Here is a 112348-nt window from a genome sequence, read left to right on the forward strand (position 1 = left end):
CAGATGAGAATATATTCTAGTATGTTTTCAAGGAGAGTTCAGCACACAGAGGGTCAGTAGGATCAAGACTAGTAAACTTATTATAGGCCTGGATTGTGAACCTTGTAGTCAGGCAGGTAAGCAGTTACTCACAAGTAGTCGTCCCACTGGCACCAATGGAACTGTTTTTGTGCTCACCAGTGTCAGTAAGGGGTACAGAGTGAAGACACATAAGGGAGCAGAATTAAGATGCTGTCAAGACTGACCTTTGTGATTAAAATCTCTTGCATCAACTCAAATATATCTGGAGCTATTCAGTCACCAGTAACCACAGATCCTGCTCTTAATATGAAATAGGAGTTTTGCTATTCACCTCATTGGGAGCAGGATTGGACCCTTTATTGTCCGGTGTATCTTGTTAGATGGACTGCAAAGAAAAGGCCGTTTTAATGCTGACAGAGTCCATATATTTTACAGTTACAAGTACATCAATGAAAATCATAATGCACACATTTCCTGTAGTCAATTTTATTTACTTAAAGTGGTTTGAGCTTAGGAAATAAGAAACCCCCACTTAAAAGCATAACAAATAGATATTTCTTGGTGGTTTGCTTAGTTTTGTTGTACAGCTGAGATCTAGACACTGGTCAAATGATTCTTCATGGGTATTGGTCATAGACCTTTCCATCTTACTTTAATTTCCTGTTACATTTTCAAATTCAAACTAAAAATGTGTCTGTCCTGAGAATTTCCTTTGGGCTTTGGGCTTGTTGCACTTTAATCAGAAATTCATGTGCACATTTTCTGGAAGATAATTATGTGGATTCTGAGGTTTTTTCCAAGTCATTTGGATTGCAGTTTTCGTACCAATCATTCTAGAAAAACATATCACTTTGGAGAGAGATTACCTTTCCACTGATCCCAGCTCTAGTAGGATCCACCTGAGGTTGCTCTAGGTGGGAAAACGTTTAGTAATGCATATGACTTTGATGAGAAAAAAATAAGAACCTGATTCTCCTCTCACTTGCATTGGTTTTACGATGATGCAATTCCATTGATTTCATGGAATTACTCCTACTTTACAGCAGTTAAAGTTAAAGGTAAGTCTTAGTGGATGACACCATCTGTTTTTTGTTTGCTTCCATGTGTATTACATGTAGGCAGCAGCTCTTCAACTAAGTAACAGTTTTTAGTCAGGGAGTCTCACTCAAAGGAAAAAAAACACTACTAGGAATAAGCGAAAGGACTGCATCACCACTAAAACATTTCTCCAGATCTAAACTACCTACTGGTCCAGTTCAACAAAACTGGTACAACTATCTGCAACAGCATCAATTGGGGACTCACAAATCTGATCATGTTACAAGACTTTTGCTAAAATAATCCTGAGGCATACAGCAGTGCTGGAAGTTCTCAGATGGGGCTAGTGCAAATGGTCTTGCTAGTTCCGTTTAACTGAATTCTTAACCAGTTACTTGAAGAAATGTCTGTGGTCATCTGTAAGGTGATCAGATGTCCCAATTTTATAGGGACAGTCCCGATTTTTGGGCCTTTTTCTTATATAGGCTCCTATTACCCCCCACCCCGTCCTGATTTTTCACACTTGCTGTCTGGTCATCTGTGATGCATTTCTACTAGATGCTCTGTAAATCACCAGTAAAGTCTGCTGAGCCTTAATCCTCCTGACTGATTTGCTTCTTATGTAATATGCCTTGTGATCAAGGCAAGGCAGGATACACGTGCACTAAACACATGAGGAATTCTTTATGGTGGCTGGCTGCTGGGGTAGAGCCTTCTTTCTGTGGCTTACAGACTCCGAACACTGTTTGTTGCATTGTTACCACAAAGGGTATGTCCAAATCCTAGCCCAAATTAAGCAATCAGGGAAAGGATTGTTGGCTACAGATAATCATGCAAAACAAAACACACACAAAAAAACAGTACTTGGTGCCAGAGCATTACAAGAAGTTGCAGAAGGGCTGTCTCATTGGAGCTCATTGCAAGAGCAGGTCCTAAATTACTGCACCATTAAGATAAGAGATTTGAATAAACTGGAAAGTAGAGTTAAGATCCCCACCCCCCGCCCCATTCTGTTGTATACACCATAATAGCATCTCAGTAACCAATCACACATGCAGCCATACAAAAGTATATGTTCACCTATAGTAAAGCACAGTAGTTAATTTGTATGATATGTGCATGGCATTTTGCATATGCAATTGATACAGATTGTCAGCATGTGATAACACTATAAATACAGGTGTAAAACGTTGCAGTGGGTATCTTAACTGATATTTCTGTGCAGTGAATGACCTTGTTTTAACATTGAAATCTTCATAGTCTACAAAATGTCAGTAATAAGTGTGCAAAACTAGTTGAAACAGAGAAAGGATTAGAGTAGAGACAGGTGTTGCACGCTGAAAACCTCAGTTTACTACTCATAGCACCATTACTGGACTCAGATTACAGGACAGAATTTTAAAATTATTTCATTTATCCCCCAGGGTGTCCAGTTCTCATCCATTAGTCCATCCCTTTAACTGCTCATCTCTTTGTAAGACAATTTGTTAATGGGCGAAGGTTACATTTTTAAAAGGTTGTCACTAGTGCAGTCTGTAAAATGAACAGGAAGGGCCCAAGCCTGTTCCTCTGACCTCAAAGGCAGTTCTGCCATTTACTTCAGTCAGAGCAGAATTGAGCCCCCAAATAACGTGATGCAGACAAGACAAAAAAAAAATACAAGAGGGTATATGTGAAGGGGTCCCACTTACCACAGGTGTGCCTCCTTGTGGCTGGGTCTAAGAATTGGATCTCACCCCATCCCATCAGTTGCTCAGGCTGAGGCCCCACCTACCCCCGATGACTCAGGATGCTCCCCCTTAGTGACTTTGCCCTTCAGCCAGGTCACTATATAGTCTTCCCCTTTCAGGGGAACAAAAAAGCCAAAATCACATGGGACAAGCTGATCATATGCCATCTCAGGCAGTCTTTTGTTCCAAATCTAGGTCCAGCACCACTTTCCCTATGGCTGGTAGGGGAACCTGGGTTGGCCACTCCAGGGACCCTAGAACTAGCAATGTAGTCTACTCAGTCTCAGACCCTAATGCTGTTTCCCTGGGCATTTCCTACTCCACCTCTCTATCTCCCTGCCTACGTCTTGGCTTGCCCACAGAGCTTCCTCCACTCTCCATGGGTACTTCACCCCTCTTATCAAATTCCCTCCTCTTCTTCTAGGCTTCCTTCTTGTCCCTAGGCAACTCCCTTTCCCTCTAGGGCAGGGGTGAGCAAACTTTTTGGCCCTAGGGGCCACATCAGGGTATGGAAATTGTCTGGTGGGCCATGAATGCTCACGAAATTGGGGGTTGGGGTGCAGGAGGGGATGAGAACTTCAGGTGGGGGTGCGGATTCTGGGGTGGGTCTGGGGATGAGAGATTGGGGGTACAGGAGGGTGCCCTGGGCTGGCATCAAGGGTGGGAAAGAGATCAGGGCTGGGGCAAGGAATTGGGTCATAGGAGGGGGTCAGGGGTGTAGGCTCCAGGCAGCACTTACCTCAAGCAGCTCCCAGAAATAGCGTCATGTTCTCCCTCTGGCTCCTATGCGGAGGCACAGCCAAGTGACTCTGTGCACTGCCCCGTCCACAGGCACTGCCCCTGCAGCTGCCATTGGCCACGGTTGCCTGCCAATGGGAACTGTAGGGGCAATGTGCGGAGCCCCCTGGCTGCCCCAATGCATAGGAGGCAAAGGGACCGCATGCTGCTGCTTCCCGGAGCCGCACGGAGCCCCAGCATGAGTGGAGCAGGGCAAGCCCTGGACCCTGCTCTCTGGCCGGAGCTTGAGGGACAGATTAAAATGTCTGGAGGGCCGGATACAGCCCGTGGGCCAGTTTGCCCACCCGTGCTCTAGACAGTGACTGCAGACCTCCTCCCTATGGCCCCCTGCTACTCTTACTTCTAGCACTGTAGTCCTATCTTAGCTTCTCCCCTCCACCCCCTCACGGTTTTATCTCCCATTAGGCCCTATCAATCCCTGGTTCTCTCCAGGTGCAGCATATAAGCTTAATTGGCATATTAACTCACTCTGGGCTTGTGTGGGATAGACACCCCATCACAGCATCCAAGTGCTGAATCCTATATTTCTTACTCAGCCAGAACCTATTTGGACGTCAGTGGAAGTGTAATATCCACTAGGATTTGGATGTTGGCCACTTGAGCTACAGAACGATGGAACCTCGTACCAGCCCCTCACTCCTGCCACCTCTGAGTGTCGCTGTGGAGCATAGCAGCCACATTTGGATACCTAATTAAGTGGCATGGATTTTTTTTATTATTATTATAAACCATAATTTTCCAGCAGCTCCTACAGAAGTCAGTGTGCTCAACCCTCGAAAAATCAGGCCATTTGAGCCTAGTTTTAGGCACCTATTTTTAAAAATCTTGGCATTGGGATACCAACATAAAACCCCAATTGTTAAGCTCCGTAAAACTGAAGTATAGAATGCCCACATAAAACCCCTAGATAGTACCGATGTATTTAATACACCTCCAAACATATTTCTGTAACTGACTTTCCCTCTGGATTAACTAAAACCGGCTCATCTTTGTTCTTGCCCTGGATCCTGAAAGTATTATCAAATAACATTCACTCAAAGCATGGCAGTTTGAGAGACACAATTCACTATGGGTCTGATCCTCTGAGGTGCTGAGCACCCTCAAGTCTCACCAGGATTAGAGACCTGAGCACCTTGGCAGGACAGGGCTATGAAAATAATTCATTACACAGCATGGATCAAATCTGTGTGCGACAGCACCATGTAGCATTTCCCCATTACAAGTCGATGGGTTCTGCTGCTAAAGTATGGGAACTATTTTGTGTGCCAAGTGCCTATTTAGTGCTATTTGTGATAAATTTTACAGGAGTACCAGAAAAACAAAATGAAGACATTAAAATTGAGAAGGAAAAGGAGGAGGGGTTACTCAGTGTCAAACTTTTGCCTGATTAGCTTATTCTTTCCACAGATACTTCCTGGAAAAAGCTTATTTAATAAGGGCCGTAGACGGGAACCTAGGCTCTAAAAAAAAAAAAAAAAAAAACCAAGGAATCTGAGATTCACACCATAATATACAGCAAAGGTGTTACAGATAATACTTCTCTGATGAAAAACGAACAGGAAGGATCAGGTATGTTTTTAATTTCTTATCTATTCGATTCAGTTTCTGCTCTACTGAATTATTAGCTATTTAATAGAAATGCTTTGTAAAATCTAGCAGATCATGTTCAGACTAAAGTTGTTCCATATGCATAAAACACTTCAGGATAGACTTGATCTCATTTAGGACAAAGCAAGTCCAAGTAACTGCTGACTAAATAAAATTTGCAGTGAAGTCAAAATCAGGCCCTTGGATTTGAGCTTTGAGTGCAGATGGGAAGGTAGGAGTAGCTGGAAAAGCAAACAGGAGGGTGGAAGATAAATTGCTGTAAGGGGAGTTTGCTTTATCTGTAAAAGCTTCTGTTAGCTGTTTTTCTGTCTTCAACTCCCTTAGAGCATACTATAAGTTACACTTGTTAGCACATCATGTATGCCAAATTGTTGCAAGTTGCAATACTCTGCCATGTAAACCAGCTCACTGGTCTACTTGTACTTTGTGTGTAATTTACATGGCTGCTGAATTTGGCCTGGAGACTTACATGGAAGGAGCACCTGTTAATACCGGCTCTGAACTTGGCACATACATTTTTAGATTAGAGGTTGGCTATGAATGTTGGATCAGCAGCAAGACCATAGTTAAGGATGAGTCAGGGTTTTCAGTTTCACAGAGTAAAAATTATGTTCTAATTCTTTTAGAAACAAGAACCTGAACTATAGAGGTTATAGGTTTGAAGAAGCTCTACATTGTTATACATTTGTTTTATACCATTGACTTCTATTTTTAAGCCTAAATATTAGGGCTATCAAGTGATTAAAAAAGTAATCACGGTTTAACAATAGAATACCATTTATTTAAATATTTTGGATGTTTTCTACATTTTCAAATATATTTTATTGTGTGTTGTAATTGAAATCAAAGTGTACAGTGATCACTTTATTTTTTACTACAGATATTTGCACTGTAAAACAAAACACGTATTTTTCAATTCACCTCATATAAGTACTGTAGTGCAATCATGAAAGTTGAATTTACAAATGTAGAATTATGTACAAAAAACCCTGCATTCAAAAATAAAACCGTGTAAAACTTTAGAGCCTACAAGTCCACTCAGTCCTACTTCTTGGTCAGCCAATCACTCAAACAAACAAGGTTGGTTACAATTTGTAGGAGATAATGCTGCCTGCCTCTTGTTTACAATCTCACTTTCAGATGACAACAGACATTCATATGGTACTGTTGAAGCTGGCATTGCAAGATATTTACGTGCCAGAGGCACTAAAGATTCATGTCCTTTCATGCATCAACCACCATTCCAGAGGACATGCTTCCATCCTGATGACTGGTTCTGCTTGATAACGATCCAAGGCAGTGCAGACTGACGCATGTTCATTTTCATCATCAGAGTCAGATGCCACCAGCAGAAGGTTGATTTTCTTTTTTGCTGGTTCAGGTTCTGTAGTTTCTGCATTGGAGTGTTGCTCTTTTAAGACTTCTAAAAGCATGCTCCACACCTTGTCCCTCAGAATTTGGAAGGCACTGCAGATTCTTAAACCTTGGATCGAGTGCTGTAGCTATTTTTAGAAATCTCATCAGTACCTTCTTTGCGTTTTGTCAAATCTGCAGTGAAAGTGTTCTTAAAATGAACACGTGCTGGGTCATCATCAGAGACTGCTGTAATATGAAATATATGGCAGAATGCGGGTAAAATAGAGCAGGAGACATACAGCTCTCCCCCCAAAGTAGTACAGTCACAAATTTAATTAACAAATTTTTTTTTTTAAACAAGCATCATCAGCATGGAAGCATGTCCTCTGGAATGGCAGCCGAAGCACGAATGGCCACACGAACGTTTAGCAAATCTAGCACGTAAATACCTTGCAATGCTGGCTACAAAAGTGCCATGCAAATGCCTGTTCTCACTTTCAAGTGACATTGTAAATAAGAAGCAGGCAGCAGTATCTCCTGTCAATGTAAACAATCTTGTTTGTCTTAGCAATTAGCAGACTAAGTAGGACTGAGTGGACTTGTAGGCAGTAAAGTTTTACACTGTTTTGTTTTTGAGTGCAGTTATGTAACCAAAAAAAATCTGCATATGTAAATTACACTTTCACAATAAAGAAATTGCACTTCAGTACTTGTATGAGGTGAATTGAAAAATACTATTTCTTTTGTTTACAAATATATGCACTGAAAAATGATAATCAAAAACATAAAGTGAGCACTGTGCACTTTGTATTCTGTGTTGTAATTGAAATCAATATTGAAAATGTAGAAAAACATCCAAAAATATTTAATAAATTTCAGTTGGTATTCTATTGTTATACGTGCGATTAAGATTTGAGTTAATGATGTGCATTAACTGCGATTAATTGACAGCCCTAATAAATATGTCACAAAACAGGTCAGAATATAGATTTGGCTCCATGGTATCCCTTTTTCGGAATCTGTGACAATTTGGGGAATTTATGTACAATTTATGAATTCTGGTTGATCTTAGGAAATTGTTCTATCATTGTATGTGAAATTCACCATTTGCTGTCATGGTAAACTCTTCCAGACTTGGTGCAAGGGTGGGTCATTAGACCTTTAATGGTCACCTATTCAGATAGAAGCACCTTGGGATAATCATAGAATATCAGGGTTGGAAGGAACCTCAGGAGGTCATCTAGTGCAACCTCCTGCTCAAAGCAGGAGCTATCCCCAACTAAATGGGATCGTTAAGCTTAGGAAAACCAGTTCAACCAAGTTTGTCTGAAGAGGCTGGAGTTTAGAGAGCGGGCGGAAAATCCTGATACAGGAGAATGAAAACATCACATGTTAAGCCTGGGTCTTAAAAGCCACAGAGCCTGAGAGAACTCTGAACAGACTCACAGAAAGCTTAAGTAGGAGTGCACAACTTGCTTTCATAGTGTAGGAGACCAGTTTAACTGTGGGACCAGCCAAGGAAGAAGGAAACTGGTTGCCCAGGGGAGATAGAGACTAGACAATTCAGAGGGGAAGCTATGTGTGGGGGGTAGGGGGAATCATGGATTTGCACCTATACTGATGAGTGCTCAAGAGCGGGGAGGAAACTGAGGCAGGGAAAGGTTAGTTATGCTTATTATTGTCCAGATCAGTATATTTCTTGTGCTAGCTAAAGTAAAGAGAGATTGGGTTTTGAGAACCCTTACAAAGCCTGCAAGTCTATTTGCTTTTCAACTCTCATGTCCATGAAGAGGTAACAGTAAACCTAGAGTGCTGATGAGATTGCAGCACTGGAAAAGGGTGTGGTTAAGCCACTGGGAAATCTAGCAGCTCAACATTGGTCCTGGAGGCCCACGGTTGCTGTGCCATATGGTCCGTATTTCCATGAAGGAGTAACGCACAGAGCCCATGTCTAAGTCAAGGAAATGAGCCAGAAAGTCCCCACAGAGAGTTAGGGCTGCACCCTACCCAGATCGAGAAGCTTGAGAGCACAAGTCCATCGGCTCGGAACCCAAACAGCAGCCTGGTGAGCGTCCCGCAGAGGGAGCTTCACCAGGGCTGAGTGACAGTTTATTTGCAAACATGCAATAGGGAGTTGGGCTGACCTTCAGAGGTACTAATTCTCATTGAAATCAATGGCAGTTATTAGGCACCCCCACCAGGACTGCCAAAATTGCATTTCAAAAATATATGACAGGGGAGTATCTCTCAGGGGGGAAGTGACAGAGGGGGAAGTGCTTTGGGGTGCTCTTAGTCCATCTGACACCAGGACCCAGAAACCTGCTCAGCTGGCCTCTGCTCCTTCCCACTGGGCAGGAGCTCCAGCCCTTTGCCCCAGCTCCCTGTGCAGCCCAGGCTCCATCAGCTGTAGGAAGGGCCCTCCTGCATCCCCGAAAGCCCTGCCTCCTAGGGGGGACAGGGGAACCACTAAGAACTTCAAGGAATGAAGCAACAAATGAACTCCGGCTGCTTTATCCTTCAAGATGTGTAGAGCTACCTGCAAAAGGGGAAGCAGTATGTAAAGGAGGGGATATCAGATAAAACACAGCCATGTGGATTTACAGTAGTAAGGGACAGGCAATTTTTTTTAAAAATAAGGGACATTCTTATCATACAGAACTAATGCCCAAATACCCTTGAGGAGCTGAGCCCCGTAACCAAATTTCATCCCCTAATGAGTTCTGTATGTGTTAAAAATGAGCTCCAGTGTGTATTTGGTGTTGTTATGCATATGGGGCTGGGGGGAGGGGGGTGCAAGAGATATGAAAGATGCCTGACATGTTCTGTAACTGCTGCGATGCCATGAAATTGTAAGGGAGAAAATAGATGTTATTTGAATAGGTGGTGATCTAAGGACTTCTGTTCAATTATTCATGGTTTAGGAGAGAGATCAAAACACTATAAGCTGTTTGGGGATTTAAGGAAGATATTGTTCTTTTTATTATGAAATTTAACAGGGCAGAAGAAATTCCAAAGATAGATATCAACTTCACACTGTCCCTCTGCCAACATTGGTTAAAATTCGCTTGTAAGAGATGCCGTTGTTAGAATTGAAATAACTTGTAAAACAACAAGACCACTGATTTTATTCAGAACATATTTTGTTTCTGAATAACTTGATTATTGGAGGTTTTGTGTTTCCCTTTTAATAACGTACTGAAAAGTAGTAATTGGTGACACCATGTTTTTCCTGATCACACCATAATTTCTTGTGTATATTTTTATAATAAACAGTATATTTTAAATTATAACCATGTATCCAGCTAAAGGGAATAACCTTGGCCTGCCACACATTTGACAGACAAATCACCATTATTTGTCACTCTAGCCACCAGTCAAGCACCTGCAACTCTAACTGAACAAGAACGTAGCTTCCCCTTTGTGCAGCCAGTAGGACCACCACCAGGACCGCTTCTCAGACACCACGCATACCTAGAGGCTAAGATTTAGTCACAGGTATTTTGTTAAGAGTCATGGACAGGTCATGCTCAATAAATAAAAATTCATGGCCCGCAATCTGCCCATGGCTCTTACTCCATCCCAACTAAATCTCTACTTCTGGAGCCAACTGCTCTGCCGGCCCTGGAGTAAGCGGCACCAACCCCTGCAGAAGTCATGGAGGTCACAGAAAGTCAAATAAATCCACGAGCTCCATAAGAGAAATCACAGCCTTAAGCATACCTAAGGCGAGGCATTGGCTAGCAGGGGCAGCTGCAGCTGGAGCTATCAGGACACTGCATTCCTTACACAATTTACACTCACAGATAGGCTTATTGTAGGTGTGGTGGTCCCATGATATTAGAGATACAAGGTGGGTGTGGTCATATCTTCGATTGGACCAACTTCTGTTGGTGAGAGAGACAAGTTTTCGAGCTATACAGAGACCTGAAGAAAAACTTTGTGTAGCTCAAAAGCTTGTGTCTCAAAGATATTACCTCACAATGTATCCTATTAGTTAAGACATTACATTTAGACCTTTTATCTTACTGACACCATTTTGAACCTCTTTAGTGTTACTTCCTTATAAAGGGAGGACCATTTATTTCTCCCCAAAGAGATGTTCCAGGTTGTCCTATATATTTTGTAATTAAGGGTTTGTTTGAAAAGATTAATGATGAAATTACTACTTTTCCCATTTCATACTTTGCCAGTACTTCTCTCAGTCACTATTCTTTACATAATCAGCTTATTAAAATGATCATTTGTAGCCTATATTCTTCATGTCTCACACCTCTTAAAACTTCAAAAGTTGTCATGATCTCTTGGAATATTTCAAAGCAGTTGATAAGGACTATTGTCTTATTGACCAAAATTTTCCTTCATCTCCTTTTGAAATGTGAACATTTCAGAGAGAGAAAATTGCATTTATAATGGACCCCTATGAGTTACACTTGTATTTTCTCCCTCAAAAGTTCTGCTCAGAGAACTGTTCCTCACCTAAACCGTGTTTTCCTGCGCTGTATTCTATGGCTTCTATATCTTTCTGCACACATGCTGTACTGTTCTGTTTTTGCTGCATGTGGAGAGTTTCTACAGTCGCTTTATGTTCCTCTTTTTGGGTTTGTGATATCATTATGATATTCTAACTTTTCTTCCCCTGCAAGTGAATTCTCATGGGAAAAAAAATAGATAAAATGTTTCTAATTAAATTTGTACATAATGCCAACATGTTGTGTACTTTTAGAAATAATTAACCGTTCACATGTTTATCCATTATGAACATTTTATTGATTTAAAAATAATTGGTGCTGAACATTGTTTGATAAATGAGCATTTTGTTTAAGGGGGACTAGCAAACAACTTGTTTCTGATGTAGTCGAGAAAAGTGGTCATCTTTTAGACCCTTCCATGGTGCAGTTTCTGCCCTTTTAATCTGATCCAGAGGAGAAGATAATTAGACAGCTCCTTTTCACTGCATACAAGGAAATGGTTTTTGAGTTGACCAGTCACAAAGTGTGTTAGCCCCCTTGTGGGCATGGCACCAGTCCAGCACGTAAATGGGACTTCACTACTTTATAGTGCCTTCAACTTATAAGTTATTTACTCCGTCCTAGGGTTGCAAAAAAGAGCAAAGGATCAATTGTACTGACAGCATACTCTGCTCGAATAAGGTCCAGCTGTGCTGCTTTGGGTTTGTACTGTGGCAAGTTACACCATTTCTTTTTAAAGCATCATTACTTGTTCCTCTATTCAAAAAAAAAAAAAAAAAAAAAAGCAGCACATGGAGAAAAAAAGGAAATCACAAAAGTACAGCTCCTTTTCACGTGTATTGTGCATACACTTCTTACAAATTGGAGAGGACTTTCTGAATATTTACCTTTTATTTTTAAAAAGTGGAAATTGTAGATGAGTCCCTATTCTGTTTCCTGTAGCAAAAAGATGCCATTTACAAATTTTAGCCAAATTTATCTATTTTTGAGAGTTTTTTTTTTAAATAATCTGAAACATAGGTTTTCATTACTATTTTTGATTCTCATGACACAAACTTTTCCTCCAAAATAGAAGGGTATATATATTAGGGCTGTTTTTTTTATTAAATCGCAGTTAACTCACGCAATTAACTCAAAAAAATTAATGATTAATCACACTGCTAAACAATAGAATACCAATTGAAATTAAATATTTTGGATGTTTTTCTACATTTTCAAATATATCTATTTCAGTTACAAACAGAATACAAAGAGTACAGTGCTCACTTTATATTTATTTCTGATTACAAATATTTGCACTGTAAAAAACAAAATAAATAGTACTTGTATGAGGTGAATTAAAAAATACTCAAATGCAATCTCTTAATCATGAAAGTGCAACTTACAAATGTAGGGGGTTTTGTTGTTGTATTCAACATAACTGCACTCAAAAAGAATGTAAAACTTTGGAGCCTTCAAACCCACTCAGTCCTACTTCTTGTTCAGTCAATTGCTAAGACAAAAGTTTATTTACATTTATGGGAGATAATGCTGCCCACTTCTTAATTACAGTGTCACTTGAAAGTGAGAACAGGCAGCCTCATGGTACTGTTGTAGCTGGCGTTGCAAGATATCTGCATGCCAGATGCGCTAAAGAGATTCGTATGCCTCTTCATGCTTCGGCCATCGTTCCAGAGGACATGCTTCCATGCTGATGATGCTCGTTAAAAAATAATGAGCTAATTAAATTTGTGACTGAACTCCTTGGGGTAGAATTGTAGGTCTTCTGCTCCGTTTTACCTGCATTCTGCCATATATTTTATGTTATAGCATCATAGTCGGATGATGACCCAGCACATGTTCGTTTTAAGAATACTTTCACTACAAATTTGACAAATGCAAAGAAGATACCAATGTGAAATTCCTAAAGATAGCTACAGCACTCAACCCAAAAATCTGCCTTCAAAAATCTGAGAGGGATGAGGCGTGGAGCATGCTTTCAGAAGTCTTAAAAGACCAACACTCAGATGTGGAAACTACAGACCCCAAACCACCAAAAATGAAAATCAACCTTCAGCTGGAGGCATTGACTCAGATGATTAAAATGAACATGCGTCGGTCCACACTGCTTTGGATTGTTATCAAGCAGAACCAGTCATCAGCATGGACACATGTCCTCTGGAATGGTGGTTGAAGCATCAAGGGACATATGAATCTTTAGCACATCTGACATGTAAATATCTTGCCATGCTGGCTATAACAGTGCTATGCAAACACCTGTTCTCACTTTCAGGTGACACTGTTCTTAAGAAGCGAGCAGCATTATCTTCTGCAAATGTAAACAAACTTGATTGGCTAAACAAGACATAGGACTGAGTGGACTTGTAGGCTCCGAAGTTTTACATTGCACTCAAAAACAAAACAGGGGTTTTTTTGTACATAGTTCTACATTTCTAAGTTCAACTTTCATGATAAAAAGATTGCACTACAGAACTTGTATTAGGTGAATTGAAAAATACTATTTCTTTTGGTTTTTACAGTGCAAATATTTGTAATCAAAAATATAAAGAGCACTGTACACTTGGTATTCTGTATTGGAATTGAAATCAATATTTGAAAATGTAGAAAACCATCCAAAAATATTTAAATAAATGGTATATTATTGTTTAACACTGCAATTAGTTGCACCATTAATCTTTTTAATCGCATGATTAATTGCTATTAATTTTTAATCGCTTGACAGCCCTAGTATATTAATGTTGATTTGAACAATATTGCTGCAGTTTATTTAGTGTTGCATAATAAAACCTCAATATTGTTTATTATATTTTGTGACATGTATATCCAATATAGAGCCATAAAACACATTTCTGTCTTCCACAGTCTGAAGAACTGCTTTTCATATACCATACCTAGAAACATGCCTCCAAGAGTACCTCTGACTTCAAAAAGGAAAAAATTTCACACCAAAAATATCTCAAAATATAGAGCGGGGTGGGGAGAAAGAGTGAGACACATGAACAACCTAAAGGGAATTAGGTGCAGTTATAGAAAGTTAAAGCGGTAGCTAAGTATTTCTTCATACTTGGGATACCTGGCAGAGACTACTTGAAGCTTTTGTAGAGAAGTTTGGATATAGTTTTTTTTATGCAAACTCCCAATTTAAATGATCTGGAATGTTTTCAGTTTCTACTTTGATTGGAATTAAGGAGGGGGAGATGTGATTCCGTAAAGATAAAAATATGAGCCACAGGGCTATAGTGTCATTCTCACTCTCTCTCTGGCCCAGTGAATATTTAAGTATTTGTACACAATGGAACAGCTCCAACATGAGAGATTGGGTGAGCACTACTCCCGAATACCCCCCATCCCAGTGGTTAGGACAATCATCTTGGAGGTGAAGAGACCCAACTTCTGGTCCCTGCTCTGTAGCAGGCACAGTGAGGATTTGACCCCAGGTCTCCCACATCCTGGGTGAGTGCTCTGACTTCTGGGTTAAAGGTTGTAAGGGATGGACACACTTAAGCACCCAACTCCAGGAGAGGGTTCACAGCTCTGACTGCTGAGTGGGGAAGAGGTGTTTTCCTCCAGCCAGGAGGAAACTCCCTTTGAGGGACAAGGCTTAGGCCATGCCCCTCTCCAACATTTCCTATTGGCTAGTTTAGATAGCTCCCAGCATCAATGTACTGGCTTCTATAAATCCTTTTGTAGGCATTTAACTCTCCCCACATCCATTGTATAGGGAACCTGGGCACCTAACTCAAGATTGTTAATTCCAGTAGGCGGCAGGTCACTTAAGTCCCCTTTGTGAATCCTACCCTATGTCATTTGCCCAGGGTCACATAGGACATGAGCGGTGGAGCAAGAAATTAAACCCACATCTCCCAAGCCCCAGGCAAACATCCTAACCACTACAGCATCCTTCCACTCATTGGTGAGAAGTTCTTTCGAAAATCTGGCCATCATACCAGAAGAGCTGCTGTATACAGAGCACTTTTGAAGATCTATAAAGAAGTCACAGAAGCCTATGTCCTAGGAGACCATTTCAATAAAGCGTACATTCCAGCTAATTCATTGTGGGAAATCCCTAATATTTTTAAAGCATTTCCTTTCTGAATAATTTGAGGGTCTACCCCTTCAGAATTATTGATTCTGACATTTGTTTATGGAGAGAGAAACTTGCCTGACTGATTTGCATTAAATTTTAGTTCCGCAGAACATAATACAGTATATTAAACAGAAACAATGCCCATTTAGAATGCAAGTATGTATAATTTGTATGTTCTTTTCAGCCAAAAAATGCAAACTTTGCCACCAGCACATGTTCCTTATTATTTTAGTTGATCAGCACAGAACTCCAACAAGCTAAGAAAAATAGGGTGACCAGATATCCCGATTTTGTAGGGACAGTCCTGTGCGTGTTTGTATATATGTATATCTTCTTACTATATGTTCCATTCAATGCATCCAATTAAGTGGGCTGTAGACTACAAAAGCTTATGCTCTAATAAATTTGTTAGTTTCTAAGGTGCCACAAGTACTCCTGTTCTTTTACTGCATTATAGACAACTATAATTTACCCCCTGTACAAACTGATGTCATTAGCACCATATTAGGCCACATCTGATATCAACTGGCCATTTTGATAATCAAGGTGAAATGTAGGGAGGGATTGGCAACACAAAATCCACTTTCCTAGATAGGAGCAGGCCACACTGAAGTCATAGAAGGTAAAACAGCAAACCTGTGACCTTCTATTAGATTGTTGTTACTAAATCAATGACAATGTGTGCGTGCCTGGTTTGTCATTGATATTTAGCTTCTGGCCAAGAGGTAGTCTGTCTCTCTCTCTCAGATCTTAAGCAGCCTCTGTATCAGTTGCCTGTGGGATGGATTTATAGCTTCATGAAGGATAAAGAAGATTCCTGGCTTCCAGGTGATGAAATCATTTGAGCCAGAGCTAATCATGTGACATAAGAATCACTGGATATGAAATTTCCAGTACCAGAAGAAAGTAGCAAGTCTCCATGTGAAAGATTCTCCTAAAGCTTTGGTCTAGTGAAATAAAGACTGTGAAAGTCTCCATAAGACAGATTTTATGTTTCTGTAGTTTTCTGACATAAGTTCAGTGTTAACAGTTATTCTAACAAACTGCATAATAGTATATTTCACTACAGCTGGAATTTCTCTTCTTGCATACACCTGAAAAGTGTTCCTCTCACACGTATGCACTGAAACCCATCAAGTTCACTCAAAACCCTATGAACTGAAACTCATGAATTTCACAACACACTAATAAGCAGAAGGTTTCAGATGGGTATATTTAACCCAGAGACAATATTGTTTTGCATTTACTGCAGAGGACTGGGAATCAGATTTCCTCAGTTCTGTTTCCACCAACCTCTGCTAGAGGCTCACATTCACCTTGAACAAGTCCCCAGAAGCCAAAAAAACCCCACACCCCAAAAAGCCACCACTACCACCTACACGTATGCATCATTAGATGATGCCTCATTTTTGAAGTGCCCAACCTGAGATGTATTGGACCGAATTTCAGAGGTGCCAAGTACCTGCAGCTCCCACTGACTTCAGTTGGAGCTGTGGGTGCTTAGTGTCTCTGAAAGTTAGGCCCCAAATGTCTCAGGATAGGTACCCAAACCCCAATTATATATACACCTCTGCTGTCTGTGCAGTCCCTCCTCTAGTGCAACAATTATTTTGTCCCATCCTTTCCTACAACAAGCAGAGTTAGCTGAGTATCATTGACAAGTGTCTTCTTCCAACATGGAAACTTCTCAGCACCTGTTCTCCAGCTCTAGCTTAACAGTCCCCACCCCGTAATGGAATGCTAAACCATACTATACTGTTCAGCCACTAGGTGGCAATGTGTGTAAAAATCTTATTTAAGCAAATAAATAGCAGGTAGCAGATCAAAGCCTGCTCCTGTGAATGCTTCCTGCAAAGTGCTGAGTCATACTTGCCTTCAACAGGATCAAATAAATCTGCTGCTGGGCTCACACTCCAAGGCTACCCCACAACACCTGCAGTTTTATTTAATTCCACCCACTCACACTCAAGGGACCCTGCCTTGACTGTTGACCCTGGATAAACGTAATTTCAAACCATCCAACCTTCCAGAAAATGGTACAAAGACATTGCTTCTGTAATATTTATCTGTCTTTGACTTGTGAAGTTGGCAGTACATTTGGAAAGAGGCTACATGCTGCGCGGTAATTATTTAGGTCTTTCTTACAAATCCATTTATTCAACCTCAGAATCTAAGTCACCTTCATGTGACTTGTGACATTACAGAGCGTTGTTACCTACCAGAACACAAACGGTGCCTTTGTGGGGGAGGCTGGAACATAAGCTCCTCTTCCAACATACACAGGAGAGTGTAAAATTATGCCATTAGTTTGCTGAGTGATCTAATCATAAAGCTTTTGCTCCCCCTGTTGTTCAGTTGTATTTCTGCAAGGCAATATGTGGTTGCAAAGTTCGAGAACCAAATATGCTAAACCACAGTATCAATTCCGGTAACAGTGGTCTCAGTATTTTTAAGGACTATGTGCTAGACCTTCCACCTAGCATACCCACTCCTACCCCAGCACGGATGCTGCAACCTGCCAAGAGCACACAATGGAGCAGAGAGAACCACAAATTAGAATAGCAGTGGCCTCTGAACCTTAACTACAGCGCTGCTTAAGGGGCACCATAAAAGCTGTTGGAGCATGACAAACATCTGTCAGGCAAGCATGCTTTGTTTAACTGCTTCCATTTTACAGTTTATATTTCATGCATATAAATACAAGCCTGTTCAATAAGGTTGTCCAGCAGCCGCAGAGGATGGAGGTTGTTTTAAATCAGGGGTTGTCAAACTTCATTGCACCGTGACCCTCTTCTGACAACAAAAATTGCTACACGACCCCAGGAGGGGACGGAAGCCTGAAACTTGCTGCCCTGGGGGGCGGGAAATAAAGCCACAACCCAAACCCAAGCCCTGTCCCCTGGGCGAAGGGACCAAAGCCAAAGGGCTTCAGCCCCATGCAGGGGGCCTGTAACCTGAGCCCCACCAGCTAGAGCTGAAGCCCTCAGACTAATCTAACACCAACCCCATTAAAAAGTGCTCGCGACCCACTTTGGGGTCGCAACCCACAGTTTGAGAACCACCATTTTAAATGAATAGCCTTTATTTTATTAAAACAAAAGCATATCCATTTTAGCACTAATAGGAATCTCAGCATTGTCTAGACTGTAAACTCTTCCAGGCAGGGTCTGGGTGCTACCCTGTATTGCATAGCACCTGGCACAATGGAGCCCCATGCTTGGCTGGCCCTTAGGCACTACCGTAACAAACATGATTAAGTCATTTCTCTGCTGTTCTGCTTGCTCCTGTGACTGGCGGGGATTTCTAAGGTAGCAATAAAGTACTGCCTGGCAGTGTGATTGTTGCCCCACAAAACAATTTAAACCTAGAGGTTTGCACTCACTAGGGCTCATGCTTCTTCCCTAGGAGTGGAATCTCACCTGGTGTGTATCGGATCCTCTGGGCAGCAGTTTGTTTTCTCCCAGTGCCAGAGAGGTGGGGAAACAAATGACCCAAGCTCAGCTGATGGCAGGACGGCTCTGGGGAAAGCAAGCGAGCATAGTGAGTGCCAGGCTCTGAGACCCTCACTCAGTTTCAAAGCCTGGACTCCAGCCTGAGGTGAGACTGTCTATGCTGCTATTTTTAGCCCCACAAGCCAATTGGCCGAGGCTTTGAGACTCAAGATTACAACTGCAGTCTAGACATACCCTCGGTAACCTGCAGGCTGGGTTAGTGCAGTGCACTCTCCTTTGTCATACTAGAACATAGTGGCCACCCCCTTGGGCCAGAGGTCACTCTGTACCATGCTGCCTCTGTTTCCCTCTCCTCAGCCCTTTAAAAGCCTCACGGTTCAAAGATGGTTCAGACAGCCAACATATAGGGTCCCACTTATTTAGTCCTCCGATGCATACTGGACCTCTAGGACACAAGCAGTTCAGGGTTTCTCTCCTGATATAACCCAAAAAACCCCACAAATTTACAGTCTTCATCCAGCTGGCTTTTAGTCTCTCCCTGGCTTTCCTGCCAGGAGAGCTCTCTCATGCTTCTTCAACTCCCCCCAAACTCAGGGCCCTACAGACACCTTCTTACCCCTTGTAGCAGCAGCTACAGTTTCCTACGCTCCCCCCACCACGCTGTCCTGCTCTTTTTATCCTGGGAGCACCTGATTCAACCCAGGTGTGGCTCATCCTGTAATCAGGGCAGGTTTAGCCCCAGGCTTTCCAGTTTATGGGATTAGCCATCCTATTACAGATACCCCACAGCCAGAGGGTCCTATATGCCATTACTCTGTAGCCTCTCTACAGTTCTCTAGCAGCATAAGTTAGCCAGGGAATATTCCTAGACAGTGTACAGGTGGCATAATGGCTGTTTCACAAAGCAAAAGACAGCCTGTCATAAATATAAAGGGAAGGGTAAACCCCTTTGAAATCCCTCCTGGCCAGGGGAAAGCTCCTCTCACCTGTAAAGGGTTAAGAAGCTAAAGGTAACCTCGCTGGCACCTGACCAAAATGACCAATGAGGAGACAAGATACTTTCAAAAGCTGGGAGGAGGGAGAGAAACAAAGGTTTTGTGTGTCTGTCTGTAGTCGTCTTGGCCAGGGACAGAACAGGAATGGAGCCTTAGAACTTTTAGTAAGTAATCTAGCTAGGTATGTGTTAGATTATGATTTCTTTAAATGGCTGAGAAAAGAATTGTGCTGAATAGAATAACTATTTCTGTCTGTGTATCTTTTTTGTAACTTAAGGTTTTGCCTAGAGGGGTTCTCTATGTTTTTGAATCTAATTACCCTGTAAGATATCTACCATCCTGATTTTACAGGGGGGATTTCTTTATTTCTATTTACTTCTATTTTTTATTAAAAGTCTTCTTGTAAAACACTGAATGCTTTTTCATTGTTCTCAGATCCAAGGGTTTGGGTCTGTGGTCACCTATGCAAATTGGTGAGGCTTTTTATCCAACATTTCCCAGGAAAGGGGGAGTGCAAGTGTTGGGAGGATTGTTCATTGTTCTTAAGATCCAAGGGTCTGGGTCTGTAGTCACCTAGGCGAATTGGTGAGGCTTTTTACCAAACCTTGTCCAGGAAGTAGGGTGCAAGGTTTTGGGAAGTATTTTGGGGGGAAGGACGCGTCCAAACAGCTCTTCCCCAGTAACCAGTATTAGTTTGGTGGTGGTAGCGGCCATTCCAAGGATAACGGGGGTAATATTTTGTACCTTGGGGAAGTTTTGACCTAAGCTGGTAAAGATAAGCTTAGGAGGTTTTTCATGCAGGTCCCCACATCTGTACCCTAGAGTTCAGAGTGGGGGAGGAACCTTGACATGGTGGCACAGTGGTGGGATTAACCTGAAATCATTTTGAGATCCAGTTGAGATTTTTTGAACTAGAAATACAGATTTTAAAAAGGAATTTTTAGGAAGTCCAGAAGGCAGCTTTGAAACTGAAAGCAGCTTGGTTTCTCTCTGCTTTGTGGCCAAGCAGAGACAAAAGGGGATTATCTTGTGAATTGCAGGTTTCATTTGCCTGGAGGCAGGGTACTTAACTCCTGCAGGGAAATTCACAGTCTTCCAACCCAGAGGTTTGTTTTTTTTTTCTTTTCTTCCTAAAAGTAAATAGGGGGTGTGTGCTCTACCCATTTGCCTGGAGACAAAAGTGGCAGGGTTTTTTTTAGGATTTTGATTTTTTTTTTGTTTTACAAGGAGCACAGGTTTGAAAAGAAATTTTTTTTTTCTTTGGGCTGGGTAAGCAGGTTTCCAAGTAGTTGGAGGTTTTTTGCTTTAATTTGGGCCCAGAGCAGAGACAAGGGAATTGTCTTTTTCTGTAGGCTGACAATCACTATCAGAGAATAGGTATTCTATTCCAGCACAGCAAAATTTTACAGCCAAGTTTTGTTTGTTTATTTCTAAACCTCGGGTGTAAAGTTAGTTAAAAACAGAGAGGTTAGAATGACCAAATCCTCAGCTCGACTACAGCTGGAATTAGCCAAATTTCAGGCTGAGGAAAAACAAAGGGAACATGAAAGACAGATAGAACTCATGCGGCTGGAGAAGGAGGTACAGGAGGCTGCCCACAAGAGGGAAATGGAGGCGAGGAAGCATGTGGAGGAGATGGAGAGAATAAAGGCCCAGCAGAACATACCAACAAACCCTAACAATCCTTCTCCAGGTACCACTTCCCATCCCAGAAAGTTCCCCACCTACAAGGCAGGTGATGATACCGAGGCCTTCTTAGAAAACTTCGAAAGGGCCTGCCTTGGGTACAACATCTCTACTGACCAATACATGGTAGAGCTGAGGCCGCAGCTCAGTGGACCCTTAGCTGAGGTGGCAGCTGAAATGCCTAGAGAACACATGAACAAGTATGAACTGTTTAAATCCAAGGCGAGAGTCAGAATGGGGATAACACCCGAGCAGTCTCGTCGGAGGTTCCGAGCCCTAAGGTGGAAACCAGACATGTCATTTACCCGACATGCCTACCACATTGTGAAACATTGGGATGCCTGGATATCAGGAGCAAGTGTTGAATCTCCAGTAAATTTGCCCTTCCTAATGCAAATGGAACAATTCTTAGAGGGTGTTCCTGAGGAAATAGAAAGATACATCCTAGATGGGAAACCCAAAACTGTAATCGAGGCAGGAGAGATTGGAGCCAGATGGGTGGAGGTGGCAGAGAAGAAGAAAACTGGTCGCAGTTGGAGCGGAGACCAGAAGGGACCACCCCAGACCACACCCTATTACCGGGGGCCGCCCAAAGCCCCACCTACCTCCCAAAGAACCCTCCAGACCCCTTATCGTCCCACCACCCCGTTCTCCAGCAACCCTCCTCGTCCCAGTGACCCGTCAGCTGGACGATGTTTTAAGTGTAACGAGCTGGGGCATGTAAAGGCCAACTGCCCCAAGAACCCCAACAGATTACAGTTCATTGCACCGGAATCACACCAGAGGTCCACAGGCCCAGATACCTCCCAGATACCCTTGGAGCGGAGGGAAACTGTGAGTGTGGGCGGGAAGAAGGTCACCGCGTGGAGGGACACCGGAGCACAAGTGTCAGCTATCCATGCTTCCTTAGTGGACCCCAATTTAATCAACCCAGAGATCCAAGTGACGATTCAACCCTTCAAGTCCAACTCTTTCAATTTGCCTACAGCCAAGTTGCCTGTCCAGTACAAGGGCTGGTCAGGAATGTGGACTTTTGCAGTCTATGATGATTATCCCATCCCCATGCTGTTGGGGGAAGACTTGGCCAATCATGTGAAGCAGGCCAAGAGGGTGGGAATGGTCACCCGCAACCAGGCTAAACAAGCCGTGAGGCCTAGCTCTGTTCCGGAAACTTCTATCAGGACCCAGTCAGAGGTGATGGACCTGGACCCCAGGCCAATGTCTGCAACAGCAGTAGTGGATCCAGTCCCAGAGACCCAGACGGAACCAGTCCCAGAACCGGAACCAGCCGAACAACCAACACCAGACCCCGTGTCAGCACTGAATCCAGTACTTGCAACCTCAACACCAGAGGGCCCCACCGAACCTGAACTGGCAGCAGCCGATAACCCTACACAAGAGGCTCAGCCGGAGCCTGAATCCCAACATAGTGCACCAGCGGAGAGCGGTTCACAGTCAACAGAAACAGCTCCATCCCCTATATCGCTTCCAGAGGGACCAAGCCTAGGTCCACAATCCCATGAGGAACTGATGTCTCCAGGATCAAGGGAACAGTTCCAGACCGAACAGGAAGCAGATGAAAGCCTCCAGAGAGCTTGGACGGCGGCACGGAGCAACCCACCGCCTCTCAGATCTTCTAATCGATCCAGGTTTGTTGTAGAAAGAGGACTTTTATACAAGGAAACTCTTTCTGGGGGACACCAGGAAGACTGGCATCCTCAGAGACAGTTGGTAGTTCCAACTAAATACCGGGCCAAGCTCTTGAGCTTAGCCCATGATCACCCTAGTGGCCATGCTGGGGTGAACAGGACCAAAGACCGTTTGGGGGGGGTCATTCCACTGGGAGGGAATGGGCAAGGATGTTTCTACCTATGTCCAGTCTTGTGAGGTGTGCCAAAGAGTGGGAAAACCCCAAGACCAGGTCAAAGCTCCTCTCCAGCCACTCCCCATCATTGAAGTTCCATTTCAGCGAGTAGCTGTGGATATTCTGGGTCCTTTTCCGAAAAAGACACCCAGAGGAAAGCAGTACATACTGACTTTCATGGATTTTGCCACCCGATGGCCGGAAGCAGTAGCTCTAAGCAACACCAGGGCTAAAAGTGTGTGCCAGGCACTAGCAGACATTTTTGCCAGGGTAGGTTGGCCCTCCGACATCCTCACAGATGCAGGGACTAATTTCCTGGCAGGAACTATGAAAAACCTTTGGGAAGCTCATGGGGTAAATCACTTGGTTGCCACTCCTTACCATCATCAAACAAATGGCATGGTGGAGAAGTTTAATGGAACTTTGGGGGCCATGATACGTAAATTCGTAAATGAGCACTCCAATGATTGGGACCTAGTATTGCAGCAGTTGCTCTTTGCCTACAGAGCTGTACCACATCCCAGTTTAGGGTTTTCCCCATTTGAACTTGTATATGGCCGTGAGGTTAAGGGGCCATTGCAGTTGGTGAAGCAGCAATGGGAGGGATTTACACCTTCTCCAGGAACTAACATTCTGGACTTTGTAACCAACCTACAAAACACCCTCCGAACCTCTTTAGCCCTTGCTAGAGAAAACTTACAGGATGCTCAAAAAGAGCAAAAAGCCTGGTATGATAAACATGCCAGAGAGCGTTCCTTCAAAGTAGGAGACCAGGTCATGGTCTTAAAGGCGCTCCAGGCCCATAAAATGGAAGCATCGTGGGAAGGGCCATTCGTGGTCCAGGAGCGCCTGGGAGCTGTTAATTATCTCATAGCATTCCCCACCTCCAACCGAAAGCCTAAGGTGTACCATATTAATTCTCTAAAGCCCTTTTATTCCAGAGAATTAAAGGTTTGTCAGTTTACAGCCCAGGGAGGAGACGACGCTGAGTGGCCTGAAGGTGTTTACTACGAAGGGAAATGTGCTGGTGGTGTGGAAGAGGTGAACCTCTCCATGACCCTTGGGCGTATGCAGCGACAGCAGATCCAGGAGCTGTGCACTAGCTACGCGCCAACGTTCTCAGCCACCCCAGGACTGACTGAACGGGCATACCACTCCATTGACACAGGTAATGCTCACCCAATTAGGGTCCACCCTTACCGGGTGTCTCCTCAAGCTAAAACTGCTATAGAACGGGAGATCCAGGATATGTTACAGATGGGTGTAATCCGCCCCTCTGAAAGTGCATGGGCATCTCCAGTGGTTCTAGTTCCCAAACCAGATGGGGAAATACGTTTTTGCGTGGACTACCGTAAGCTAAATGCTGTAACTCGCCCAGACAACTATCCCATGCCACGCACAGATGAACTATTAGAGAAGCTGGGAAGGGCCCAGTTCATCTCTACCTTGGACTTAACCAAGGGGTACTGGCAGGTACCACTAGATGAATCTGCCAAGGAAAGGTCAGCCTTCATCACACATCTCGGGCTGTATGAATTTAATGTACTCCCTTTCGGGCTGCGAAATGCACCCGCCACTTTCCAAAGACTTGTAGATGGTCTCCTAGCGGGATTAGGAGAATATGCAGTCGCCTACCTTGACGATGTGGCCATATTTTCGGATTCCTGGGCAGACCACCTGGAACATCTACAAAAAGTCCTTGAGCGCATAAGGGAGGCAGGACTAACTGTTAAGGCTAAGAAGTGTCAAATAGGCCTAAACAGAGTGACTTACCTTGGACACCAGGTGGGTCAAGGAACTATCAGCCCCCTACAGGCCAAAGTGGATGTTATCCAAAAGTGGCCTGTCCCAAAGTCAAAGAAACAGGTTCAATCCTTCTTAGGCTTGGCCGGTTATTACAGACGATTTGTACCGCACTACAGCCAAATCGCTGCCCCACTGACAGACCTAACCAAAAAGAAACAGCCAAATGCTGTTCAGTGGACCGGAAGGTGTCAGAAGGCCTTTAACAAGCTTAAAGCGACACTCATGTCTGACCCTGTACTAAGGGCCCCAGACTTTGACAAACCGTTCCTAGTAACCACAGATGCATCCGAGCGTGGTGTGGGAGCAGTTTTAATGCAGAAAGGACCTGATCAAGAATTCCACCCTGTAGTGTTTCTCAGCAAAAAACTGTCTGAGAGGGAAAGCAACTGGTCAGTCACTGAAAAAGAATGTTATGCCATTGTCTACGCTCTGGAAAAGCTACGCCCATATGTTTGGGGACGGCGTTTCCACCTGCAAACCGACCATGCTGCACTAAAGTGGCTTCACACCGTCAAAGAAGCTAACAGAAAACTTCTTCGGTGGAGTTTAGCTCTCCAAGATTTTGATTTCGACATCCAACACATCTCAGGAGCTTCTAACAAAGTGGCTGATGCACTCTCCCGTGAAAGTTTCCCAGAATCAACTGGTTAAAATCGTCCTTGAGATGTGGAAAATATTGTTAGTCTTTATGTACTTGGTAGTATATTTAGAGATGCATGTGTCTTATTAACTCTGTTTTCCTAGAGCTCCAGGAAGAAATCCCAGCCAGTGTTTCACCCTAGCTGAGATTTGGGGGGCGTGTCATAAATATAAAGGGAAGGGTAAACCCCTTTGAAATCCCTCCTGGCCAGGGGAAAGCTCCTCTCACCTGTAAAGGGTTAAGAAGCTAAAGGTAACCTCGCTGGCACCTGACCAAAATGACCAATGAGGAGACAAGATACTTTCAAAAGCTGGGAGGAGGGAGAGAAACAAAGGTTTTGTGTGTCTGTCTGTAGTCGTCTTGGCCAGGGACAGAACAGGAATGGAGCCTTAGAACTTTTAGTAAGTAATCTAGCTAGGTATGTGTTAGATTATGATTTCTTTAAATGGCTGAGAAAAGAATTGTGCTGAATAGAATAACTATTTCTGTCTGTGTATCTTTTTTGTAACTTAAGGTTTTGCCTAGAGGGGTTCTCTATGTTTTTGAATCTAATTACCCTGTAAGATATCTACCATCCTGATTTTACAGGGGGGATTTCTTTATTTCTATTTACTTCTATTTTTTATTAAAAGTCTTCTTGTAAAACACTGAATGCTTTTTCATTGTTCTCAGATCCAAGGGTTTGGGTCTGTGGTCACCTATGCAAATTGGTGAGGCTTTTTATCCAACATTTCCCAGGAAAGGGGGAGTGCAAGTGTTGGGAGGATTGTTCATTGTTCTTAAGATCCAAGGGTCTGGGTCTGTAGTCACCTAGGCGAATTGGTGAGGCTTTTTACCAAACCTTGTCCAGGAAGTAGGGTGCAAGGTTTTGGGAAGTATTTTGGGGGGAAGGACGCGTCCAAACAGCTCTTCCCCAGTAACCAGTATTAGTTTGGTGGTGGTAGCGGCCATTCCAAGGATAACGGGGGTAATATTTTGTACCTTGGGGAAGTTTTGACCTAAGCTGGTAAAGATAAGCTTAGGAGGTTTTTCATGCAGGTCCCCACATCTGTACCCTAGAGTTCAGAGTGGGGGAGGAACCTTGACATGGTGGCACAGTGGTGGGATTAACCTGAAATCATTTTGAGATCCAGTTGAGATTTTTTGAACTAGAAATACAGATTTTAAAAAGGAATTTTTAGGAAGTCCAGAAGGCAGCTTTGAAACTGAAAGCAGCTTGGTTTCTCTCTGCTTTGTGGCCAAGCAGAGACAAAAGGGGATTATCTTGTGAATTGCAGGTTTCATTTGCCTGGAGGCAGGGTACTTAACTCCTGCAGGGAAATTCACAGTCTTCCAACCCAGAGGTTTGTTTTTTTTTTCTTTTCTTCCTAAAAGTAAATAGGGGGTGTGTGCTCTACCCATTTGCCTGGAGACAAAAGTGGCAGGGTTTTTTTTAGGATTTTGATTTTTTTTTTGTTTTACAAGGAGCACAGGTTTGAAAAGAAATTTTTTTTTTCTTTGGGCTGGGTAAGCAGGTTTCCAAGTAGTTGGAGGTTTTTTGCTTTAATTTGGGCCCAGAGCAGAGACAAGGGAATTGTCTTTTTCTGTAGGCTGACAATCACTATCAGAGAATAGGTATTCTATTCCAGCACAGCAAAATTTTACAGCCAAGTTTTGTTTGTTTATTTCTAAACCTCGGGTGTAAAGTTAGTTAAAAACAGAGAGGTTAGAATGACCAAATCCTCAGCTCGACTACAGCTGGAATTAGCCAAATTTCAGGCTGAGGAAAAACAAAGGGAACATGAAAGACAGATAGAACTCATGCGGCTGGAGAAGGAGGTACAGGAGGCTGCCCACAAGAGGGAAATGGAGGCGAGGAAGCATGTGGAGGAGATGGAGAGAATAAAGGCCCAGCAGAACATACCAACAAACCCTAACAATCCTTCTCCAGGTACCACTTCCCATCCCAGAAAGTTCCCCACCTACAAGGCAGGTGATGATACCGAGGCCTTCTTAGAAAACTTCGAAAGGGCCTGCCTTGGGTACAACATCTCTACTGACCAATACATGGTAGAGCTGAGGCCGCAGCTCAGTGGACCCTTAGCTGAGGTGGCAGCTGAAATGCCTAGAGAACACATGAACAAGTATGAACTGTTTAAATCCAAGGCGAGAGTCAGAATGGGGATAACACCCGAGCAGTCTCGTCGGAGGTTCCGAGCCCTAAGGTGGAAACCAGACATGTCATTTACCCGACATGCCTACCACATTGTGAAACATTGGGATGCCTGGATATCAGGAGCAAGTGTTGAATCTCCAGTAAATTTGCCCTTCCTAATGCAAATGGAACAATTCTTAGAGGGTGTTCCTGAGGAAATAGAAAGATACATCCTAGATGGGAAACCCAAAACTGTAATCGAGGCAGGAGAGATTGGAGCCAGATGGGTGGAGGTGGCAGAGAAGAAGAAAACTGGTCGCAGTTGGAGCGGAGACCAGAAGGGACCACCCCAGACCACACCCTATTACCGGGGGCCGCCCAAAGCCCCACCTACCTCCCAAAGAACCCTCCAGACCCCTTATCGTCCCACCACCCCGTTCTCCAGCAACCCTCCTCGTCCCAGTGACCCGTCAGCTGGACGATGTTTTAAGTGTAACGAGCTGGGGCATGTAAAGGCCAACTGCCCCAAGAACCCCAACAGATTACAGTTCATTGCACCGGAATCACACCAGAGGTCCACAGGCCCAGATACCTCCCAGATACCCTTGGAGCGGAGGGAAACTGTGAGTGTGGGCGGGAAGAAGGTCACCGCGTGGAGGGACACCGGAGCACAAGTGTCAGCTATCCATGCTTCCTTAGTGGACCCCAATTTAATCAACCCAGAGATCCAAGTGACGATTCAACCCTTCAAGTCCAACTCTTTCAATTTGCCTACAGCCAAGTTGCCTGTCCAGTACAAGGGCTGGTCAGGAATGTGGACTTTTGCAGTCTATGATGATTATCCCATCCCCATGCTGTTGGGGGAAGACTTGGCCAATCATGTGAAGCAGGCCAAGAGGGTGGGAATGGTCACCCGCAACCAGGCTAAACAAGCCGTGAGGCCTAGCTCTGTTCCGGAAACTTCTATCAGGACCCAGTCAGAGGTGATGGACCTGGACCCCAGGCCAATGTCTGCAACAGCAGTAGTGGATCCAGTCCCAGAGACCCAGACGGAACCAGTCCCAGAACCGGAACCAGCCGAACAACCAACACCAGACCCCGTGTCAGCACTGAATCCAGTACTTGCAACCTCAACACCAGAGGGCCCCACCGAACCTGAACTGGCAGCAGCCGATAACCCTACACAAGAGGCTCAGCCGGAGCCTGAATCCCAACATAGTGCACCAGCGGAGAGCGGTTCACAGTCAACAGAAACAGCTCCATCCCCTATATCGCTTCCAGAGGGACCAAGCCTAGGTCCACAATCCCATGAGGAACTGATGTCTCCAGGATCAAGGGAACAGTTCCAGACCGAACAGGAAGCAGATGAAAGCCTCCAGAGAGCTTGGACGGCGGCACGGAGCAACCCACCGCCTCTCAGATCTTCTAATCGATCCAGGTTTGTTGTAGAAAGAGGACTTTTATACAAGGAAACTCTTTCTGGGGGACACCAGGAAGACTGGCATCCTCAGAGACAGTTGGTAGTTCCAACTAAATACCGGGCCAAGCTCTTGAGCTTAGCCCATGATCACCCTAGTGGCCATGCTGGGGTGAACAGGACCAAAGACCGTTTGGGGGGGGTCATTCCACTGGGAGGGAATGGGCAAGGATGTTTCTACCTATGTCCAGTCTTGTGAGGTGTGCCAAAGAGTGGGAAAACCCCAAGACCAGGTCAAAGCTCCTCTCCAGCCACTCCCCATCATTGAAGTTCCATTTCAGCGAGTAGCTGTGGATATTCTGGGTCCTTTTCCGAAAAAGACACCCAGAGGAAAGCAGTACATACTGACTTTCATGGATTTTGCCACCCGATGGCCGGAAGCAGTAGCTCTAAGCAACACCAGGGCTAAAAGTGTGTGCCAGGCACTAGCAGACATTTTTGCCAGGGTAGGTTGGCCCTCCGACATCCTCACAGATGCAGGGACTAATTTCCTGGCAGGAACTATGAAAAACCTTTGGGAAGCTCATGGGGTAAATCACTTGGTTGCCACTCCTTACCATCATCAAACAAATGGCATGGTGGAGAAGTTTAATGGAACTTTGGGGGCCATGATACGTAAATTCGTAAATGAGCACTCCAATGATTGGGACCTAGTATTGCAGCAGTTGCTCTTTGCCTACAGAGCTGTACCACATCCCAGTTTAGGGTTTTCCCCATTTGAACTTGTATATGGCCGTGAGGTTAAGGGGCCATTGCAGTTGGTGAAGCAGCAATGGGAGGGATTTACACCTTCTCCAGGAACTAACATTCTGGACTTTGTAACCAACCTACAAAACACCCTCCGAACCTCTTTAGCCCTTGCTAGAGAAAACTTACAGGATGCTCAAAAAGAGCAAAAAGCCTGGTATGATAAACATGCCAGAGAGCGTTCCTTCAAAGTAGGAGACCAGGTCATGGTCTTAAAGGCGCTCCAGGCCCATAAAATGGAAGCATCGTGGGAAGGGCCATTCGTGGTCCAGGAGCGCCTGGGAGCTGTTAATTATCTCATAGCATTCCCCACCTCCAACCGAAAGCCTAAGGTGTACCATATTAATTCTCTAAAGCCCTTTTATTCCAGAGAATTAAAGGTTTGTCAGTTTACAGCCCAGGGAGGAGACGACGCTGAGTGGCCTGAAGGTGTTTACTACGAAGGGAAATGTGCTGGTGGTGTGGAAGAGGTGAACCTCTCCATGACCCTTGGGCGTATGCAGCGACAGCAGATCCAGGAGCTGTGCACTAGCTACGCGCCAACGTTCTCAGCCACCCCAGGACTGACTGAACGGGCATACCACTCCATTGACACAGGTAATGCTCACCCAATTAGGGTCCACCCTTACCGGGTGTCTCCTCAAGCTAAAACTGCTATAGAACGGGAGATCCAGGATATGTTACAGATGGGTGTAATCCGCCCCTCTGAAAGTGCATGGGCATCTCCAGTGGTTCTAGTTCCCAAACCAGATGGGGAAATACGTTTTTGCGTGGACTACCGTAAGCTAAATGCTGTAACTCGCCCAGACAACTATCCCATGCCACGCACAGATGAACTATTAGAGAAGCTGGGAAGGGCCCAGTTCATCTCTACCTTGGACTTAACCAAGGGGTACTGGCAGGTACCACTAGATGAATCTGCCAAGGAAAGGTCAGCCTTCATCACACATCTCGGGCTGTATGAATTTAATGTACTCCCTTTCGGGCTGCGAAATGCACCCGCCACTTTCCAAAGACTTGTAGATGGTCTCCTAGCGGGATTAGGAGAATATGCAGTCGCCTACCTTGACGATGTGGCCATATTTTCGGATTCCTGGGCAGACCACCTGGAACATCTACAAAAAGTCCTTGAGCGCATAAGGGAGGCAGGACTAACTGTTAAGGCTAAGAAGTGTCAAATAGGCCTAAACAGAGTGACTTACCTTGGACACCAGGTGGGTCAAGGAACTATCAGCCCCCTACAGGCCAAAGTGGATGTTATCCAAAAGTGGCCTGTCCCAAAGTCAAAGAAACAGGTTCAATCCTTCTTAGGCTTGGCCGGTTATTACAGACGATTTGTACCGCACTACAGCCAAATCGCTGCCCCACTGACAGACCTAACCAAAAAGAAACAGCCAAATGCTGTTCAGTGGACCGGAAGGTGTCAGAAGGCCTTTAACAAGCTTAAAGCGACACTCATGTCTGACCCTGTACTAAGGGCCCCAGACTTTGACAAACCGTTCCTAGTAACCACAGATGCATCCGAGCGTGGTGTGGGAGCAGTTTTAATGCAGAAAGGACCTGATCAAGAATTCCACCCTGTAGTGTTTCTCAGCAAAAAACTGTCTGAGAGGGAAAGCAACTGGTCAGTCACTGAAAAAGAATGTTATGCCATTGTCTACGCTCTGGAAAAGCTACGCCCATATGTTTGGGGACGGCGTTTCCACCTGCAAACCGACCATGCTGCACTAAAGTGGCTTCACACCGTCAAAGAAGCTAACAGAAAACTTCTTCGGTGGAGTTTAGCTCTCCAAGATTTTGATTTCGACATCCAACACATCTCAGGAGCTTCTAACAAAGTGGCTGATGCACTCTCCCGTGAAAGTTTCCCAGAATCAACTGGTTAAAATCGTCCTTGAGATGTGGAAAATATTGTTAGTCTTTATGTACTTGGTAGTATATTTAGAGATGCATGTGTCTTATTAACTCTGTTTTCCTAGAGCTCCAGGAAGAAATCCCAGCCAGTGTTTCACCCTAGCTGAGATTTGGGGGGCGTGTCATAAATATAAAGGGAAGGGTAAACCCCTTTGAAATCCCTCCTGGCCAGGGGAAAGCTCCTCTCACCTGTAAAGGGTTAAGAAGCTAAAGGTAACCTCGCTGGCACCTGACCAAAATGACCAATGAGGAGACAAGATACTTTCAAAAGCTGGGAGGAGGGAGAGAAACAAAGGTTTTGTGTGTCTGTCTGTAGTCGTCTTGGCCAGGGACAGAACAGGAATGGAGCCTTAGAACTTTTAGTAAGTAATCTAGCTAGGTATGTGTTAGATTATGATTTCTTTAAATGGCTGAGAAAAGAATTGTGCTGAATAGAATAACTATTTCTGTCTGTGTATCTTTTTTGTAACTTAAGGTTTTGCCTAGAGGGGTTCTCTATGTTTTTGAATCTAATTACCCTGTAAGATATCTACCATCCTGATTTTACAGGGGGGATTTCTTTATTTCTATTTACTTCTATTTTTTATTAAAAGTCTTCTTGTAAAACACTGAATGCTTTTTCATTGTTCTCAGATCCAAGGGTTTGGGTCTGTGGTCACCTATGCAAATTGGTGAGGCTTTTTATCCAACATTTCCCAGGAAAGGGGGAGTGCAAGTGTTGGGAGGATTGTTCATTGTTCTTAAGATCCAAGGGTCTGGGTCTGTAGTCACCTAGGCGAATTGGTGAGGCTTTTTACCAAACCTTGTCCAGGAAGTAGGGTGCAAGGTTTTGGGAAGTATTTTGGGGGGAAGGACGCGTCCAAACAGCTCTTCCCCAGTAACCAGTATTAGTTTGGTGGTGGTAGCGGCCATTCCAAGGATAACGGGGGTAATATTTTGTACCTTGGGGAAGTTTTGACCTAAGCTGGTAAAGATAAGCTTAGGAGGTTTTTCATGCAGGTCCCCACATCTGTACCCTAGAGTTCAGAGTGGGGGAGGAACCTTGACACAGCCCCAGCATGGGGGCATGGCCAGGGCACTGCTGAGGTCTGCTATTCTTTGCTGCTGGAATAGCCCCTAGAGCAGAGGTGGGCAAACTACAGCCCACGGGCCACACCCAGCCCCTGAGCTCCTGGCCATGGAGGCTCGCCCACAGTCCCTCCCCCACTGTCCCCCCTCCCCCGCAGCCGCGCAGGCAGCACAGCTTGCGCCCTCCCACCTTCCAAGCTTTCCAATAAGCCTGTCCTGCCGCTCTGAGCAGCATGGTAAGGGGGAGGGGAGTTGGATAAGGGGCAGGAAGTCCCAGGGGGTAGTTCCGAGGACAGGGGGCTGTTGGATGGGGCGGACATTCAGGGGGGGCGGTCAGAAGACAGGGGGGGTTGGATAGGGGATGGGGCCTGGGGGGGGCAGTTAGGGGTGGGGGTCCTGGGAGGGGGCGGTCAGGAGACAAGAAGCAGGGGGGTTGGATGGGTTGGGGGTTCTGAGGGGTGCAGTCAGGGGGCGGGAAGTGGGAGGGGGCAGATAGGGGGCAGGGGCCAGGCTGTTTGCGGAGGCACAGCCTTCCCTGCCCAGCCCTCCATACCGTTTCGCAACCCTGATGTGGCCCTCTGGCCAAAAAGTTTGCCCACCCCTGCCCTAGGGGCTTTAGGTGCCAATAGGTAAGTTAGAACATCTTAGAGGAATAGGGAAGCGTACAGGGATGCGTGGACCCTCCATCTTTCCCATCAGCCTCCAGCTACATGTTGGACAAAATTGGAAGCCCCTCTACCCAGCCCAGGGCCTCCTGGCAACTATGAACTGGGGAGCAGCCTGCATTCTCAGCATTCTGCCCGCTTCAAGGGGGCAGTTTCCACTATCCTAGCCTTTCCGGAGCCTCCATTTTGAATCCACCTCCCCAGTTTCTCTCTCTGCTGTTACTCAGAACTTCCACAAGCAGCAGCTAAACTGTCCGGATACTTAGAGAGGCAAGGTGAAGTGAGCAGTTAACACCTCTCCAGCCAAACAGCCCCCCAACCTCATCATCAGCAGACAGCTCCCCACAGACCAGGACACACCAATCCAAAGTGGCACTAGACCCTGCCAGAACAACAGATGTGAAACCTGCAGACTAACATCACACACAACACACCTTTCAAGTTCCATGGGTCCTACACATGTGGAGTACCTCATCCAGGGCACTTAATGACCCAATAATAACTGAGTGTGTGTCAAGGTTCCTTCCCCACTCTGAACTCTAGGGTACAGATGTGTGGACCTGCATGAAAAACCCCCTAAGCTTATTTTTACCAGCTTAGGTTAAAACTTCCCCAAGGTACAAACTATTTTTCCTTTTGCCCCTGGATTTTATTGCTGCCGCCACCAAACGTCTAACAAATATATAACAGGGAAAAAGCCCGCTTGGAAACGTCTTTCCCCCCAAAATCCTCCCAAACCCTACACCCCCTTTCCTGGGGAAGGCTTGATAAAAATCCTCACCAATTTGCATAGGTGAACACAGACCCAAACCCTTGGATCTTAAGAACAATGAAAAAGCAATCAGGTTCTTAAAAGAAGAATTTTAATTGAAGAAAAAGTAAAAGAATCACCTCTGTAAAGTCAGGATGGTAAATACCTTACAGGGTAATTGGCTTCAAAACATAGAGAATCCCTCTAGGCAAAATCTTAAGTTACAAAAAGACACAAAAACAGGAATATACAGTCCATTCAGCACAACTTATTTTATCAGCCATTTAAACAAAACAGAATCTAACGCATATCTAACTAGATTGCTTATTAGCCCTTTACAGGAGTTCTGACCTGCATTCCTGCTCTGGTCCCATCAAAAGCAACACACAGACTGAGAGAGCCTTTGTTTCTCCCCCCTCCAGCTTTGAAAGTATCTTGTCTCCTCATTGGTCATTTTGGTCAGGTGCCAGTGAGGTTATCCTAGCTTCTTAACCCTTTACAGGTGAAAGGGTTTTTCCTCTGGCCAGGAGGGATTTAAAGGTGTTTACTCTTCCATTTATATTTATGACAGTGTGTGAAACCATGCTACCAATGAACTATCACAGAAAAATGATATGACAAAAACACTATATCACCTGTGGGTGAACACTTCACAAAGCAAACACTCTATATATGACCTGTCAGTCCTCACCCTCAAAGGAAACCTGCACACTTTCAAACAACAAACCTGGGAGCTGAAATTCATAACTTTGCTTGACACTAAACATCATGGACTGAAGAGAGGCACTGGATTTATGGCTTACTACAACAATCTATAACCCACTAAGTCCCCTCCCCAGATTTCTCTCTCTCTCTCTCCTATGACTGGAGTGGTGTTTACTGGCCACTTCACCTTGAATGGTATCTTGAAATGTGTTAACTACTGATGCTAAACAATCTGTCCCACCTCGTATTTAGCTGTGACACCCTGAGTATGTTTCCCAGACCCAGAAAGCTCTGTGTAAGCAGGAAAGCTTATCTCTCTCACCAACAAAAATTGGTCCAATAAAAGATATTACCTCACCTACCTTGTCTCTAATATCCTGGGCCCAACAGGGCTAAAACAACACCGTTTGTCAGCAACATTGCTGCCAGAGGAAACTGGCTGTGGATGGATATGGGGAAGAAACCAGCCCTGAAGACGGTCAAGACTCTGGTCAGTTTTCATTTTGCTGCATCTTAGGGTAGCTTTGAGCAGCAGCAGCACTGCAGCATTCTGACTGCCAATTTAGGAAGGCAGCACTAACTGGATTGTACTCAGTTTGCATTTGGAAGTTACCTTCACAGCCACAAGGGCTAGCTTTCATTTAAACAAAACAAACCCCAACACTCCTAGTCACCCTTCTGAATGGATTTTTTCAAGCCCATGTTAAAGGTTGGCTGCAGTCAGTTGCCCTCGCTCTGTAACCTTTTAGATCTAAAACTGAGCAGGGTTCAGGCCAAGCCAGTGCTCAGATGTTCTTTCATTCTAAGTAATACAGGAAATGATGTTGTTGATACCCCAGGAGGTGCTCTTCCCTCTAAGTCAGGATTAGTACCATGCTGTGCATTGGCTAAGGATCACTGCTGGTGGTGCCAGCTTTCAGCAGAGTTCTATAGAGTTCTTGAGCACCTGTACTCCTTAAGTCCCAGGGCACCTTTCACTTGGATAGTGGCAAGGCCAACCCTAGCTGGACCAAAAAAAAGAGTCATGAATCAGAATGACAATCAGGGTCCAGCTACCCCAAGAGGAAAACAGACAATGAGCAGTTAACCCAGCTGATTGCATACTGGATTATAGACTCAGACTTTAAGGTCAGAATGGACCATCATGATCATCTAGTCTGACCTCCTGCACGCTGCAAGCCACAGAACCCCCCCGCACTCCTGTAATAGACCCCTAACCTGTCTGAGTTACTGAAGTCCTCAAATCATGGTTTAAAGACTTAAAGTCACAGAGAATCCACCATTTACAGACAAATTCCTACTGTACTATAAACCTATATCAAGTTATTTTATGAAAGCTTGTAATCTTCTCAACTTAAGTCATTATGAGGTATGTATATGGACTGTGGTTATGAATTTATGTCTAGTCTATATAATACTTAGTCCTGCCATGAGTGCAGGGGACTGGACTGGATGACCTTTTGAGGTCCCTTCCAGTCCTATGAGTCTATGTATACAGAAAACTGTGCTCAATCTGTACAATTTTCACAACACATCCCAGTAGAGAGGAACACCTCCCAACACAGTTCACACAAAATGAACAAGTACCTATTCATTGTGCAGCCCAGGAAAAGACTATGAAGGACCGTTAATTGGAAGAAAAGGGATTTTTATCTAATATGGAAGTGTAAGGCCTGAGATTGCACTTTTGTTTATTTGCTGTGTAACTTGTATATGTATGCGCTCTCCCTTACTATTTCGTCTGTGATTTTTGTATTACCTGCTTGGGATGAAAATAAATGTATCTTTTGTACAAACTGTGTTGAGTGTGTGTGCCAAAGTGAACTGCTAAGTGGGGGTTGGGGGCAGGTTTCACACCTCTGGGGCTGACGAACAAGAGGGAGACAGTCTGAGCATCTAGTACGTCAGAACTCAAGGAGCATGGATTTGGCAAGGCTAGGTGTGAAAGGGTGGTTGTGTTACTGTGGAGTAACCAGGCTGGTGGAAGCCAGAGTGAGACATTGTGCTTGTGGGCAGGCTACTGGTGTCAGGGAACAGAACCAAAGCAGCACAGCATAAAGACCCTCAAGGTTACAGGGTAGGCAGTTTCAGACGCCTTCCTGTTTTGAGGATCACCCAGACCACCACAGTCAGGCCCCCAAAAATTATGGAATTGGTTTAAAAATCATGAGGGTTTTTGTGGTTTTGTTTAAAGATCACATTGAGGCTTTTCTTTGCCTTCTGGGTTTTCTACCTTAGAGTTTTATGCTGCCACCCTTCACCATGGTATATCTGAGTATCATCTACGTAAAAACAATAGCAACAGCCATGTGTCTAGCAGACCCCATGGAGTTGGACGCTTCTTCAATTTCTGTGGGGGGGGGGGGTCACTCTACTTGGGGTAAAGGATATTTGGGGGCAGGTTGTCTCCAGCAGCCAAGGCTTTAAGTAAAACATCAAGTATTGAAAGACTAGAAATTACAGAAGATGGCAACACTGGGCACAAATTCTAGTTATCTGAATTCCCCTAGAGTTTGAAATGGATACACAATCCTCCCCCATCCCAACTTCCTTTCATTTAAGAAGTTGGACAGTATGCATGCACTGTTTACATGCTAGCCATGTTTTACCCTAGAAGTGGCTCATCACACATCACTGAAATGTAATAAGAGTTTGATAAGCGCTTTGGCATTCTTAAATTGAAAGTGCTAGGCCACAGCGATGATGAAGGCCAGGTCTATGCTAGAGACCTTACAGTGGCACAGCTGTACCGATGCACCGCCATAAGATTTCCCATGTAGCCACTCTATGCTGACAGGAGAACTCTCCCGTCAACAAAATTAAACCACCCCCAACGAGCAGCGGTAGCTATGTCAGGGGGAGAACACCTCCCACCAGCATAGCACTGTCCACACTGGCACTTCTGTTGGTGAAACTTATGCCACACAGGAAGGTGGTTTTTTCACACCCCCGAGCGACATAAGTTACACCAACAAAAGTGCTAGTGTAGACGTAGCCAAAGTCAACATGTGAAAAGCCATCGTTTCAGATCTATGGGAAGAATGGATAAGGGGGAACAAAAAAAAAAGAGGTGAAGCCAAACAATTTTAAAGTTGTATTTCAGATGGTTTATTGAATTTTAAAGAATTTGCCAACTCTACAAGTAAATATTTACAAGTGTTCTCAACAGGATCACACAACAAACCACATATTCCAAACACATAAGCAAACCAACCATGCCTATATCATCAGCTGTGGAAATGCTGTATTATTTCCAGAGCTCTGAAGCTCGATCAAGGGAAAATGCATCTTCTAACCATGGATTGGGACGGGTCACTAGGCTGCTTCTCATCCATCCCGTTGCTGTAAGATAACAGTGCCTGTAGATCAGGCCCCCTTCCCCATGAATGCTGGCTTCTGTCCTCAAGTATGCACCCCCCACCCCCCATTGTGCGTCAATGATATAGTTACAAAGGATGCCAAGAGACCAGTGCTGGTAAGTGCTCAGAAACGCCTGGCTTGCGCCTCCAATTCTTCCCCCTATTGAGGGGCATTTTATAGCCCCCAGGAGAAGATCAAGGTCTCGGTCTGTTGCTCCCTGCGTTGGAAATGCTGAAGAGCATGGGTACTGAACCTTGGCGAGCTGCTTTGTCATCAAATGGAGTCTCAGCCCAAACAACTGCAGTCCAACTTCCTGCTGCACTACACCACTGCCTCTTGAGTTAAGAGCATTGCAAAAAAAAACAAAACAAAAAAAACCAAAAAAAAAACCAAAAACCAGTTCCATTTGAAACCATTTTCGATTTGCCCCGCTTGGCTGGCTGCTGAACCTAAGGCTTCTGAACATTTACTCAGCACTTAACCCTTCTATTTAAAGGTCAGGTGTTCCTAAGATCAGTGCTCCTTTTCCTTCTGCAGGAGAGCATGAGACACCGATATCTAGACCTGCCCTTGTGTTATGTGAAACACCCGCACAGTCTGGCTTATTTATCAGCATTCTGAGCATTACACTGTAGCTGCAGCATCTCCAGTTCTCAAAAATTCCTATGTTGCACTGCTTTGGCATTGCAGTATGGTAAACAGCCAAGAGCCATGCTCTGGCCTCAGCTCCATGTCCATGAATCCCCGGGTGGTCAATGGGAGTTCTGTGTATATAGCGGAGGGCAGCATGCTGGTAGAGTCTTGTTTGCAAAACTATACTAATTATTCTCTACTCATATTTCTTTTCACTCCCCCACACCATGTTCAGACCCCTAAGTACATCTCAAAGCACATGGATGAGGGACTCCACTCCTGCTGAAGTCAGTGGTAGTGCTGCTTCATGAATGTCTTGACCAGCGCTAGTGTCAGGTGTCACACCAAAGAGAAAGCCCTGTTAGTGACGGGGCTCTTCAGTAAGGCTCTGGAAAGTGAACATTCACTGATCGGCAGCCAACGTCCTGATGCTACTGCGGAGGAGGAGATCATTTATGACTCAAACACCATATACAGATGGATAATATATACAAAAAAACCATACATCAGGCTGTAGGTTGCTTATCAATGTCACAAGACTAGGGGATTGCATAGAGGTTCTCGTCTAGTGCACAATACATTTGAGGATTATTGTAAACTGTGACTTCATATTTTAGAAAGAGAAACAATCTTAAAAACAGAAGGGACTGCAACCAGCCCCCTTTTGCAAGTGTAATAGAAACAAACAAAAAAACCTAGGCGTCCAAATGCCATTCATGTAAAGGAAAGATACCGAGCAATATGGTCTGTTACAATCAGCAAGCTTTAGTGACACAAACTACTCCTATGCTCTGAAAGTCAGAGTGCTAAGGAAGTGCAAGGCTGCTCGATTTGCCAGGAGGCAGTCATTTTCTTGAACCTATAAAAATCCAATTAAAACAAGCCACTCACTGCAAACAGCTCCATGTGAGATTTTTACAGGCATTGCACTCAGGGAATTCACAGTTGTTCCCTCAGCAGTCACAGCTTGGCTGCACTGAAAAACGAAGGGCAAAATTCTGCCTTCAAATAGGCACATGCAATTTCCAATGAAGTCAGTGGGGGCGATGTGCAACAGAGGGCGGAATTTGGACCACTGAAAGAGTTCAGTTACTGGGACGAATTCAGATTTAAGCTACGACGGTTTTACATCAGCACAAGAGAAACTAGAGTAAGGCTCATAACATGGAATTTCCTGACAAGAGTGCCTGTAAAAAAAACTCCAAGCACAAAGTTGGGGTTTTTTGGTTTTTAAAAAGGAAATTAAGACACCACACGCTGCAGTAGGTAATAGTGATAAGAGGTTCACCGGAATGAACTGGGAAGTAAATTTTAATGTTCTCTACTGTTTACAGGATCACACAACGAAACAGCCGTATTTATTTCCTGGAGTAGCCCTGCACATACACACACTTCTCACCATTACAATCTCTCCAGTATTGGCTCCTGCAAGGAGTTAATTTTGGTAACCCCGTGGTAATCTCACTTGCAAAAATGTTTGTAAACAGTTCAGTGGAGACCACTCTCTAGCCCTTATCTGGAGTGCCACAGTGTGGTGGAAGTGGGGAATTTCAAAGGTTTGGATCAGGCCCTGTTCAAGTCAAGTCAGTGTTATCAGTGACTAATGGGAGTTGGATCAAGCCTGTAGATGCTGTTAAGTGCTTGAAACCTATCCGGGTTACTCGTTCTAATTAAGGGCTAAGTCCATGACAAGTCTGAAGTTCTGTTCATGCACGAACGTCTTTGTGCTCCTTGTTTTGAGGGCTAAAGTCTGCTGCATTACATCAGTGAAATCCCACTAGGTTTACATGGGTGTTCATGCATGTGTACGTATCCCATGAACAACCTGGTTGCAGGAGTGTCATTTCAATGGGTGGTTTTATCACAGGGGTGCCCGTCTCCCCTCTGGGAGCCCCATTTCACAGATGGAACTGAGGCACTAAGGGTACATTTACACAAAGCTTCCCAGCCTGGGCTGACAGGCTCAATCTAGGGGGGCTCACACTAGCACGCTAACCCTTCTCCCAAGTCTTCAGAGCCCAAGCCACCCCTTCCAAGGGCTGTCTACAGAGCTATTTTTAGAGCACTAGCATGAGCCCTTGTCTGTGGGCCCAGAAGGCTCGCTGCTGTGAGCTGTGTCAACATACCCAGAGAGGCTAAGTGACTTGTCCAAGGTCACACAAAGTCTGTGACAGAGTAGGGAGTTGAACCTGGTTTCCCTCATCCTGGGCCAGTGCCCCAACCACTGGGCCATCCTTCACCTATCACTGGTGCAACCTAGCAGAATTTAGCCCTAAAAACTGGTTTTGAAAGCAAGGTGAAGGGGGAACGGTAGGGAGACTACTTCTTCCAAGCACACCCCACTCCCTTGTGTGATTAGTAGGATTGCGCTTCTTCGGGAACAAGAACTAGCCTTGGAAGAGTCAAGCCACAAGATACTTTTTTGTACTTCAAAAATGAGCTGCTAGCAAAAGTGCACTCTCAACCACAGCAGCGTCACTGCAATAAGACGAACAGAGAACTGCCTGTAATGTATACACTAGTGCCACAGGCAGGCTTAACAGGTCTCCCAGTAAAGAACAATCTAACTGGCACTTTACTACCTAATGCTCCCAGTTTGCAAAAAGTAAGTATTTAGTGCTTGTGAAAGTGAGCAACTTCAAATGTTACTGGGAGCCAGGTGTTCTGCAGTGCAAGCTTTCCCCACAGAGCTCTGCCAATACTTCTTAATCCTGACCTGTAATATACCCTACCATATTGCTGGCTCGGGCCTTTCTTGAGCAAAGATTTGTGGCAGACTCTGTTGCAATTTTATGGTGCCCTTACTACTGCTTAGGATGAAATCAGCCACCTCCTCTTCACCTGTAACCCACACTGGGATTTGAATTCTAGTCACCAAAGGTGAAAGGCTGCTCTACTAACTGAACGCATAACTAGCGCTCCTAATTAATATTTAAAATTAACAAGCTCACGAAGTGCAATTTAACACTCACAAAGCACTACTTATTACCACACACATACAAACACACACAGGAGTGGGGGCAGCATCTGGAAGCGTTATTTCTTCTCAACAGGTTGGACTTTCCCTTGATCTTCCACTTTTCTGATGGCAGCTTGGATAGCCTCTTGATCACCTAGAAACTGGTGACGGCCAAGAGGGCGCAGATTCTCATCGAGTTCAAGGAGCACAGGTATGCCAGTGGGGAGGGTAACATTAACTATATCCTCATCGGAGATGCCTGCAAAAAGAGAGAACAAAAAATGCCACACAGTTAAACCCAGCACAAGGCAACCTCCTGCCTTGAGATTTCCCCCAAGTATCTCCAAAGACGTTGGTCCACATTCTCTGCTGCGGCAGCGATCTGTTCAGCTAAGCAAGGAGTTGAGGCACAGGGGCCATTATGGCTTCTTGATTATCTGCCTGGCTCAACCCTAGCCCCAGTGCAGGTCAGCGCTAACCTATGACAGTTGGCAACAATTCCTAGGAGACTCTCAGCCAGCTGGAGCATGATATGGAGGGGTGGCATGGGAGCCAGCTAAACACACACTGGGGGACTTCCCTTCTGTGACCCAGAGAGCCCCTCAGTGCCAACTGGCAAAGTGCACACCATACCATAACTCACATCAGGCTGGACGCACTGTGTGGGATGTTATATGCAAACTGCTAAAAAGCTGGGCATTAATATTATTGCGTGATTTATGTGCAGGCGGTGTATAAGGAATTACAGAGGTGTACTGGAACCATGTTCCTAAAGTGTGTTCAGCAAACAGTGCAAAAGTCTGCCCTAGACAAAGAAATGGTGTTTTGCCTGCATCCCCAGTGGAAACTGAGCAAGGTAAGGCCAGAAACAATGGAAGTACACTTACACAGAAGGTAAGCAAAGCTATCAAAACTAGCAAGTATAGGAGAGATTTCCCAATGAATGATCACAACAGGGGATGCGGTCTCTCCAGGAAGCCTGCCTGCCTCTGGAAACAGAGACAATGGCCGTTGGGAAACGGAAGGAGGAACAGAAAAGCCATTTTGGCATCTGTCACCTAAGAGACGCAAGGAGCCAGAGCCCTTGAAATGTGAGAAAGGTGGAACCTTCACCCAAAGGGACTGAAGTCTCTGGGAGCTGACTATAGGTGAGAAACCTACTTAGACAAAGACTGTAACTTGCTGAAGTAAACTTTAAGTCACTAGAAATCATGTTTTGTTGTTTGTAACCTTTCCTCTCTTTCAGTCTTACTTGAAATCACGGAAACCTATGTTCTTTGTTTATTAACTTATTCTTGTTTTCTTACAAAGCCCTCTCACCGTGCTGTTACACTGAAGTGAAGTACGTGTCTCCAGCTCACCTGACAGGCTGATGGGCCCTCTTTTGAGGCAGCAAACACAATACCTTTTTGTGAGTGTCCAGGAAGAGGGACTGGACACTGCAGAGAGACGTCTTTGGGGAACTTGGGAGCTAGGCAGGGTGGATAAAAAAAAAAAAAAAAATCAACCTGGATAAAATGCTTTGAGGAAAAAAAAAAAAAAACCTATCTAAAGATAGTTTTAATTAAGATACATTATAGCTCAAAGACATCTCATTGTGGAATAGGGATTATCAATTCTAATTCTATAGTATGAGACAATATATTCATATAATGTTTAAGAAAAGTTTGTAAATGAGTTTCAATAGTTCATGGATTAGGGACCTAATCTTATGGGGTTCCAGGGACTTCTGTATAGATTATTTAGGTTAATCTTTCCATCAGCCCAATGGGACTCAGTGCTCAGTCTCGAAGATACTAGAGATGCTTAGTTTTACAATTCTCAAAACTGTGGATCTGTATCTCCAGATATAACATGCTTGTTAACAGCAAAAATGTTTTTAAATAAAATAAATAAATAGAGAGGTGAGAAACAACAGACCTCAACCCTATTGTCCCTCTGAAAATTTGTGTACACAGAGTCAATCCCTTACCTCTCTCTAAAAGTGCAAAGTTTCAAAAAGTTCAGTGACTAGAAGATGGTTGGGGGCAGAATAGATCTGGACAAGGAGAAAAAGTCTGGAGATAAAATGTGAGAAGGGAGGAACAGGCAGCAGAAACCAAAGTGAAACTGTTTGAGCAGCATATTCCAAAAGTCTTGAGGTCTTTCTGAGTGTAGCCTTCATTGATTTGAGATCTACCATAACATTCTTTCACTAGAAGGGAAAAACCTATAATGACAGCAGGTCATAAGAGAAACCAATTTTGGGAATATTTTAATGAAGTTCCTCTACCTGTGAGTAAGACAGGCATGTGTACAAAATGCAAACAGTGCAACAAAAAAATGCAAGGCCTGGTTGCCCAAATGAAACATCATGTGAAGTGTTCCTTCTCAGGAGGAAGCTGCCTTGAAGATGAGGAAAGGAACATGTCTGAACATGCAGGATCTTCAGGTTGGTAAACTTTTTTATTTCAGACTTCTTTCTTAAGGACTGCCTGTCGTCCCTCTGGACTACTCTTGAATTCTCATGTTTGAGCAAAAAATATAGTTTTTACTCTACGGTACTGTCATTTTAGATGCAGTTGTGATAAAAAATAAGTAACTGAAATAGGCAGATCCTCCTTTTACAATTTCACCTTTAAAGTAGTACTGTCAGTGAATGCAATGAGTAATACTAAATGAGCAGTATGGTAATAATAATTAAACAACCGCATTGACTTATTTTGTTTAGGAGAATCCATCCTCAACATACAGGATTCTGAAGACTCTCCACCTTCAAGATCACCATCATTTTCTATAGTTTCAGAGTTATCTACCAATGATAGTGTTTCAGTCACATCATATGTCACACATAGCCACAGTATATCACCTGTAGCAAAAAAGAAAAAAAACCTCCATCATCCAGAAACAACCATAAATAAATTTGTGATGAGAATCAGCAGATTACACAAAGAGGTAATTGATGAAAAAATTGCCCTGTTTGTTTATGCAACAAACTCTCCTTTCGGTATGATGGAGAACCCAAACTTCATTAACATGGTTCAGTCATTAAGACAGGATGCAGTCCACCCAGAGCAGATGTTGCAGGCAAATTGCTGGATAAAGTGTATGAAAGAGAAATTGAGCAGTGTGCAAAAAGGTCTGGAGTGTGAAATTGTTAACCTGAGTCTTGATGGGTGGAGCAATGTCCACAATGTCCATCCTGTTATATGTGCTTGTGTGACAACAGAAGAAGGGAATGTCTTCCTTACGGAAACAATTGATATATCAGGAAATGCACACACAGCAGAATACTTACAAGAAGTACCAGTAAAAACTATAACAAACTGTGAAAAAAAATTCAAATGTCTAGCACGCAGCTTGGTCACAGACAATGCTGCAAATGTATCCAACATGAGAAGAAATTATTTAGGAGAGAGTGAAGAGTGTCCCAAGCTAACAACATACAGTTGCAGTGCTCATTTGATGCACCTCCTAGCCAAAGACTTCAGTGTTCCGGAAATAACGGCTAATGTTGTTGAAATTGCAAAATACTTCCCTAACACCCACTTTGCAGCAGCTGCTCTGAAGAAAGTGGGAGGAACCAAACTAACTCTCCCACAAGACGTGCAATGGAACTCAGTAGTGGACTGTTTTGAGCACTATATCAAGAACTGGCCTAATCTGACGACAGTTTGTGAACAAAATCATGAAAAAACAGATGGCACTGTCACAGCCAAAGTTCTCAACATTGGGCGTAAGAGAAATGTTGAACACATGCTGAGTACCCTGAAGCCTATTTCTGTAGCATTGAACAAAATGCAGGGAAACAGCTGTTTTATTGCTGACGCTGGTGAAATTTGGAAGGAACTGAGTGAGATCTTAAAAAGAGAAATCGGCAATGAGAGTTAAATTACAAGCATTAAAAAGATGAATGGGACAAGCACTATCTCCAGCTCATTTTCTTGAAAATATTCTCAATACTCGGTTCCAGGGTCAAACCTTAACTGCTGAAGAAGAGGAGCTGGCTAGGACATGGACATCCAGCAATCATCCCTCCATAATGCCAACTATAATAAACTTCAGAGCTAAGGGTGAACCATTCAAGAAACAGATGTTTGCTGATGTTTTAAAGAAAGTCACACCAGTGAACTGGTGGAAGTCACTTAAGCACTTGGATTCCGAGACTGTTGAAGTGATCATCTCACTTTTAAGAGCAGTAGCTTCTTTTGCCAGTGTAGAAAGAATATTTTCTGCCTTTGGACTAATTCATTCCAAACTGAGAAATCTTTTGGGACCTGAAAAAGCAGGAAAGCTTGTTTTTCTTTTCTAGATTATGAACAAACAGGAAAATGAAGATGAAGACAACGGAGTTAGCTGCAGAAGCCAATATTTTAAGTTTCTCATGTTGACTTGGCTGACATAGGCGATTTAATTTTTGTTTTTTTAAAAAAAAATTGATTTAACTATTTTAGTTAAAACAAACCTGATTTTAAAAAACTTGAATGTTTAATTTCAAAAATTCATATGCTTGTTTTGTTAAAATATTATGTTTGCTGTTGAATACATAATGTTGTTGTTTTAGTTAAACTAAAACAATTTAAATGTCTGTCTGGTGATGTTCTCCTCCTAATACAGCATGGCAAGAAAATCCTCCAAATATTAGGGATAGCTCAGTGGTTCGAGCATTGGCCTGCTAAACCCGGGGTTGTGAGTTCAAACCTTGAGGGGGCCATTTAGGGATCTGGGGCAAAAATTGGGGACTGGTCCTGCTTTGAGCAGGGATGTTGAACTAGATGACCTCCTGAGGTCCCTTTCAACCCCGATATTCTATGATTTGCCTGTTGAATTGGAGATATTTATGAAGTCACTGGGAGGTGAACGATTTGCTTCAATTACCATTGGTAAATGAAATAACCAAACAATCATTCCTTTTCTGATATAGCTGTAAAACTAATCTGAAAAGTTTTCAAAAATCCATTACTTTAAAAATGTATAGTGTGTACCTTCTAAAAATGAAACCTACATCCATCTGAGTTGTGAAGAATGTGTACAGTATTAAGGTTATAACAACCAACAAGAATGCACTTTTATGTAGAAATCCACGATTAAATAGAGTCCTCCTGAGTAGTGATTTAAATCATGATTTAAATCAAATCCACCCTGAAGCTGGGGTTCACTGATTGTTACCTGCAAGGCAAAGTTTGGACTGGCAGCGTCCTGAAGCTGACACACAACTTAGCAGCAGCAAAGTTCACTCAAACTTCGGCAGAGCAGTAACACAGTGGCTTGCAGTTTTGGCTGACCTGAACAGGATGTCAGCCCACAATGGGGGAATTCCCAGCAGAGGAAAGTAAATCAGTTCTCTCCCCCTTTGGGCCACTTAAGTGAGGCAGGGAAGAGAATCTGCCTGCAAAAAACACACATCTTTCTTAGAGGCGGCTCTTTGGAACAGGGACTTCCCCCTCCCCTGCTCCCCACGGCATGTCTGCACAGTGCACAGCAGGGCAGGGCGCTGATCCTTAATTGGTGCCCAAAGGCGCTACTACAGTATGAAACAAACAACCTCTACTACACAATCAACTTGTCAGTCCCTTTGAGGGGACTATTCAAGATTGCCCCCCTTGTTTTTCAAACCCTGCATTCTCCAGCTTCTCTCATAAACCTGGTCTACAAAGAAAGACTTCGTTCTCACGCTATTAGGGTGCGCCTACACCGGGAATTTACAGTGGCATAGACACATCTCCCATGGCTGTGAAAAATCCACGCCCCCGAGCGATGGAGTTAAACTGACCTAACCACACACCCCCCACTCTACCCTAGACAGCACTAGGCTGACAGAAGATTCTTCCAGCAACCTGGCTAGTGCCTCTCAGGGAAGCAGATTATCTACCCTGATGGGAGAACCCCTCCTGCCGGCACTGCGGGTATCCACAGTGACGTGTGATAGCGGCGCAGCTGTAGGCATACCCTTGGCCTAGTACCGACACAACTCCACCACAGCACTACCAGAACCAGGGCTTGTCTACACTTCAAACGCCACAGCAGCAGAGCTGCACCAGCGCCACTCCCGTGCTTCAGTGTAGACACTACCGACGCCGAGGGGAGGATTCTCCCATCAGCATAGGTAATCCACCTCCCTGAGAGGCAGTAGCTAGGTCTACGGAAGAATTCTTCTGTCCAGCTAGTGTTGTCTATACCAGGGGTTAGGTCAACTTAACTACATCCCTTGGGAGTGGAGATTTCACACCCTGAGCACCATAGCTGGGTCATCCTAACTTTAGTGTAGGCCAGGCGCAGATTTTTGTGCCAGACCTAGACAACATGGTAGTAAGAACACTTGTGCCCACCCTACATGACTGCTCCCACTGCTGCCAGATCAACAGCGAGAAAATTGCTAGAGTAAAGGGAGCCTTATTTCTGTCTCCATGTGTTTGTGCTAACCGCCACAGACAACTGGTGACGAGTCTTCTCTGCAGCTGCCGCCATCTGAAGCGGTTTTCCCACCTCTTTCCACCTTGTTGACTCTACAAAAGTGGTTATTTCTCTCCTACTTTTATTGAAGTCCACCTTTAATTCTAAAGCATTTTGGGGATAGAGATTCTATGAGACAGACTACACAATAAAGCTGTATTGGACTGGTCACAAAAATTACGAGAAAAAAACCCTCAATCAGTCCAACTTCCCACACACCGGCCTGCACACACCAGACAGACAGCTGAAAATCAGGATTTAAATGTAGCCAGAGAGTCACTGTGGGTTGTTTTTACATAATGGGTAAAATTTTCAAAAGCATCTGAGTGATTTTGGAGCCTAAGTCCCCTTGACTTTCAACGAGACTTAGGGTATGTCGACACTCTTGAGCTGGAAGGTGTAAATTCCAGCTCCAGGAGACACACCCACGCTAGCTTTGCTCAAGCTAGCGCATTAAAAACCAGCGTAGCCACAGTGGGGTGAGCAGTTGGAGGGACTAGTTGTTTTATGCTATTTTTAGAGCTGGAATTTGCACCTCCAACTTTAAGTGTAGACATGTCCTTTGGCTCCTATGTGACTATGTAATCATGAACATACTTGTGAAAATTTTGCCCCATGTCTGCACACACTCTCTTGCACAGATTTTTTGTGGGGAGGAAATGTAAGTGGTTGATAAGGTCTTGGATCCCCTTTAGGAAAGCAGATTGTAATTGGAAAGCTAGGTAGCCTGAAGCAATACAAGTTCAAAAAATAAACACAACGAACTTTCTAAACAGACTAACATGCCAAACAGACAAAGGGACAAGAGGCAAAGTACAGGTGAGCAGCTAAGAAAACAGAAAGCTCTCACAGAACCAAGGGGTATAAAATGATTCTCACATTAGGTGGAAGGAAATGACCAACATATAAAGAGTCAAGACATTCACAGCAGCACTGTTACCATGAGTGCAGGGAAAACACTGATCACAACTTGAACTATCAATTGCTTTAATAAAAAAGCGTTTACTTCATTTAGAGCTCTCCATTGTTTGAGAGACTTTCAGAGCAGTCACACAATAAAATCACTTTGCCCACGGGAACAGGATAGCAGATTAACCCTAACAGGATACGTATATAGCTCCATAACTGTATGCTCCTTTAATACAAAAAAAAAAAAAATAGCTAAAACAAAAAGTAAAGTTCACAGATCTCATGAGCAAATCTAATTTGTTTTTATAATGGTGCCCTGATATACTCTAAGTTTGTGATTTCAGTGTGAACTGAAGCAAGACTATTGTTGCAAATGACAGAGACCCAAAATTCAGGAGGATGTATGCAGCTGGAGAGATGTTCATATAAATCCTTGCAAAATGCAAGCACCGAGTTTCTCACAGCTTTACTTGCTACCCTATAACTGATCAAAGTCAGTGTGTAAGACAGTAGGACACTGGCTGAGAACAGACGAGTTCTAAGCAACAGCTCCAAGAACCTCAGAGAGACCATTCCATTCTGAGAGAATACTCTTACGTCAATAAACTTTTAGAACTCCCATGCAGAAACTCTGGGCTGCTATATTTTTCATTTAAATAAAGACTGTAGGACACGAGGTTTGTAGTCAAGGTTTTGCGTTTGTCATGCTAAGGATTTCAACAACAACAACAAAATCACTCATCCTAAAGCATCCTTAAGCACTGATCTATAAACCAAATTCACCCCGATGTAAACTGTGCAGATTAACTGACTTCCTTATATAAGGCCAAATTCTCCTTGTCTATAAGTGAGGAATTGCTGCGTGTCCCCCTCTAAAATTCAGCCATTATGAGGTGAAAAACACAGACTGCTGAGAATCACATAGCATAGCAAAGGGGAATTTAGATAGGCAGCATGTCTTTGCCTAAACCGGAATTTGGGCAGGACATTTGTTTTAAATACTCTTCAAAAGAATATGTGGGATCTTAAATGCCTATAAATGCTCAGAGAGACAAGGTGGGTTAGGTGAAAACCAACACCACTGCAAGTAAGTGCTCAGGACCCCTATTTTATACCTCTTACAAAAAACACAGTATCCTCTCTGCAACTAGAGTGTCCACCAGTACCATGCTGGAGCATTATGTACTGATCAAAAGGAAAAGTGCCACCACAGCACTTGCTGCAATGTCTGGGTTTGTTCCCTACAAATCTCCCACCTAAGACCATGTCTACAGGTACAGTCCTGCAGCAGTACGGATACAGCTGCAGTGCATCTGGTGAAGACACTCCATGCAGACAGGAGCTCTCGTTGACATAAAAAGCCCGCCTCCGGCGAGCAGCAGAAGCTGTCAACAGGAGCAGCTCTCCCTGTGCACACAAGCGCTTATGTCAGTGTCACTTGCAACATTCAGGCAGGTGGAATGTTCACACCCCTGAGCTACACAAGTTTTGCCAACATAAGCCATGTCTATTCCACAGCCTAAAAAATGCCCAGACTCTTTAGATCAGTGATTCTCAAACTGTGGTCCACGGACCTTTCCCTCTAATGTGCGCGCCTGGGTGGCCACACACGAGAGAATGAAGGGCCACCCACCTAATTAGTGGAGCCGCGCAGGCATGGCTCCATTAATTAGGTGCCTGGACCCTGGAGAAGACACACATGAAAGGTGAGGTGGTGGCCTTGGGGGAAATAAGGGGTTGGTGGGTGGAATTTGGGACATGCAGAGCTGCGGCGGCCAGAGAAAGAGAGAGTCAAACTTTCCCCAGCTCCAGGGCTGAGGCTGCCAGGGAGAGACCCCCTCCTTCCCAGCCCCAGCTCGGGGCCCGCTGCGGCAGGGAAGAGAGGGCACACCCATCACATTAGAAAGGTAAGACTATGGATATTAAAATATAAGTGGTGTGCTTTTAATTGTAGAACAAAAAAATATTAAGGGTTTTTTTTAATATAGTGCTTTTATCCAAAGTGCTTTACAATAATTAGCGAACAGTACAAACAACATTTGGAAAGATCATTAAGTGGTTCACAGAGACCCTCAGCAATTTTCAAGTGGGCCGGGAACATCAAAGTTTGAGAACCACTGGTTTAGATTCTGCTGCCACCTGACAAGATCACAGCTAAAGGTGAGAGGTGAAGGTTGAGGAGAGAAGAAGGGGAAGAAATCCAAGAGAGGTGCTTCACAGCTGCTGCCTTACTTATAGCACAATGAGAGTATTTGCACATGGGAACCCTTTACTCAGAAAGTAAGATATTTATTAAGCACATTGGGCACCCATTTCAGTTAAATGCTGAAAACTGCACAGTTAAAATCCAAGAGGCCTTCCAGCCAGCCAGGCTGATAAGACACTGAACAGAAATCAAGACACTGGAAACATGCCACTCTGACTAGCATAAGTGTCAGGGAAAGCTGCTATCCAGTTACTTCACACACAGTAACACAAGCCAAGTGACCTTTTACTGCACTTCTGCATCCATACCAGTCCATGTTGAGATCCCATCATCTCTCCCCATCTAAACAGGGTGAGATAAGGTCAGCAGTTGAACACCAGCCCTCCAAGAATACCTAGGTGCTGCAGGAAGTAATACTTAGGATTCAGTAGGTAGGACTCATTCCTCAGAGTTAATACCAAGCCAGTGTCCCAGCACAATGTTAGTGGGGGTGTGGTCTTTCAGGAGTCTTAAGAGTAAGATTTTGCCTACTCATGGTCACTTGCAAATTAGGGATGTAAAATGTTAACTGGTAAGCATTAGTCTTACCAGTTAACCCACCTTAACTGTTAACCCCCGCGCCAGCCAGTCCAAGCAGCGTCAGCCAGCCCTTTAATCAGTTAACCATTTTTTTTAAAATTTATCGCTTAAACGGTTAACTTTTTAAATGGTATTTACATCCCTACTTGTAATCCTACAGCACAGCACTTGTGTCTTGGGGAGAGTCCAACCTAGATAATTGCATTCTGCCTACCTAAAATTCCTCCTGAAATTTCAAGTGGGCATTCTATTCTCTAATTCCTGTCCCATAGTGTTGTGTGATGGTTTTGTATGCTATTAAACAGGCACCACCATCCACCTCAGTGATGGCAGCATTTCAGCACCCATTTCAGGAGCAGGTGAAGTAAGTGATCCCCACTTCATAAAGCACTTTGGAGCGAGAAGGTCTAAAGTTATTGCAATGTTGTATCAGAGCTAATTTCCAAGCACATTTATTTATGCTACCAAATTTATGCTACCTTTGTTTGAGGTTTATTCCTATAAGAGATTTACCCCCTTGCAGTACAAGTCACCCTGCAGGCTTAAGGACACACTTGGAGCCAGATTCCAGCCTCTGCTCCAGACCCTTTACAAAGTTTACATCACTGACAGCACAAGGTTGTCTAATTGGGGCATCTGAGGTTCACTCCGCAAGGGAACAAGGACACAGCACTTGCTGGATAAGCAGAAATCACTACTGGAATAAACTTTTGTTTAATGGGTAACTCATACAAATTACTGCTCTGAAACATTTCTGTTTAGGAAAATATTTTAGATGGGCATTGATTGCACGGGATTTCCAGCCATCCAAAAGTGACTCATTTTCAAGAGTCAGTCCAGCTTGTCTCACCTGCTTTTAATAAGCAACCTACGTATTTCAAAACCACTATGAGGTCATTGTCTTACTGTTCAATGGACTTTCCTTCCATCTCTATGGTCACAGCAAAGCAAAACATAACAAGCACACCAAATATCTGCCCCAATTAAGCAGTCCTTGCACCCAAACTGCATCTATGGGACATGATTCTTCAGAGAGAATGTATGGTATTTTGCACAGTACTAACCCAATTCCCTGACAGCTTCACACAGTTGCAACCCCATTAATGGCTAGTGCAGAATTTGACCAAGGATGTTTAGATTATTAAATGAGGCTTCAATGTATTATTCCTGTTGGCAGTATGTAGGGGGCCAGACCTGGATCTCATTACACAGAGAACTCCATTAAAAAGTCTAGATTTAAATAGTTATAACAGCAGAGTCTGGCCACTAATCTTTATGGTATGCAAATTGCTTTAGTGAAATTGAGGAGGCAAAATGAAGGACATATTTATATTAATGTAGCAAGTTATAGAACACTCCTGAGGGCATTCTGTTCCAAAAAATTAAAAATGCTGCACATGAGATTTTAAAATTCTGCAAATTTTGTCAAATAAACATGGAGGCTCCAGCATGGCATTGGGGAGCATAGGCCACTGGCTGCACAGAGGTGGGAGATCACTGTGCAGCTTTGCCCCCACTCCCAGGGCACAGACTCAGCAGTGAGGCTGCACCCAAACCCAACCCAGCACAAGGACCGGGCCTGCCCCAGAAACACCCCAGGGCCCTGCCCCTCTGTGCCAGGTGCACCAGGTGTGAGCAGGCAGGCTCAGCAAGGCAGGAAACAAGTTTGGAGGGGTTTAGTGTGGAAGGATCCAGTTGTGGGCTGAAAGGGTTCTGTGTGGGGCAATCTAGGTGCAGGTGGCTCTGGGTGTGGAGGGGATCTGGGTGCAACTGTAATGGGACTTTGAAGGGTGGTCCAGCTGAAGGAGGTTGGGGTTCAGTGGGAGGGGTTGGGTTGATAGAACTCATCAGGGGGGGTCTGGATGGGAGGGGAGGGTCCAGATGCTGGGGAAGTGGGGCTTGTCAGGGGGGAGTAAGGCTTGTCAGGATGGCCTGGGTACAAGGGTCTGGAGGATTGGGGAGCAGCTCCCTGTACAGGGATCCCTCCCACTGCAGCTGAGGAGTGATGGGTGTAGGAACTTTGGGGGGTGGGGTGGAGGAAGAGAGTTTGCAGAGCTTCCTAGAGCCAGAGGAGAAATCTGGCATTGGTCTGACACAGCCCTGCATGCCATTCAGGGGAAGAAGAAGTTCCACCCTTCCCAGCCCAGCCGGGACTAGCAGCTGAGCCCAGCGCAGCGTAGGAGCCAACAGCCAGGTCTTCCCCAATCCTGCCCAACAGTGATTTACTTCTCTGCCAGTTTCCCTGGGCACCCGAAACATACTGCTGGGAAGGGTCACATGACCACTCTTGTGGCTTCTCTGTCAGAAAGTCATTTTTCTTCAGGGAAGCAAAGAAATCTGAAGAGGACATAAATTCTGTGCATGTGCAGTGGTGCAGAATTCCCCCAGAAGTAACAGAAATAGGTCTCACTCCCCTCACCCAGAAGATTTGTTTTTGTATAGGCTTGGAGGGAAGACATGTCCCGTCATTGTGCTGGGATGGCAGTGCTATCTTTCAGATGGACTGGGACATTGATACCTTGACCACGTGTGATGGTCAAAGAACCCATCATAGTACTAGAACATGGTGGGGCGTTAAGCCAATGTCCTGGAAAAATCCTGTTTAAGAGAACTACATTCTGCCTCCATAAAATTTTCCTCCTGCAGGCCAAACTTTAAGCAGTCTGAAATCTGCCATTGACTAACAACAACATTAATTACAAGCTAGCCACGGAGGGACCCAGAGCATTGACACAGCACAGCCCAACATAGCAATCCACAGCTAGCATCTGGCAATATTGCCAAGCCTGAGAGTTCCAGTACAGAAAAGAAGACACCCCAGCCAAATAAGTCCATGAGACTTATTGCCAACACAAGTGTAAGAAGGCATGCTCTGTCCTCACCCTCTGCTGCCCAGAAACCACTCAGACTCTCCAGTGCATAGCACCTCCACATTATTTTCTCACCACCAACCTGAATACAATCTTGTGCAGGAAAGTTTTTACAGTGGTTTCTCACCCTTTCCCATAGAGCTAGAGAAACAGATCTCTTCCCTTGGAATCTCAGAGCGACTGGGTTAGGAGAACTCCGTATATCTCCCTCCACCTCCCACTCAGCTGATGGTTAATTGGTTCATCAGTCCCCAGACTGATCAGCTAATTAATCACATTCCCCAATCAGCCTTCTCCAGAGGAACTTATTGGTGCCTAGGGGTACAGCTACACAGCAAAGAAAAATCCACCACTAGCCCATGCCAGCAAATGCAGGCTCATGGCGCTCAAGCTGCGAGGCTATTCCGTTGCTGTGTAGACTTCTGGGTTTAGGCTGAAGCCCAAGCTCTGAGACCCTCCCACCCTGACAAGTCCTAGAGCCCAGGCTCCAGCCTGAGCCCAGAAGTCTACACAGCAATGGAACCGTCCCCAAGTCCAGTAAGCCTGAGTTGGCTGGCATGGGCCAGCCCTGGGTTTTTCTTTGCTGTGTAGACATACCCCAAGTGATCAGAGGGCTGGCTCACTTGTTAGCCTCCAGCACTCGGTCACACCAGGGTTCACACACAGATCATTCCCTGCACATGTGCCATTCCTGTATGTACATTTCAGCTCCATTAGCATAATGTCCTGAGCACAGAAGAAAACAAAAGAAGGTGCTACACTCCCTGCCTGCCAATTGAGAAGCACTGCTTCAGACTCTGGTAAGTTGCTGTCCTCTGCTGCTGACAGCCCATCCCAAGAGCTTGAGTTTCCTGGCCCAGTCTGATGGTGAGCAACCCAGCCTGCTTTGTGCCATGCCTGCAGTTTCAACAGGATACAGTATTTTTTTCTTCATTGCCTGTCCTGACGACTGCACAGCACTGTTAAACAGCAACTGGGTTTTACCCCAGAGGAGGCTGCATTTCAGTGGGGAGCCAAGCAGAGAACAGTGCCTCCCAGAAGCGTATGTGGCTGTCCCCTCTCATCCACATGGAAGGGAAACTCAGCTACTCCTGCAGTACCTGTATCCAGAAGGAGCACTCTCTGGGCCCACAGGGAGGAAAGAGTGTTGGCTGGGAAGGGATGTAGAAGGTTCCTTATGTAAGGCTTGCACAGCAAAGCTAACAGCTGGGTCTCTTTTCCAGAAGCCCCTCTGCAAGTTGTCCCCTTGAAAATATACTTTAGGACTACTCACAGTAAGCACTTCACCTGGGAGCGTTTCCATGGTGGGGCTCTCATAGAAAGTCCTCAAAGTCTGAAGCCCCAGTTATCAGGAAAAATGCAACAGATTCCTCTTAAATACTTCCACAAAGGATCTCCTGTGTGCACCCCACCTTCACACTTAAGCAGTGAAGGAAATCCAGCCTTTGAAGTCAGATTGCTGTAGTGCTACTAAATCTTAGCCTCACCGCCTCTGGCCTTTAACTAAACACATGTTATCTGGTCATGTTGTATGTCCTTTTCATTAATTTCTATTTTTATTTCCTCCTCCTCCTCCTCTCAAAAACACAATGTAGATATACAGAGTCACAGGCAGCCAGGGTGCTGCAAGAGGCTTCAACCAGCAAGCACAAAACAGAGAGGGAAAAAGAAACTTAAGGGAATTTTCAAAGACATAAATAGAAGTTGGACACCCAAGACTTATTGACATTCAATAGGAGCCAGACACCTCGCTGCACTTTGAGCATCGGGAAATCTCCCTTAAGTAGTTCTAAAGACATCTACCACCATCACAGATCATCTGAACAGGGCACAAACAGCACGTGCTCCTAAAGAGGACAATTTTATATCCCACTTTGCATTAATGGACAGGATCACACAAACCACAGAGCCATATTTACCCTTCACTGACTTCAGGAGAATTGCACTGAGGATGAAACTGTGTCTGAAGTAGTTATTGAAGAATTGATTCTGTAGAAATGAGAGCTTTTAAACAGTGTAACTAGGGTGAAATTCGCTCCTGTGCCAAGGAACTATGTACCACTTAAACACTAATAATCTCTCTTTGCAGGGGTTCATTTCACCTCCAAATGCACGCAGAGTGTGTGTATCCCAATCTGTGTTAAATATTGTTTTCAGCAGAATTGCTTGGCTGTTTTTGTTTTTTAAAAACCAATCTTCCATGGAAATCATAACAGATCTTTCATGCATTTCAACACATCCTGCTTAAATCCATTCCTAGCACAGAACACACAATCAAAGCCTTGTTAACCAGGAAAGTCTGTTGCTCCAAAGCTTTTTTTTTTTTTTTGGGGTAATGTGGTTAGCAAGCCTAAGCCTTTCAAGCTTTGTTTTAATTAACCATAATGAGGGCAATGTTCATGTCCAAGGAACTACTTGGCCTGGATTTAGAAGCAGCTGTGTTTCAAAGATGTTTTTGAAAGGAGTCAGTGAAACCTCTTAGTAAAATCTTTTGCTGAAAGTTTCTCTGAAATGATTAACCATGTGTTATTTTACCTGTCTTAACCTAAGAAAGGAAAATCTGTTAGTACTTACTTCCGTTCAAAGCCTCTTGGCTTAAATCAAGGTATGTTCAGCTGTAGTCTCAAAAGATAAAGTAGTCAATATAACCAAAACATTCAGAAGTGGCCACAGATTTTTAATACCCAGGTTCAGACATCGTGAGCCTGATTCTCAGACAAGCCACGAACCCACAACTCCAGCTGAGTTAATGGGAACTGCAGGTGTCTGGAACCTCTGAAAAGAGTCAGGTACAAGATATCCCAAGTGGGTCACCCAAAAAGTCAGTGGCCACTCAAAAGTGTTGGGCCACACAAATTCATCTGCAACTTAAGAGACAGCAGAATCAGGATCTACTCAGGCAGGACTCCAGCCAGTGGGAACAAGGGGCTCAACACCTTCCAGGAAAGGGTCAGCACCTCAGAGGGTAAGGCCTCCTCCATGGCCATGTTTAACTTCAATGGGAGTTTTGCTCAAGTATAGAGTATTCAATCTGAAAAGAAAGGGTGTGGTCAGAGGGATGCAACTCTGCTCGGCTGTGTTATTTCTCTGCTGTATTACATACGGTTCCTTAGGGACCATACACAGCTGATTTATGCTTAGATCAGTCGATAGGCTACTCTAACTTATGCTGAGAATTGGACAGCTGCAGCTTCAGAATCAGGGAGCTGTAACCAGCTATAACTCTCCTTCCACACCTACATCAAGCAGATCTCGGTGCAGGAGAGACTCTGGTTACAAACTCATTATATAGTCTGTAGGGCTAGTCTGACATAGCTGGCTCTGAACATGGTTTGTATCTACACACAATATGGTTAAAAGTTATGCAGGAGCTGTGCTCAGCAAGCCATGTTTCGCCCTTGCCAGTAGGCTTGGCTGGCACATGGCTGTTTTCCTGTAACTGATTCAGTGCACTTTTTTTGTAGGCCCAAGGCAAACATACCATGCGAGTATAACTGGTTTAGCAATCTTCTTCCCAGCCCTGGGAAGTAGGCCATTCCAGAACACACTGCCTGCTCTCTGGATACCACTCTAGGTGTATGTTCTCTGCAAACTTTGGTGAGACAATACTTGCCCAGACTGTCCCAGAAAGAAAATGATGTGGGCAGTGCAGTAGGTGCAGATGCACAAACATGGGTTTGATGATACAAGCCAGTGTTACACAGCACTTCTATCTACTTGCAACCAGCAGAGGGGACTGTACCTCTAGCAGATTACAAAATCATGGTTAAAAAAGCCATACTGTGACCAGGACCTACATTCATAACTGAACAACTGGAAGGTGGATTGTGCTAATTTATGGAGGACCTAACTTGGACTCATGTCTGTATAAAAAGGCCTATCCCAAAATTGGCCCTGGTCTATCTCAACTCACACCCCCTCAGCCCCTAAAGGAATCAGCAAACCTTTGCAAGGTCCAGGAATATAAGTTTAGCTGTTCACTGGGAAAGTATAATATATGTATAGATGAATGTTTTAACAAGCATCTTCCTGACACAGTATGTCAATGCAACACTGACTTATCAGTAATGTATTCACGAGCACTTACTCTTAAAAGAAGATATACATCACAGTAACCGGTAAGTATTCCCCTCACACTTCTAGCCAGGCACTTTAATGATATGGTGAGTAGAAAAACAGAATATAAAATCTGTTTGTGTCAATTATCACAGTAAAATAGGGAACAGAGGGGAAAAACAAAAACAGGGCCAGATTCTGATCTTGGTCACACTGGTGTCTATTAACTCCACTGAAGCTGGATTGGTTACTCTCATCTTTTTTACACTGGTTAAATCTAATCTTTTAAAAGATGAAGAAGTAAAGCAGACTAATTGTGTGGCACCGCCTTCCTCCCATCTGATTTTTGTTCGAGAGTCCAACCTATTATTTTGTCCTTCGACACCACAGCTGTTAAAGCTCTTACATTACGTTAGGGAACCATCATTGGGATCAAATGCTGCTTGCCATTAAGGTCCGTGTACCGTTGCAGGTGTGGCAAAACTGGCTCTATGTAGTTAATGCAAGAAAGGGTTGGATCAGCATATAAGATAATTTTTTGAACAAACAGAAGTCTGGGTACTGTTACCACTAAAGTAGAAAGTGTGAAGATCTTTACCTTCCAGATGCTTGAGCAGTGCCCTCGTGCTGTTTCCATGAGCAGATATAAGGATCACTTTGCCGCTTTTCAGTTCTGGTGCTATCTTTTCATTCCAATAAGGAAGGAGTCTCTCCAGAACTTCTTTTAAGCTTTCAGCCATTGGGAGTTTGTCCTGCGACACATCACAGCATTTATATCTGCGATCATCATAGATCTCTTTGTAGTAGGGATGAGATTCAGTTATGGGAGGTGGAGTAACATCATAGCTTCTTCTCCATATTTTCACTTGCTCTTCACCATGGTTCAGAGCCATTTCTGCTCTGTTGAGACCTATCAGTGCACCGTAGTGGCGTTCATTCAGACGCCATGAACTTTGGGTGGGAACCCATTCTTGCCCCATCTCTTCTAACACCAGCCAAGCAGTCTGAATAGAACGGCTTAGGATGGATGTAAACACCTGGTCAAACTGAAAACCTAGCGCTTTGAGGTGTTTCCCACAGTTCCGAGCTTCCTTTATCCCATTGCTGCTCAGCTTCTGATCCACCCAGCTGCAAAAGCGGTTCTCTTTGTTCCAGGCTCCTTCTCCGTGTCTTAACAGAACAAGTTTGTACTTAGTCATTTTGATTCTGGCTTCACTCAGCTTATAGTCTAGTATTTAATGATGATCCATCTAGACAAGAGACATAAAATGAGTAGGTCACTAGAGAGTAAAGTAAAATTAAGTTGTATGTACTTTAAGCGTTGTGTCCACTGAAGGAAGTTCTTTTGTGTCCTCTGTGCTGATCACTAGCCTTTGTATTCCTTTCCTCCCCACTACATAACAAGTGACCACCACCTATCCTTAGAGGTCACTTCTTCCACCCAACCTGTAATTTTTAGCCCACTTAGGTCACGCTGTTACACTAATGAAAGCAGCAGAGATATAATCAGATCAGACATGCTGACTTCCCTCAAGTCCTTAGATATATAGGCCCAAGGTTGCACTATCTGATCATTTTTCATCACACTTCCCCAGACAACCTTCATTCTGACCATTATGCTTGTCTATGTTCACTCTCCTCCCATTCCTGTAACTTTATCCACAACTCCCCTTACACATGAAACACCCTCCCCATCCCACTCATCCAGGCACATTCTCAGCAGTTGAGCTCCTCAGTAAGGCAATTCTAGGACACACATAATTAGTGAGCCTATATATATTTTTTATTATTATTAAAAAAAATAAATAAAAAGCCCACAGAAGACACTCTGGTAATTCCTTCCTCTTGATTTTCAAGTAAATCTCATTTACTTTGTGTCCATGGATTAGACTGCAAGATGTTCATGCAGGGTCCATAGCCTTTTCATTTCTTGTACAGAACCGGGCAAATTTGGGATTATTGATTTTTAACATCCAGAGGAAAGCTATCAAAGCACGGCACATTTTCTTTTTTTTAATCTGTTGCCTCATCAACAGGAATCTATCCTCTGCAGTGAGAGATGGATTGTGCTGTCAGGCTAACATTTTCCAGAGTGGCCACAGATTTTTGGGTGCCCAGCTTGAGATACCTGGGACCTGATTTTCAGAGGTGCTGAACATCTGCAACTCCCATGAACACCGATTGGAATTTTGGGTGCTCAGCCCCTAAGGCTCTCAAGCTGAGAACCCCAAAAGTCTCCAGCCATTTTTGATCTTACATTATGAATGGTGTGGGCCAGGGACCATGCATTCCACTGCATTCTGAACAGCACAAAATACAATGTCAGCTTTGCAGAATAGGTCTTCATCAGCTATTCAGAGGAGCTAAATTATTGAGCGGAATCAGTGTTTTGATGCTGCTGACTGCAACAGTGTGATCCCACCGAACAGTGTGCTAGAATTCTCAACCATCATCATGGAACAAAGCATACAGACATAACACAATGATACCATGAAGCACTTCTTCCAGCTACACAGTTCATTTTGGTTACTATTCATATTGCTATAGCACCTACAAGCCTCAGTCATGGACCATGACCTCGCTGCGCTAGATGCGGTAGAAACAGAACAAAAAAATAAATACATAAACCAGCCCCTGTCCTAAAGATCTTACAATTTTACCTTATTTACAAAGCATCTGCGATGGGGTCTATCGGGCTCTCTGCACCCGGCTGAAGACATCAGCATCCAGACACCCCTCAGCTCAAGGAAAACCCACACAGGCATGGCTACCAACAAAACTAGTTGCTGTGAGGGCCTAGAGGAGCCAGGAGGAGATACTGACCAATTGGTAGCCAGCAAGCCAGTGAAGGCAGCTTGCCTGCTCCCTCTCAGGGAGAGGGCTGGGTGAGGTTTTCCCAAGAGAGGTGCTCCTCAGTAGTAACCCACAATCTGATACTAAGCTCATCAGATTTTACAGGAAACCTACAGGCGTCTTCAACAAAGAATGGAAGCCAGATGGACACGTGGCAAACATAAAAGAAGTGGGAGGGGAAAACAAAGATGAAGGTCACAGAGTAAAACAGCTGCTCTTACAGAAAGGGCTACAGATCTTTAGTCTCCATGCAGAATCAGGAGATTCAGAAAAAAGTTCTCATCTGAACATGTCCTACTCCACACACCCCCTAAATTCATAGAAATCAGGTGTGTACTGTAGAAAGTTTTAGTCAACCCTGATGGGATTCAAGCTTGTGACTCCATAAATTGCAAGCAAGATGCTTACAGTATTAAGCCATCTCTTTGAGAGCGCAGTGTTCTAAGAAAAAAATGCCACAAAGTATTTCACCCTCTGGAGGAAAAAAAAAAAAAAAAAAAAAAGGCAAAAAGCACTTTCCTTTCAGTGGTCTCCTCCCACAGAGACTTAAAAATATGCGGCCCACAGCAAAACACCATGCAAGTTCCTATAGCACTATAACCTCATAAAGAGCCCACAGTTTATATAGAAGGTTCATTGTCTAAATACTGAACATTTATTGTCGAGATCAAAAAAGATTGTATCATCCACAGGAACTGATCAACTGATTTACAAGTCCAAATTCAGACCTGATGTGACCAGAAAGGCAAGAAAGTTGCACCCCCTTACATCAGTTCTGAATTGGGCACCACGGGAGCCCAACAAAAGTCACCAAGAGCTGGTGGGGGGGAAAATGACAGACCCACCCAGAGGTAAATTTGTCTTGGGCATAACTATGGACTTCAGTGCAATAATCTATAAGATTTGGACCACTATTCTTGTAATTATATTTAGAGGAGAAGGGCGGAAATATGTTTCCTTAAATATCAGCACAATACTGAATTAGCTAAAAAACCTAGAGTGACATATGGAAGTAACTGTCCTCACCTGAACTATTGCAAATGTATTCCACTTACACAAACCCCCAGGCACAGAGATTGGAGCTGCCGTCAGAAGAACATTATGACCTCAATATGAAGCTATCTGCAGGAAAAAAAAAAGGCAGTGAGAGTCTTGGCACAGGAAGGAACCACACCAAAGGATAGTTATGCCAACGCTGTCACCAACTTTGCCTCTTTGGGTAGGTCTACATGGCAGCTGGGCATGTGCCTCCCAGGCCAGGCAGACAGAATCACACTAGCTCCGCTTGAGACAGTGCGCAAAGAATAGCATTGTGGCTGTTACAGCTCAGGCTAGCTACCCAAGTTCAGACCCACGCAATGTCCTGGATCTGAGCTTTGGTAATTAGCCCAAGCCTTCACCAGTGCCGCAACATCCACACTCCTATTTTAGCATGCTTGCACTGAGCTACTGTGAATCTATCAGCCTGGGCTGGAATTACCTCTCAGCTGTGTGTGATACAGATTGGGCACTTCAGAAAAAGAGAAATCTGCTTGCCTCCCAGATATTCCAAGAAGCCACTAACCCCACCTCTTCAGAGACTTGTTTAGGCAGCACAGTCACTCTCTTGAAGAGCTTACAGACGAATATGATACAGGTAGGAAACAAGAACAATAAAGGGGATATTGCCAATGTAGAAAGACTTCATTGAAGAAGTGGGTTGAACACACGTGGAGCCTGTCCCAAGTGAAGAGGGCAGCATGGTAGAAGACACAAAGCCCAGCGTGAGGAGTTTAAGCAGCAACTGGGGTCAGGAAGAGAATTATATTAGGGTGTAGATGTAAGGATGGAGCGGTATCTTACAGATGAGGGGTTTGTTGTTCCACTCTGCTACACAGTGAAGCCAATGAAGTTACACTGGACTAAACCAGTGTGACAAGAGTGGGGAATCAGATCTGAGAAGCTTGAACTTAGTGCTGAAGGATAGAAGCTAGTAATGGATCTGAGAAGAGAAGTGATGTGGCTGGAGCAGTGAAAGTGAATATGATCTTGGGAGTCATGTAGCTGTAGTGGGATGAGGGAAAGAGGTGGATTGCAAAGCAGGAGGTTACAGTACTAGAGATCCGAAGCGAACATGGAATGAAGCAAAGTTATAGCAGCAGGACTAGAAAGGGATAGAATGTAGAGACAATATAACAGAGGAACAATCAACAATTCATAATTCTAAGAAACCCCTATATGGGAAGTGAAGGAGAAAGAAGAACCAAAAACCAAGCCGCTGAACCCCACCTCCTGGGGCTGAGTAAGAAATTGATGACTCTAGCTTTCTAGAGCAAGATCCTGGACATCCTTACATGTGGGTTCAGAGAGACGGAAGCTACTGATTGTCTCCCAGAGAAGAAGCCACTTATCCTGTCTCCCTGGGTGAAGTAGGCAATGTTACCTGTAGGGAAGGAGACTGGGGAAATGACAGAAAGTGGAGAAAAGATCCACTTAACAAAAGCTCCCTCTGTGCCCAGCTACATGCTGTTCATTTAGAAACCACTCACACACAAAACATCCCAGATGCCATAAAGAGACTAAAAGTCAATGGTTTGTGCATTGCAGAGTGCATACTCATCAGTGGTGCAGACAAAACTCTGCTCTGGTTAGAGAAAGTCAGGTAATTGTGCTTGCTCAGGAAGTATTCTGCACCTGCAATTATCTGGATTACATGAACAAATGCAGAATTTTGCCCAGGTAACTGGCAAACATGCCTTTTGCACAGTTCTCCCACTCCAGAGATTTGAACACATTTGGGTCAAATGGGCTCATCACTGTTGCCATTCTGATTTGGTAGCATTTTAGACACACTTAACAAAAGGTGCAGAACAAAGGAGAATCAGGCCCTCTATCTGAAACAGAAATAAAATTAAACTGCATTTGTAAGCTCTCCAAAACTGTGTTCTCTCCTTATTCCCTTCGGTTAAAATGCCACTGCATTACTTCCTATGAAGAGATACCAACACAAAATAAGCCACAGTGGACTTCTCCAATATTTTCAGATCAGTTCTGTAAGCACATAGGTATATTTAGTATCTAAATACACAACACTACCATTTGTCACAAGTGAAGTTATGCACTTTTCAGATTCAGTTAAAGTGGATGATCTTTTATCAGAATTAAATTTTTTTTTAAAAGTAGCTGAATTTGAAAGCATTAGGATTGACAGTCATAAAAGTCAGAGACGGGGAGGACGCGGGAAACCTTGGAAAACGTTACCTTGGATGATTTAACAAACTTACCTAAGCGACAAATAAGCCTAAATCCTATTTTCAAAAGCTATTTAGGCAGTTAGGCACCTTGTAAATCCCAGTCAAAGGAGTTAGGTGGATTTGGACATATAAGTCACTCATGCACCTTTGAAAATTTCAGCCTAAGTGAGTTAGGTGCCCAAACCTACCTAACCTCTTAGACTGAGATTTACAAGGTGCCTAAGTCACTTTTGAGACTAGGATTTAGACACTTTTGAAAATTTTATCCTTTGCCTATCCACAGGGCCAGTGCTTTGTTCAGTTAAGTTTTAAGTGACTCAAGCCAGGGCTTCCACCACTTTCCCTGGGAGAATATTCCCCAGTATAACTGATCTCAGTCTGATAAAATTGTTCCTGACGTCTACTCAAAATTCCCCCTTCATAATGCCCTGCTATTGATACCCTACAGTGCCACACCGAATAGATTCTTTCCTCTTTGGATATTGCACCTTTCAAGTATTCATAGATGGTTTCACATCCCACTCCACCTTTTCAGCCTATTTTCAACATCATATCGCTTTGATTAGTTAAGAAAGTTGCCACTGCAAAATGCTCAGGTTTCATTCTCAGATAGCCTTTACATGTATTCCCCCTAATATTTTTTACTGATAACTTTTGTTTATTCCCCAGACTGCACCCACCGGACCCCAGTCCTGCAGACCTGATGCGCACACCAGTCCCACTGAAGTCAAAGAGACCTTAGCCTTCAGAAGGACAGCAGGATCAGGCCTACAGCAGAACAGTATACTCGGCTGTGCCTCACAATGAAGCGAAAGGTAACTATTGTACATGGATGGCAACTTCTTAGACTGGCACAGCCTTGAACACAATGCTGTCTTGAGGCAGGATTGTCAGAGGTGCTGAGCACCTGCAGCTCCCACTCTGACCAGATGGAATTATGGCTCTGAGCACCTCTGAAAAATCAAGTTCTGAAAGGCATTCAGTAGATTTCTTCTGAAAACACTCCCCCATTCACAAAGGTGTTACTGAACAGCACCTTTGAGATTGCTCATTTAGCAAAGTCACTTTTTTAAAATGCTATTTGCCAAGCACCAACCTGCTGCCCCATCCTTTACACGGCACAGCTCACATCTCTCATTTGTGAACACAAACAAACAAGTTTCAGAGTAACAGCCGTGTTAGTCTGTATTCGCAAAAAGAACAGGAGGACTTGTGGCACCTTAGAGACTAACCAATTTATTTGAGCATGAGCTTTCGTGAGCTACAGGCATCTGATGAAGTGAGCTGCAGCTCATGAAAGCTTATGCTCAAATAAATTGGTTAGTCTCTAAGGTGCCACAAGTACTCCTTTCCTTTTTACAAACAAACAACAGGGCAGTAACAGCCCTGGAGGAAATTAAGTTGTCCCAAGTGGCTAGAGAGAGAGAGAGAGAGAGATCGATCAGCAGCGCTGAGAATTACAACTTCTGATCGCAAAAAGAACAGGAGGACTTGTGGCACCGTAGAGACTAACCAATTTATTAGAGCATGAGCTTTCCTGAGCTACAGCTCACTTCCTCAGATCGGTTTCAGAGTAGCAGCCGTGTTAGTCTGTATTCGCAAAAAGAAAAGGAGGACTTGTGGCACCTTAGGGACTAACCAATTTATTTGAGCATAAGCGAAATGCATCCGATGAAGTGAGCTGTAGCTCACGAAAGCTCATGCTCAGATAAATTGGTTAGTCTCTAAGGTGCCACAAGTCCTCAACTTCTGATCGGTGAGCCCGCGTGCTCCTGTATAGCGGGCCTCAATTCCTGACTCACATCACAAGTCGAGAGACCCTACAAACCAGCCTCCCGCCCCGCAGGCTGGCCTCACCAGCCCAGGCTTCGCCTGCGGGCTCGGGGCGAGCCCCTGGGAGGGCGCAGAGCCCAGGACTATGGAGGTGCATTGGCAGAGCTGGATGGGCGCGGGAGGGGGGGGGGTCCATTTACACCAGCCTCGACTGCGCCCGCAAATCCCTCCTCTGCACCAGCAGGTCCCCCCGTCTCTCCCGCTGGCTGCGTTCAGAGAATCTTCCCGCCCAGCGAAAACAGATTTACCTGGCCGAGAGCAGGAGGAGCTAAGCCGCCACCCGGCACGACCAGTGCGGTGCCCGCCTGCAGCCGGCGGCAGCGGCTCCAACTGGCGCCCCGAGAGCTCCCGTGTGAGCGGGGTGTCGGGCTGTCACTCATTAAATAGCCGGGCCGCTCCCCCTCAGAGACGGGCCGAGGGCCCGCCCTGCTGACCGACTCGGTCTTTTCCGGCTCTGAAGCCTCTGGTGCGGCGGGAGGGAGAGAGTTTGATTGGCTGGTCGACCAGATAAACGGAATCCGCAGCCAATCGGAGTCGGCTTACCGGCTGCCACGGGCTCGAGCAGGGTTTTGTTTTCGGGGCCGTGCGGCGGGAGGGAGCTCTGGGGTCCCCTGGTGAAAGCGCCGCCTCCGCGCGGGAGGTGGGGAGTTTGGGGCGATGGAACCGTTCCCACCCCCGCTCTCTGGACGCTGCTCCGCCAGCCTGCCGGCCACATCCTGTCCCTGGGGCTGGCACAGAAGCGATGTCTGTAAAACGCCTTCTTTGCTTCTGGAATATCTCCAAGATGAGGATAGCTCCCGGGCCCCTGCCAAGGTGACTGTACGGCCACCTGCAACGTTTGAAAGTACGCATATTTAGCACAGTATGCTCCCCATATTTTTCAAGAACCAAATGCAAAATCACTCCATACCTCTTTGTGTTGCCTCCTTGCTTGGTTAGGAGAAAGAGCTTTTGTTTACAAGGGAAGCCCAAGTAAGATTTCCCCGTTTCTTACCCCTCCTCCCTACAAGCATACTCGCCCCAGTACAAGGGGTTTGTCACAGGCAAAGGGGGAAATTTTGTGGGGAATCTTTGGTAAAATATTGGCAACAAGTCACAGGTTTAAAAAAAAACACACACACCCCTACTAAAGAGAAAGGAAGGATCAGCTGCAAAAAATATCCTCCTAGAACTAAGTGCCTGACCCAGAAAAGCAGAGGGCAAAGAAGGGCATAACATCACCAAATTACAGACATTATGTAGACCAATGGTGTCTGACTTTGTCGGTCTGAGAGCCAAAATATTATTTCAAAAGGACCAACAGGCCACACGCAATACTTTAACTATTTATCCTATAGCCCCAATACAAAAACTTGTCTTGACTTATTATCCTCTTAATATGACTTTTGGAGTTGTTTACCCCTCACACACACACCAATTTGTTAATTTCCCGTTGAATCTGCAGTATTGCCAAACCCAAGAGTTCAAAAACCGTGAGTCAGACTCACCAAAACTCAAGAGATTGGCCCCAAAATGATTATATTGTGTTTTCTGGTCTGTCTTTTGGTTTTTTAACCCCTCCTGCCCATACCTAATGTGTGTGGAGCAGACAAAGCTTTGACATCTCTCCCACATGGCCCCTGCTAAAAATATGGGTTTGTATTAAATGCTTTTTTATTATGTCAAGCTTCCATTTTCTCCCCAACCCAAAAATTCAAAGTCATTCATTCTGTGCCCCTCAGACTAGTAATTAATTGGGCACCCCACATCAGCCCTACCTCTGCCCCTCCAGGGATTATCCCCAGCACCACCCCCGGGACTGGTGTTGCAGGGTTGGATTAGAGAGGGACGGAGGAGACCTACCCATTTGTCACAGGAGGAGAAGTGGAAAATGGAGGCCCACTAAAACCCACAGGACACATTTTCCGTTTGGAATCAAATGCACATTTTCTTCTTAAGACAGAAGCCTTTGAATGGCCACATTTTAAAGCCTCAAGCGCTGTAGATTGGCTGTGCCTGCTGTAAACTAAGGACATAGAGGAACAAGAGAGATAAAAGTGATGCTGGATTTGTCCCAGGCTAAATAAAAATGTGTGAAACTGAAAAAGAGAAAGTTCAGATTCCTAATGGTCAAAGCAGGGCAAGAAGCTGCAGAAAAAGATCTGGGGTCAGCCAAATAAAGAGGGTGTGGGGACTAAAGTGGGCTCAGAAGAAGAGATGGTGGGTGGGTTTTTTTGGACATTTCTAGATTCCCTCCCTGGTCCTTATATGCCTGTGCAGCTGGTGGGGGAATAGAAGAGGAAGGGAGTAAAGAGTCTCTCCCCATTTTGGATAGTCTGCCTAACGACAGGGCAGAAATGCAGTCTGAGGAAAGCACATGACTCATCCCCTAACTACTCCTTGGGGGTGCACAGCATTCCAAAGAGGTATTGCCATAACCGCACCCTCCTCTTTCATGGCAGCCAGTGGAGCTGGCCAGCCTCCTTGAGATGGAGAGCATGCTACAGCTCCTAAAGAGGTATTGCAGTGGGTTCATTCCCTCTGAACACTGGGAGGCATTCTGTCTCTCTTGGGGAGAATGTTTCCAGTATTGCTGGTGGGGCAGGGCTACTTTGCACTGTCCCTAATGCAGGGTCATGTCTAAGCCCTGGTCTACACTAGGACTTTAGGTCGAATTTAGCAGCGTTAAATCGATTTAAACCTTCACCCGTCCACACAGTGAAGCCCTTTATTTCGACTTAAAGGGCTCTTAAAATCGATTTCCTTACTCCACCCCTGACAAGTGGATTAGCGCTTAAATCGACGTTGCCGGCTCGAATTTGGGGTACTGTGGACACAATTCGATGGTATTGGCCTCCGGGAGCTATCCCAGAGTGCTCCATTCTGACCGCTCTGGACAGCACTCTCAACTCAGATGCACTGGCCAGGTAGACAGGAAAAGAACCGCGAACTTTTGAATCTCATTTCCTGTTTGGCCAGCGTGGCAAGCTTCAGGTGACCATGCAGAGCTCATCAGCACAGGTGACCATGATGGAGTCCCAGAATCGCAAAAGAGCTCCAGCATGGACTGAACGGGAGGTACGGGATCTGATCGCTGTTTGGGGAGAGGAATCCGTGCTATCAGAACTCCGTTCCAGTTTTCGAAATGCCAAAACCTTTGTGAAAATCTCCCAGGGCATGAAGGACAGAGGCCATAACAGGGACCCAAAGCAGTGCCGCGTGAAACTGAAGGAGCTGAGGCAAGCCTACCAGAAAACCAGAGAGGCGAACAGCCGCTCTGGGTCAGAGCCCCAAACATGCCGCTTCTATGATGAGCTGCATGCCATTTTAGGGGGTTCAGCCACCACTACCCCAGCCGTGTTGTTTGACTCCTTCAATGGAGATGGAGGCAATACGGAAGTAGGTTTTGGGGACGAAGAAGATAGCTCACAGCAAGCAAGCGGAGAAACCGGTTTTCCCGACAGCCAGGAACTGTTTCTCACCCTAGACCTGGAGCCAGTACCCCCCGAACCCACCCAAGGCTGCCTCCTGGACCCAGCAGGCGGAGAAGGGACCTCTGGTGAGTGTACCTTTTAAAATGCTATACATGGTTTAAAAGCAAGCATGTGAAAGGATTACTTTGCCCTGGCATTTGCGGTTCTCCTAGATGTAGTCCTAAAGCCTTTGCAAAAGGTTTCCGGGGAGGGCAGCCTTATTTCGTCCTTCATGGTAGGACACTTTACCACTCCAGGCCAGTAACACGTACTCGGGAATCACTGTAGAACAAAGCATTGCAGTGTATGTTTGCTGGCATTCAACCAAAATCCGTTCTTTATCTCTCTGTGTTATCCTCAGGAGAGTGAGATATAATTCATGGTCACCTGGTTGAAATAGAGTGCTTTTCTTCAGGGGACACTCAGAGGAGCCCATTCCTGCTGGGCTGTTTGCCTGTGGCTAAACAGAAATGTTCCCTGCTGTTAGCCACAGGGAGGGGGGAAGGTTGAGGGGGTAGTCACGCGGTGGGAGGAGGCAAAATGCGACCTTGTAACGAAAGCACATGTGCTATGTATGTAATGTTAACAGCAAGGTTTACCCTGAAAGAGTGTGGCGACTGTTTTATAAAATGTGTCTTTTTAAATACCGCTGTCCCTTTTTTTTTCTCCACCAGCTGCATGTGTTTCAATGATCACAGGATCTTCTCCTTCCCAGAGGCTAGTGAAGCTTAGAAAGAAAAAAAACTCACTCACGATGAAATGTTCTCCGAGCTCATGCTGTCCTCCCACACTGACAGAGCACAGACGAATGCGTGGAGGCAAATAATGTCAGAGTGCAGGAAAGCACAAAATGACCGGGAGGAGAGGTGGAGGGCTGAAGAGAGTAAGTGGCGGGCTGAAGAGAGTAAGTGGCGGGCTGAAGACAGGGCTGAAGCTCAAATGTGGCGGCAGCGTGATGAGAGGAGGCAGGATTCAATGCTGAGGCTGCTGGAGGATAAACCAGTATGCTCCAGTGTATGGTTGAGCTGCAGCAAAGGCAGCTGGAGCACAGACTGCCACTGCTGCCCCTCTGTAACCAACCGCCCTCCTCCCCAAGTTCCATAGCCTCCACACCCAGACGCCCAAGAACGCGGTGGGGGGGCCTCCGGCCAACCAGCCACTCCACCACAGAGGATTGCCCAAAAAAAAGAAGGCTGTCATTCAATAAATTTTAAAGTTGTAAACTTTTAAAGTGCTGTGCGGCATTTTCCTTCCCTCCTCCACCACCCCTCCTGGGATACCTTAGTAGTCATCTCCCTATTTGTGTGATGAATGAATAACGAATGCATGACTGTGAAGCAGCAATGACTTTATTGCCTCTGCAAGCAATGATTAAAGGGAGGAGGGGAGGGTGGTTAGCTTACAGGGAAGTAGAGTGAACCAAGGGGCGGGGGGTTTCATCATGGAGAAACAAACAGAACTTTCACACCATAGCCTGGCCAGTCATGAAACTGGTTTTCAAAGCTTCTCTGATGCGTACCGCGCCCTCCTGTGCTCTTCTAACCGCCCTGGTGTCTGGCTGCGCGTAACCAGCAGCTAGGCGATTTGCCTCAGCCTCCCACCCCGCCATAAACGTCTCCCCCTTACTCTCACAGATATTGTGGAGCACACAGCAAGCAGTAATAACAGTGGGAATATTGGTTTCGCTGAGGTCTAAGCGAGTCAGTAAACTGCGCCAGCGCGCCTTTAAACGTCCAAATGCACATTCTACCACCATTCTGCACTTGCTCAGCCTGTAGTTGAACAGCTCCTGACTTCTGTCCAGGCTGCCTGTGTACGGCTTCATGAGCCATGGCATTAAGGGGTAGGCTGGGTCCCCAAGGATACATATAGGCATTTCAACGTCCCCAACAGTTATTTTCTGGTCTGGGAATAAAGTCCCTTCCTGCAGCTTTTGAAACAGACCAGAGTTCCTGAAGATGCGAGCATCATGCACCTTTCCCGGCCATCCCATGTTGATGTTGGTGAAACGTCCCTTGTGATCCACCAGTGCTTGCAGCACTATCGAAAAGTACCCCTTGCGGTTTATGTACTCGGCGGCTTGGTGCTCCGGTGCCAAGATAGGGATATGGGTTCCGTCTATAGCCCCACCACAGTTAGGGAATCCCATTGCAGCAAAGCCATCCACTATGACCTGCACATTTCCCAGGGTCACTACCCTTGATATCAGCAGATCTTTGATTGCGTGAGCTACTTGCATAACAGCAGCCCCCACAGTAGATTTGCCCACTCCAAATTGATTCCCTACTGACCGGTAGCTGTCTGGCGTTGCAAGCTTCCACAGGGCTATCGCCACTCGCTTCTCAACTGTGAGGGCTGCTCTCATCTTGGTATTCATGCACTTCAGGGCAGGGGAAAGCAAGTCACAAAGTTCCATGAAAGTGCCCTTACGCATGCGAAAGTTTCGCAGCCACTGGGAATCGTCCCAGACCTGCAACACTATGCGGTCCCACCAGTCTGTGCTTGTTTCCCGAGCCCAGAATCGGCGTTCCACAGCATGAACCTGCCCCATTAGCACCATGATGCATGCATTGGCAGGGCCCATGCTTTCAGAGAAATCTGTGTCCATGTCCTGATCACTCACGGGACCGCGCTGACGTCGCCTCCTCGCCCGGTATCGCGTTGCCATGTTCTGGTGCTGCATATACTGCTGGATAATGCGTGTGGTGGTTAATGTGCTCCTAATTGCCAAAATGAGCTCAGCGGCCTCCATGCTTGCCTTGGTATGGCGTCCGCACAGAAAAAAGGCGCGGAACGATTGTCTGCCGTTGCTCTGACGGAGGGAGGGGCGACTGACGACACGGCTTACAGGGTTGGCTTCAGGGAGCTAAAATCAACAAAGGGTGTGCCTGTACATCAAGGAGTATTTCAGGCAGGACTGCACGGAGGGTTCCAATAAGAAATGGTGCACCTAAGTTATCGTTGTTATTGGAACAAGGAGGTTAGCCTGGCCTCTGATTGATACATGGCTAGATTTACCTCGCTGCACCTTCTCTGTGAGTGACTGCAGTGTGATCTAGACAGGGGAGGAGGCAAATGAGTACAAAACAAATCTGGTCTATTTCTTGTTTTGATCCACTCCATCTATCTTTTACATCTTTGGCTGGCAGCAGATGGTGCAGAAGGACTGCATGCCATCCACATCTCATGGCTGCTCGGCAGAAGATGGTACAGTACGACTGCTAGCAGTCCGTATCGCCTCCCCGCTCACCATAAGACGGTTCAATAGGACTGCCTGCAGGACTAAAGAGAATGACCTGCTCAAGTCACTCCAAATTTAGTCCCTGTGCCCATGTCTGCCCAGGCGCTCCTGATCGACCTCACAGAGGCGACCAGGAGCACCTCAGACATGACGATGACGGCTACCAGTCGTACTGTACCGTCTGCTGCCACAAGGCAAGGGGTTGCTGCTACTGTGTAGCAATGCCGTACCGCGTCTGCCAGCACCCAGGAGACATAGGGTGACGGTTACCTGAGCGGGCTCCATGCTTGCCGTGGTATGGCGTCTGCACAGGTAACTCAGGAAAAAAGGCGCGAAATGATTGTCTGCCCTTGCTTTCACGGGGGGAGGGAGGGAACGGGGGCCTGACGATATGTACCCAGAACCACCCACGACAATGTTTTAGCCCCATCAGGCATTGGGATCTCAACCCAGAATTCCAATGGGCAGCGGAGACTGCGGGAACTGTGGGATAGCTACCCACAGTGCAACGCTCCGGAAGTCGACGCTTGCCTCGGTACTGTGGAAGCGCTCCGCCGAGTTAATGCACTTAATGCACTTAGAGCATTTTCTGTGGGGACACACACACTCGAATATATAAAACCGATTTCTAAAAAAACGACTTCTATAAATTCGACCTAATTTCGTAGTGTAGACATACCCTAAATGGCACAATCAAACCTTAAGTGACTTTGCAACAAACGAACACACAATCTGAAAGGAGAAAAGAAATCATAACCCTTCCAGGGAACAACCCAATGAATGCAAATCAACACCATCCTCTTCCCTCCTTCCATCTGGATGCTGATGAGTGTGATTTACATCCCATATCTGCAATGAGTGTTAAAAAAAAAAGACATTACACCTCCCAAATAAAAGCAACAGAATGTAGGCGTGGTGAGCAGACTCATTTATGCACATTTCTAGGCCCTGATTTCAGTCAGAACCCTGGGCCTCGGAGTGGTGCTCTATGGGGAACCCAAGTTTGCTCACACAGATCCCTCTGCTGTATCAAGGCATTAATGCATGTCCGGCCAGTTAAGGATAGTGAGGGATGCATGCCATGGAAACATCCTTGAGTATGAGCAGAGAAGTGACAGAAAGAGGACAGCTCCAACTCCTGGGTCCCATCCTGTGTAAAAATCCACGAGACACAAATCAGGGGGAGGAAACCTCTACTAGAATCCTTCACTGAGATCACCTCCATATTTTCACATCACAAGTGGGGTTTTATACCAGCTTTTCCTTGGAAAAGACATTGGGGCCCCATCCCCAAACCTGGCAAATGCCAGGGCATCTGTACAAATCCATGGGAGACAAGGACCATCTGCATGCAGTCCCTGTACCTCAGCACCAACTCTGGCCTACAGCAATCCCTCACCCCCTTGGCTCCATGGCAGCACATCTCCAATGAAGCCAGTGTACCAGGAACTTCCCCTTTTCTGGCTGGTTCCAAGAGTGGGAGCTGCCAGGAAAGGATAATAAAGCTTGCTGCTGTAGTACCTTTTCTGACTAATTTCCACACAACTGGAGGTAATAGGATATGCATTCTCCATAGACCTCTTCAGCTACCCCCACTTGAATCTCCATTAACCATGGAGAAGGATAGGGCCGAGGACAAAAGCCAAGCAGTTCTGAATCCATCTCCGAGAGGACAATGGTACACATACATATTAGCACTTAGATTTTTAATATGGCAGTGTCCCTTTCAAGTTGCTCAGTTCACTTTGCAAGGAGAAGAAATACACTAGAGGCTGGATATATACAAGGGGTTGTGTTTACACACTGTATGGGATATACTGCCACCATTGACTACATAAACAATTGAAAGCAACCATTATATGCCACTATACAATCATAATCTCAACTAGTTAGACATCAACTCATGCCATTAGCCAGGACCTACTCAGCCATTAAATATAAAACTGTTATCACTGCATATTACCAGCCTTTTTACCAGATAGTTTCATTAACATAATAAAAATAACCAATTTACTTCAATCTGAGTTTTACCTGTACAAGGATCTGGCCCATACTGCCATTCGTTACTCTTGTTCCACCCAGTTTCACTCCGTTGGTTGCCATTATCTCTCAGAACAGCTAGACTGTTCCCTCCCTCCTCCTCCCCCACCCCTCCAATGTCTCCAAACTGGAACCTTTCCAGGACATAACAACTTCTCTCACTTGGAATTTTTAGGGTACAAATGATTTAGGAAAGCCCTTTTCTCATCAGATCATGGTTCATGCAGCTACCGATGCAATCATATTATAAATAAGAATAGTAAGAGAAGAATGAAGCAGAGTAGAAATAGAAGGAAATAAAATTAGGAGGAAAATAGTAGAATAAGTGGTATATTGTTCACATTTGTCAAAATATTCATCTTTCTCCGCTGCCTAAGCTCTACGCCCTTGATATTTTCTCAGTTATTTTTGGAACACACTGTACCTAGATACCAGACTATTTTTGACACATGAACAGTCATCATTACAAGTTTCCAATTTAAAAGGGGCTTTCTTTGCCCAAATCCTGCCTCTGGGTCCTTCTCATTCTGACATCTCTTGGATTTTTTTGCCACCAAGTCCTGGTCTTCTCTCCCAAACCCTCCACATCTCCCTCCTTCCCCAGGCATGGTTAAACACTCCCACCCTCCCTGTCACTCAGACCTGTGACCGAGGCATTCTCTTCAGGCTTGTCCTTGGCACAGACCTTACTGTGTTGCATGCCAGTGTGTGAATCTGCAGTTACTTTCCATGCAGTAACATCCTGTGTGGACAGTGGTGCAGTGCACTGAAAGTCCTGGAATATGGCTTGGCATACAAAGCTTTCAAGTAGTAGTAAGCCAGCCACACTCCGGAACTTTCACTGCTCCGTCGCGGTGTCCACACAGGACATTACTGCATGACAAGCTGGTGCACTGTAGATTCACACCCTAGCTTGCTGAGCCCCAACTAACCATGAAGAAAAGTCCTTTGACTCCAACTCTTGCTGAACTGGACTGAACTGCCAAATGTGGGACATGGCTTGGATGTTACATTGGATGTTACAAGAAAAGATGAGGAAAAACAAGCTATTGTCATCTCGTCTTGATTACTATAATCACCTATCATCCAGACTTCCTGACACCCCCTTCACTTCCCTCACCTCCACTGAAAATACTAATGCTAAGATCATCTCCCTGCTCCACCATTCTGACCTTATCATCCCCCTCTACTGGTTCCCACTTTTCTCCCACATCCAATATAAGTTTCTTGCCCTTACCTTTAAGTCCCTGCACACCTTTGCGCCTCCCTATTTATGCACTCTTTTACCTTATTACATCACCTCTCTGCTCTGCTAGTGATACCAGCCTAAATCACCCCTTTGTTCATTTTTCTCACAAGAACCTTCATGCCTTTCTTCCAGAATGCTGTTCCCAAACTAGACCAAAACATCACAGTCTTCTTCCAGACCCACTCATCCAGCTGAACACACAGCTGACCTATGCAAATACACCTTTCTGTGGACGCAGATTCTCACCTGGTGTATATTGCCATAGCAGTCCTTCTTCTGACTGTCTGTTACATCCTAAGATTAATTAATTAAATTATTTTTATTATTATTATTATTATTAACTATATTACTGTAGTCCCTAGGAGCCCTAGTCATGGACCAAGACCCCATTGTGCTAGGCAGTGTACAAACAGAACAAAAAGACAGTCCCTGCCCCAAGGGGCTTATAATCTAAATATAAGACAAGAGATAACAGATGGATGGATACCGACAGATAGGGAGGAGTATAAGGAAACAATTATAAGATTCTGGGATTGTCACTCTGAAGCCTAGAATGTCTGTTAAGTCAGCATGAAGCGATGGAAACAACTGCAAGCATGGCGGAAGGCTCTTTTTGTTCAGAATATCACCAGGTTCAATCATCACTGGGACTCGCAGTCTATTACTGTCCAATTTTTAAGTTCTCAGCCATTTTGACTTTACAAATGACCCCAATGCAACAGCAAGGCATGTACCTTTGCCAGGCCAAGAGCCCTAGACCATTGTGATATCAGAGGTAATGCAAACAATCAGCACCCTCGCTCTACAGCTTATTTGCATGCTATAGTGTCATTGGCTGTATGAGGGAGACTGCAGAGCTGGTGAATTACAGGCTCATCTGCCACAGTTCTTTGAAACCACTCACACAACACTTTACAAATTGCACAAACTGTGACAGCATAGGCTCACAGCTACTAGTCAGACAATACTGGTCTGCAAGATAGGCAGTGGTCTCCGCACAACAGCAGCTTTCCCATTGTGTCTTGCATTAATTAGAGGGTATGCTCTTCAGGACAGGGACCATCTTTCACTCCCCGTTTGTAGAGTGCCTAGCACAATGGGACTCTGATCATGCTGGTATAATAAAATAACGATTACAATGTGGTGTCAACAACTTTAACAGACCTGCTTTATGCCCCAGACAAAACAATACAATAAATCCATTTGGAAGGCAGTAAAATATGCCAGATTGGGATGGGGTGCCCAGCCCACATAAGGCCTGAAGGGGTTAAGGTGGCTAGGTGGGCCAATTAGCCACCTTGGCTGCACCTGGAGTAGGAGCCAGGGCGTAATGAAGGTTAATTAAAGAGGAAGCAACAGGGAAAGGAAAGGAACAGGGGCCTGTATAATGCCCACTGGCTGAGAGTAGAAGAGGGCTATAGAGTGAGAGGCAGGCTCAGTCACTGGTAGGGTGAGATGGCATGGAAGGAAGCAGCCCAGGGATACAGCAGTAAGGGATAGGACTATGATAACCTTGACTGCTAGTTGTACTGTCTCTGGGCTGGAACCCAGTGTAGAGGGCAGATCTGGGTTCCCCTAACAGCCACGGGGGAAGCTGCACCATTAAGGCACAGTGAGAGGATAGCTGCCTGGGACAGTGGGGACTGAGATGCGCACACACCCCGGAAGGAGAAAAGTACGGTGACCTGGCCAGAGGGCCAAGCTACAAAGCAGGAACTGTTAAGTCCTGAAACTCAAAGTCTGAGTGATGGAGTGCAATCACAGAAAGGGCAGTGGCCTAGCAGAGCTAATCCCTACATGAGCCAGCAGGAGGTGCTCCAGCAGTGAGTGCAGCACCTTGTGACAGCTACTTTTTTAAAATTCATCTAATTATGAGGTTAAACTCAGGCCAATCTCAGTTGAAACAAAACAAAAAGTGAGTAAGCTGTCAAACCAGCCCTGCATTTGTTAGCAGGATTGCAGCTCTATAATATTTGTAGGCAAAAATTTAATTGCATCATCTCCTCTACCAAACAGTAGACTAAGTAATAAATAAATACATGCATTCATTGAGACCCCACATCCAATCACCACTGATATTTGCATGTACATGTTAAAATCTGAATCCAAATCCAGAATTGAATTTCAGAGGTGAGCCCTCATCTCTGGGGGCTCACTTAAAACCCCAGATTCTTGCAACTCTGAACTTTAGGGGATTAATAGTCTTGATCCAGATGCTGATTCTGCCATTTGATCTTATCTCTAAACAATAAACACAGGGTGAAACCCTCTCCCTGCTGAAATCAGTGGCAAAGCTCCCACTGATTTCAGTAAAGCTAGGATTCTACCCACCACTGTCTAAATTCTGCTTTCAGTTAATCCAGTGTAAACAATTGGGAATTCCACTGATTCCAGTGGTGTAATTCCAGATTTACATCAGTTGTAACTAAGAGCAGAGATTGTCTGTGCAATAAGAGACTAATGGTCTTATTGATTATATCAGGTAAGCCCAGAAACACCCATATCTTAAATCAGGTATGTTCCTGAATCCAAATTTAAAATCTAGTACTAGTTTCACAATTATTCCTATAAATATAATATAAATTCATTGCATCATGCATTCATGGAAGGAGGTCATCATTCAGCCTATTTTATGCATGCTATGGGTATTTTTTGTCAGTCAATATAAATACATGCTGGCACAAGGCATCCGTTTAACTAAAGTTAATCTTTGATTTAAAAAAAAAATCTGATCATTTTAAAAACATTAGTTAATGTAGTTGAGACATATCTCAAGTCTGAGAGCTTCCAAAAAAAACCTTTCACATAAATGGGAATTCTAGCTAACTTATTACCATTTAACCATGAGAACAGGGATTTTCTGATTTATTTAAAACATCCTTAATATCTGCCTTGGTAGATTTCAGAGCATATATTTGTAAAACTTGGACAAGTATGCAGTATTGTTGCAGCTGTATTGGTCCCAGGATATTAGAGAAACATGGTGTGTGAGGTAATATCTTTTATTGGGCCAACTAAAATTGGTGAGAGAGAGGTTGTTCTAAAGTTACCATGGAAACTTCATTCTGCTGTGAAAAAGTCCCCCAGAAAATATCCAAGACATCACAACATATTGTGGCAAATGGCCAATGCTATTGTGGTAGGTCCCATGCTTGTCTTTGGTGTGATGGGTCAGGGCACCGCCCCACCCCTATTCTTGAGTTCTGCAAGTGCCCTAGACGGGGAGAGAAGGGACTCAGGTTCACCCCCTACTCCAGTCCCAGCCCCTCAGCTTCACAGGCTTCTCACCCTCTTTCCCCCTGGGCAGGGTTTCTCTCAGTCCACTATGCTGGGGGAGTCCCCCTATCCTGATTGGGCAGGGTTTCCCTTCCCTTGGTACTCTAATCTTCTGGTCAATACCGTGCACCTCCAAACTACAGTCAGCAATCCTTCCCTCCTCTTGTCTGACTGAAGCCGGGACGGCGGGGGTGGGGGTGGGGGAGAGGGGGGAGTTATTAGGTTTTGGTGGGGCCTTAATTGGCTCCAGGTGCCCTAATTAACCTGTAGTAACCTCTCCTCAATCTACAGGGAATAAGGCTTTGATCATCCTGGGGCTTATATACCCCCCAGGCCTTCCAATAAGACCCAATAAGATCACTCTCCTGCTGCCCTCTGGCCCTGCTGTATCACAATATTCATCTGAAACCTTAACTTGAAAAGGATTCAGTTTCTGCATACCCCATGCAAAAAATAAACACATGGGGCAAAACTTACGTTCCTTGTGCACAAAGTTGCCAGTGTGGTGAAGGAATGCAGAACTGGAGCCATTGCAAATAAATGCCTGTACACAATGCAGAAAACAGGGACTCAGATAGTAGGGTGATGTGAGTGGAATAAGAACCTCATTCCGGCAAGCATTTAGACACAAGCTGAACTTTAAAGCATTGACCGCAAAGGAATTTAAGCAGGTGCTTAAATGCTTTCCTGAATCAGGGCCTATATGCTTAGATATTAGATTCCAAATCAACTGGAAGACAGTCAATATAAAATAAGAGATACTGTAGTCCAAAACTAAGGAAAAGTGAACTAATTCAGGAAAACCAACATTCACCCCAAGACCAAATTGTTGCCCATATTTTTGAACCAAAAATGGAACCATTTTGACTGGTCAGAGATGTTTAAAAAAAAAAAATTAACATTTGTTGTTTTGTATCTCTATACGTCTAGTGCCACAACATTGAGAGTGAATATATTAGTTGTTTCTGACAACTTTTTTTCTCTGAAAAACATCCAGACATCAGTAAAATACTGTCAGAGGCTTGATAAGCTTAAAAGGGGCTTCTCTGAGCAAAGAAAGGGAGGAGATAGTGTTGAGTCTAGACATGATAAGTCGGTCAAAAACAGACTGGATAATACTGATATATTGTTGCTGTGCTCTAATGCTAGAATCTGGGCAAATAAAAACAAAGGCAGACAAGAGAACTCCAAAGAAATTTGATGGCAGGGGGTGGCAGATGGGGTAACCCACAAAGGACAAAATAGGAGCTTGCCTGTACTCATCTCTTCCTGCTCTAAAATAGTGATCCATTATGGGGAGGGTTATTTAAAAGCTTGATTACTTTAATATTACAACAAAAAGTGGAAACTGGATTAAATATGAACTTTCTGGCATGTATGTATAGTACAGTCTATGGATTTGTTACAATCTTTTCCCCTGAATGTGGTCAAAAGCACAGAAGATCTCATTGACATGCAAGGTCTTTTTCTATGACGGTGCTCCTACACAACCCCTGTAGCAGCCTGATTTCAGAAACACAAGCAGACTGCAAAGGGCTGATTGCTGTGTATTCCGTATGCACATGCTTTTGTAACTGTTACAGCTGTACACAGGCCTGATCCTCCTCTCACTAGTTTTACACTGTTGTAACTTCATAAGTGACATAAATACTAACTAGTACTGTTATTAACACTTTGCTTAAGTGCAAGAGAATCCTATAGATTCCCAGTCACAAGTCACTCTCCCCAGGATACACCAGATAAGATGTTGAATTGAGAACAACCCAAATGGATCTGTCTAATAGCAAAATCTGATCTGTACAGTTTTGCCCTTAGTAAGAAAATATTTGCAGAAATCCCATAATCTGATTTTAAACACTCAATTCATTTCTGGAAGATGAGCTACTGTACTGTAATGTAAATCAGGACCATGTATACAGTTACATGCCACAAGGGGCCACAACAGTGGTTCCCTTAACGCACCCAGCAATATTGTTAATCTATCCAACTATACTCTTAGCCCAGCAGAAGAATCTGTCCTATCTCGGGGCCTCTCCTTCTGCCCCTCCACCCCCACGAACATGATACAGTTCTGTGGTGACCTAGAATCCTATTTTCGACGTCTCCAACTCAAGGAATATTTCCAACACACCTCTGAACAACATACTAACCCACAGAGACCTTCCTACCAAGACTACAAAAAGAAGGATTCTGGGTGGACTCCTCCTGAAGGTCGAAACAACAGACTGGATTTCTACATAGAGTGCTTCTGCCGACGTGCACAGGCTGAAATCGTGGAAAAGCAGCATCACATGCCCCATAACCTCAGCTGTGCAGAAACACAATGCCATCCACAGCCTCAGAAACAACCCTGACATCCTAATCAAAAAGGCTGACAAAGGAGGTGCTGTCATCATCAAGAATAGGTCGGAATATGAACAAGAGGCTGCTAGGCAGCTCTCCAACACCACATTCTACAAGCCATTACCCTCTGATCCCACTGAGGGTTACCAAAAGAAACTATACCATTTGCTCAAGAAACTCCCTGAAAAAGCACAAGAACAAATCTGCACAGACACACTCCTGGAACCCCAACCTGGGGTATTCTATCTTCGAGACACCACTGACTTTCTGAGGAAACTACAGTCCATCGGTGATCTTCCTGAAAACACCATCCTGGCCACTATGGATGCAGAAGCCCTCTACACCAACATTCCACACAAAGATGGACTACAAGCCGTCAGGAACAGTATCCCCGATAATGTCATGGCAAACCTGGTGGCTGAACTTTGTGACTTTGTCCTCACCCATAATTATTTTACATTTGGGGACAATGTATACCTTCATATCAGCGGCTCTGCTATGGGTACCCGCATGGCCCCACAGTATGCCAACATTTTTATGGCTGACTTAGAACAACGCTTCCTCAGCTCTCATCCCCTAATGCCCCTACTCTACTTGCGCTACACTGATGACATCTTCATCATCTGGACCCATGGCAAAGAAGCCCTTGAGGAATTCCACCATGATTTCAACAATTTCCATCCCACCATCAACCTCAGCCTGGACCAGTCCACACAAGAGATCCACTTCCTGGACACTACGGTGCTAAAAAGCAATGGTCACATAAACACCACCCTATACCGGAAACCTACTGAACGCTATTCCTACCTACATGCCTCCAGCTTTCATCCAGACCACACCACACGATCCATTGTCTACAGCCAAGCTCTACGATACAATCGCATTTGCGCCAACCTCTCAGACACAGACAAACACCTACAAGATCTCTATCAAGCATTCTTACAACTACAATACCCACCTGCTGAAGTGAAGAAACAGATTGACAGAGCCAGAATAGTACCCAGAAGTCACCTACTACAGGACAGGCCCCACAAAGAAAATAACAGAACGCCACTAGCCATCACCTTCAGCCCCCAACTAAAACCTCTCCAACGCATCATCAAGGATTTACAACCTATCCTGAAGGATGACCCATTACTCTCATAGATCTTGGGAGACAGGTCAGTCCTTGCTTACAGACAGCCCCCCAACCTGAAGCAAATACTCACCAGCAACCACTAACCCAGGAACCTATCCTTGCAACAAAGCCTGTTGCCAACTGTGTCCACATATCTATGCAGGGGACACCATCAGAGGGCCTAATCACATCAGCCACACTATCAGAGGCTCGTTCACCAGCACATCTACCAATGTGATATATGCCATCATGTGCCAGCAATGCCCCTCTGCCATGTACATTGGCCAAACCAGACAGTCTCTACGTAAAAGAATAAATGGACACAAATCGGATGTCAAGAATTATAACATTCAAAAACCAGTTGGAGAACACTTCAATCTCTTTGGTCACTCGATTACAGACCTAAAAGTTGCAATTCTTCAACAAAAAAACTTCAAAAACAGACTCCAACGAGAGACTGCTGAATTGGAATTAGTTTGCAAACTGGATACAATTAACTTAGGCTTGAATAGAGACTGGGAGTGGATGGGTCATTACACAAAGTAAAACTATTTCCCCATGTTTATTCCCCACCTCCACCTCCCACTCTTCCTCAGACGTTCTTGTCAATTGCTGGAAATGGCCCACCTTCATTATCACTACAGAAGGTTCCTTCTCCCTTCTCCCCCTCCCCCCCCCCGCTCTCCTGCTGGTAATAGCTCACCTTAAGTGATCACTCTCTTGTTACAGTGTGTATGGTAACACCCATTGTTTCATGTTCTCTGTGTATATAAATCTCCACACTGTATTTTCCACTGAATGCATCCGATGAAGTGAGCTGTAGCTCACGAAAGCTTATGCTCAAATAAATTTCTTAGTCTCTAAGGTGCCACAAGTACTCCTTTTCTTTTTGTGTATACACTAAAGTTTTCTTTAGGGAGATACCAATAAAATGTAGCCTATCCTGTCTCACTGAGGATCCTTATGTTTCAGACCCTCTGGAGAAATGGGAGATGGTGCCAATGCTTGTATGCCAACCTGTAATCAGACATGGGAAGGACACACCCTTGCATGCACAATGGCTACATGAGTGAGAAATCTCACCAATGTCTAAATGCCACACCACAGGATAAGCTAGACAATACTCAGAAATCTGGGACGTCTTCCTCGGCCATATAAAGTCTACTGAAGATGATACAAGAGGCATCACCACAAAGTGGCAAATTGTTACATATCCACACACTAAAATGCTGGTTCATATGCATGCCAGTGCCAACTGTTCCCTCTAGTTTTATAGCAGACCTTTGGTCACTGTATATTATAGTTAAGGTTGCAAAACAGCTTCCATTATAACCATCTGTTCGCATAACTTCTAAAACATTCACCTTTGGGGCTGATACTTTTCATGTGTGCCTATGACCCAGATTATTTTTTAAGATTGAGCAAAATATTTACATTTTTGTGTTCAATAAAAGTGAAAATCTGGTTTCCCCTTTGTAAAGAAGTTTCTAAGAACAGACAAACTGGGCATGAAAATATTCTTCACTGAGGACAAGAGCCTTCGCTTTGGTGTGAAAGACATCCGCTTGTGTCTCAGAGCGTGATGAGCCTTGGAAACCTGCAGCTGAGCACATGCAACAGAACATTTTCATTAACTTGTGTGCACACCGTGAGACCTCCACTGTGCATGAATATACCTCTGGGATGAACACACGTTCCATTTAGAGTCCAAGACAGTTTGTAGGGTTGGCCAGGATGCTATTGTTGCATTTCAATTTACACTGTGATCATCAGATACCTATCACCTTGGTATATAGCCAACCCTTCCACAGAAGCAATTAAGAAACAGGATAAGACACTTGATGGACAGATGCCAGTTCTGCAGGACCTGTTTTGCTCACAGTTCATAGAATCATAGAATATCAGGGTTGGAAGGGACCCCAGAAGGTCATCTAGTCCAACCCCCTGCTCGAAGCAGGACCAATTCCCAGTTAAATCATCCCAGCCAGGGCTTTGTCAAGCCTGACCTTAAAAACCTCTAAGGAAGGAGATTCTACCACCTCTCTAGGTAACGCATTCCAGTGTTTCACCACCCTCATAGTGAAAAAGTTTTTCCTAATATCCAATCTAAACCTCCCCCACTGCAACTTGAGACCATTACTCCTCGTTCTGTCATCTGCTACCACTGAGAACAGTCTAGAGCCATCCTCTTTGGAACCCCCTTTCAGGTAGTTGAAAGCAGCTATCAAATCCCCCCTCATTCTTCTCTTCTGCAGACTAAACAATCCCAGCTCCCTCAGCCTCTCCTCATAAGTCATGTGTTCCAGACCCCTAATCATTTTTGTTGCCCTTCGCTGGACTCTCTCCAATTTATCCACATCCTTCTTGTAGTGTGGGGCCCAAAACTGGACACAGTACTCCAGATGAGGCCTCACCAATATCGAATAGAGGGGAACGATCACGTCCCTTGATCTGCTCGCTATGCCCCTACTTATACATCCCAAAATGCCATTGGCCTTCTTGGCAACAAGGGCACACTGCTGACTCATATCCAGCTTCTCGTCCACTGTCACCCCTAGGTCCTTTTCCGCAGAACTGCTGCCTAGCCATTCGGCCCCTTGTCTGTAGCGGTGCATTGGATGCTTCCGTCCTAAGTGCAGGACCCTGCACTTATCCTTATTGAACCTCATCAGATTTCTTTTGGCCCAATCCTCCAATTTGTCTAGGTCCTTCTGTATCCTATCCCTCCCCTCCAGCATATCTACCACTCCTCCCAGTTTAGTATCATCCGCAAATTTGCTGAGAGTGTAATCTACACCATCCTCCAGATCATTTATGAAGATATTGAACAAAACCGGCCCCAGGACCGACCCCTGGGGCACTCCACTTGACACCGGCTGCCAACTAGACATGGAGCCATTGATCACTACCCGTTGAGCCCGACAATCTAGCCAGCTTTCTACCCACCTTATAGTGCATTCATCCAGCCCATACTTCCTTAACTTGCTGACAAGAATACTGTGGGAGACCGTGTCAAAAGCTTTGCTAAAATCAAGAAACAATACATCCACTGCTTTCCCTTCATCCACAGAACCAGTAATCTCATCATAGAAGGCGATTAGATTAGTCAGGCATGACCTTCCCTTGGTGAATCCATGCTGGCTGTTCCTGATCACTTTCCTCTCATGCAAGTGCTTCAGGATTTGTTCTTCGAGGACCTGCTCCATGATTTTTCCAGGGACTGAGGTGAGGCTGCCTGGCCTGTAGTTCCCAGGATCCTCCTTCTTCCCTTTTTTAAAGATGGGCACTACATTAGCCTTTTTCCAGTCATCCGGGACTTCCCCCGTTCGCCACGAGTTTTCAAAGATAATAGCCAATGGCTCTGCAATCACAGCCGCCAATTCCTTTAGCACTCTCGGATGCAACTCGTCCGGCCCCATGGACTTGTGCACGTCCAGCTTTTCTAAATAGTCCCTAACCATCTCTATCTCCACAGAGGGCTGGCCATCTCTTCCCCATTTTGTGATGCCCAGCGCAGCAGTCTGGGAGCTGACCTTGTTAGTGAAGACAGAGGCAAAAAAAGCATTGAGTACATTAGCTTTTTCCACATCCTCTGTCACTAGGTTGCCTCCCTCATTCAGTAAGGGGCCCACACTTTCCTGGCCAGGAGACATTAAATGAAAATGTTAAGAGATCATGAGACTTCCCTATTTGCCCAGCTCTCTGCTTGATGTTCAGAATGTTTGTTTCTGGACAGATCAAAGGCCTGATAGATCCTGCCTTGCTCCACTCCTCCAGCAACGAATTGCATGCCCTTTCTGCACAAGAAAGTGGAACTAATTTAATGACAGCCGTTTAGAAACGGCTATCGTTAAATTGTTGCAACCCCTTTGTGTGGCACTCTTGTTTTGGTTTAAGGATGCCTTATATAGCCTTAGCATAAATATGTAAGGAACAGGCTTAAACTAAATCAATATAAAACACTCAAGCTGAAACACTTGCCTACACAATTTAACTAAGTCTGTTTCTAAACAACAACAACGAGGATGACATGAGAGTGCTTTAAAAATAGTCTGACATTACAGCACTACTATTGTAGTATACCACAATGGAATCCTGATGAATCTGATGATCATTTGGTTGGCATGTTTCAGGCTCCATGGGAGCACAGGTGCTGAAACTAGGGGTGCTGCTGCACCCCTCTTGCTTGAAGTGGTTTCCATTATATACAGGGTTTACACTTTGGTTCAATGGCTCTCAGCACCCCAACTATACAAATTGTTCCAGGACCACTACTGTCAATAAGTGCTTCAAACTCACACAAACGCACACTATGGGCTGGGACAGACAGTTATATCTTTTTTAATACTTGATGTGTCTAGATTAGATCTGGTTGAGAAATTATTTTTTCTCCATGAAAAATTGATGTAAACTCACATTTCACTTGAATCAAATTTCATTAAAATGTTTCCAAATTTTCATCAAAAACCCAGACATTTTAGACCAAAGCAGATTTTTCAAAATTATCTGTTTAATCCAAAAGCTATTATCCATTTAAAAATAAACCACAACATTCTGATGGGAACATTTTGGCCAGATTTAGTCCAGACACAACAGTGACGGCAGCCATGTAAGAGAAACTAATTGTTAGTCATTGAACTAGGGTAATTCTAGGGAGAAAACATAGTAAGCAAAGATTGTTTAACCCACTAAAACGTCAAGTACATCTAAAACGCATCTTGCACTTCTTACATGCTAATATCTGTAGTCATCCAAACTACAGCTTGGGCTCGAACCATAGTGTCTTTGAGTGTCTTGCCCCAGGTTCCCTACAGGAGCCTCACTCCTGGACAATTGTACTGTTCCCAGTGGGAGTTCTACTCAGTCCTGGGTCTTTTTAGAGCCCAGTGTACAGTCCCATTGTCTCTAGCCCCTGGTGGTTCTTCTCAGGAAACACCATAGGTCACTGGCTGGAAACGTCCTTCCAGAGTCTTTGCTCATACCAAGGAAAGTAGAAGGATGAATTAAACTGGAGCAGGTACAGAGAAGGGCTACTAGGATGATCCGAGGAATGGAAAACTTGTCTTATGAAAGGAGACTCAAGGAGCTTGGCTTGTTTAGTCTAACTAAAAGAAGATTGAGGGGAGATATGATTGCTCTCTATAAATATATCAGAGGGATAAATACCGGAGAGGAGATGGGGACAAGAGAACTTTTCTAGGAACAGGGGAGCTGCTAGTGAGCTTCAGTAACAAGGGGAGCTCAGCCTGAGGCAGCTGCTAACCTTTTCCTTCAACTGTTCCTAGAAAAATTCTCTTGTCCCTTTTTCCTCTGTGGCTTTACATTCTCCTTCTCCAGGTGGAGAATGTTCTGAAAGTGCTCTTAATTGGTGCTGACTGAGTGCAGGAATGCTCATTAGTCTTTCCACCAGAGGGACGCGGGCATGTCCCATCAGAATATCATGCAATATTTGCAACCAAATCTGATGAAAAAATACATTACACACCTCACAGTACCCTGAAAACAACATTGTAGATGTTTGAAACACAGACTTTGTTTACACTTTTGTAACATCTGTTTATTTATCTGAAATAAACAAAAATAATCCATCAGAATTTAACAGTGGTTTCTTGCATTTTATTTTGTCTTCTGTTTCAGATCTTTCAAAAAATACATTCATTTCCATTTTTCAAACCTAATACACATTAGCCTCTTTTTAAAAACTTATTTCCAGGTCACACCTAATAATTGCTTATGGGGCATACTGTATTTATTTTATGTTAGCAAAATCATTCAGTAACTTCCCACTAGAGGTCAGGCAGTACCATCAGCAGGAAGACAGTGCTATCTGAATGAAGTGGATGTGGTCTGTAAGATCCTCAGAATTATGGAACTGATTCTTCTCACTACACAAAGTCACTTTCACCTGTGAAAAGAGAGCCAGATCCTGGCTCCCAGGCAACTGGGTTGAACTGGTCCATCAGACGGAGTGGCCTCACAATGGGTTTAGCCTGACATTGGAGGATTCCTTTGCTATGGCAGAATCCCTGGGTAGTGTAGAGCCAGCACAACAGCTCTCTGCTATCACCCCAGCATGGCACCAAGGATAGAGAACACCACTTCAGGGGGCAGCCAGGGTAGTTGAGCACAGCCAACGCACTACTACACTCTGGCAATTCCCTGCTGCTGGAATAGCCCCTTGGAGTCATTGGCGCCCAGCACAAATTAGAGCAGCTCAGCTGATCCCAGGATTGGGGGGGGGAGAGTGGTGGTTGCTTCAGCCACCTCTGTCCCTCCTCCCTGGGATTTGCACCAAACAAAACTTGGCCAGACCTGAGGATTGCACACAGTGAGCAACACATTGGGGTAAAATGCTGCCATTCATATCTGATAGTGTTTTACACCCATTATGAACTTTGAACTGGAGAAAAATGATAGAGGGGCAGGGTAATGGAGAATCAACCCCCAAACCTGATTATATGGTAATGTTGCATTTTAAAATTGTGATGCTCAAAAGTCAGCACTCTCATAAGATCATTAACTCAGACTCATTTTACCTCCTCCATTTTGGCATCAGTCCTATACCTTGCTTCCTTTGTTTCCTCCACTCTGGGGGCTGGCCAGGAGTAGAACCACCCCAAGGGCAAGTTTTCTGAAAAATCTATAATGTTGTACAATTTTCCTATTAAAATGAATATACAGCGCCTTCCTCAAAGAACAGCAAGTATAAGTATTTTTCAAAAAGTTCTGCCATCAGTTCTCTTTTAACAGTATCACTTAAAAGAAAATATTTAGCTACTGAAATCAAGACAGCAAAAACAATACATAAAACCCTCAACAATCCATGGTCAGAGCTAGGGTTGTTGTCTTTGAACACATATGCATTTCTTTATACATAAAAGGACTATTTGTTGTGTGGGCAGAGCAAGATTTATGATGTCCTTAACAATTCATTTATTTGCATTTACGTGCTTTGTGTCTGTACATCCAGCGAGAGTTAACTACACTGATGTCACTTTGTTTTTAAAATAAACCGTTTTGCTTTTGTATCGGATTTAGGATCAAAGCATAGTCCCATTAAAGTCAATGGCAAAACTCTCATTAGCTTTGATGAGACCTGTAGTTGGCCTGTAGGCCTTGATGCAGCAAAACATTTAAGCATGTGCTTAACTTGAAGTCAATGGGACAAAGAAGTTAAGTATCTAATTAAGTGCTTTGCTGAATCAGGGCTTTAGGATGAGATTTACAAAAGTATTTAGGCACCTAAAGCTGCTGATAAACATCTGGGGGGATTTACAAATATGCTTAAATGAGTTAAGTGCCTAGCTCCCATGATTTTCAATAGGAGTTAGGTGCCTAAGCTGCTTAGGTGCTTTTGGAAATACCTATAGGTGCCTATCTGCATCTTTAGATGCTTAAATATCTTTGTAAACCTTAGTCCATAAAAATGTAGGTCTTTCTGCAAAATCTTGCCATTGCCATTGACTGTAAAGTGGAACCTTCTTCCTCATGGTGGCAAGAGGCAGCGAGTGAAATGTCTGAAAGTGGAGGAGTGGGGAATTGTGTCTTTGAGAAGTGTTAGCCTAAGAAATAATGGGGACTATATCAGAGGCTCCCAATTTACATTAATTTCTGCCAAGTGATACTTTGGGGAAAATGCCTCTTGGTCCCCAGCCTCCTCAAGATGGGCCTTACAGTTTGTGAAATCTTTGCAGTAAACAACTGAGTTCTCTCTGCTGCAAGCACTACTCCTGGGGGAATTCTGCACCAAAAAATTAAAAATTCTGGGCTCAATATTTTACAATTCTGCAAAATTCTGCAAATTTTGTCAAAATAACACTACATAATCATGCCAGTTTCAATTATTTTGGTAATATATTTCAAAATACCAGTCAGCAAGTATGTCTGCAATACTACAGACACATACAAAAATTCCCCCAGGAGTAGAGAGTTAAAGAAACCGCTATGACAACCCAGTTTATGTTTCTCTGCCCTCTTCCCACCCCCACCAAGGTCATCCGGGGGGCCAGACACAGACATCCCCTCCCCAGCCATGGTGCCCCCCCAGCCAATACACCCAACCCCCTCCCCCCAGAGGAGTTGCAGGGCCCCCCAGCCCAGATACCCACACCCCCTTCCCCCAAGAGCCCAGCCACGGGGACCCGTAGCCTAGATACCTGCACCCTCTCCCCCCAGAGCACAGACACCCGCCCCCTCTCCCCCAGAGCCCAGGGATCCAGAGGGAGAAACAGCCTGATGCTTAGTCCCAGGTTTGCATGGAGTTTCCTGTGCACTGCTGTCTTCTTTCCTCAGGGCATGCAAGGAACTGCAGCTGCCAGGAACCCTCTAGCTCCCTCCCCCTACCCCTGGCCGTGTCTTCTATGTGCGAGCTGGGCTCTGCTGAGTCAAGCAGCCCCTAGTGGCAGCCAGCAGCACTGCAGCCCATTTCTGTGCGGGAAAGGAAATTCTGCACTCACAAAGTTAATTTCTGCAAAATTCTGCATTGCACAGTGGTGCAGAATTCCCTCAGGAGTAAAGCAGAACTCAGACACTGATGTTTGTTCACACTGGCATTTATCCAGATTATCCTTCCTCTGTGCAGAGATGCCAACGTTTTCTGATGGAGTTAGGAGCAAAATTTTAGATTCTGTATGTGGCATAGGGTATCTAGTCAGTCCTTTGTTCATCAGATTCTAAAGAAGAGGGAACTGGAGGCTTGCATCATGGATTAAAATTCAGTTTACTTTTACCATAGGCTTTATATTTAGACCTAACCATTGTGATCATCTAGGCTGTGTCTACACTACAGACTTCTGCCAGCTTAGCTATGTCAATCAGGGATGTGAAGAGGTGAGATTCCTGACTGACATAGCTATGCCAGCAGAAGTCTCTAGTGGAGATTCAGATTATACCAACAAAGCTGTGCTTTTACCCATATAGCTTGTTTTGCTCACGGAGGGTGGTTTTACTCTCCCGATATAAAGTACAGCTTTGCCGTTATAGCTGCATCTACACTAGGAGTGCTTTGCTGGTAGTATACCAGTATTCTAATACCAAAAGTGCTCCTAGTATAGACACAGCTCTAAGTCTGTCCTCCTGTACACTGCAGGCCAGAGATTTCACACAGTATATTGCTGAACTTAGCCCATCATGCTCCAGTTCAATTACTAGATCTCTTTTTGAAAGTCATCCATTTCTGATTTAAAGACTCTAAGTGATGGAAAATCCACCACATCCCTTGGTAAGTTTTCATTAGTTACACTTACAATTAAAAATGTACTTATTTCCAGTGTGAACCTTACAGATTCCGCCTTTCAACCACTGGATCTTGTTATGCCTTTGTCTGCTAGATTAAAGAGTCCTCTAGTATCAGATGTCTTCTCCCCAAAGTTGTAGGTGATAAGACTGTGGCCAAGTTGCCTTTTAACTTGTGTATTTTTTCCCCTATTATTTCATCTGGCCTAGCAGGTTTTAGTAGCTGGGAAGTTTCCTACTGTATTACCAGTTTGATCATTTTAGAATCCAGCAATACTCAGAGACCAAACTGAAAGTACTTCAGTGTGTTTTATAATTGTTTAATCTGGAGTCACTGAGACAAACATGGAATCCCATGACACCACTTTTACAGTCACCTTTCAGAGTGACTTTAACATTAAACAGCTACATGAGCATTGCTCCACATCTGTCTTGTACTACATTATAAAAGAACCTTGGAGCTTTTCTGAAGGACACAATTTATGTATGTTAGTGGTTGGTGATGTTACCAACTTTTCCTCACAAGTTGTCTGGATTTAAGCCAGTAACGTAAACAGTATTTTTTCTTGTTCCAAGGTCCAGTTGAATAACAAGCACAGCTAGCCCTTGCTGACAGACAGTTTGTTCTCAAGGATCAGGGGGATTTTTCGCTCTAGAAAGTGTGAAATCAAACTCCCAGATTTTCTGCATGAAAAGGAAGCCCTTTTAAAAAGATGGAGATATCTTTCCTAAGCGAAAACTCATAATGGAAAGGTCACTTGGTTCTGTGAATGGTGATGTGAGGGAATGAGCAGGAATGTGAGGAAAACATTGAAAAATTGGAAGGAAAACAAAAGGGCCAGACTGCATTTATCCTCATGTGAGGGTGTAAGGAAACAGCCTGCCTTTCCGCCTCTACACAGCCCTGCTCTGTAGGCAGATGTAATCCCTGTTCTTATGCTCAGGGAGCACAAAGACTGCTTGAGGCTATCATCAACAGCAATGTGAGGCTCCACACACAGAAAGGAAAGAGCAAGGATGACTTTTCTCGAACAAAGGAATCTCATCTTTCTAGACCTTGTGATTAGCAAGATATTGGACCTTAAAGTCACATCATTCTGACTTCCAAATCCTGCCTTTTTGACTCTGCTGCAAATCTGACTTGACTTTAGCAGTTGCTGTTCCAAAAATCAGAAATGTCAGGCTGGAAGGGCCCTTGAGAGATCAAGTCCAGCCCTTTTGCTGTGGCAGGACCAAGTAAACCTAGAGCATCCCTGACAAGTGTTTGTCCAAGCTGTTCTTACAAACTTCCAGTGATGGGATTCCACAACCGCCCTTGGAAGCCTATTCCAGACCTTAACCTTGTAGTTAGAAAAAAATTTGTAATAACAAACCTAAATGTCCCTGCAGATTAAGTCTATTACTTCTTCTCCGACCTTCAGTGGCCGCAGAGAACAATTGATCAACATCCTCTTTATAAAACAGCCTTTAACACATTTGAAGACTTATCATGTCCCCCCCTCAGGCTTCTTTACTCAACACTAACAATGCCCAGTTTTTTAATCTTTTGTCATAGGTCAGGTTTTCTAACCCTTTTATCATTTTAGTTGCTTTCCTCTGGACTCTCCAGTTTGTCCACATCTTTCCTAAAGTGTGGAGCCTAGAATTGGACACAGTACTCCAGCTGAGACTACTCTAGTGCCTAATAGAATGTGCCAATTACCTCCCATGTCTTACATACAGCACTCCTGTTAACACACCCCAAAATGACATTAGCCTTTTTCACAGCTGCATCACATTGTTCACTTGTCCAATTTGTGACCCACTATAACCCCAGATCCTTTTCAGCTGTACAACTACCTAGCCAGTTATTCCCCATTTTGTAATTATGCATTTGATTTTTCCTTCCTAAGTGAAGTATATTGCACTTTTTTTAATTGAATTTCATGTTGAATTTAGACCAGTTCTCCAATTTGTCAAAGTTATTTTGAATTCTAATCCTGTCCTCCAAAGTGCTCGCAACCCCTCCCAGTTTGGTGCTGTCAAAGTTTGACTCAGACTCACAATTTATCAGACCACTCTGTTTTATTAGCAAAGCTGCTCTGCTAATACATTTAGAAGTGAGCCCCCCGAGTGGGGCTTGTGTCTTTTAATTTATACAGTTTTTTGGAGAACAAGTTACAGAGAAGTTACAGACAAAAGAAGAAAAAGATTTTAGTCACCACCCTTCGAGATCCCTGAGACCAGTCACGTATCTTCAATTACCTGCCACCCTTAACAATCTCCTTTAACAGCTTCCAGTTAACTAATTGCCCTTCACACCTTCCATTCTGATGCCTGCTTCTTAGACGTGCTGGCTCTATCTTAATTGCTTCTCCATTCAAAAGCTAACTGTCCCTACGTGTGCTCCCTCAGATACTTTGTAATATGTTTTGGCATGCCCTCTCATATACAATGTATCCAGCATGTCCCCTTATACAACGTTATACTTATACAATGTTATACTTCCACAATCCCCCCTTTTGGTCAAGGCTACGCCCATGACCAATGACTTACTGGATTCCATACATCAATCGTTCTTTTTCATTACTTTCACTGGTGACATTTAACAACATTAGATTAGCACTCTGGTTAGGGGTAACCTGATGGATGGTGTGTCTTGTGCAGTTTTGGATACAACAAGAAATCAATTGAAAACACACAAAGATTATTAGAATTCCAAATAGGATAGTCAGGATTCCTTGAAACAACCAGTTTCCCAGACTAGAGAAATTGAATAAGTTACTTATCCATTTCCACAAGGAACTTGGTTCTTCGTGGGGAAGGTATGCAATTTGCTCCAGATGGCTAGCACAATTTATTACCTCATTAGTATTATCAGGTATGTATACACAGCATTCTGTTCCAATTAGAGCACAGGTCCCTCCTTTGGCTGCCAGTATTATATCTAATGCCCGACGGTTTTGGAGGGCCACTTGTCGGACCACTCCTGCTTCTTTGGCTAGAGCTTTTAAGCTCTCTCCTGTTTCATTGGCCATGATCTCAGCCACCGCTTGTAACCTTAAAAGCCTTTTTGCATGGTGGATTACCCCCCCTACTGGGACTAAAGAAATGCCAACAGCTTCTTCCCAAGTTAGGGGGCTTATGTTATCCACATACCATTTAGCATCTGGCAAGTCCCTCCTTTTTCGCCTGAAATTACAGAGGCGATTTCGTGGGAGGGATTGAAGCACCCGGAATTGTGGGAAAAGCTGAGCAGGATAACAGATACCTGACGAATTTGCTGGTAACACAGTATAAGCATTTTCCCCACAAACCCAATGATGTCCCATTAAAGCTGGGAAGGGTTGACTGCAACCCTTTGACATGTAAGAATTTATGAAGGAGGAATAGTATCCCCCAAAGGGCACAGGATGATTTTCACTGGGAGAAGAGGTAGCATTCACATGACATTTGTAGATGGTGCTGTTTTTCTCAGGGAGGCTGTAGGGGGAGCAAGAGATTGAATCTTTGGTTTGATCCCAGGTTGAGAGGAAGTTTCTTTTTCCATACCCGGTTCGCCATTCTCCAATCTTGTTTGAATAGTCCCATACACCATGGGACATGATGTATTGGAGACAGCTGCTCCTCCCTAGATTCAGCCCTGTCCCATTACACACCCAGCACCAGTGGCCCTTTCCTTTCACCACACTTATAAGTTTAGGAACATATGTTTTTCCCAGCCCCCAAGTGTCATTTTCCTTCCATGTCCTTTCAAGTGAATAGGGTTCTCCAGCAAGCTCTGAGGAATTCAAAGGGATTGCCATGGTGGGGATACTAGCTTGTGAGTGAGCTGGGATGTGGCTGCAGACCCAGCAATTAGAAATATTCAGGATCTGGGCTATCTGCACCTGTTGTTGGATGAAAGAATTGTCACTGTCACTCTGGATTCCCCAGACCCTCAGGACACAGTAGCTGAGGATTAAGCTTCTCAAAGGACACATGTTGGAAGCAGGACCCTTTCTGGTTCCGACAACCCCTTTTGAGGGAACCGCAGTCACGGTTTTACGTCCACCAGGCAGCAGGCGCTAGGCTCACTACGGCTTCTTGTTTGTTGGGTCCTGCTGTCTGCTTACCCTCTGCTTCTGGCAAGCCTTACGAGAGTGCAGATTGTAAGGTATTGCAGGCTGTTCCTCTTTGTCTTCTGGGGTTGAAGCTGGTTCTGCGTGGTCTTGCAGAGGTGCTTGGTCCCCTTGAGGTGGCGCTGGCTTACACTGTGAGGCGTGGATCCATGCAGCGATGCCGGATAATTTCACTGCTGTCTGGGTGGTGAGCAGTACCTGGTATGGACCCTTCCACCGGGGTTCCAAGGCGTGCTTCCGAAGGTGGTGCCGCAGGTAGACCCAATCACCAGGCTCAAGAGTGTGACAGGCAGCAGAGGTGGGTTCCGTCAGCCAAGCTGCTTGCACCTGCGAATGGAAGGAGCTCACAGCTTGCATTAACCCTTTGCAGTACTGGAGGAGCGTGCTGTGAGTTAGGTTTAGGTCTGGGGTAATAGTAGCCATTATTCGCATAGGGCGTCCCATGATGATTTCAAATGGACTCAATTTGTGTCTCTGGGATGGGGATGACCAAATTTCCATAAGGGCCAGTGGTAAAGCAGCTGGCCAGTTTAACCCTGTGGAACTACAGATTTTTGCCAGCTTATTTTTAAGCACACCATTTTGCCTTTCAACTGCCCCTGCACTCTGTGGATGGTAAGGGCAGTGCAACAGGTGGGTGACATGTAATACCTGGTTTAGATGTTGAACAATTTTTCCAGTAAAATGTGTTCCCCGGTCACTAGACAAAGTGGCAGGAATTCCCTTGGTAGGGATAATGTGGTTTAACAGACATTTTGCAACGGACAATGAATCAGCTTTGCGACAGGGAAAGGCTTCAATCCAACCCGAAAACAGACAAATTATAACTAAAATGAATTCATATTTCTGACACTTTGGCATTTGTACAAAATCAAGTTGCCAGTGTAGGAAAGGTGCTTGAAGCAAACCCCGGAACCCTTGTGTTACTTTTACAGATTTGCCTACATTGTGGCTTTGACAAGTAACACAAGCAGCACAGTGGCGGGTTGCAAAGGAGCTGAAATGGGGAGCCCACCACCCCACCTTACTCATAGCAGAGACCATCCCCTCCTTGCCGACATGTGAAACACCATGTAGCAGGGTGGCTAGAGACGGGTAGAGTGAGAGGGGGGCTACAAAGGTACCGGTGGGCGATCGCCAAAGGGAATCAGAATGCAAAGAGCAACCCAAAGCACTCCAGGAGTCTCTCTCTGTTTCTGGGGCAGAATCCTGGAGCTGAGCGAGATGAGACAGGGAAGGTGGCATTACAGAGACAGAGAGGGGACCAAGAAACGCTTCTGGTGAAGGTTTTATAGTGGCGGCATGTTTTGCAGCAGCATCAGCAAGTGCATTACCTTTTGCCACCTTGGTGTCTGCCGCTGAGTGGCCAGTACACTTAACAATTGCCAAGGCAGACGGTAGTAAAACTGCATATAGGAGGGCAGCAATGTAGGGGCCATTCTTGATAGGGGTACCAGTAGAGGTAAGAAAACCTTGAGCCTGCCAGAGGGTGCCAAAGTCATGCACAACCCCAAAGGCATACCGAGAATCAGTAAAAATAGTGGCAGAGAGCCCCTCGGCTAGAAAGCAGGCACGGGTTAGAGCAAAAAGTTCAGCCACCTGGGCAGAGGTCACAGAGGGTAAGGGCACAGCTTCTATGGTCTCAGAGAGAGAGACCACAGTGTACCCTGCAAGAAGGTGGCCTTGGTCATTTCTATAACAGGACCCATCAGTGAATAATACCAGGTCAGAGTTAGGGAGAGGTACATCTGAAAGGTCGGGGCGCAGGACAATGATAGCGGAGACAGTTGCAAGGCAGTCATGGGGTTCACCATCACTAGGTAAAGGAAGGAGGGTAGCAGGGTTTAACCGGGAGCAGCGCTTAATGGTGATATGTGAGGCTGAAAGCAGCAAAAGTTCATACCTAGTGAGGTGAGCAGAGGAGAGGTGAGCAGTGTTGCGTTGCAGAAGGAGAGTTTCCACAGAATGGGGAACCATGAGAGTGAGAGGAGAGCGGAGGACAAGGGATTCAGACATCTCGACCAGGCGCACTGCAGCAGCTACAGCGCATAGGCAAGGGGGTAAACCCTGGGCTACAGGGTCCAAGGTTGCAGAAATATAAGCCACCGAGCGATTTCTGTCACCATGCTCCTGAGTAAGAACCCCGTGGGCACAAGCAGATTGTTCGTGACAGAAAAGGGTAAAAGGTTTGTCATAGTTAGGTAACCCTAAGGCAGGGGCAGAGGCTAAATTCTGCTTAAGGGAAATGAAAGCAGCATTTGCTTCAAGTGGCCATGGCATGGGGTTAGGTACAGAGGATCGAGTGAGTTCTTGGAGTGGTTTAGCCAGAGAAGCATATTGGGGAATCCATTGCCTACAGAACCCTGTCATGCCTAAGAATTTTCTGACCTGGCGTGGAGAGCAAGGCTGGGGAAAGCTAAGGATGACTTGTACCCGGGCTGGAGAGTGTGTACGGGAGCCCTGGAAGAGAAGGAAGCCTAGGTATGTGACAGAGGTTTGGCAGAGCTGCAATTTTGTGCGAGAAGCCTTATGACCCTTGTTTGCTAAAGCTGTGAGAAGTGTTAGTGAATCAGTTTCTGAGGCAGACAGAGAGGGGGAGCACAGGAGTAAGTCGTCCACATATTGGATCAGTGTGGATCCTGATGGGGAAAACCAGATCAGTGAGATCCCTGGCTAGGGCTTGAGAAAAATAGGATGGACTCTCTGTATACCCCTGGGGAAGGGTAGTCCATGTATATTGCTGACCCTTGTAGGAGAAGGCAAAGAGATACTGGGATTCAGAGTGAACTGGGACAGAGAAGAAAGCGGAGCACAAATCTACAACAGTAAAGTGGGTTGCATTTGGAGGAATAGATGCTAGTATTGTAGCAGGGTTAGGAACCACTGGAAAAGAAGGTATGACAATACAGTTAATAGCTCAAAGGTCTTGAACAAATCGCCACGATTTGCCATCAGCCTTTTGAACTGGGAGGATAGGGGTGTTACAGGGGCTGGAACAAGGAACAATAATTCCTTGTTCTTTTAATGCAGATATAACTGGAGCAATCCCAGCCTCTGCCTCAGGATTCAAAAGATACCGAGACAGGCGAGGCAGAGGTTTGGAATTGTCTACAGTAATCCGAACTGGGTCAGTATTCAATCGGCCCACTTCAGATGGGTGAGATGGCCATAGGGAGGAAGGAACCTGAGAGATTAGGTGCTCTAGGGATGGAGTTAAGGGACAGCAAGGGACCGGAGTGGAGAGGGAAGTTTCAGACAGCAGGGAGGCTACAGAATCACATAAAGAAGACTGAGGGATTTGCAGATAGACACCATCTGGGGAGCAGTAAATAGAACAGCCAAGTTTGCATAGCAAGTCCCGTCCCAGAAGGTTTGCAGGGGTGGAATCAGAGAGGAGGAATGCATGCTCCTCAGAGAGGGGACCGACCTGAACAGACAAGGTTTTGAGAGGGGAAAAGAGGTAGGGATCCCTGTAATGCCAACAGCAGACACTGATTTTCCAGATCGGGGAACCTCAGGCAAGTCAGTGGTGCAGATTGTAGAAAGAGAAGCTCCAGTATCAACAAGGAAAGGGAGAGAGATCATTTACAGTCAGGACACATTCTCCAGTAGGGGACAGAGGTAATAAGGGAGCTAAAAACTTTGTGAGGCTCCCCAGCATCCCGTCATTGTTGGGGTGAAAAATAGGGTTGGGGATCAGCTGGAGGAACCAGTGGGGGGTTCACTTGATTTCCCATACAATTATTAGGTCATCTTGGACACTCTTTTTTCCAGTGTCCAGGCTGTTTACAGTAGTTACAAACCCCAGTTAATCCAGCCCCCTGCCCCCTTCCGCAACCCCATCCCTGTCCCTGGTGTGGTCTGCTTAGTCCTGAATAATGCTGTATCTGCAGAGCCATTAACTTTTGGGAGGACTGTTCCTCCTTTCCTTTTAAAGTGCAGTGGCAATGCTCTGCTACTGCCAGCAATTTGTCCATGGTTTCAGTCTCCCATCCCACACTTATTCGTTTTCACATGCTGCCTGTGGCAGGGAGAAGACCATCAACAAATGCATGTGCCAAGGCCCCCTGCCCATTTACATCGGGCTCTTGTATTCCTGAATGTTGTAGGAAAATATCAGTTAGCCCAGGTGACTATAGGTCCCGGCTTTCTCCTTGCCCTTGCTTACAGCAACATATTGCTGTCCAGTTTGTTTTAGGAGACCACACTTTGGGAATGGCTTGATGCAGGCGCTTCCAAAGAGCCACACACCAGTCTCTGTATGCCAAATCTGGGCCAGTACTTTTTAGGGTTGAGTGGCATGCCTCAGCTGGCCAGTCTGCGGCAGCCAACCATTTTTCATAATAACTGGCAGGAGCTAACAATTTACACAGTTGGAGGAGATCTGTCTCAGAGGGTTCATAGGTTTCACAGATTAACAGAAACTCCTCAGCAAATTTGACAGAGTTTTCCTGTGGTTTGGGAAAACTTTTAACTATAGATAAAAGTTCCATACGAGTCCAGGGCTTATAATCCCATATGGACTCACTTTCTCCCATCTTAAGGACTCGTAAGGGTGCCACAACAGTTTGATCAGAGTCTCTCATTAACCTCCCATCAGGTTCTCTTTTCCAAGAAGAGATGTCAAGAGAATCTTTGCAGTCTGCTTTGGATTTTTTCTTCATAATATTTTGCAGAGCTGTGAGGCCAATGAGGGTATCTTCTTAACTTTCATTATCTGTAGTCACTGAAGATTTTTCCTTTTCTGATTTCTTATTTGCGCAGGAGTATGGTGGGGGTGGGGTTTGATCCGGATCATTGCACAGGACTGGGTAAAGGGGAGCACTCGGACTAGTGGTGGGAGAGACTGCATCCAATTGAACTGTTAGTTTTTTGATAGAATTTTTAAGAGAGGTGAGTTTTGACTCAGTCCATCTACGATTTGCCTCTTCCCACCACTGCATGAAGCAGTCTACTTCTCCTCTCTCCAATTTGGTTTTTGGGAGGACGAGTTTGCTTTTTAAAGCATCCACTCGATCCTTGTCCCAAGAACTTAACAGTGGCCACTGTAATTTGGGGTTCTCTAGAGCTAATTTGGACCATTTTTCAAGAAACCTACAAGAGTCCAACCCCTCCTAAAATACATAAAATAAGCTGGAGTTCCCTTAGGGAACTGTTCTACCTTGGACTTCTGATTACCCATCCAGGAGGACTTCACATAGCACTCACACAAGAAGGAAATTCGGGCTCAGCAGAGCGGTGCCCGGTGCAACACACAGAAAGGAGCCCACAGGCTACTGCCTCAACTGCCCTTGCTTTCACACCAGGGGTTATACCCAAGGTGTGATGCGGCTGCAGCTGTGCAGATTCCACTTATTCAGACCATGGGGACGGGGACCCCTTGGTCAGCCAGTCTCCGGACAGAGATGGCTCCCAGATTCACACACACACCACGGGGAAGATGGATAGACACAAAGACAAGACAGTCCTCAAACTGGTTAAAGCACAAAAATAATAATTACCTGAGACGTCTGATTCCAGAAGCTGGATCCAAAGACCCCTACCCGAACAGAGTGGGAACCAACAAGTTCAATGGCATAGACTGCGCTGCTGCTGTGTACCTTTCTGTCTTGTGGAGGATCGCTTGGACTAAGCGTCCAGGCGCCGGCTGCCACGATCGTCCTGCAAGGCAGTCAGGGATCACACAGCCTCAGTGAAGCTGCTTGCCATCTCGGTGGAACCTCCAAATTGTCAAAGTTTGACTCAGACTCACAATTTATCAGACCACTCTGTTTTATTAGCAAAGCTGCTCTGCTAATACATTTAGAAGTGAGCCCCCCAAGTGGGGCTTGTGTCTTTTAATTTATACAGTTTTTTGGAGAACAAGTTACAGAGAAGTTACAGACAAAAGAAGAAAAAGATTTTAGTCACCACCCTTCGAGATCCCTGAGACCAGTCACGTATCTTCAATTACCTGCCACCCTTAACAATCTCCTTTAACAGCTTCCAGTTAACTAATTGCCCTTCACACCTTCCATTCTGATGCCTGCTTCTTAGACGTGCTGGCTCTATCTTAATTGCTTCTCCATTCAAAAGCTAACTGTCCCTACATGTGCTCCCTCAGATACTTTGTAACATGTTTTGGCATGCCCTCTCATATACAATGTATCCAGCATGTCCCCTTATACAATGTTATACTTATACAGTGCCATCTGCAAATTTTATAGGCATCCTCTCCAGTCTATTGTCCAAATAATTAATGAAAATATTGAATAGTACTGGGCTCAGGACTGACTCTTGTGGGACCCCTCTAAATAAGCCCTCCCAGTTTAATAGCAAACCATTAATAACTATGCTTTGAATATGGTCTTTCAACTAGTTGTGCACCCACCTCATAGTAATTCCATCTAGACCACATTTCCCCAGCTTGCTTATGAGAATGTCATCTGGGACTGTGTCAAAAGCCTTACTAAAATTACACACTAGGCCAGTAACCCTGTCAAAGAAGGAAATTAGGTTGGTTTGGCATGATTTTTCTTCTTGACAAATCCATGCTGGCAATTCCTTATAACCCCATTATCTTCCAGGTACATACAAACTGATTGTTTAATTTGTTCTGATACATTTCCAGGTATCAAAGTTAGGCTGACTGGTCTATAATTCCCCAGGTCCTTTTTGTTCTTCTTTTTAAACATTGCCCTTTTTCAGTCTTCTGGGACTTCACCCATCCCCCCAGTAGCTCTCAGAGATAACTGCTAAAAGTTCTGAGATTGCTTCAGCTAGTTCCTTAAGCACCATAGGATTAATTTCATCAGGCCCCGCCAACTCGAATACATCTATTCTTTCATCTGTTCTTCCCCTATTTTAGCTTGCGTTCCTTCCCACTTGTTGTTAATATTAACTGTGTTGAGTATCTGGTCACCATTAACCTTTTTAGTGAGGACTGAAGCAAAATAGGCATTAAACACCTCAGCTTTCTTGATACCATCAGTTATTAGATCTTCTTCCCCACTAAACAGAGGACCTATACTGTCATTCTTCTTTCTCTTGCTTCTAATGTATTTAAAGAATCTCTTCTTATTGCCTTTTATGCCTCTTGCTAGGTGTAACTCATTTTGTGAGTTAGCCTTTCTGATTTTGTTCCTACATCCTTGTGTTATTCTTTTGTACTTCTCCTTAGCAATTCATTCATGTTTCCACTTTCTGTAAGACTCTTTTAGGATTTTCAGGTCATTAAAAAGCTCCTGATGGAGCCATATTGGCCTCTTATTATGCTTCCTATCTTTCCTTTGTGTTGGGATAGTTTGCTGTTGTGCCCTTAAGATTGTCTCCTTGAGAAACTGCCAGCTCTCCTGCACTCCTTTCCCTTAGATTTTGTTCCCATGGGACCTTACTTACCAGTTCTGTAACCTTGATAAAGTCTGGATTTTAAAAAAAAAAGACTTCATTGTTCTTATTCTTCTGCTCTCACTCCTTCCTTTCCTTCGAAATAATGAAATCTGTCATTTCATGATCACTTTTACCCAAGTTGCCTTTCACCTTCAGATTCACTACCAATTCCTCCCTGTTGGATGGAATCAAGTCTAAAATGGCTGTCCCTCTGGTTACTTCCTGCACCAAAGAGTTATTCCTAATACATTTCAAGAACTACTTAGAAATTTTGTGTTTTGCTGCAGTGTCGTAGCTAAGAGTGGAAATTTGACTGGGCCTCAACTTTCAAGGTCCAATGAAACTAGGATCTGTTTATGACAGGAGCAGCAGCAACATAGAACTCAAATAGGCTCTCAGACTTTGCTGAAAGAGGATCACAGGCAGAGGATAAATACGAACTTTTCTGTAAGTTTTGTGAAAATATGTACACTTTCCATAATTGACATTCAACAACCAAAACACTGAAACATGCTGATCTAAGAAGTGCATTGATATTCGTGTTTGAAGGTTCAATATTTGGTGACTTACCAAGGCAGAGAAACTCTTTGGCAGGACTAGTACAAATGCCTTTGTCTTCAGACTTTTGCAAGCACTGGTCCTGAAGCAATGATCAGAAAAAAAATGCAAAGTTTTCTGAGTCCCAGAACCACCACCCACCTCCTCCTACCCAGGAGCACTCACAGGCACCCCACAGTCATGGCCCTCAACACTAGTGCTCACCTGCAACCAGAACCATTCACCAAGAATACTTGTTGGCACCCAGGGCCAGCACTTGTGGTGACAGACATCCTGCAGCGTGGGGAAGAACTGGGAGGGTGTCTGCCTGAACAAGCAATGGGATGTTGGGCAGGGAAATGCCCAGTGTGGATGTTGCTTGATTTGAGTGGGAGGGAACTAGAAGGTGCTTGGACTAGGAAGGAGGAATGTTTATTGTGGCCCATTGCACTGACAGTTTACGAACTTTATCTCTAACAGTTTGTTTAGTGGCGTGGATTGAGGGCCCAATCCAACTGTCCCAGGGCTCCACTCCCGCTTAGGGCATGTCTTCCTAGCTGCTCTTGGCATTAGCTCCTTCCAGGTCTGGCACCCCATTCAGTCACTCATTTGCACGCCCTGCCACCTCTCTCTCTGTGACCCAACCTACCCTCTCTTAAGGACTTGGCCCTCTGGCTAGGTCACTATAGTCCTCCCCTTCTGAGGTATCAAAGTCCTATCAGCCAACTGTCCCAGGAAGGCTTCTGCTCCACTGCCCGGTCTGTAGCACTTCCCCCAGAGGCTGATGCAGAACCCAGGCCTGCCCTTTATTCTGGGTTCCAGTCCAGGAACCATATGGCTAGCAACTGTGGTCTGCTTTCCTCAGACTCTGTTACTCTTTCCCATGACTCCTTCCTACAGCTTCTAGCACCCCTTACTAGCTCAAACTCCCTCTTCCCAGAGAGTAACTACAGACTACTTAACACCATAGCCTCAAATACACCTCCAGCCCCACCTGTTCCTTCTCAGCTGGACTTCATCATCAATCAGCCTTTCAAGCCTTGGCTCTCCCCCAGAGGCAGCCTATCAGGTTAATTAACCTAATTTAACCTGCTCTGCCTTGTGTGGGGGTGAACATTACATCACACCAGCGCCCATTGAATCAATGGGACTCCTTCCATTGACTATAGTGGGTAGTGAATCAGCCCTGAAAGAGAAGAAGACTGGGTAGAGGTGAATCCCTAGAGAGGGAATCTAGCCACTGAAAGTGTACAGCACTGTGTTATACAACTGTCTACAGGATCCCATGGAAACCCGCCATCGGGAGATGTAGAGGAAATATCTGGTAGCAATGACACAATAGGAGGATGAAAACTAAAATAAAAATGTTAATAGCTTGTTCATTCCCAGTTCATCTCCATGACAAGCAGGGGCAAAGAATATGCAACTGCAAAGAGGGTGGGAATTTGGGCAGAGGAGAAACACCACGAGAAGACTGCATAATCTTATGTACAATTAAGTATTTGTAGTTGAAGAAATTCTGAGGAAATGAATAAGCAGTAAAACCTCTCCAAGCTGCTGGCTAAGTTTACATAATGTAATAATTCAGTGAAATGTGGATTCTGTGGTTGTTCTGGTTTTTTACGATGGTGTGACACAAATAGAATCATTTTACAGTGTTTATTACATCATATCCATGGTCACATTTTTGTTGAAAATAGATGTACTTTAGATTATTTGAACATACTGTAAATAATAAAATATGAATGTTTCATTCCTTACTTTGAATGATGGATCTCACTGTCAGTTTAAGAGGCAGGTGTTTTAAGATGGTCCAAGTTACCAGCTCTCAACAATGGCTAAAAGCAAGTCCAGTTTGGGATTTAAAATAACAAAGAACATAGAGATTTTTTTTTTTATTTGTGATCTTCTAATTTTAAAATGGTGTACCTAAATTTAATTAAAATGTGCCATGCCTCCATGTAACTAAGACACAGGATGCTGCAGGAAGTGCTTCAGTATGTGCCATTCCTCCCTCTTTACTACTCAAAAATACTCTGGTATTGGATTGAGATTCACTTCCCAACAGGTGGCTCTAACAAATATTTATTAAGGTGAAACACTCAGCAAATAGTAATCAATTACTTACAAGAGGGAAGCTTGTTAGGACGATCTCATCACAGTCACCTCCAGCACCAGACAGTACAGCTTCAATCTCCCTTTGTTACACAAACTTATTTATAACTTTGTGTTACCTTTTTTTTATACCTATGTATTAGTCTCTCATTTCTATGTTAACTATCTTCCCGTTAGTACAGGTTTAGTGTTAGTTGAGATGGGTCTTTTCTAGCTTTTTAGTTACTTTCTCTTTTCTTGGTCTCACAGACATGATTAATCTGCAATTTCTTACACATACACAGCTCTACTTATGCTTAAGCTATTAAATATTATCAAAACAGACTCTTAAAATTCACTGCAGGCTTCTGTCAGGCCTAAATATGTGTTTGCTCCCAACAATGGGGGTGGCGTTAAGGGTTACTTTGCTTCTGGATAGGCCAGACTTAGTGTCTCAGTTTATACAGAAAAAACAAGATCCTCACCTTGGGTCTGATGTTGGCATCCACTAAAGTCAATGACAAAGCTCCCATTGAATTCAGTGGCACAGGATTAAGACCCAGGGCACAGGAGGAGACGGAGAGGAGGTGAGCTTGCCTTCGCCCCGAGCGCTCTGCTGTTCCGCTTCTCCCCCACTCCCTGGCTTGCCACGCGCAAGCCTGGGAGAGAGGGGGGTGGAGGGGAAATGTGGCGCTCCTGGGGGAGGCAGGGGTGGGGATTTGGGAAAGGGGTTGGAATGGGGGTGGGGCCAGGGGGGCGAGCACCCACCAGTACCAGCTAAAGTCGGCGCCTAATCCCCAGGCAACAGAGCCTGCTCCTATTGACTTTTCTGGGAGCGGGAACAGGCCCCATGTGTAGGCACGGACGTTCCCATGGCACATTTTGCCTGAGTAAGAGAGATTAATCTTGGCAACCTGGGCAAATTCCAGTTTGAATAATTATAGTCTGCCTCCAAGTTTCAGTGGGTACAGAAATCTTCTTAATTCCTGCCCTAAACTATTCTGTAATGACAGGTTTCAGAGTAGCAGCCGTGTTAGTCTGTATCCGCAAAAAGAACAGGAGGACTTGTGGCACCTAAGAGACTAACAAATTTATTAGAGCATAAGCTTTCGTGGGCTACAGCTCACTTCATCGGATGCATAGAATGGAACATATAGTAAGAAGATAAATATATACATACAGAGAAGGTAGAAGTTGTCATACAAACTGTAAGAGGCAAATTAGTTAAGATGAGCTATTATCAGCAGGAGGAAAAAAAAAACTTTTGTAGTGATAATCAAGATGGCCCGTTTAGACAGTTGACAAGAAGGTGTGAGGATACTTAACTTAGGGAAATAGAATCAATATGTGTAATGACCCAGTCACTCCCAGTCTCTTTGCAAACCCAAGTTAATGGTATCTAGTTTGCACTTTGCATATGTTGTCACTCCTCTACAAAGCATAGCAGATGCCTGGGCTTTGCAGACCAGCTTCCCACTGGAGGACATAGAGTCTGGGTGTAGTGTTAGTGCAACTTTTTATTTTACTCTCTCTCTATGTCCTTAAACAAAAGTGGTCACAAATGACACATAGGCAAACTCCTTTTTTAGGTTTCAGAGTCACAGCTGTGTTAGTCTGTATTCGCAAAAAGAAAAGGAGGACTTGTGGCACCTTAGAGACTAACCAATTTATTTGAGCATAAGCTTTTGTGAGCTACAGTTCAGAAGTAAGCTGTAGCTCACGAAAGCTTATGCTCAAATAAATTGGTTAGTCTCTAAGGTGCCACAAGTACTCCTTTCCTTTTTTAGGCATCACAGCCCAAATGCCAAAGCCCAGTTCCCCGGGAGCAAGTCTTCCTCAAGAATGAACTCTACTTAGAAAGATTTAGGCAGAAAAAAGCTCTCCTGTGGCCTCCAGCAGTTCCCCCACAGAGAAACACTGTGACAATACTGCAGTACAGCACTTCTCAAAAGAAAAAGGACACTACTCACATACTAAGAAAATGAACTTGGAAGACAATGTGTGCCGCAAAGTGGCTCCTGCTATAACAATATTTCAAGTATTTGAAGTCAATGGCATAGCTCCCAATGACTTCAAAGGTGCAAGGTTGGGTCCCTAACTTGTGAAGTACTATGGGACCTGTCAGGGTTCCCTCCGCACTCTGAACTCTGGGGTACAGATGTGGGGACCCGCATAAAAGACCCCCTAAACTTCTTTCTACCAGCTTAGGTTAAAAACTTCCCCAAGGCACAAATCCTTCCTTGTCCTTGGATGGGTACTGCTGCCACCACCAAGTGAGTTAGACAAAGATTCAGGAAAAGGACCACTTTGAGTTCCTATTTCCCTAAAATATACCCCCAAGCCCGTTCACCCCCTTTCCTGGGGAGGTCTGAGAATAATCTACCAACCAAATAGGTAAACCAGGTGAGCACAGACCAGCCCCTTGAGTTTTTAGAACACTAAAAACCAATCAGATTCTTAAAAAACAGAACTTTATAATAAAGAAAAAAAGTAAAAGAAACACCTCTGTAAAAATCAGGATGGAAGGTAATTTTACAGGGTAATAAGATTCAAAACACAGAGGATTCCCCTCTAGGCAAAACTTCAAAGTTACAAAAAACAGAGATAAGCCTCCCTCTTAGCACAGGGAAAATTCACAACCTAAAACAAAAGATACTCTAACGCATTTCCTTGCTATTACTTACTATTTCTGTAAGTTTAGATGTATCATTCATTAGGAGCTAGATTACTTGCTTGGTCTCTCTCTTTGTCTCCAGAGAGAACACCGAAGCCCAAAACAAAAACCTTCCCCCACAGATTTGAAAGTATCTTCTCCACTTATTAGTCAGGTGCCAACCAGGTTATCTGAGCTTCTTAACCCTTTACAGGTAAAGGAGGGATTTTATGCTACCCTTAGCTCTAGGTTTATGACAGGACTTTTGGATGAAAGGATGATGAGATATGGGCTGAATTTCAAGACATGGGGATTGTGAATTGCAGGTGCTCAAAACTTTTCAACATTTAGCCAAATATAAATAATACTTACCACTTTGCTTTACATGGTCAAAGGACTGTATAAACATGAAAAAAAATTACACAGAGTGAGTCAGCATTTTGATAAGAAATGAAATCCTCAGGAAAGGTTCTGAAGGTTATTAAAACATTGCTAATGAAACTTGACATAAGTGATTACCTGCTTGATTTTTAAATGGTTCATTTCAAGCATATACAGAATTGTATGAGTCTGAGAGTGGAACAAAAGTTATTACCTTTGTTTGCACAACTGGACTTTGCCTTTCAGTTTATGACTACATTAAAAACTGTAATGTAATGACTACATGTAAACTGAATGTGCCAGGTGTAAAATGTGGTTCTGTGCCAGGTGTAAAATGGTCAGGAATAGGGTCTAAGTGGTAGAGAAGTGTAACTTGCACTAACTTGGCATTCAATGAGTGAGAAAATAAATATATGTGAGGTTAGAAGTGGGAGGCTATAGCAGTCTTAGGGCCTGATTCACCATTGCATCACTCCAGATTAATACTAGTGTTACTCCATTAAAATTAACGGCATCACAACAGCAAAAAAAGGGAGTAATGCAGTGGTGAAGCAGGCCTTTGAGTAGGATTTTGGAAGATGTTCAGAGTAGATCAAACTCTGCTCCTATGTCAACATTCACTTCAGTGAGAGCAGAGCGAGGCCAGTGCTTAGTGCTACTAAAGAATCTCACCTTTTTTTCTTAAAGTGACTCTTGCAGAACTGTGTGCACATACTTCAAACAATTATATTCTGGGCCTCACTTTAAATTATAGATTCTTTTAATGGACATCTCCCCTCTCAACCTCCCACTCCAGATCCCACACTTTCAGGGGCAGTGAGTAATACGGGCCCCTGGTGTCTATGCTACAAGAATATTCAGGGCCATGGGGACCCGACTCCAGTGTTTGGGGCCGGGTCTCTCCCCCAGCCCTGCCTGATGCCCCCACGCGCCTCCCCCGGAGCATCTGCCCCCGCCCTGAGCACCAGCTCCACAGCTCCATTGGCTGGGAACTGCAGCCAATGGGTGCCTGCAGGCAGTGGCGTGTGGAGACCCCCCCAGCCTCCCCACCTAGGAGCCGCTGCCAGAGGGGTATGCGGGTCACTTCCGGGAGGCACTCAAGGTAAGTGCCTTACCCCGCACCCTCACCCCCGGCCCCAGCCCAGAGCCCACAACCCCACACCCAAACTCTCTCCCGGAGCCCGCACTCTGCACCCCCTCCTGCACCCCAACCCCCTGCCCCAGCCCAGAGCCCACACCCCACACCCAAACTCCCTCCCAGAGCCAGAACCCCCTTCCGCACCCGAACTCCCTCCCAGAGCCTGCACCCCTCCTGCACCCAAACTCCCTCCCAGAGCCTTGGGCAGGTGGGGGGGGGGGACTTGGACCCATTCTGGGCACCACAAAAAATTATACAAACCTGCCACCCCTGCACACTTTCCTTAGTCAACTGTACTGCTCACTACTATGAAAGAGTCACATTAGGGCTGTGGTAATGAAGCAAGATGAAAAGAAAGGGACAGTTTGTGTCAGGCTGCTGGTTAGGTGTGGGATCCCTCCTGTACTGAACAGGTTTGTGAGCTGCATTGAAATGTTTACAGCATTGGACACCCGAGTTGGACTGGTGGGTTCAGTCAGCCTGGGCAATGACCTTTCACACTGCCCAGAAAATATTAGTGGCCTGATCACCTCCTCTTGCAGTCTGTTGCCTTGAAGTTCTGACTGACCACGCTGTGAAAACACAGTGACAACTAAGGAATTCTAGGTGGGCCATGGATCTGTTACAAATTATAAAAAGATCAAATTCAATCCAGAGCACTGTAATTTCAGAAGCACCAGCTACATTTCATTGCCATTGCAACAGGACAGCACAAAAATAGCGAGTGAAGGAGCAACAGGCTAGCCACTGCCTCTACCTGCCTCAAATTTTCAAAAGTGGCCCCTAACTTGGGGGTCTTAATTTGAGATTCTGAGGTTCCTATAACTGGGTCCCCCAAAATGGAGTTTCCTAAAATGAGAGGGGCCTTCTGAAAATGTAGGTCTCAAAGGAACAACTAATGGGAGATGAGGAAAGGTTAGTGAGCCATGAACAGATCTCCCTCCCTCCCTCCGTCCCCTAGTACAGAACATGAATGATGCATCACATTCCAGTTTCATTTGTATTTTATCTGTATAGAGGTAGTGAGACGGAGAGTCAAGGGAAAAGACCTCCCCTCCGTGTTGATGCTCCCCCCCCATGTTGCTGCAGAGGCACTGGTGCATGCTCACTCCTGATCCCACCCAACTTTTTTGGTAGATGGCTACACACGCTTCTCTCTTTGCCCTCCAGAATGGAAAGCTGGAGGCACAC

At 44.7% G+C, this 112348-nt stretch overlaps 1 protein-coding gene across 5 annotated transcripts; it reads right to left on the reverse strand.

The window, feature by feature from the left end:
* Positions 1 to 391: 391 nt before the first annotated feature.
* BPGM (bisphosphoglycerate mutase) lies at positions 392 to 67404 on the reverse strand. 5 transcript variants are annotated; one of them, XM_073319502.2, is made up of 5 exons: positions 67183 to 67404; positions 59614 to 60265; positions 43369 to 43434; positions 42015 to 42222; positions 392 to 406 (listed from the first exon to the last, which is right to left on the reverse strand). In XM_073319502.2, the coding sequence occupies exons 2-4, from the start codon at positions 60212 to 60214 to the stop codon at positions 42041 to 42043; spliced, it is 849 nt and encodes a 282-aa protein (XP_073175603.1). In that variant the 5' UTR covers positions 60215 to 60265; positions 67183 to 67404; the 3' UTR covers positions 392 to 406; positions 42015 to 42040. The 5 variants fall into 5 exon arrangements, with proteins under 5 accessions (XP_073175603.1, XP_073175585.1, XP_073175577.1 ...); XM_073319484.2 differs by lacking the exon at positions 392 to 406 and adding an exon at positions 62895 to 62990 and having other exon boundaries at positions 38096 to 42222; XM_073319476.2 differs by lacking the exon at positions 392 to 406 and having other exon boundaries at positions 38096 to 42222.
* Between the last annotated feature and the right edge of the window lie 44944 nt (positions 67405 to 112348).

The sequence above is a fragment of the Lepidochelys kempii genome, chromosome 1 (genome assembly GCF_965140285.1).
Source record: "Lepidochelys kempii isolate rLepKem1 chromosome 1, rLepKem1.hap1, whole genome shotgun sequence".
NCBI lineage: Eukaryota > Metazoa > Chordata > Testudines > Cheloniidae > Lepidochelys > Lepidochelys kempii.

What these genes read in the sequence shown, in the direction of transcription:
- BPGM (XM_073319502.2), bottom strand. Translation starts at nt 60,214, where the DNA reads ATGACTAAGTACAAACTTGTTCTGTTAAGACACGGAGAAGGAGCCTGG. An exon ending in ACTGCTCAAGCATCTGGAAG is followed by an intron (nt 43,435 to 59,613) that starts GTAAAGATCTTC and finishes CACCCTGCCTAG; the next exon opens with CTCCCAAGTTCCCCAAAGAC. An exon ending in TCCTGGACACTCACAAAAAG is followed by an intron (nt 42,223 to 43,368) that starts GTATTGTGTTTG and finishes CTCTTTTTGCAG; the next exon opens with GCATCTCCGATGAGGATATA.